The sequence below is a fragment of the Thalassophryne amazonica genome, chromosome 8, assembly GCF_902500255.1.
Source record: "Thalassophryne amazonica chromosome 8, fThaAma1.1, whole genome shotgun sequence".
Classification (NCBI taxonomy): Eukaryota; Metazoa; Chordata; class Actinopteri; order Batrachoidiformes; family Batrachoididae; genus Thalassophryne; species Thalassophryne amazonica.
The window spans coordinates 61,787,955-61,932,133 of record NC_047110.1 but is presented as its reverse complement, the minus strand read 5'-3'; the positions used below and the strand labels follow the sequence as shown (position 1 = coordinate 61,932,133).

Below are 144,179 nucleotides of genomic sequence, written 5' to 3'. Positions count from 1 at the left end.
GAGACCGCTTCAACAATGCTGCTGTCAATGCGACAGGGGCACCGGTGTGCAGTCGAATATGTAGTCGACTTCCGCATCGCGGCTGCGAGGTCCGGCTGGAATAACGTTGCGCTCCGCGCCGCCTTCATAAACGGACTGTCATCGGTCCTGAAGGAGCATCTGGTAGCTAAGGAGGAACCGCGGGATTTAGATGGGCTATCGATTGGAGGAACGCCGTCGGGAGCGAGGCGAAGGACGTGGCCGGATACGCGCCGTCCCTCTCCCTTCCGGTTTGAAAAGGGGGCCGCCCTCCCCACGCTCCACAGCCGCAGCGCTCCGTGGGGCAACAGCTCCCCCTGCTGACGTTGTTAGGGAAACGCACAGGGCCAAAATGAGGAGGCTGGTCCGCGGGGAGTGTTTTCTCTGCAGCTCAAAGGAGCACACACAGAAAAACTGCCCCAAACGGCCACAACAACAACCACCCTCAGAGACTGGGCTAAGGGGGGGTCAAAACATTCACGTGGGACACACACAGATTGCCACACAACTCCCAGTTACAATCCTGAGCGGGGATTTAAGCCTTCAAGCCCCAGCACTGGTGGACACGGGGTCAGAAGGGAATTTGCTAGACAGCAGATGGGCAAGGGAGGTAGGGCTCCCTCTGGTGGCGCTTCCTTTGCCATTGCAGGTGCGGGCACTAGATGGCACCCTCCTCCCTTTAATCACACACAAGACACAACCAGTAACTCTGGTGGTGTCTGGAAACCATCGGGAGGAGATTGAGTTTTTTGTAACTCCTTCTACCTCCCGCGTGATTTTGGGCTTCCCATGGATGTTGAAGCACAATCCCCGGATTGATTGGCCGTCTGGGGTGGTGGTTCAGTGGAGCGAAACCTGCCATCGGGTGTGTTTAGGATCCTCGGTTCCTCCCGGTTTACATGCTAAGGAGGAGGTCAAGTAGCTCCCAATCTGACAGCAGTGCCGGTTGAGTACCACGATCTTTCTGACGTCTTCAGCAAGGATCTGGCACTCACCCTTCCCCCGCACCATCCATACGATTGTGCCATTGATTTGGTTCCAGGTGCTGAGTTCCCGTCCAGCAGGCTGTACAACCTCTCACGACCTGAGCGCGAATCAATGGAGACCTACATCCGGGACTCATTAGCTGCCGGGCTGATCCGGAACTCCACCTCCCCGATGGGGGCAGGTTTCTTTTTTGTGGGCAAGAAAGAAAAAATGAGGTGGGCTTCATAGATAATTGGCAAAGCTTCTGGGGAAAACCTGGTCTTGTTAGGAGAGACGGCATCCATCCCACTTTGGATGGAGCAGCTCTCATTTCTAGAAATCTGGCCAATTCTCTTAAATCCTCCAAACCGGACTATCCAGGGTTGGGACCAGGAAGCAGAGTTGTAGTCTTACACACCTCTCTGCAGCTTCTCTCCCCCTGCCATCCCCTCATTACCCCATCCCCGTAGAGACGGTGTCTGCTCCCAGACCACCAATAACCAGCAAAAATCTATTTAAATTCAAAAAGAAAAAATAATATAGCACCTTCAACTGCACCACAGACTAAACAGTTAAATGTGGTCTATTAAACATTAGGTCTCTCTCTTCTAAGTCCCTGTTAGTAAATGATATAATAATTGATCAACATATTGATTTATTCTGCCTTACAGAAACCTGGTTACAGCAGGATGATATGTTAGTTTAAATGAGTCAACACCCCCGAGTCACATTAACTGTCAGAATGCTCGTAGCACGGGCCGAGGCGGAAGATTAGCAGCAATCTTCCATTCCAGCTTATTAATTAATCAAAAACCCAGACAGAGCTTTAATTCATTTGAAAGCTTGACTCTTAGTCTTGTCCATCCAAATTGGAAGTCCCAAAAACCAGTTTTATTGTTATTATCTATCGTCCACCTGGTCGTTACTGTGAGTTTCTCTGTGAATTTTCAGACCTTTTGTCTGACTTAGTGCTTAGCTCAGATAAGATAATTATAGTGGGCGATTTTAACATCCACACAGATGCTGAGAATGACAGCCTCACACTGCATTTAATCTATTATTAGACTCTATTGCTTTGCTCAAAATGTAAATGAGTCCACCCACCACTTTAATCATATCTTAGATCTTGTTCTGACTTATGGTATGGAAATAGAAGACTTAATAGTATTCCCTGAAAACTCCCTTCTGTCTGATCATTTCTTAATAACATTTACATTTACTCTGATGGACTACCCAGCAGTGGGGAATAGTTTCATTACACTAGAAGTCTTTCAGAAAGCGCTGTAACTAGGTTTAAGGATATGATTCCTTCTTTAGTTCTCTAATGCCATATACCAACACAGTGCAAAGTAGCTACCTAAACTCTGTAAGTGAGATAGAGTATCTCGTCAATAGTTTTACATCCTCATTGAAGACAACTTTGGATGCTGTAGCTCCTCTGAAAAAGAGAGCTTTAAATCAGAAGTGCCTGACTCCGTGGTATAACTCACAAACTCGTAGCTTAAAGCAGATAACCCGTAAGTTGGAGAGGAAATGGCGTCTCACTATTTAGAAGATCTTCACTTAGCCTGGAAAAAGAGTCTGTTGCTCTATAAAAAAAAGCCCTCCGTAAGCTAGGACATCTTTTCTACTCATCACTAATTGAAGAAAATAAGAACAACCCCAGGTTCTTTTCAGCACTGTAGCCAGGCTGACAAAGAGTCAGAGCTCTATTGAGCTGAGTATTCCATTAACTTTAACTAGTAATGACTTCATGCCTTTCTTTGCTAACAAAATTTTAACTATTAGAAAAAAATTACTCATAACCATCCCAAAGACGTATCCTTATGTTCGGCTGCTTTCAGTGATGCCGGTATTTGGTTAGACTCTTTCTCTCCGATTGTTCTGTCTGAGTTATTTTCATTAGTTACTTCATCCAAACCATCAACATGTGTATTAGACCCCATTCCTACCAGGCTGCTCAAGGAAGCCCTACCATTATTTAATGCTTCAATCTTAAATATGATCAATCTATCTTTGTTTAGTTGGCTATGTACCACAGGCTTTTAAGGTGGCAATAATTAAACCATTACTTAAAAAGCCATCACTTGACCCAGCTAGCCAGCTAGCCAGAGGACACACACCAATAGCTAACTGCAGGATTGTCTTACAGACATAAAGACATGGATGACCTCTAATTTCCTGCTTTTAAACTCAGATAAACTGAAGTTATTGTACTTGGCCCCACAAATCTTAGAAACATGGTGTCTAACCAGATCCTTACTCTGGATGGCATTACCCTGACCTCTGGTAATACTGTGAGAAATCTTGGTGTCATTTTTGATCAGGATATGTCATTCAAAGCGGCATATTAAACAAATATGTAGGACTGCTTTTTTGCATTTACGCAATATCTCTAAAATTAGAAAGGTCTTGTCTCAGAGTGATGCTGAAACACTAATTCATGCATTTATTTCCTCTAGGCTGGACTATTGTAATTCATTTTATCAGGTTGTCCTAAAAGTTCCCTAAAAAGCCTTCAGTTAATTCAAAATGCTGCAGCTAGAGTACTGACGGGGACTAGAAGGAGAGAGCATATCTCACCCATATTGGCCTCTCTTCATTGGCTTCCTGTTAATTCTAGAATAGAATTAAAATTCTTCTTCTACTTATAAGGTTTTGAATAATCAGGTCCCATCTTATCTTAGGGACCTCGTAGTACCATATCACCCCAATAGAGCGCTTCGCTGTCAGACTGCAGGCTTACTTGTAGTTCCTAGGGTTTTGTAAGAGTAGAATAGGAGGCAGAGCCTTCAGCTTTCAGGCTCCTCTCCTGTGGAACCAGCTCCCAATTCAGATCAGGGAGACAGACACCCTCTCTACTTTTAAGATTAGGCTTAAAACTTTCCTTTTTGCTAAAGCTTATAGTTAGGGCTGGATCAGGTGACCCTGAACCATCCCTTAGTTATGCTGCTATAGACGTAGACTGCTGGGGGGTTCCCATGATGCACTGTTTCTTTCTCTTTTTGCTCTGTATGCACCACTCTGCATTTAATCATTAGTGATCGATCTCTGCTCCCCTCCACAGCATGTCTTTTTCCTGGTTCTCTCCCTCAGCCCCAACCAGTCCCAGCAGAAGACTGCCCCTCCCTGAGCCTGGTTCTGCTGGAGGTTTCTTCCTGTTAAAAGGGAGTTTTTCCTTCCCACTGTAGCCAAGTGCTTGCTCACAGGGGGTCGTTTTGACCGTTGGGGTTTTACATAATTATTGTATGGCCTTGCCTTACAATATAAAGCGCCTTGGGGCAACTGTTTGTTGTGATTTGGTGCTATATAAAAAAAAAAGATTGATTGATTGATTGAAGAAAGATGGCGGACTCCATCCATGCATTGATTACAGGGGGCTGAATAAGATTACGGTTCGCAACCGATACCCGTTGCCATTGTTGGAGTCCGTGTTCACCCCCCTGCATGGAGCCAAAATCTTTACTAAGCTGGATCTTAGAAATGCGTATCACCTGGTTCGGATCCGGAAGGGAGACGAATGGAAGACGGCGTTTAACACCCCGTTAGGTCACTTTGAGTACCTGGTCATGCCGTTCGGCCTCACCAACGCCCCCGTGACGTTCCAAGCCTTGGTTAACGACGTCTTGCGGGACTTCCTGCACCGATTCGTCTTCGTATATCTGGACGATATTCTCATCTTTTCTCTGGATCCTGAGACCCATGTCCAGCATGTACGTCAGGTCCTGCAGCGGTTGTTAGAGAACCGACTGTTTGTGAAGGGCGAGAAGTGCGAGTTTCACTGCACGTCTTTGTCCTTCCTGGGGTTTATCATCTCCTCTAACTCCATCGCCCCTGATCCGGCCAAGGTTGCTGCGGTTTAGAGATTGGCCCCAACCAACAAGCCGTAGGAAGCTGCAACAGTTCCTCGGCTTCGCTAATTTCTATCGGAGGTTCATTAAGGGTTACAGTCAGGTAGTTAGTCCCCTGACAGCCCTGACCTCTCCAAAAGTCCCCTTCACCTGGTCGATTGGTGCGAAGCCGCGTTCAAGGAGTTGAAACGACGGTTCTCTACTGCGCCATTTTTGGTGCAGGCCCGACCCTAGCCGCCAGTTCGTGGTGAAGTGGACACCTCTGACTCAGGGATAGGAGCCGTGCTATCCCAGAGCGAAAGACTGATAAGGTTTCTTCACCCGTGTGTCCTACTTTTCACGCAGGTTGACCCGGCTGACGGAACATGACGTTGCAATCGAGAACTCCTTGCGTGAAAGAGGCTCTTGAGGAGTGGAGACACCTGTTGGAGGGAGCGTCTGTGCGGTTCACGGTTTTCACTGACCATCGGAACTGGAGTATATCAGGACCGCCAAGCGGCTGAACCCCAGGCAAGCCCGCTGGTCACTGTTCTTCGGAGCGTTTTGACTTCCGGATCACCTATCATCACCCCCGAGACCAAGCAAACCAGAGGTCGGATGCCTTGTCCCCGGGTACCACGAAGAGGAGGCCAAAACTGCACTGTCGGATCCATCCCCTGAGCCCATCCTGCCTGAGTCCACTATCGTGGCCACCCTCACCTGGGACGTGGAGAAGATCGTCCGGGAGGCCCTGGCACGGAGCCCAGACCCAGGAACAGTCCGAAGAACCGTTTGTACGTCCCACCAGAGGCCAGAGCTGCAGTCTTGGACTTCTGTCACGGTTCCAAGTTCTCCTGTCATCCAGGGGTGCGAAGGACCGTGGCAGTTGTCCGGCAGCGCTTCTGGTGGGCGTCTATGGAGGCCGACGTCCGGGAGTACATCCAGGCCTGCACCACCTGTGCCAGGGGCAAGGCAGACCATAAAAGGTCCCAAGGACTTCTCCAGCCGCTACCTGTGCCTCATCGCCCCTGGTCCCACATCGGCCTGGATTTCATCACGGGCCTCCCGCCGTCCCAGGGCAACACCACCATCTTCACGATAGTGGACCGATTCCCGGTGGCCCACTTCTGGCCCTCCCGAAGCTCCCAACAGCCCAGGAGACAGCAGACCTCCTGGTCCACCACGTCGTCCGTCTGCATGGGATACCCATCGACATCGTCTCTGATCGGGTCCCCAGTTCTCCTCACACGTCTGGAGGAGCTTCTGCTGGGAACTGGGGCCACTGTGAGCCTCGTCCGGGTATCACCCGCAGACCAATGGACAGGCAGAACGGGCCAATCAGGAATTGGAGCAAGCCCTGCGTTGTGTAACGTCTGCACACCCGACGGCCTGGAGTAAACATCTGGCCTGGATCGAGTATGCGCATAACAGCCAGGTGTCCTCTGCCACCGCCTCTCCCGTTTGAGGTGTGTTTGGGGTATCAGCCCCCATTGTTTCCCGTGTGGAGGGAGAGGTCGGTGTGCCCCGGTCCAGGCCCACCTGCGGAAGTGCCGTTGGGTGTGGCTCTCCGCCGTTCTACCTTGTGAAGGCCCGGATGAGGGCGAAGACCATGCGGACCGCCGGCGATCCCCGGCCCCTGCTTACCAGCCCGGGCAGGAGGTGTGGCTGTCCACGAAGGACATCCCCCTCCAAGTGGATTCCCCTAAGTTAAAGGACCGATACATTGAACCATTCAAGATCCTCAAAATCCTCAGTCCTGCCGCAGTGAAGCTCCAACTCCCGGCTTCACTGCGGATCCACCCAGTCTTTCATGTGTCCAGAATCAAGCCTCACCACACCTCACCCCTCTGTGCTCCTGGTCCGGCGCCGCCTCCTGCCCGGATCATTGACGGGGAGCGGCTTGGACAGTGCGCGGCTCCTGGACGTCCGTCGAATGGGCCGGGGTTCCAGTATTTGGTGGACTGGGAGGGTATGGACCCGAAGAACGCTCCTGGGTGAAGAGGAGCTTCATCCTGGATCCGGCCCTCCTGGCCGATTTCTACCGTCGACACCCCGATAAGCCTGGTCGGGCGCGCCAGGAGCGCCTGTTGAGGGGGGGGGGGGGTCCTGTTGTGTGGGCCGCCAGAAGAGGAGGTACTGCTGGCCCACCACCAGAGGGCGCCCTGCCTGAAGTGCGGCTTCAGGCACGAGAGGGCGCTGCCGCCACGGACACAGCCGGGAGTGACAGCTGTCACTCTTCTTCATCTCACTCCATAAAAACCCAGATGTCATCTCCACCTCATCGCCGAGATATCGTACTTCTTTGGAGGTAATAGTCTCAGCCTTAAAACTAACTGTGTCTTAGTCTGAACTCGTTTACAGCTGTTTTCCTGTGGAGTGCCTTATGGGAGATTGGCGTAATCAGCGACGGCTTCGTTTCACACCCCAGCCAGATAAGTGTTTGAGACAGGAGCTGCACGAGTGTGTGAGAGGTGGAGGTGGCATTCCCACCGTTGTTGTTACGGGGTGTACACACACCCACACTTGACTGTCTTTGTTCTTCGCCAGCAGTACCAGATCCGACAGTTGGGGACGGTGATCACCTGGGAATTCGGGACTTGGCGGCTCCAGTATTCACCAGGTTCGGTGGCGGCGGAAATCGTGTGGTTCCGGCTCTTCTCAGGACAGACGTCTTCTATCCTCGAGCCTGCCCACACGTCACCTTTGTGGATTGACTGTAATCATATTCTGAGATTGTCTGTGTATTCGTTGTGCACCTTCACAACATTAAATTGTTACTTTTGGGTCATCTATTGACCGTTCATTTGCGCCCCCTGTTGTGGGTCCGTGTCACTACACTTTCACAACAGACCTACTCATTCTGGACTGGCTTTAAACATGTGAAACCAGAATGTGTGGGCCACTAGATCAAGTCTGACATCTGGGATTTACAAATTCTACTTTTGTGAAATAGGTCCCCGCATGCTTGATTTGGTTTGGTTTTGTGCAGCCTTCCATTAGGGCCCCTTCACATAGTACGAATAAGTACAAATCAGGGCGAATCACAGCGGAACAGCTTGTATACGAGTGAAACATGAAACATTGAGCTGAAGGGCAGGCGTGAACGATGCCACTGTGACGGTGTCGTGCATGCGTGAACGCAGGGTGAAAAAAAATACATGCAAATAATATAATACAAATAATATAATATATAAGCTATACCTACTGAATTTTCTTGCCACCCACAGGTTCGAACCTGCAATTTCCAAAAGCTCTGATTGCCAGCCAAAACATTACCGTTGAGCTACCATCACTGCCCTATAAAAGGTGCATATAAATGCCTGAAATCAAGAAGGACATGGATATATTTAAAAAAAAATGCAACCACACACCATATAAACACCGCATTTTATTGAATCCCTCTTATCAAGCAGACAATACAAGTATGAACCGTCTGTTCCTCTGTAGATGACCCATGGTCACAGACGTATAGTCATGAAATGACATGAATGAGAAGCAGGGTGCTCTTATCATGTCCACCTGGTGCTGTGTCCAGCCGGCTCCAATCGCGTGTTCTGCTTGACGCGCGTGTCTTGTGGACGGCAAGCTGCAGGAGAGACACCGCATCATGTGGAACAGAGCTCACGTGGGTGATGTGACATTCAGATTGCCCCTGCGTGTTATGATCTGACGTCCGTTTCACCAGGGGTAGCCTGTCAATGTGCGCGCCGTCCGTGTGTCGCTGCAGCCCATTGCAATAGTGATATATGTTTTTATGTATGTCCAAGTGAGGACAGCGCAGACACACGCACGTCACAGTGGACAGTAATTAGTTCATATCCGTCCAAACACGGTACGTGTTCTCCAGCTGGGACGTCCAGAACCACAGATCTCTACTGCTGCTCCTGTCGGCGGCCACCCTCCTGTAAGCTCAACGCACACGCAACGGTCACTGTGTCTGTTTGCAAAGCCACACTCGTGGGGGCACTTAGACAGATTTCACATCCGGCTTGAAAGTGATTGTCTGCTGAATGTTTTCGTGCCAATGGCCACACATTTTCTAAGTGCCAAGCGAGTGTGTTAGATGTTCATGTGTGTCAGCCGACACCTGCCGCGAGAGGGTTCGATGGGCTCCCACAGTGTACACTCTGTCGTTCAGCCGCTGTGTGCACAAATAGTTGTAGCAACAGTGTATGATGTGTTGGAGGCAGCTATGATTTTACACATATTGCATAAGATTCCTGCTTCATGCGCACTTCATGCGCAATTTGACAACATTCCTACTATGTGTGAAGGGGGCCTTAGAGATGGTTCCAAAATCACAGCTGAATCCCATTAATCTGTGTGATTTGCCCCAATTAGGTTTGTACAGCTGAAACAGCGCTTAGGTGCCTGTTCACCAGAAAAGGTTCATTGACTTTGACTTTGTGAGGATACTGTGATCTTCACAGAATCAATGGACACTCTGACTGCAGCACTTGAGGGAGGAATCTGAGTGTCTGGTTTGTAACTGTCCTGACTCAAGATTAACATCCAGACTATTAATGACTTCCTGGATTCAGTCATCAGACATATCTGTATGCTGTGAAAGAACGAGTCAACATAAAGAGAGATTCACTTACTTTGGTGTTTGATGATGACACTACCTTTGCAGGAGGTCCAAGTATCGATGGTCCAGGCTTTTTCTGCCTTACTGTATGTTGGTAAACAGTGACTTACGACAATATTGGATGTCATGTGTCTTCGGAGGATCCTTGGATACCACTGAATGGCTTTGTGTAAATGAATGTTACCAAGGAGATTGAGACATACCACTTTGCATTGTGACAGAACATGGCCTACGACATTCTGGACATGTGGTGTACTTCTCTAAGCATGACCACAGCAATGAAATAGGCCAAGGGGATCTACGGACCACCTGCCTGTCACAGATAGATGGTTCCTTTCAGTAGGTGAAGATGGACCAAATGTTTTCCTGAGTATCCATTTGCTCGATGATTGAAACCTGAACAGCTGGGTGTTCCAATAACAATCACCCCAACACATATTACCCTGTTTGTATTCGGACAGACTACCATAGTATCTGCCCAAAGTCTGCCAAACTGATAGCATGGTACTTCGCAGTGCTGATGAATAATGGTCTAAATAAAATACTGATCTTCTCAAGGAAATAACTGGAATACTCTTGAATGACAAGTCAGCCAGCTGACCTCAACCCAATTAAATACGCTCTTCATTTACTGAAGACAAAGCTGAAGGCACAGAGACCCCAAATAAGGAGGCTACAGTGATGCTGTACAGTGATGCTGCTACAGTGAGGCTCCTGGTGATGTCTATGCCCATTCACTGCTAAAGAGTTTATCCAAGTGTAATTCAATGCAATTATGAGCAGGATTTCCATGTAATAACCCACAACGGGGCCAATTCTGTGAAAACTTTGCAATATCCTGAAAGTATTTAATTGTTACATTTATAAACAATGTAGATTACACATTGTAAGTTTTACCATTACATTGCTGTCAACAGTTAAATGAGGTCAAGAAAGGCTGTTTATATATAAAGCGGAAGAAAATGGATGGATATATATATTATATATATATATATATATATATATATATATATATATATATATATATATAAACAAGTATTCATGTTCATTGAAGTCAAGAAAGACTATTTTATGTTAATTGTTTTGTAAAACAAATATTTAAGTTCAACTTAAAATGTCAGGACATACATTGTTTAGTTTATGTTACTGTTAAAAATGTACTTCCAATAAAGTGAGTATTGGCAAAACGGGTTATCATTTCCATGTTGAGGTGGCGGGGGAAGGGGGGGGGGGGGTTGGTGTTGGCAGCCGCTTAAAGTAACTAATAAAGTAAATGGTAATCTAACTTAGTTACTTTTAAAATTGAGTATCCAGTAAGTAATGAAGTTACTTTTTCAAGGAGTAATCAGCAATCAGTAATTCAATTGCTTTTTCAAAGTAACAGTAGCATCACTGCCTGTAAGTTGATGCCTGTCAAAATCTATAAAATAACACTTTTTTGCAATCTTGCAGACTGGATGTGCATAAAATCTCCCCCAAAGTGCACAGAATAATAAAACCAGATCCAACTTTCTGAACACTGAGGGTTTTTTTTAAACATCTACATCATAACAGTAATCTCAAAGGTGAAGAGGAAGCTCCCCGTGGTTTAGGGTGGAGTCTGGGTGAGTAATGACGTCTGAGGGACGGATGTTTACTGCGCTGAAAATGGGCCAAGAAGAAGTGGAGGGTAAAATTGTGAAAACAGGTTGAGTCACTGTGCTTCCTAAAGATTATGATTGATGTGAACATGAAGTTATGTGTGTATGTTTACAGGCGTGGCCCGTCTGTACTCTGCTGTCAGTGCAAAATGGATTTTAGGGAAGTTGACCGGATGGAGGCGTGGCTGGCTGAAGGACTGCTTGCAGTTTCCAGCTGAGCTGCAGGCCTGTATGTGCACCACCCAGATGTCTGCTCAGAGACTGAAGCTGTTCCTGGAAACCCGTCCCCCAGGGATAAGAGTATTCCATGAATCTCCAGCTTCTTGCACTGAAGTAGCTACAGTAGCTGCTGGTGTGCACATCTCCACCGTGCAGTGAGAAGAGCCGACACCACAGGGCCCCCACACCTAGGCTGACAGGAAGCCAGCGCAACCTGCATTTCACAATAGAACAAACTGAACGAAACAGTGTCTTCTTCCTTCTCTCAGAGGAGTTACATAAAACCTTGTTTACTTCTAAAGTGTCTAAGTGGTCACAGGGGAAACCCGCAAAGTAATCTGTTTCTCAGGGAGCAGAAAAGGAGATGTTTTTTTTTTCTCTCTGGAGGAGGGGGCGTCACACGGAGCCTTGTGCTCAGCTGTGTGTCAACTTCCAGTATCAACCTGCTGTCCAACATCTAAACAAACAGATGTGGGGTTCACACCAAAAACCCCTATTTTCACTCTCATACTTCATGGGAAGGAGGTCATTTTATAAGTCTCTGGGAGGCCACGGCATACACCAGGTGCACGTGTTATTGCTAGTTTCCATCTGACACAGTTGTCGTTTAAACACCTAGTGCTCACGCTGTTGACTTGTAAATAGAAAATCTGCTTGTGTTGCTCTCACATGTACACCCATGGGTGCATTGGTCTTAAAATCAGTGCTGGTGTGTTACTGTGCTGAGGCAGCAGAATGTGACTGTGCTGCAGACCTTCAAAAAAACCTGCTCTAAAGTTGAGCGCAGTTTTTCTGATATTTGTACCACATAATATTCTGTATGACAGGCGGGGTCACGATGCACATGCACTCTTGAATACACAGGGATTTACGTAAATTTATTTAATTTATTTATATAGAGCCACCACAAAGTTGCCTCAAGGTGCTTACACAAAGTAAAGTCTGACCTTACCAAGAAACCTCAAGCAGACCAGACTCAAAGGGGTGACCCACTGCTTGGGCCATGCTACCAACACAAGTGACAATACGAATGCAGAAAATTTTGGAGTCCATGTTGGTGCACAGGACAGGAGGCCTGCAGAAGAAGACACCCACTCCCCATCTCTGGATGGAGCCGCACCTCAAACGAGAGAAAAACATAATCAGGGAGCAGAAAGACAACAAATACAGTATAATTTGTCAGCATTAAGCAAGCAAGAAAACCAGAAGAAATACTAAGGTGATCGCCGGCCATAGCCCTAAGCTTCACTAAAAGCCCCAGACTTTAGAGAAAGTTGAGGCTGCGACCCGCTCTGTTTACTAATAAAATGAATTTAAAAAGGGTAGAAAGCATAGTAACACACTATATCAGTATGCTAGCCATATGAAACGGAAAATAGTGTGTCTTAAGTCTGGACTTGAAATCTCTACAGAATCTGACTGTTTTATTGCTGCAGGGAGATCATTCCACAAAGCAGTGCAATGATAAGAGAAAGCTTTATGACCCACAGACTTTTTATTCACCCTATGGACACAAAAGTAGTCCTGCACCCTGAGAATGCAGAGCCCGGGCAGGTACGTAAGGTTTAATTAGGTCAGCTAGGTAGGGACGTGCCAGTCCATGAACAGTTTTATAGGCTAGTAGCATAACCTTAAAATCTGATCTCACAGGACAGGAAGCCAGTGAAGAGACACCAAAATTGCTGTAATGTGGTCAAACTTTCTACTTCCTGTAAAGTCTGGTAAGAATATGAGCGCAAAAGCTCATATTCTTCCCCTCCTCATCAATGAAAAAAAAAAAAAACTAAATCAAATCAAAAACATGCTGTTTAGGGTCCGCTCCTTTTTGTGCCTGTCTCTACATCTGGAGTTGGTCCCCGGGTGCCGGACTGTGGCTGCCCACTGCTCCTAGTGGGTTGGATTGTGTCTAACTGTAATTAGGATGAGTTAAATGCAGAGGACAAGTTTCGTTCTAATTATGTGCAATGACAATAAAGTTTCTAATCTATTCTGTTCTAACCGAACTGAAAACAAAAGAGTAAAACCTGTGTGCTGATAAGATTATGAAAGAAACTCTATATATTTGCTTTATGGTGTCATAGAGGAAAAACCTTTAGGCAGAATGACATCATAATGAAAAACTATATTCTGATTTGCAACATTAAGATCAAATATAGATCATCAATTTGAAAGCGCAGAATCAGAAGAAGGTGAGTGTCCAGGAATGAACTTAAATCTCAAATGGGACTGTGAAGCACTAGCACATATAGACTTGTATAGAAAAATGCAATTACACTAGCCCATGTTTGGACAGTTTACAGAAACACATTATCAATCTATTCTTATGTTTAAGCAGTAGTTCTCAAATTGTGCCGTGAACCCCTGTTGAGGACACAGAGCCTTTGCACAAACAAATTCTAATGAAGCTGACAAATACTGTCTTCAAAAGAAAGTGTCTTGTAGCATGACTCAAAAATCTAATACTACACAATACATGTAATAACCTCTCAAAAATGACACGGACTATGTTTGTTTTTCTGTGCCTGTCTGAATGCCTCTGTGGCTGTTATGCTGCATCTCAATAACCTTTTGTGATCTTCATTTCTGTGATAACCTATTTGCAGCGTGCACCTATAATTTAATATAGTATATAATAAAGCTCATATACGATACAGATGTTACTCAGAGATCCTAAGTTTCTATTTAATCCAGTTGAATATTTTTCCTAAAGATACCCAGATATTCAATAAAACTATTACAATCACAACAACTGCACCAGTAAAAGAAAGGCTGTTAATAGAAACTCTTAGCTTTTAAGCACTTAGTTTAAAATACAACATGACAGTGTTTGTTTTATTAACAGTGCTCATTCTTGTAACACAAAAAAATTGAGTACACCTTACGCCATCTGGAGGTATTTGCAGTATTCACTGGGACGGTCTGTGTTGTGGTTAGGAGTCAGATGGGACCGGACCATTACAGGCGATGGACCTCAAATGCTGGGAGCAAGGACAAGAATGGGTTGTGAACTAAAACAGATTTATTTACATAATGAATACCTGAGGAATTAAAGTGCTGAGCTGGAGATGGTGCCTGCAGAACCGAGACAGGGCCCGCTTCTAGTGGTGGAAATCCAAGAGCTGCAGTGCACACAGAGCCAGGCTTGGGAGTTAGAGAGTGAGATGGATTCCTGGATATTGGGACTGGAACTGGAGCCCGATGGAACGCACAGAGCCGAGGACAAGGAACATTCTAGGAGGACGAAGAGAACAAATGTGACTGAATGCACTCGTAACACTGGAGCCTTTAACGACAGAATGTTCACTGTGGCTTAATGTGGGACGTTCACAGTTCAGGAATTAAAGTTCAGTATTTGTTCACTGTTCAGGAATTGTTCACAGAGGTCAGAGGTCAGCAGCAGCGTGTCTTATGACGCAACTCAGTTAAGGCTGGACTTGGGTTTCAGAAACGACTTAGAAGTTCTTAGTAGTTCTGCATAACAGTTCATACAGTTTCTTGGTAACAGTTCTTGGTTATGCACAGTCACAAACAAGAGCAGGGTGAGAGGCAGCATCTCACAAATTCAGAGTCGGTAGGAACTTAGCTGAACGTAGCAGAGCAGCACGCTCTGAGGCTGAGTGCAGATGAGCTGCGGCACAGCAGTGAGTTCCAAAGTGACGTAGTGCTGGTAGTGGCGTGGAAGCCACGCAGGAAGCTGTCTAGAAAGACCAAAAGGTCAAAGAGCTCTATTATGGAAAATAGAGGAGCCAGGTTACCTTGAGATGAGCTGCGGGAAGCTCAGACATCCAACCACATGGAAGTGACAGCGCAGACAAGGTCATGGATCAAAGTTGTGGATCAATGTCCATGTCTATGTAGATTCTGGTAAAGATGAGCTCAAAGCTGGGGTTTAAGTAACCTGCTCCTGACCAGGAGCTCATGAGCGTCAGGTGCGAGGAGATGATGACTTGCAGGTGCTCCTCGGCTCTGCAGCACACCACCTAGAGGGAAAGCAGACAAACAACACACAAGAGGAGACAGAAGGGGAAGGGGAGAGAGGCAGACAAAGGGTGGCCACAACAGTCTGTATCTGAAGCACAAGTGCTGTCAGATTAGGCGTTTGACAAATTTCTGTCACGATTTTTCGCTGGACTGAGGAAAGCAGACAGCAGTCTGTACTTGAAGAAGTCCATACACGGCATCAGGTACGGACCACATCGTCAGGATTGTCACTGTTATATAAACAAATAATGAATGCTTTTTCATTCATGCAATGGAAAGACTATTCCATTTAGTGTTAAATTAATATAAACAGTGTTAAATGTAACACTCAAAGTGCTGATTAACAATGAAAAGAGGGGACATATAGACACTTCTAGTATTAATTCAACACTGATGATTTTGCTGTGTAGAATTACATCAAACTTGGTGTGAACACTCCTTGGGTGAGCATCTGCAGTGGTTAGTTTTGCAGAAGATCAGTTAAAGGTCAGAATGAAATATGTGAAAAATATTGTCTGAAAAACAGATTTTTCAGGATACCTCCCCAACCAGTAGGGCTGGAGAGATGATGTAAGTTTTGCATCAAACAGTAAATCGTTTAGAATCAAGTGGTATGAGTGATGTAATGATAACACCGCAAGGACATCATGACTTGTCAGAAAACACACATTTTCCAGGATATTTTCACATTCAGTAGCGCTCGAGAGCAGAGCCATCAATCAGCCACAGTGTCATTATGTGTTGTAAATGGCATCATGATTAAATCACTTACATGTCATCCAGAAACACATTTATTATGTGTGCACGATGTGCATTGCCCTGATTTTTTTTCTTTTTGAAAAACCTTAACAGAGAGCAGAGATGATGTGTGACTCCGCCCTGTCAATCTGGCTGCAGCTCATAGAAGTGTCAGTGTTTGAAGACGAGCAGGCTGATTGATGATTGACCTCAGAGCAGTGGAGAAATGCCCTGTAGCTCCATAAGTGGGTGTGCTGGTAAATATTTTGAATTTGAGTAACTGGATGACTGCTGTGGGGTTGTAGGGGGGCACAGATGCTGATCTTTCCTGCAATTCATATTTGACCTGTGCAGACTGACGTGTGATCTCCATGTGCACGTGCACATGCAACAGTCTGGTGCTTTCAACTGTCTGCCAACCAACCGTGTGCACGATATCATTGCCAGAAGAACGTGTTGATGTTCTCTCTGCAGTACTGAGGGACTGAATATACCTGAAGCAGTGATGTCTCAGGTGAAGGTCTGTTTCCAGGAAACACTGTTCAGAGTTGGATAAGTCACTGTGGATCATGAAGGGAAAAGCACCACAAAATGTAACAAATAACCATTTTTGGGTTTTGTTTGTTTGTTTGTTTGGTGTTTTTCAGCCGTAGTTCCACAGTTACTTTCTGCACATTTGACAGTTTGGAGTTTCCAAGTTCTCTTTTGACCACACAGCTTCATCTGGTTTAATTAGATTAGACAGTTATAAAGTGAGCATCATGCAGATATTTGTTTTCTGCATGCGCATTTGTTTGTGTAATAATCTCTAGCACTAACCTGACAGGGATCATCTTTGTTACATCTAGTTTAGGATCCAACTGTGCAGCTTCTGGTCATGACAGATGGCCGAGCGCCCCCTTGTGGCTGCAGCTAAACATCGAATGGAATAATCCCCAAAGGCCCCAGTGCTCAGAGCTTTATTTTATAAATAGTCAGTATAAGTTGAGATTCAGCTGAGCAGAAGATGAAGAGTTAAAAATATTGAATATCTGAATAGAATTTATTTTGTGTGTATGCATGTAGGTAGGCTACCTGGCAGTGCGCTCAGAGACCACATTCTTGCAATAATTCACTATAAAGCACATGCATGTTACTCACACTCACACAAGTGTACCCCCCCCCCTTTGATAACCTATTAACTGTTGTCTGGACAGTAAATGACTAAATATTGACAGATAAGGGTTGTTATAGTTCATGAAAACTAACAGCACATTTATAGGGGACTGAATAGAAAAATTATTTCAAGAAAACTAAACAAAAACATAATAAAAGAAAGAAAACTAATTCAAATGAAATGGAATTGTCCATTAAATCTGCATTGTTTTAACTTCAGCACTCATTTTGCTTTGCGGCTGATGTGTAACAACATTCGCCTTCTGTTTGACTTTTCAGAGACGCTGGTGTAGTAGTCCAAAAACGTTCCTCAAATTAATGAAAAAAAAACATATTGAGGTCATTCTTCATCCGGTCTGTTTCAGCATTTATAAATCAAGGCTTCTCTCAGTTTGAAATGATGTAAGATGTTTCTTCAGTCACTGTTAAATACAGAAAATTAATGTGGTCCTTCAAATGTTTCGGCTATTCTGGACGGTTTCAGCAACATCAGTGTTTATTAAATTTAAAGTCTGGCAATCTGCTATAGTCTCAATCTGCTATGCACGTTCTCTTTCTTTTATTACTGCTGCAATATTTCTTTCTTTTTTTTTGTAATTATAGCTTAATATAATTCTCCATTAATAGTGTTTGTTCTGTTGAAGTAAAGTTGGGGCACATTGCATTTCTTCTGTTATAGAACTGGGAAATCTAGGATTGACCCATGATGTCTTTTAAGACAGCCATAAATGCATGTTGATCGGTTAAACCTGGTTTATGTTGTGTGGGCCGCTGAAGAGGAGGTACTGCTGGCCCACCACCACCAGAGGGCACCTTGCCTGGAGTGCGGGCTCCAGGCACCAGAGGGCGCTGCCATCTCACAGGAGCAGCCGGGGTGACAGCTGTCACCTACGACAGCTGTTACCAATCTTCTGATCCGTATATCTGCAAGACGTCATCTCCACTTCTCTGCCGAGATATCGCTCTACCAAGGAGGTAACGTACTCAGCCAATTGTGTTATCGTCTTGACAATAATACTTTGTTGCTTGTGTGTAGGACAGCTGGAGACTGTATTGGACTTTTTTGGATAAGTACTCACATTCCTACACTACAGTATTTTTCTGACGAGAGGTGGAGGTGGTGTTTCCACCCTACGTGTTGCTGGGTGCAGACGCACCCACATCTGACTGTGTTCCTCGCCAGCAGTACCGGATCCGACAAGTGGAGGCAGTGGCCACCTGGGAGTTCGGGACTTGGCGGCTCCAGTATTCCCGGGGTTCGGTGGCGGAGGAAATCGGTGGTTCCGGTTCGACTTGGACAGACGTCTCCTATCTTCGAGCCTGCCCACACGACACCGTTGGAATTCGGCTTATTCTTTGACATTGTAATCGGTTGTGTTTGTTGTGCATGTTTCACAACAGTAAAGCATTGTTATTTGACTTCCTCCATTGTCCGTTCATTTGCGCCCCCTGTTGTGGGTCCGTGTTCCTACACTTTCCCAACAGTTTAAGATAGTCAGACCTTGTTGTGTGGGCCGCCAGAAGAGGAGGTACTGCTGGCCCACCACCAGAGGGCGCCCTGCCTGAAGTGCGGGCTTCAGGCACGAGAGGGCGCTGCCGCCACGGACACAGCCGGGAGTGACAGCTGTCACTCATTAATTCCTGACAGCTGTCACTCATTCTTCATCATCTCACTCCATAAAACCCAGATGTCATCTCCACCTCATCGCCGAGATATCGTACTTCTTTGGAGGTAATAGTCTCAGCCTTAAAACTAACTGTGTCTTAGTCTGAACTCGTTTTACAGCTGTTTTCCTGTGGAGTGCCTTATCTGGGAGATTGGCGTAATCAGCGACGGCTTCGCTTCACACCCCAGCCAGATAAGTGTTTGAGACAGGAGCTGCACGAGTGTGTGTGAGAGGTGGAGGTGGCATTCCCACCGTTGTTGTTACGGGGTGTACACACACCCACACTTGACTGTCTTTGTTCTTCGCCAGCAGTACCAGATCCGACAGTCGGGGGACGGTGATCACCTGGGAATTCGGGACTTGGCGGCTCCAGTATTCACCAGGTTCGGTGGCGGCGGAAATCGTGTGGTTCCGGCTCTTCTCAGGACAGACGTCTTCTATCCTCGAGCCTGCCCACACGTCACCTTTGTGGATTGACTGTAATCATATTCTGAGATTGTCTGTGTATTTGTTGTGCACCTTCACAACATTAAATTGTTACTTTTTGGCTCATCTATTGACCGTTCATTTGCGCCCCCTGTTGTGGGTCCGTGTCACTACACCTTCACAACAGGATATCTCGGCCAGCGTCATGGACTCCGAGTGGCGTCACCCGGCTGTTGAACGACCAATGGGAGAGCAGGGAGCGCAGGCGTCTGCAGAAGGCGTGATTGGTGAGCTGCAGCACATTCTCACCGCCTTTACAGCTCAGTTGGATCAAATGACCGAGCAAAATATCCTCCTGAACCGCAGGGTGGAGGCTCTCATCCGCCGCGCAGAGTTGGCAGCGAGCGCTCAGGGCGCTGCTGCAGCTCCTCCTCCTGCCGACCCTGTGCAGGATATGAACGTTCCAGTGGTGGTTTCAACAACCCCTCCCACCATCCCCTGAAGCATACATAAGCCCTCCTGGAGCCGTATGGAGGTTGTGTGGGAGACGTGCGCGGACTTTCTCATGCAGTGTTCGCTCGTCTTTGCACAACGTCCCGTCATGTACGCGTCAGATGCTAGTAAAATAGCTTATGTGATTACTCTGCTTCGGGGTAAGGCACGCGCCTGGGCTACAGCGCTCTGGGAACAGAACTCACGGTTGTTATCAGCATACACTGGGTTTGTGAGGGAGTTCAGAACAGTGTTTGATCACCCTAACAGAGGAGAGACCGCTTCAACAATGCTGCTGTCAATGCGACAGGGGCACCGGTGTGCAGTCGAATATGTAGTCGACTTCCGCATCGCGGCTGCGAGGTCCGGCTGGAATAACGTTGCGCTCCGCGCCGCCTTCATAAACGGACTGTCATCGGTCCTGAAGGAGCATCTGGTAGCTAAGGAGGAACCGCGGGATTTAGATGGGCTTATCGATTGGAGGAACGCCGTCGGGAGCGAGGCGAAGGACGTGGCCGGATACGCGCCGTCCCTCTCCCTTCCGGGTTTGAAAAGGGGCCGCCCTCCCCACGCTCCACAGCCGCAGCGCTCCGTGGGGCAACAGCTCCCCCTGCTGACGTTGTTAGGGAAACGCACAGGGCCAAAATGAGGAGGCTGGTCCGCGGGGAGTGTTTTCTCTGCAGCTCAAAGGAGCACACACAGAAAAACTGCCCCAAACGGCCACAACAACAACCACCCTCAGAGACTGGGCTAAGGGGGGGTCAAAACATTCACGTGGGACACACACAGATTGCCACACAACTCCCAGTTACAATCCTGAGCGGGGATTTAAGCCTTCAAGCCCCAGCACTGGTGGACACGGGGTCAGAAGGGAATTTGCTAGACAGCAGATGGGCAAGGGAGGTAGGGCTCCCTCTGGTGGCGCTTCCTTTTGCCATTGCAGGTGCGGGCACTAGATGGCACCCTCCTCCCTTTAATCACACACAAGACACAACCAGTAACTCTGGTGGTGTCTGGAAACCATCGGGAGGAGATTGAGTTTTTGTAACTCCTTCTACCTCCCGCGTGATTTTGGGCTTCCCATGGATGTTGAAGCACAATCCCCGGATTGATTGGCCGTCTGGGGTGGTGGTTCAGTGGAGCGAAACCTGCCATCGGGTGTGTTTAGGATCCTCGGTTCCTCCCGGTTTACATGCTAAGGAGGAGGTCAAAGTAGCTCCCAATCTGACAGCAGTGCCGGTTGAGTACCACGATCTTTCTGACGTCTTCAGCAAGGATCTGGCACTCACCCTTCCCCCGCACCATCCATACGATTGTGCCATTGATTTGGTTCCAGGTGCTGAGTTCCCGTCCAGCAGGCTGTACAACCTCTCACGACCTGAGCGCGAATCAATGGAGACCTACATCCGGGACTCATTAGCTGCCGGGCTGATCCGGAACTCCACCTCCCCGATGGGGGCAGGTTTCTTTTTTGTGGGCAAGAAAGAAAAAATGAGGTGGGCTTCATAGATAATTGGCAAAGCTTCTGGGGAAAACCTGGTCTTGTTAGGAGAGACGGCATCCATCCCACTTTGGATGGAGCAGCTCTCATTTCTAGAAATCTGGCCAATTCTCTTAAATCCTCCAAACCGTGACTATCCAGGGTTGGGACCAGGAAGCAGAGTTGTAGTCTTACACACCTCTCTGCAGCTTCTCTCCCCCTGCCATCCCCTCATTACCCATCCCCGTAGAGACGGTGTCTGCTCCCAGACCACCAATAACCAGCAAAAATCTATTTAAGCATAAAAATTCAAAAAGAAAAAATAATATAGCACCTTCAACTGCACCACAGACTAAAACAGTTAAATGTGGTCTATTAAACATTAGGTCTCTCTCTTCTAAGTCCCTGTTAGTAAATGATATAATAATTGATCAACATATTGATTTATTCTGCCTTACAGAAACCTGGTTACAGCAGGATGAATATGTTAGTTTAAATGAGTCAACACCCCCGAGTCACATTAACTGTCAGAATGCTCGTAGCACGGGCCGAGGCGGAAGATTAGCAGCAATCTTCCATTCCAGCTTATTAATTAATCAAAAACCCAGACAGAGCTTTAATTCATTTGAAAGCTTGACTCTTAGTCTTGTCCATCCAAATTGGAAGTCCCAAAAACCAGTTTTATTTGTTATTATCTATCGTCCACCTGGTCGTTACTGTGAGTTTCTCTGTGAATTTTCAGACCTTTTGTCTGACTTAGTGCTTAGCTCAGATAAGATAATTATAGTGGGCGATTTTAACATCCCACAGATGCTGAGAATGACAGCCTCAACACTGCATTTAATCTATTATTAGACTCTATTGGCTTGCTCAAAATGTAAATGAGTCCACCCACCACTTTAATCATATCTTAGATCTTGTTCTGACTTATGGTATGGAAATAGAAGACTTAATAGTATTCCCTGAAAACTCCCTTCTGTCTGATCATTTCTTAATAACATTTACATTTACTCTGATGGACTACCCAGCAGTGGGGAATAAGTTTCATTACACTAGAAGTCTTTCAGAAAGCGCTGTAACTAGGTTTAAGGATATGATTCCTTCTTTATGTTCTCTAATGCCATATACCAACACAGTGCAAAGTAGCTACCTAAACTCTGTAAGTGAGATAGAGTATCTCGTCAATAGTTTTACATCCTCATTGAAGACAACTTTGGATGCTGTAGCTCCTCTGAAAAAGAGAGCTTTAAATCAGAAGTGCCTGACTCCGTGGTATAACTCACAAACTCGTAGCTTAAAGCAGATAACCCGTAAGTTGGAGAGGAAATGGCGTCTCACTAATTAGAAGATCTTCACTTAGCCTGGAAAAAGAGTCTGTTGCTCTATAAAAAAAAGCCCTCCGTAAAGCTAGGACATCTTTCTACTCATCACTAATTGAAGAAAATAAGAACAACCCCAGGTTTCTTTTCAGCACTGTAGCCAGGCTGACAAAGAGTCAGAGCTCTATTGAGCTGAGTATTCCATTAACTTTAACTAGTAATGACTTCATGCCTTTCTTTGCTAACAAAATTTTAACTATTAGAAAAAAAATTACTCATAACCATCCCAAAGACGTATCCTTATCTTCGGCTGCTTTCAGTGATGCCGGTATTTGGTTAGACTCTTTCTCTCCGATTGTTCTGTCTGAGTTATTTTCATTAGTTACTTCATCCAAACCATCAACATGTTTATTAGACCCCATTCCTACCAGGCTGCTCAAGGAAGCCCTACCATTATTTAATGCTTCAATCTTAAATATGATCAATCTATCTTTGTTAGTTGGCTATGTACCACAGGCTTTTAAGGTGGCAATAATTAAACCATTACTTAAAAAGCCATCACTTGACCCAGCTAGCCAGCTAGCCAGAGGACACACACCAATTAGCTAAACTGCAGGATTGTCTTACAGACATAAAGACATGGATGACCTCTAATTTCCTGCTTTTAAACTCAGATAAAACTGAAGTTATTGTACTTGGCCCCACAAATCTTAGAAACATGGTGTCTAACCAGATCCTTACTCTGGATGGCATTACCCTGACCTCTGGTAATACTGTGAGAAATCTTGGTGTCATTTTTGATCAGGATATGTCATTCAAAGCGCATATTAAACAAATATGTAGGACTGCTTTTTTGCATTTACGCAATATCTCTAAAATTAGAAAGGTCTTGTCTCAGAGTGATGCTGAAACACTAATTCATGCATTTATTTCCTCTAGGCTGGACTATTGTAATTCATTATTATCAGGTTGTCCTAAAAGTTCCCTAAAAAGCCTTCAGTTAATTCAAAATGCTGCAGCTAGAGTACTGACGGGGACTAGAAGGAGAGAGCATATCTCACCCATATTGGCCTCTCTTCATTGGCTTCCTGTTAATTCTAGAATAGAATTTAAAATTCTTCTTCTTACTTATAAGGTTTTGAATAATCAGGTCCCATCTTATCTTAGGGACCTCGTAGTACCATATCACCCCAATAGAGCGCTTCGCTGTCAGACTGCAGGCTTACTTGTAGTTCCTAGGGTTTGTAAGAGTAGAATAGGAGGCAGAGCCTTCAGCTTTCAGGCTCCTCTCCTGTGGAACCAGCTCCCAATTCAGATCAGGGAGACAGACACCCTCTCTACTTTTAAGATTAGGCTTAAAACTTTCCTTTTTGCTAAAGCTTATAGTTAGGGCTGGATCAGGTGACCCTGAACCATCCCTTAGTTATGCTGCTATAGACGTAGACTGCTGGGGGGTTCCCATGATGCACTGTTTCTTTCTCTTTTTGCTCTGTATGCACCACTCTGCATTTAATCATTAGTGATCGATCTCTGCTCCCCTCCACAGCATGTCTTTTTCCTGGTTCTCTCCCTCAGCCCCAACCAGTCCCAGCAGAAGACTGCCCCTCCCTGAGCCTGGTTCTGCTGGAGGTTTTCTTCCTGTTAAAAGGGAGTTTTTCCTTCCCACTGTAGCCAAGTGCTTGCTCACAGGGGGTCGTTTTGACCGTTGGGGTTTTACATAATTATTGTATGGCCTTGCCTTACATATAAGCGCCTTGGGCAACTGTTTGTTGTGATTTGGTGCTATATAAAAAAAAAAGATTGATTGATTGATTGAAGAAAGATGGCGGACTCCATCCATGCATTGATTACAGGGGGCTGAATAAGATTACGGTTCGCAACCGATACCCGTTGCCATTGTTGGAGTCCGTGTTCACCCCCCTGCATGGAGCCAAAAATCTTTACTAAGCTGGATCTTAGAAATGCGTATCACCTGGTTCGGATCCGGAAGGGAGACGAATGGAAGACGGCGTTTAACACCCCGTTAGGTCACTTTGAGTACCTGGTCATGCCGTTCGGGCCTCACCAACGCCCCCGTGACGTTCCAAGCCTTGGTTACGACGTCTTGCGGGACTTCCTGCACCGATTCGTCTTCGTATATCTGGACGATATTCTCATCTTTTCTCTGGATCCTGAGACCCATTGTCCAGCATGTACGTCAGGTCCTGCAGCGGTTGTTAGAGAACCGACTGTTTGTGAAGGGCGAGAAGTGCGAGTTTCACTGCACGTCTTTGTCCTTCCTGGGGTTTATCATCTCCTCTAACTCCATCGCCCCTGATCCGGCCAAGGTTGCTGCGGTTTAGAGATTGGCCCCAACCAACAAGCCGTAGGAAGCTGCAACAGTTCCTCGGCTTCGCTAATTTCTATCGGAGGTTCATTAAGGGTTACAGTCAGGTAGTTAGTCCCCTGACAGCCCTGACCTCTCCAAAAGTCCCCTTCACCTGGTCGGATTGGTGCGAAGCCGCGTTCAAGGAGTTGAAACGACGGTTCTCTACTGCGCCAGTTTTGGTGCAGCCCGACCCTAGCCGCCAGTTCGTGGTTGAAGTGGACACCTCTGACTCAGGGATAGGAGCCGTGCTATCCCAGAGCGGAAAGACTGATAAGGTTCTTCACCCGTGTGCCTACTTTTCACGCAGGTTGACCCCGGCTGAACGGAACTATGACGTTGGCAATCGAGAACTCCTTGCGGTGAAAGAGGCTCTTGAGGAGTGGAGACACCTGTTGGAGGGAGCGTCTGTGCTGTTCACGGTTTTCACTGACCATCGGAACCTGGAGTATATCAGGACCGCCAAGCGGCTGAACCCCAGGCAAGCCCGCTGGTCACTGTTCTTCGGGCGTTTTGACTTCCGGATCACCTATCACCCCGAGACCAAGAACCAGAGGTCGGATGCCTTGTCCCGGGTACACGAAGAGGAGGCCAAAACTGCACTGTCGGATCCACCTGAGCCCATCCTGCCTGAGTCCACTATCGTGGCCACCCTCACCTGGGACGTGGAGAAGATCGTCCGGGAGGCCCTGGCACGGAGCCCAGACCCAGGAACAGGTCCGAAGAACCGTTTGTACGTCCCACCAGAGGCCAGAGCTGCAGTCTTGGACTTCTGTCACGGTTCCAAGTTCTCCTGTCATCCAGGGGTGCGAAGGACCGTGGCAGTTGTCCGGCAGCGCTTCTGGTGGGCGTCTATGGAGGCCGACGTCCGGGAGTACATCCAGGCCTGCACCACCTGTGCCAGGGGCAAGGCAGACCATAAAAGGTCCCAAGGACTTCTCCAGCCGCTACCTGTGCCTCATCGCCCCTGGTCCCACATCGGCCTGGATTTCATCACGGGCCTCCCGCCGTCCCAGGGCAACACCACCATCTTCACGATAGTGGACCGATTCTCCAAGGTGGCCCACTTCGTGGCCCTCCCGAAGCTCCCAACAGCCCAGGAGACAGCAGACCTCCTGGTCCACCACGTCGTCCGTCTGCATGGGATACCCATCGACATCGTCTCTGATCGTGGTCCCCAGTTCTCCTCACACGTCTGGAGGAGCTTCTGCTGGGAACTGGGGGCCACTGTGAGCCTATCGTCCGGGTATCACCCGCAGACCAATGGACAGGCAGAACGGGCCAATCAGGAATTGGAGCAAGCCCTGCGTTGTGTAACGTCTGCACACCCGACGGCCTGGAGTAAACATCTGGCCTGGATCGAGTATGCGCATAACAGCCAGGTGTCCTCTGCCACCGGCCTCTCCCCGTTTGAGGTGTGTTTGGGGTATCAGCCCCCATTGTTTCCCGTGGTGGAGGGAGAGGTCGGTGTGCCCTCGGTCCAGGCCCACCTGCGGAAGTGCCGTTGGGTGTGGCTCTCCGCCCGTTCTACCTTGTTGAAGGCCCGGATGAGGGCGAAGACCCATGCGGACCGCCGGCGATCCCCGGCCCCTGCTTACCAGCCCGGGCAGGAGGTGTGGCTGTCCACGAAGGACATCCCCCTCCAAGTGGATTCCCCTAAGTTAAAGGACCGATACATTGAACCATTCAAGATCCTCAAAATCCTCAGTCCTGCCGCAGTGAAGCTCCAACTCCCGGCTTCACTGCGGATCCACCCAGTCTTTCATGTGTCCAGAATCAAGCCTCACCACACCTCACCCCTCTGTGCTCCTGGTCCGGCGCCGCCTCCTGCCCGGATCATTGACGGGGAGCCGGCTTGGACAGTGCGCCGGCTCCTGGACGTCCGTCGAATGGGCCGGGGGTTCCAGTATTTGGTGGACTGGGAGGGGTATGGACCCGAAGAACGCTCCTGGGTGAAGAGGAGCTTCATCCTGGATCCGGCCCTCCTGGCCGATTTCTACCGTCGACACCCCGATAAGCCTGGTCGGGCGCCAGGAGGCGCCTGTTGAGGGGGGGGGGGGGGTCCTGTTGTGTGGGCCGCCAGAAGAGGAGGTACTGCTGGCCCACCACCAGAGGGCGCCCTGCCTGAAGTGCGGGCTTCAGGCACGAGAGGGCGCTGCCGCCACGGACACAGCCGGGAGTGACAGCTGTCACTCATTCTTCATCATCTCACTCCATAAAACCCAGATGTCATCTCCACCTCATCGCCGAGATATCGTACTTCTTTGGAGGTAATAGTCTCAGCCTTAAAACTAACTGTGTCTTAGTCTGAACTCGTTTTACAGCTGTTTTCCTGTGGAGTGCCTTATCTGGGAGATTGGCGTAATCAGCGACGGCTTCGTTTCACACCCCAGCCAGATAAGTGTTTGAGACAGGAGCTGCACGAGTGTGTGTGAGAGGTGGAGGTGGCATTCCCACCGTTGTTGTTACGGGGTGTACACACACCCACACTTGACTGTCTTTGTTCTTCGCCAGCAGTACCAGATCCGACAGTTGGGGACGGTGATCACCTGGGAATTCGGGACTTGGCGGCTCCAGTATTCACCAGGTTCGGTGGCGGCGGAAATCGTGTGGTTCCGGCTCTTCTCAGGACAGACGTCTTCTATCCTCGAGCCTGCCCACACGTCACCTTTGTGGATTGACTGTAATCATATTCTGAGATTGTCTGTGTATTCGTTGTGCACCTTCACAACATTAAATTGTTACTTTTTGGGTCATCTATTGACCGTTCATTTGCGCCCCCTGTTGTGGGTCCGTGTCACTACACTTTCACAACAGACCTACTCATTCTGGACTGGCTTTAAACATGTGAAACCAGAATGTGTGGGCCACACTAGATCAAGTCTGACATCTGGGATTTACAAATTCTACTTTTGTGAAATAGGTCCCCGCATGCTTGATTTGGTTTGGTTTTGTGCAGCCTTCCATTAGGGCCCCTTCACACATAGTACGAATAAGTACAAATCAGGGCGAATCACAGCGGAACAGCTTGTATACGAGTGAAACATGAAAACATTGAGCTGAAGGGCAGGCGTGAACGATGCCACTGTGACGGTGTCGTGCATGCGTGAACGCAGGGTGAAAAAAAAATACATGCAAATAATATAATACAAATAATATAATATATAAGCTATACCTACTGAATTTTCTTGCCACCCACAGGATTCGAACCTGCAATTTCCAAAAGCTCTGATTGCCAGCCAGAAACATTACCGTTGAGCTACCATCACTGCCCTATAAAAGGTGCATATAAATGCCTGAAATCAAGAAGGACATGGATATATTTAAAAAAAAAATGCAACCACACACCATATAAAAACACCGCATTTTATTGAATCCCTCTTATCAAGCAGACAATACAAGTATGAACCGTCTGTTCCTCTGTAGATGACCCATGGTCACAGACGTATAGTCATGAAATGACATGAATGAGAAGCAGGGTGCTCTTATCATGTCCACCTGGTGCTGTGTCCAGCCGGCTCCAATCGCGTGTTCTGCTTGACGCGCGTGTCTTGTGGACGGCAAGCTGCAGGAGAGACACCGCATCATGTGGAACAGAGCTCACGTGGGTGATGTGACATTCAGATTGCCCCCTGCGTGTTATGATCTGACGGTCCGTTTCACCAGGGGTAGCCTGTCAATGTGCGCGCCGTCCGTGTGCTCGCTGCAGCCCATTGCAATAGTGATATATGTTTTTATGTATGTCCAAGTGAGGACAGCAAGCAGACACACGCACGTCACAGTGGACAGTAATTAGTTCATATCCGTCCAAACACGGTACGTGTTCTCCAGCTGGGACGTCCAGAACCACAGATCTCTACTGCTGCTCCTGTCGGCGGCCACACCTCCTGTAAGCTCAACGCACACGCCAACGTGTCACTGTGTCTGTTTTGCAAAGCCACACTCGTGGGGGCACTTAGACAGATTTCACATCCGGCTTGAAAGTGATTGTCTGCTGAATGTTTTCGTGCCAATGGCCACACATTTTCTAAGTGCCAAGCGAGTGGTGTTAGATGTTCATGTGTGTCAGCCGACACCTGCCGCGAGAGGGTTCGATGGGCTCCCACAGTGTACACTCTGTCGTTCAGCCGCTGGTGTGCACAAATAGTTGTAGCAACAGGTGTATGATGTGTTGGAGGCAGCTATGATTTTACACATATTGCATAAGATTCCTGCTTCATGCGCACTTCATGCGCAATTTGACAACATTCCTACTATGTGTGAAGGGGGCCTTAGAGATGGTTCCAAAATCACAGCTGAATCCCATTAATCTGTGGTGATTTGCCCCAATTAGGTTTGTACAGCTGAAACAGCGGCTTAGGTGCCTTGTTCACCAAGAAAAGGTTCATTGACTTTGACTTTGTGAGGAATACTGTGATCTTCACAGAATCAATGGACACTCTGACTGCAGCACTTGAGGGAGGAATCTGAGTGTCTGGGTTTGTAACTGTCCTGACTCAAGATTAACATCCAGACTATTAATGACTTCCTGGATTCAGTCATCAGACATATCTGTATGCTGTGAAAGAACGAGTCAAACATAAAGAGAGATTCACTTACTTTGGTGTTTGATGATGACACTACCTTTGCAGGAGGTCCAAGTATCGATGGTCCAGGCTTTTTCTGCCTTACTGTATGTTGGTAAACAGTGACTTACGACAAATATTGGATGTCATGTGTCTTCGGAGGATCCTTGGATACCACTGGAATGGCTTTGTGTAAAATGAATGGTTACCAAGGGAGATTGAGACATACCACTTTGCATTGTGACAGAACATGGCCTACGACATTCTGGACATGTGGTGTACTTCTCTAAGCATGACCACAGCAAGTGAAATAGGCCAAGGGGATGTCTACGGACCACCTGCCTGTCACAGATAGATGGTTCCTTTCAGTAGGTGAAGATGGACCAAATGTTTTCCTGAGTATCCATTTGCTCGATGATTGAAACCTGAACACAGCTGGGTGTTCCAATAAGACAATCACCCCAAACACATATTACACCTGTTTGTATTCGGACAGACTACCATAGTATCTGCCCAAAGTCTGCCAAACTGATAGCATGGTACTTCGCAGTGCTGATGAATAATGGTCTAAATAAAATACTGATCTTCTCAAGGAAATAAACTGGAATACTCTTGAATGAACAAGTCAGCCAGCTGACCTCAACCCAATTAAATACGCTCTTCATTTACTGAAGACAAAGCTGAAGGCACAGAGACCCACAAATAAGGAGGCTACAGTGATGCTGTACAGTGATGCTGCTACAGTGAGGCTCCTGGTGATGTCTATGCCCATTCACTGCTAAAGAGTTTATCCAAGTGTAATTCAATGCAATTATGAGCAGGATTTCCATGTAATAAATATATGTAGCCCCAACTCAAAAAAAGCACATCCTTGCAAGATAATTTAATTTAGTTGGGACTACATATATTTATTAGATGGAAATCCAATCCATTATGGCAGGAATTGTTATGTGTCGGACGCAGCTCGGAGAACCGACCAGCGTTTGAAGGACCCAGTATGAAATAAGCAGAGCACGGTACAAAGGCTAACTGAATTTAATACATAACAGTGATAATACAAAAAGGTGCGGCCTGGCGTGGTGCGCTCCCAGCAGCGCTAACGGTCCGGAGCCAGAAGCTGTTTCGGACCCAAGGACCCCGCCGACACCCCCCAGGTGGCCGCAACAACCGAGTCTGTGAAAGAAGGAACCATTATGTGAGTCCACACTCTACACACAGAACACTTAAAGGTGTACAAACAGCAAACACTTCCTGGCTTGATTACTGATCAGCTTCCCAACCTGCAGGCATGGAACATCCAGTTCACAAAACTCCACCGCAGTGGAAGCTGATACATGACTAACAAACAGCTCAATACAATAAGGTGTGAGGGACACCACATTTACTGACTGTATAACTGTTAGTCACAAAATCTAACGTACCTCAGGAAGTGTGCTGACGAGCGTGAGACCTCACCCCCTCCTCTTTCACAGACTGTGCATCAAACCTGGACGTTTCTCAGCATCCGCTGCTGATGAGATGGCTCCCGAGACGACGATCTCACCCGTCTGGTCACAAGGTCGAGTCTCTGGCAAATACACACTGTGCACTCCAGTCTTAAATGCCAACATGCTCCAATCCATCCAGATGCACCTCAGCTGTGAGTCCTGACGAGTCGCAGGTGATCAGGGTGAGGTCCTGACAGCCTCAGCAACACAGCCACTCAGTCCCAAATGCACGCCACCTGGGAGGAAAACAAACAGACAAACAAACCGGCAGCCAGGCCCCCCCCAGCCATATAACAGGAATCCATGGATTATCCACCTGTTTTAATTATGGTAGGTTGTACAGTTACATATGACCTCTGAAAATGAAGGCACTCTGTGTAAAAATGAAAAAAATTTAAATGATTAAGGTAGTATTGATACAGTATTGATTTTAAGTGTATCACTGTCCAAATAAAATGATTATTATGCTTTGTTTTCTCTAGTTTGAACGTGGCCCATATAAGTTGGCTGTCGAACCAGGTGTAACCGTCTTGATAATACTCCCAGGTTTTTGTTGTTTTTTTGTTTGTTTGTTTTTTTGCCTTGATGAGCCTCTTGAGACTCTGAATGAAGGAAACAGTTTGGTTTTACAATCTGAAATTAAATTGTTTATTGCAGTGGAAGCTCTCTGAATGAGTCTTCATTAATTTGTCTGCCATCTGCGTGCATTGTGGGATTTCCCTCTGATGTTTTGCCAAGTGTGTGAGCTGAGTGGATGTTTCCTGTCCTTGCTGCTGCTTCTCCTGGACACAAATAATCTCTCACTGACACACGCAAAGCCCCCAACAGGCGATAAAGCTCATTTGTGTCTGCTTACGAGGAGAAATTACGCATTATCCATTCTGACAGGCACACACCACAACACATGGTTAGAACTGAAAAGAAAACATTCAGTCATTCTTCTGTCCTGAGATAATGACGCAAGAAATTCATGCAGCTTTCTTCATGGTCGTAAACGGGTAAAGTTACATCTTGATACTCAGTAGATTATAGTTGATTATTTCACACAGAGGGAAACTTTTTCATGTTTACAGTGTGTCTGCACTGAAAAAAAAGGAAGCACATCTTGAATAAGTACATCGGTTGGACATGATGAGAAAGTATTGAAATAACATAATTTCCTTATGTAGATACATAAGGAAATTGTTATTTCGACACATTCTCATCATGTGCAACCAATGTACTTATTTAAATAATGTAAATCCAACAAGCTTTTTTCAGTGCTGCAATTCACTTATGTATGAATTAATTTTTTTTTTTTTATTTTTTTTTTTTAGTTATTTCATTGTGACAAGTGGAAAAGGTCAATGTCAATGAGCAGATCTGATTTGATGCAGGTGTTAATTTGGGGGATGAAAATTTACAGGGTGATTCCATAATTTTTTCCCCAGAATTGAGTGAGTCCATATTTTTTTCCTCTGCTTGGTCTAAAAAAGTAACCGTTACTGACTGCCACAATCTTTTTTTCTTGATTTCTTATAGTGTTTCTTAAAGCCAGAAAGTTGCCATTTAAAATGACTTTAGTTTTGTGTCATGTCTGTGATCTGCTTTTTTTCTACAAAATTAAACAACTGAATGAACATCCTCTGAGGCCGGTGATTCCATAATTTTTGCCAGGGGTTGTATAATCATTCTCTGTAGTCTCCAGCAGAGGGAGCAGATGGATATCTAATGCCATGCAGTCAGGTCCATAGGTATTTGGACAGCAACACCATTTTTGTAATTTTGCCTCTGTATGCCACCACAATGGAGCTGAAATGAAACCAACAAGCTGTGCTTGAAGTGTAGACTTTCGCCTTTAACCAAACGGGTCTAACAAAAATATTGCATTTTGTAATTACAGCCATAGTTAAAAGCAATCCCTCCATTTTTCAAAGGCCATCGATCCATCCATTTTCTACACACACGTACTCCAGTGTAGGGTCACAGGGGGCTGGATCTCAGCAGTCACAGGGCATGAGGTGAGGTACCTGGACAGAATATCAGTCTGTTGCAGGACCTTCAAAGGCCATAAGTAATTGAATAAGTGAATGACAAGCAAGTTCAGGGCCAGGTGGAGCCTGATTCCTTGCTATGTGGCAGATTAAGAAGATAAAAGTTCTGGAGATGATTCCAAATGATGCCATTGCATTTATTGTTGTTCACTGAAACCCTTAATGCAACATCAAAAGAAGTGTGGAAGCAAGTGAAGGAGTCCACAATGAGGGTGAAAAAAAAACCTGTCAGACAGACAGCAGAAGCTTTAAGATGGGTCAAATTAAAAATTTGGTGAAATCCACTGGTAAGGGAACCAATAACCTGAAGGTGTAAAACACTGGTAACACTCAAGAACATCAAGTCCAGAAGTGACTTTGTGAGAAAACATCTGAAGAAGCTCTCCCAAGAAACTAAAATGAACTTTAACCAGAATGATGGGAAGAGAAAAATACAGAGAAGGAAAGAAACAGCTCATAGAGGAGTGTTATGGTACGTGCATGTATGGTTGCCATTGGCACTGGTTGACTGGAGTTTATTGATGACGCGACAGCTGATGGAAGGATCACAATGAATTCCTGAGTTTATGGTCTGCTAAGTCGTTATTGTGTGTGTTGGGTTGGGGGGCACAAAGGGTGACGTACAATACTCAAAAATAAATAAATAAATAAATTATATATATATATATATATATATATATATATATATATATATATATATATATATTTTTTTTTTTTTTTTTTTTTTTTTCTCTTTTTCTCTCAAAAATTCTTGAAAGGGTAGTTGTAAAACAGCTAACTGATCATCTGCAGAGGAATGGTCTATTTTAAGAGTTTCAGTGAGGTTTTAGAATTCATCATAGTACAGAAACAGCATTAGTGAAGGTTACAAATGATCTTCTTATGGCCTCGGACAGTGGACTCATCTCTGTGCTTGTTCTGTTAGACCTCAGTGCTGCTTTTGATACTGTTGACCATAAAATTTTATTACAGAGATTAGAGCATGCCATAGGTATTAAAGGCACTGCACTGCAGTGGTTTGAATCATATTTATCTAATAGATTACAATTTGTTCATGTAAATGGGGAATCTTCTTCACAGACTAAGGTTAATTATGGAGTTCCACAAGGTTCTGTGCTAGGACCAATTTTATTCACTTTATACATGCTTCCCTTAGGCAGTATTATTAGATGGCATTGCTTAAATTTTCATTGTTACGCAGATGATACCCAGCTTTATCTATCCATGAAGCCAGAGGACACACACCAATTAGCTAAACTGCAGGATTGTCTTACAGACATAAAGACATGGATGACCTCTAATTTCCTGCTTTTAAACTCAGATAAAACTGAAGTTATTGTACTTGGCCCCACAAATCTTAGATACATGGTGTCTAACCAGATCCTTACTCTGGGTGGCATTACCCTGACCTCTAGTAATACTGTGAGAAATCTTGGAGTCATTTTTGATCAGGATATGTCATTCAATGCGCATATTAAACAAATATGTAGGACTGCTTTTTTTGCATTTGCGCAATATCTCTAAAATTAGAAAGGTCTTGTCTCAGAGTGATGCTGAAAAACTAATTCATGCATTTATTTCCTCTAGGCTGGACTATTGTAATTCATTATTATCAGGTTGTCCTAAAAGTTCCCTGAAAAGCTTTCAGTTAATTCAAAATGCTGCAGCTAGAGTGCTAACAGGGACTAGAAGGAGAGAGCATATCTCACCCATATTGGCCTCTCTTCATTGGCTTCCTGTTAATTCTAGAATAGAATTTAAAATTCTTCTTCTTACTTATAAGATTTTGAATAATCAGGTCCCATCTTATCTTAGGGACCTCATAGTACCATATCACCCCAATAGAGCGCTTCGCTCTCAGACTGCAGGCTTACTTGTAGTTCCTAGGGTTTTTAAGAGTAGAATGGGAGGCAGAGCCTTCAGCTTTCAGGCTCCTCTCCTGTGGAACCAGCTCCCAATTCAGATCAGGGAGACAGACACCCTCTCTACTTTTAAGATTAGGCTTAAAACTTTCCTTTTTGCTAAAGCTTATAGTTAGGGCTGGATCAGGTGACCCTGAACCATCCCTTAGTTATGCTGCTATAGACTTAGACTGCTGGGGGGTTCCCATGATGCACTGAGTGTTTCTTTCTCTTTTTGCTCTGTATGCACCACTCTGCATTTAATCATTAGTGATTGATCTCTGCTCCCCTCCACAGCATGTCTTTTTCCTGGTTCTCTCCCTCAGCTCCAACCAGTCCCAGCAGAAGACTGCCCCCCCCCAAGCCTGGTTCTGCTGGAGGTTTCTTCCTGTTAAAAGGGAGTTTTTCCTTCCCACTGTCGCCAAGTGCTTGCTCACAGGGGGTCGTTTTGACCGTTGGGGTTTTTCCGTAATTATTGTATGGCCTTGCCTTACAATATAAGGCGCCTTGGGGCAACTGTTTGTTGTGATTTGGCACCATATAAATAAATTTGATTTGATTTGATTTGATATATATACTTTTTTTTAATTCAACACCTTTTTTCCCCATTTTTTCCATGTACTAAAGTAAAATAAGATTTCATTTCATCTGTGCATATAAAATGTTGATTTCTCTCAAATGTTGTTCACAAATGTGTTAAAATTTATGCTAGTGAGCATAAATTTTCCAAGTTAATCCATTCACCTGGTTGGTGTGTCAGATCAAGTTGGTGATTAAACAGTGTGATTATTGCACAGATGTGACTTGCACAGGTCACAATAAACAGCCACTCTGTCACACAACACAGTGCCACAGATATTACAGGTTTGGGGGGAGTTTCCAACTGATACGCTGACTGCAGGAATGTCCATTATAGCCGTTGCCCATGAACTAAATGTTCATTTCACGACCATAAACTGCCTCCAATGTCATTTCCAAGAATTTAGCAGTGCATTCACCAGATTCACAACAACAGGTCATGTGTAGCCAAACCAATCCGGGACAACCACATCTGGCTTTGTCACCTAGAAAGAAGAGCTGTGTTTCTTCCAAGATCAACTGCACATTTTAGAGTTTCATCTGTGCAATAATCATGCTATTTTTCAGCATCTTGATCTGCCACATTTTCCAGGTAGATGGATTGTCTTGGTAAAGGATTTACAGTGCATCCAGAAAATATTCACAGCCCTTCACATTTTCCACATTTTGTTATGTTAGAGCCTTATTCCAAAATGGATTAAATTAATTTTTTCCCCTAAAATTTCTACACACAATACCCCATAATAACAATGTGAAAATAGTTTTTGGAGATTTTTGCAAATTAATAAAAAAAAAAAAACTAAGACATCACATTTACATAACTATTCATAAAATATCCATGAAGCTCAAAATTGAGCTCAGGTGCATCCTGTTTCCACTGATCACCCCTGAGATGTTTCTACAGCTTAACTGGAGTCCACCTGGGGTAAATTCAGTTAATTGAACATGATCTGGAAAGACACACCTGTCTAGATATAAGGTCCCACAGTTTACAGTGCATGTCAGAGCACAAACCAAGCATATAGTCAAAGGAATTGTCTGTAGACCTCTGAGACAGGATTGTCTCAAAGCACAAATCTGGTACAGAAGGGTACAGAAACATTTCTGCTGCTTTGAAGGTCCCAATGAACACAGTGGTCTCCATCATCTGTAAAAGAAGTGGAAGAAGTTCAGACCCACCCGGACTCTTCTTAGAGCTGGCCGCCCATCTAAACTGACCATGTGGGAGAGAAGGGCCTTAGTCAGGGAGGTGACCAAGAACCCAATGGTCACTCTGTCGGAGCTCCAGAATTCCTCTGTTGAGAGATGAGAACCTTCCAGGAGGACAACCATCTCTGCAGCAATCCACCAATCAGGCCTGTATGGTATAGTGACCAGACAGAAGCCACCCCTTAGTAAAAGGCACATGGCACCCCACCTGGAGTTTGGCAAAAGGCACCCAAAGGAAACTCAGACCATGAGAAACAAAATTCTCTGGTCTGATGAGATGATTGAACTCTTTGGCGTGAATGCCAGGTGTCATGTTTGGAGGAAACCAGGCACCATCCCTACAGTGAAGCATTTTGGTGACAGCATCATGCTGTGTAGATGGTTTTCATGGCAGGAACTGGGAGACAAGTCAGGATTGAGGGAAAGATGAATGCAGAAATGTATAGAGACATCCTGGGTGAAAACCTGCTCCAGAGCACTCTTCCTCTCTTCTTCTCACCTCAGACTGGTGCAATGGTCCACCTTTCAGCAGGACAATGACCCTAAGCACACAGCCAAGATACCAAGGGAGCAGCTTCAGGAGAACTCTGTGAATGTCCTTGAGTAGCCGAGCCAGAACCCAGACCTGAATCCAATTTAACATCGCTGGAGAGATCTGAAAATGGCTGTGCACCGATGCTCCCCATCCACCCTGATGCAGCTTGAGGGGTGCTGCAAAGAGGAATGGGCAAAACTGCCCAAAGATAGGTGTACCAAGCTTGTGGCATCATATTCAAGAAGACTTGAGGCTGTAATTGCTGTAAAAGATGCATCAACAAAGTATTGAGCAAAGGGTGTGAATACATATGTAATTGTGATTTCTCCTTTTTTTATTATTATTTTTAAGAAATTTGCAAAAAAAAAAAAAGTTTTTTATGTTGTCATTATGGGGTGTTGTGAGTTGAATTTTGAGGGGAAAAATAAATTTACTCCATGTTGGAATAAGGCTGTAACAACAAAATGTGGAAAAAGTGAAGTGCTGTGAATACTTTCCAGATGCACTGTACAGATGCAGATTTGAACCAATTTATGGGGAGGATCAAGGGAACTAAATCTTTGGTGTGCACAGATGATTTTCACTTCAGCTCCTGAAAATTAGGAGCAAAAACCAAAGAGCTGCATTTATATTTTGCAAGAATTGGTGAAGCAACGTTCATTTTGGCAGTCTGACTGCATCATAAATAGACACTGCTGTCCTCTTAGACACACTGACACACTCATCTGATGGGACAACCTTCAGCTTTTAGCTGGCTAACTTTAGCCTCACATGGTCTGTTTAAGCCTTTCTGGGTTTGTGGCGTGTCAAAGTAGATTTACCTTCAATAACCATTTATTAAATCTCTCTCCATTAAACTCTGCCGGCTGCATTAAGCCTGATTATACCCAGCAGAGGAAAAAGGTCTATGTGTCAAGTGTGTCATTGAGTGATTTATGTCCCTGGCTGCAACTGCTGTCTTGTCATTTGGGGAGTTGAGCTGCAGATAGGAGACGGTGTTAAGTTTCTGAATGTGAATCCAGTCCAGAACCTGCTGTGATGAGCTCTGCAGTGGGTTTTCAGTGTTGATGATTTTCTTGAACTCTGACCTGTGGCTGTTATCCAAGGATCCATTTCTTCTAAATCAGTCCAATCTGCTTCTGTGAAGCATAATCTCAGTAGTCAACATGGACACCAGGGGCTCTGGTGGCACCTTTAAACGGTCCTCTCTTAAACGCACATCATCTGGCTCTCAGAAGGTAAGAGGTGCTCAGTCAACAGCTAACATCAAACAGATCTGCACTGGTTTCTGCTTTTCTTTTTATGTCCTCACCTTTGTTCTTGGATTGTTGTGGTTCCATTCATTAGAGTAATGTTTGATGGTGATCTGAAGACATGCATACAGTATAATTTGAAAATTTGCTCTCATTTTTCAGGTTTTTAAAGGAGAATTCTGAAATTTTTCAGCGTGGGCTCTATTGTTAGATATGTCTTGTGTGTGTCTGTCGGGGGGGGCACTTGAGACAGAAACTCAATTAATCGGTGCAGTACTGATTCAACATGCAAACATCCTCACAAACTGCCTGGTTATATAATGTCAATATATAATGAACAATCTAAAAACAGGCGGTGTCTTATAGAATGAACTCTTCATCAGCAGTGGACTTATAAAGCGTCAGTGAACAGCAGCTAAGGTTTGCAGATAACTGTATAATGAGCCAAACACTCACATGGTTACCTCCATAGTGATTTTCTCTGCTGCCAGACACTTCAAATGACATTTTCTCCTATTCAGTCTTAAAAGAAACGCTTTACTCGGAGTGAGTTTAAATTGCTCCATCCTATCAGGTAGCCCGTGGTGGTGTTTGTGTTCTGAAAAAGTATTGCACCTATTAATTTCATTTTTGTCCTGAATGAAAAGATGACCCCCCCCCCCCCAAAAAAATCTTAAAAATAGAGTTTTGGTTGAAAAATCCTGGAATTCTCCTTTAACTTCAGCTTCTCCATTCAGGAATAATGTGACAAATTTGACTTGTGCTGCACATCATACACATTCTCACTCCCAACTCATTGCATTTTGACCCTTGATCAGTACCTACCCCTTTGTTTGTGACGTGCAGGGTGACACGTTAATACACAGTAGCCTCATTTCTCTCGAGCATACAAATTTGTCTGCTTCGACACAGCAGGGAGCATTTCTCTTCATTTGGGTTACAGTTAAGGTCAGAGTAAGGGTTCGGGTTAGCACTTCCCTGGGCATCACTAAAAGATGCAAAGGGGGTACCCAACTCATCATATATGACTTTCGGTCCATGATGAGAGATTTGTGTCAAAATCTGTTATGTTGGGTGAATGTGTTGGCACGTCACATGGTCACTCTGGCCACTCTGGCCACCCTGCAAAGTGAAGTTTGAAGCTGTTTAATCCCACATAATGGCACGGCACAGACAGCACACAGCCATGACATTTCTTTATAAAATCTGCTGTCGTGTGAAAAACAGGCTTGAAAGCAAGGATGATACACTCTTTTTAAACCCTGTCCCAGAATAGGTACGGAAGTGGAAGCATTCTTCAAATTTCTAAGCTTTATTGCATTCCAAAAAATTAAACCCAAACCATTATCCTAATCTTAAACTTTATCCTCATCCTAACCCTAAACCATTTACGATAAAGTAATTTGTAAGGTTGCTGGATATCTCAAATATCAGGTTTAGAGCCTCATTCTGACACAGAAAGTGAACAGTGGTCTTCCTGAAATTGCTGACAGTTTCATGGATGAAAAAAAAAAATTCTATTTGGAATCAATGGAAGATTTGAGACTGGTTGTCATTTTCCCCTCATATTTTGGGTTTATTCCTTAATTTAGGTTAATCTATTAACAAACAGTTTTACTTTATGGGAATCGTAGTTTTGGAAATATTCTGTTTACTGGAACTGAGTGTTGTGTCAAATGTCATATGCAGACAAACTGCAATATCTCCAGTTATCAAGGTCAGAGAAATTGCAAAGCACAAAGTCCAAATTCATAATGAGCATAAAAAATCTATCATCAGATATATTTGTCATTTGCAGAGCAATAATCAACCATGTTGACAGTAAATTATATTGCATTCTTATGCATCACAACATGAACTGACCAAAAAGTGGTGTTGATGTTCAGCTTGCATTTGGAAGTGTTGTTGTTATCATTATTATTATTATTATTATTGTTGTTGTTGTTGTTGTTATATTTCAGCAGGTTTGAAGAACAATTTGTTTTTCAAGATCACTAAATGTTTAGATGTTTTGAAGATATACTTTTTATTGAAAATGTTAGGATTTTATTATATTTATACACAATATTTCTCTTTTTAAAGAATTCAGATCAGCAAATATTAATGGAACATCAGAAAGAAACCTGCAAATACACTGTAAACCCAAATGTTCAAATTAATTAAATACATCAAGTAGTGTAAACTCAAAGTCTTAAAAAAACATGTTGCACAAACTTGGAAGATATAGAGGACAGGGTGACATGGAAATAAATTTCACTCTGTGGTGACCCATAAACAGGTTGCCAAGAGTACACTCAGTGCCACCAGTATTTTGTGTTGTTGTTGTTGTTGTTTGTTTTGTTTTTTTTGTTGTTGTTTTTTTGTCAGATCGTACTGTGATATATGAGAATATGATTTTAAAAATATCACAAATGTGAACTCCAGTCAACACTGTAAAACAATGGTATTTTTTTTAGCAAAAATCATAAACACACAAATGAAAAAAAGGGAAAATGATTTCACCTCTTGCAGTGTTGAGTACCAGTGACTGTTATAATTGATTTCATTATTATTATTATTATTATTATTATTATTATTATTATTATTATTATTATTATTATTATTATTATTATCATCATCATCATATTTGGCTATTTTTAGAGCCACACTGTGGTTAAAGTCATGTTTGGTTTTACACATTTTGGGTTCTCTCAGAAGTTAGCAATAGACTCAAGTTCCATCTTTCTACAGGCAAAAGTAGTAAAATAAAGGAAGATCATCCTTGGGGCCGGATGGGGGGTGCATGTTTGTCAGAAGATTTAAAAATGTATGTTAATTTATAATGTGCTGTTTCAAAACCCATTGCAGTGTTGTTTAAAGAAGAAGAAGAGACACTAATCTAAAAATTTTAATTTGCTCAAGAGACCTGGGAAATGTGCTAATAACAACAACAACAACTTAATACTGCTCTTTCTCAGAACTCACCGTGCTTAACAGAAATAATGCTAATAATAAAAACCACAATGCAACAATGTATACATAAAATAATCACAATAATAGACTAAAAACAATTAACATTTAAACAATTAAGAAATCTGAACAGTACACTCTTACTGGTTGTAAACAGTAGAAAGTTTGTATGTTTTCAGTCTGGACTTGAAAATATTCACAGGACACCACTATCTAACATCAGCTGGTAGTCTATTCCACAAAAACTGGTGCACAATATGCAAACACTCTGGACACACAACAGAATGGCCTCCTGATATGGGAGGGTACCTGTGGTGGCACATATGGTGGCACCAGCTCAGACAGATAAGAGGGTCCACAACCATTCAGAATTCTAGAAGTTAACAACAGAGTCAGCATTCCAGCAGCCACCTTGTGGACCATCTGAAGACTTCTCACAAGTTTAAATATGAGGCTAGAAAACAGAGAACTGCAACCATGAGTCCTGGATGATTCAAAACCATGAATCAAAACCTCTGTATCAGTGTTGACAAAATCGGTGTAACATCTGCAATATTTCACAAATAAATACAGCAATCCTTGTTACCTCTTTGATATGTGCATCAAAGGAAAGACACTGTTCAGAGGTCACACAGAGCTTTTTAACAGTATCACTATGCTGAATCACACAGTCATCCAGAGATAAAGGGAAATCTTCATCATCTCAGTTTCTCAGAAATTGGTTGATTTCATTTGGAAAGACCTTGTAACAATCTGCTCTTCACTACATTATTTGTTATTTACAGTATTTATTAATCATAATTTCTACATCAGTTTTCCAAGAAAGAGATGATTAATGAGCCGTTACTTCAATAACATACTATATTTTAATTCCATTAAAAAAAATGGGTTCAGTTTTTGAATCTAGTAACAGACTGAGAGACCCAGAGAGGACCTGAGGCTAAGACACGATGTGCTTAGCAGAGGCAAAAAAATGAGGGTAAAAGTCATGCTTGTTGCCAGCTTTAACTCCACTCCTCCATCGTTCACTACAGAAAGCAGCTCTGTTTATTTTTTAGCAGAAACATGAGGTGTCTCATGACTCTGGTCCAATGTGATGAGATATTTGCAGAACGCTAACAGCTCACATCCTGCTCATCATTGTCAATTCAATACTTTATCATGTTATTCAACGAACAACTCAGTAAAATATTGTTGTCCATCTGTTGTACTGTTTTACTGACAAATGTAGTTTAACTGAGTAGGAAAGAAACAGATTGAAAAGGTGCATGAAGTGATGTCGTCAATGAGTTTCATACTGGAATCTGAAATCTAAATTTCAAAAATAAAAAGATTAAAAAAAAAAGTTGGCTTTAAAAATCAACTTTTTTTCCCCACAACTAAATAGGCCACATCATATGATTGCGCGATGAAAGCATCAGGCTGAGGTCAGGTGAGAGCTCGCCAGCTCAGGGATCAAGCCTGGAACTGGTCTGAGCAGGATGTACTTTAAGGCTGAGCAGCGTGCAGGTCTCTCTCTCTGAAAATCTTATAAAAGATCAATGAATATGTTTTTAAAATGTTGCAGAACTTTATGGTGTTGGACTTGTCTGACATAAGCAGTTATTTTGGAGCTTGATTCCAAATAGGATTACAGAAATTGGAAATATAGGAGCTAGGATTGTAACAAGCTCCACAATTCAGTGCATGTCAAGAGACATAATTATATTGCTGTTCCTGGTAATTATGTAGAAAGTCATCTGGTGAATGTTTGGACATTAAAGAAAGAAATAATTCTGAAGTATAAGTTGTAATCTTTGATGTTACCTGTTTCCTATTTGTATTGTTTATAAATCATTCATGATTCTTCTGCAGGTGGTCATTATTTCTTTTTTTTTTTTTCATTTTAAATGATTCAGTACAGACTTCACTATATGATTATCACAATTCACCATACATTGTTACACCCCTAATAGAAGCACTCAGCGGTGCACATCCCTCTTTAAAGCCAAACAATGAGGCAAGTAAAACTACAATAAATGTGGGTTTTGTTGTTTTTTTTCTTCATAGTTATACCAGTAAGAGACAATTTCAAACTGAAAACTAAATACATCAAATGTGATTAAGCACTTTGCTTATTTTTTCAAACCATTTCAAATTAATATAATTCTGATTACTCTGTACGTTTACTTTGCAGGTTTATGAATCAATAAACAAGAATTTTGTCACTTAAAAAAAAAGAACTGATCAACATGCAAAACAGTGGAATACTTAGAGAAGAAAATGGTGATCGAATGAAATGTTATTCAGGTGATTAGAATATGTGTAAATCAATTACAGAAGAAAATGATGTTATTTGCACACATTCTGATTTTCTTGTGTATTTTAGATGCATAACATTATGTTATTTGGACACATTCTGATAAGGCACAAGCAATGGGCATCTTTAAATCATGTTTCCTTTTATTCCAGTGCATATGGTTTATATTTAATGACATACAACCCCTGGCAAAAATTATGAAATCACCGGCCTCGGAGGATGTTCATTCAGTTGTTTAATTTTGTAGAAAAAAAGCAGATCACAGACATGACACAAAACTAAAGTCATTTCAAATGGCAACTTTCTGGCTTTAAGAAACACTATAAGAAATCAAGAAAAAAATATTATGGCAGTCAGTAACGGTTACTTTTTTAGACCAAGCAGAGGAAAAAAATATGGAATCACTCAATTCTGAGGAAAAAATTATGGAATCACCCTGTAAATTTTCATCCTCAAAACTAACACCTGCATCAAATCAGATCTGCTCGTTGACATTGACCCTATGCCATGACATTGACCCTACATGTCTTCTTGCAAGGAATGTTTTCGCAGTTTTTGCTCTATGGCAAGATGCCTTATCATCTTGAAAAATGATTTCATCATCCCCAAATATCCTTTCAATTGTCCAAAATATCAACGTAAACTTGTGCATTTATTGATGATGTAATGACAGCCATCTCCCCAGTGCCTTTACCTGACATGCAGCCCCATATCATCAATGACTGTGGAAATTTACATGTTCTCTTCAGGCAGTCATCTTTATAAATCTCATTGGAATGGCACCAAACAAAAGTTCCAGCATCATCACCTTGACTAATGCAGATTCGAGATTCATCACTGAATATGACTTTCATCCAGTCATCCACAGTCCACGATTGCTTTTCCTTAGCCCATTGTAACCTTGTTTTTTTCTGTTTAGGTGTTAATGATGGCTTTCGTTTAGCTTTTCTGTATGTAAATCCCATTTCCTTTAGGCGGTTTCTTACAGTTCGGTCACAGACGTTGACTCCAGTTTCCTCCCATTCGTTCCTCATTTGTTTTGTTGTGCATTTTTCGATTTTTGAGACATGTTGCTTTAAGTTTTCTGTCTTGACGCTTTGATGTCTTCCTTGGTCTACCAATATGTTTGCCTTTAACAACCTTCTCATGTTGTTTGTATTTGGTCCAGAGTTTAGACACAGCTGACTGTGAACAACCAACATCTTTTGCAGTATTGCATGATGATTTACTCTCTTTTAAGAGTTTGATAATCCTCTCCTTTGTTTCAATTGACATCTCTCGTGTTGGAGCCATGATTCATGTCAGTCCACTTGGTGCAACAGCTCTCCAAGGTGTGTTCACTCCTTTTTAGATGCAGACTAACGAGCAGATCTGATTTGATGCAGGTGTTAGTTTTGGGGATGAAAATTTACAGGGTGATTCCATAATTTTTTCCTCAGAATTGAGTGATTCCATATTTTTTTCCTCTGCTTGGTCTAAAAAAGTAACCATTACTGACTGCCACAATCTTTTTTTCTTGATTTCTTATAGTGTTTCTTAAAGCCAGAAAGTTGCCATTTGAAATGACTTTAGTTTTGTGTCATGTCTGTGATCTGCTTTTTTTCTACAAAATTAAACAACTGAATGAACATCCTCCGAGGCCGGTGATTCCATAATTTTTGCCAGGGGTTGTATATGTCCAAGACATATTCAGTGACTCAGAAATGTTCGTGTTTCCATCGACCCTGTCTAAAGAAAATTGGCTGTAAAAGTGATGATTCGTGTTTAAATAATCCTATGTAGTTTGTCCAAAGACTTATGGGCTCTGAAAATTGAAGCATTAGATATACAAATAGCTGTAATCCCTAAATGGTTCATGCAATATTTTTTGTTAAACCCCTGAATTAAATCTGTACGTCTACACTACAAGCAGATATTGTTTCATGTCAGCTCTATTATAATGGTGCACAAAGGCAAAATTGCAAAAACGATGTCACTGTCTAAACATTTATGGACCTGTCTAAGGCCAAGATCTGTGTGTCCGTCATATTATAGTTAGTCTCTCTGGTGAAAAATTCAAAAACCAAACAGATTGTCTTTTTTTTTTTTCAATTAACATAAAATTACCTAATGCTGTGTATGCAATAAGATTCTTCTCATCAAAATAGCAACTTTAAGTATGTTTTTAAGCATATTATAATCCTGTTGCTCACAGTGGAAGTACACACCTCATACCAAACTTGCTAGTATCACATTATGTGACACTGGTTAGCCTTGCGTTGTGATGCTAGTGAGTTCATGCTAATGTTAGCCCTTAAGGGTTGTAACAGATGATCAGGTGTCACAGACCGAACGGTCTCCCATAAAAATCATTCCCCTCTGCCTTCACTGTGCATGCCTCACTGGCTGCGGTTTACCAATTATCACCTCATTTCTACTTAAAACTGCACTCCAGTCATCATCTGTCTCAGTGACAGATATCTGAAGCTTTTGTACAACAATCATTTACACATATGTTCAGCATTATTTCATAATAAAAGATGGGGGACCAATCAGAACGCAGCAGCTACAAGACCTGCTAGCTAATGCATTCACTCTGCGTCAGTCATTTCAAAGCGTCACAGAGTATCGCCTCGTTTCTGCTTAAAACAGCCTTGTTTCTGCTTAAAACTGACTTTAGAATGATTTAAGAGGTTTTTCCTTGTCATCTGATGGTTAATAATCCCATTAATCCATTTGATCGCTTTGGGTGAAGAGACTATGTCTTAGACAAGCGGCTGAGCTCTGAAATTTGGCATGCGCAGTTGAGGCGGGGGGACCAATTTTTAGGGGTGGACCGTTTGGTCTGCTACACCAGTCGATAGCTGGTAAGCTTTCAATGTGTGTTTTTTCAGCTGCTTAGATATTTATGGAACTTCATTTTTCTAATCGTGTTTTTAGCTTCCTGGTTTGTAATGAAAATACATGTTGCAGACTGATTGTCATGGTAACATAAGAAAATATCTGACCGGTAATCGGCCAATCAGAGAACGTGTAGCGTCACAGCCACATTATATATCAGCCCAGTTTCACGTTTTTTTTTGGGGGGGTTTTTTTTGTGCTTCCGTAACCAAATGATTCAAATTTTAGTGACAAGGTTTTTCTTTTAACTCACCATTACGAACCCGACTCCTACCTCCAACCCTAACCATAACCACCCCGTCCCCCTGCTTCACTATTAATTTCGTGCAGCCATCACGAAATGTATTAGAATGAATTTGTGCTGCCGCGACGAAAATGAGATGCTTTTCTTCACAATATCAAGAACCAATAGATTAATGTATATATCGTGCTGCTGGATCACGACTTGCCATGAGACTGGGTTGTGTGTGTGTGTGTGTGTCTGTGTGTGTGTGTGTGTGTGTGTGTGTGTGTGTGTGGTGTGTGTGTGTGTGTGTGTGGTGTGTGTGTGTGTGTGTGTGTGTGTGTGTATGCATATTCCAGCTGCCATACATGTTGACCTTTAAACCTGAGCTTTTTGAACTATTCTGATTACGTGGGAAAAAAAAAAAAAAAAATTTCTTTTGGAGAAAGAAAAGCAGAGGCTATGTGACGCGTCTTATGACTCTCTTTAACCACTGGGGGGATAATCAGTGACATGCTGAACTCATGTGATGGCTAACTGGATTTTCAAACCCAGAAGGACAATGAGTGCATTTACGAAGAGAACTGACTAAAAAACACACGGGTGCTTCTTCCAGAAATATTTGTCCTCCAGAGAAAATATGGAAAAACAGATTCCAGTCCACATGGACTGGAGCATAAGTTTGGTTTCAGACAGGATCAAATCTGCACAGATTTCTTTGGCGTCACACTGCATCAAGCTCCAGCTAAGTTGCCATTCAGTAGCAAAGCCGAGCAATTAGTTGCTTTCATCGTCAACCCTGGTGACATTAGGTTCCACGTACTCGTAGAACCCCCAAATCCTTTCTGATCTGTCTCAGTGCTGGGGATAAGGCAAATAATGTTTTTTTTTATTTGAATTTTTTAATTACTTTCTTTTTAAAATCTTTATTTTTAACTGCAATGAACTCATTCAAATGTCGATATATAGGAATATAACCATAGTTTCTTTTGTTTTGTTTTTTTTTACTCATGACTGTTGAGGCTTTAAAGTCTGCACTGGAACAAATGTGGCGTGTTCTCATTGTGCACTAAGCTGTGTGTCAGCAGACACAGCCCATGTGATTCCAGTGCACAAAGGCAGAAATGTATGATGTGCACACGTGGACAAAAGCCAGCACTGTCCAAAGACTGCAACAACACCCATCAAGAAATGGGGAGGTTTCTTTATTTTATTTTTTTAAGGATCAAATACTTATTTGACTCACTGTACGCCAAGTAAATGAATGCAGATTTTGTCTTCATGCTAATGCTGTTTTTTGTATTTACGATTTTGTGCTTATGTTTGTTAAAATAAATGTCACATTTGAGTTTCACCATGAAGATTTGAAATTGGCTTAATTCATTCAACGTCAGATTTAGTGATCGACTAGTCCATGACTCATGGTACCCGACTTGTCGACGAATGATTTTCATTAGTCGTCCCAACTCTAGGATCTGGCTGTACCAACAGTAGAAACAACCCTGCAAATTGAAGAAAAATTATCCCCATCAGATTTCTGAAATGATTGTTTTGTCTTAACTTTGGTGTTAAGTTTTTCCCAACAAACACAATCATTTCCCTTCCGCATTACAACACCATCAGTCAAATGACATGTCAATCAATCAATCAATTTATTTATATAGCGCCAAATCACAACAAACAGTTGCCCCAAGGCGCTTTATATTGTAAGGCAAGGCCATACAATAATTATGTAAACCCCAACGGTCAAAACGACCCCCTGTGAGCAAGCACTTGGCTACAGTGGGAAGGAAAAACTCCCTTTTAACAGGAAGAAACCTCCAGCAGAACCAGGCTCAGGGAGGGGCAGTCTTCTGCTGGGACTGGTTGGGGCTGAGGGAGAGAACCAGGAAAAAGACATGCTGTGGAGGGGAGCAGAGATCGATCACTAATGATAAATGCAGAGTGGTGCTACAGAGCAAAAAGAGAAAGAAACAGTGCATCATGGGAACCCCCCAGCAGTCTACTGGGGGTTCCCATGGTTCACATGTGGCATATAATCGTTAGGTTAAGTTTATCTCTTCAGTGGATCAATGTTTCTTAACTGTAACTCAAACAAACAAGATCAGTTCAGTGGGGCCAAAGGATATTTTCATGAAAAATGTTCAGTTGGCAATCTGAAACTTGATGGCTGAGGACTCTTGGACCAAGATAAGCTCTCCAGTCTCAGGTCATTCTGCTTTTGGCAATTCCCACAGTAACATTTCAGTTTCTGACAGTGTTCCATTAGAGGGGATCGGCATCAATTTGACCAGCTAGCGCTTAGCTTAGTTTTCGTGTGTTATACATCATACAGACAAAGTGAGGAACCTTGGGGTAATACTTGATCGTACGTTGTCCTTTGACCTCCACATTAGCGACATTACGAGGACTGCTTTCTTCCATCTGTGAAATATATGGCTGATGCTGAGACTCTGATACATGCATTTATCTCTTCCAGACTGGATTATTGCAATGCTTTCTTTTCTGGTTTACTGCAGTCCAGGACTAGGGCTCTTCAACTGGTTCAAAATGCTGCAGCCAGACTTTTGACATGAAGCAGAAAGTTCAACCACATTACACCCATTTTGGCATCCCTTCATTGGCTTCCTGTCTCTTTGAAATCAGACTTTAAGGTGTTGCTACTAGCCAGTAAAATTGTTCATGGACTGGCACCTCCCTACCTGGCTGACCTGGTTGAGCCCTACCAGCTCGGGCCTTGCATTCGCAAGGTGCAGGACTGTTGTGTGTTCCAAGAGTGAACAAAAAGTCGGCGGGTCACAGAACCTTTTCTTATCGTGCCCCGGCTCTGTTGAACGATCTGCCCATACACATACAACACTTCTGTATAGTGCAGCAGATAAGTGAATATTTACTGAAGGATCCTTCAAATGGTGATGCAAGCACCAAATTTGGCACACATACTCCTTAGACATTACTCTTTTAAAAATGCCGGGTACCCACGTGAACTTTCAATAGGCGGCCAAGAAGGGGTCAATTGAAGTATTACACAGGGGTCAAAATTTTAAAATGCTCCAATCATATTGAAAGGTATTCCATATTATTTGTCTGATCATAAAGATTCCAAAAAGGTATAGTTTGGACTATCTGTGAATGAATGTTCCGGAGTTATCGGGTAAAAACAGCAAGAACAGTGACAAAGGTCAATTTCAATTTGTACAGGGGTCAAAAGTTAAAGTTGCTCCAATTTTGGTAAAAAGTGATGCAAATTATTAGTTGGATGAATACGATTTTAAAAAGGAATAGTTTGCATCATGTATCATGCTTAGTTATCATGTTACAGGGTAGCATATGTCACATGTCATAGAATCCAATGGATGCTGATATTGTTTAACCTTTACTTTGCAAACCAAGCATGCAACACAGTCAAAACTTATTCCATTTATTAATCCTATTAGCTCAACAGTAATTTGCACCACTTTTTACCAAAATTGGAGCAACTTTAACTTTTGACCCCTGTACAAACTGAAATTGACCTTTCTCAGTGTTCTTGCTGTTTTTACCCCGTAACTCCAGAACATTCATTCACAGATAGTCCAAACTATACCTTTTTGGAATCTTTATGATCAGACAAATAATATGGAACACCTTTCAATATGATTGGAGCATTTTTAAATTTTGACCCCTGTGTAATACCTCAATTGACCCCTTCTTGGCTGCCTATTGAAAGTTCACGTGGGTACCCGGCATTTTTAAAAGAGTAATGTCAAAGGAGTATGTGTGCCAAATTTGGTGCTTGCATCACCATTTGAAGCATTTTTTTCAGTTAACCGCTGCACTAGTAGAGATTTTTTAATCTAAATTGAAGACATCTTTTTTCCCTGTTTTATCGCTAGTATTTTATGTTATTGCGTGTCTTCTTTTATTCTTTTTACATATTTATGTTTTTATTCTTTTACTGTTTTTTTAATCTTTTAAAAAGTTAATTCATTTTGTTTTGGGCATGCCTCTACTGGTGGTTGGTTCTCACTGCGGTATTGTATCACTTCCTGTTCCGGAGCACAGCGGTGTTTTTCTGTATCTGTTAGCTGTTTAATCTGCGCAGTTAGATTGATCTAGTTAACTAGATAACGATTTGTTTCACAGTGTAATCTTCACGTGCCTTAACTAAAGCACTCCCTCTGCTGAATCACTTCTAAATTATTTACACATTATTCACTTTGTGTGTTTTTAGGAATCCCCTAGCTTAGCGCAGCTACTAGCTCTTAGCTGGTTTAGCATGGTGGCTTCTCCTGTCTCTCCCGCACTTTTCTGCTCTGGATGTGAAATGTTTAGTTATTACTCAGCCTCCTTTAGCAGTAATGGTACTTGTAATAAGTGTAGATTATTCATAGCTTTGGAGGCCAGGCTGGGCGAATTGGAGACTCGGAACCGCACCGTGGAAAATTCTACCTGGCTACAGCTAGCCAGGCCCCTGTAGTCGGTGCGGACCAAGGTAGCTTAGCCGCCGTTAGTTCCCTTCCAGCAGATCCCGAGCAGCCGGGAAAGCAGGCCGACTGGGTGACTGTGAGGAGGAAGCGTAGTCCTAAACAGAAGCCCCATGTACACCGCCAACCCGTTCACATTTCTAACCATTTTTCCTCACTCGGCGACACACCCACTGAGGATCAAACTCTGGTTATAGGCGACTCTGTTTTGAGAAATGTGAAGTTAGCGACACCAGCAACCATAGTCAATTGTCTTCCGGGGGCCAGAGCAGGCGACATTGAAGGAAATTTGAAACTGCTGGCTAAGGCTAAGCGTAAATTTAGAATTCATCATAGTACAGAAACAGCATTAGTGAAGGTTACAAATGATCTTCTTATGGCCTCAGACAGTGGACTCATCTCTGTGATTGTTCTGTTAGACCTCAGTGCTGCTTTTGATACTGTTGACCATAAAATTTTATTACAGAGATTAGAGCATGCCATAGGTATTAAAGGCACTGCGCTGCGGTGGTTTGAATCATATTTATCTAATAGATTACAATTTGTTCATGTAAATGGGGAGTCTTCTTCACAGACTAAGGTTAATTATGGAGTTCCACAAGTGTTCTGTGCAAGGACCAATTTTATTCACTTTATACATGTTTCCCTTAGGCAGTATTATTAGACGGCATTGCTTAAATTTTCATTGTTACGCAGATGATACCCAGCTTTATCTATCCATGAAGCCAGAGGACACACACCAATTAGCTAAACTGCAGGATTGTCTTACAGACATAAAGACATGGATGGCCCCACAAATCTTAGAAACATGGTGTCTAACCAGATCCTTACTCTGGATGGCATTACCCTGACCTCTAGTAATACTGTGAGAAATCTTGGAGTCATTTTTGATCAGGATATGTCATTCAGTGCGCATATTAAACAAATATGTAGGACTGCTTTTTTGCATTTGCGCAATATCTCTAAAATTAGAAAAGTCTTGTCTCAGAGTGATGCTGAAAAACTAATTCATGCATTTATTTCCTCTAGGCTGGACTATTGTAATTCATTATCAGGTTGTCCTAAAAGTTCCCTGAAAAGCCTTCAGTTAATTCAAAATGCTGCAGCTAGAGTACTAACAGGGACTAGAAGGAGAGAGCATATCTCACCCATATTGGCCTCTCTTCATTGGCTTCCTGTTAATTCTAGAATAGAATTTAAATTTCTTCTTCTTACTTATAAGGTTTTGAATAATCAGGTCCCTTCTTATCTTAGGGACCTCATAGTACCATATCACCCCAATAGAGCGCTTTGCTCTCAGACTGCAGGCTTACTTGTAGTTCCTAGGGTTTGTAAGAGTAGAATGGGAGGCACAGCCTTCAGCTTTCAGGCTCCTCTCCTGTGGAACAGCTCCCAATTCAGATCAGGGAGACAGACACCCTCTCTACTTTTAAGATTAGGCTTAAAACTTTCCTTTTTGCTAAGCTTATAGTTAGGGCTGGATCAGGTGACCCTGAACCATCCCTTAGTTATGCTGCTATAGACTTAGACTGCTGGGGGGTTCCCATGATGCACTGAGTGTTTCTTTCTCTTTTTGCTCTGTATGCACCACTCTGCATTTAATCATTAGTGATTGATCTCTGCTCCCCTCCACAGCATGTCTTTTTCCTGGTTCTCTCCCTCAGCCCCAACCAGTCCCAGCAGAAGACTGCCCCTCCCTGAGCCTGGTTCTGCTGGAGGTTTCTTCCTGTTAAAAAAGAGTTTTTCCTTCCCACTGTTGCCAAGTGCTTGCTCACAGGGGGTCGTTTTGACCTTTGGGGTTTTTCCGTAATTATTGTATGGCCTTGCCTTGTTGTGTGGGCCGCTGAAGAGGAGGTACTGCTGGCCCACCATCACCAGATGGCGCCCTGCTTGGAGTGCGGGCTTCAAGCACGAGAGGGCGCTGGAGCCACTGGGAGTGACAGCTGTCACTCTTCATCAGCACCAGCTGTCACTCAGCCAACTCATCACCATCTCCATAAAGGCCGGACTGCGACTCCACCTCCTCGCCGAGAAATCAACTACCAATCAGGTAATTTTCTCTGCTGACTCAAAAACATTGAGTAATAATCTGAACTTCTTTGCAGCCGTTTTCCTGTGGTGTGTCCTTATCTGTGGGATTGACAGTCACTATATTGTTGTTGTCTGTACGTTGTTGTGTGATTCACAACATTAAATTGTTACTTTTGGCTTATCCATTGTCCGTTCATTAACGCCCCCGTTGTGGGTCCGTGTCACGACACTTTCACAACAGGATTTCTCGGCCAGCGTCATGGATCCTGAGGGGCGTCAACCATCGCTTGAACAGCCAATGGAAGAGCGAGGTGCACAGGCGCCAGCAGGAGGCATGTTGGGTGAGCTGCAGCACATCTTAACTGCCTTTACCGCTCGGTTGGACTTAATTACCGAGCAGAGCAGTGTTCTCAATCGTAGGATGGAGGCTCTCACCGCCCAGGTGGAAGCGCGTGCTCAGGGCACTGCTGCAGCACCTCCTCCTGCTGACCATGTGCCAGAAACAGACATTCCGCTGGTCGTTCAACGAACCCCCCCACCTTTCCCTGAAGCATACATAAGCCCTCCGGAGCCGTACGGAGGCTGTGTGGAGACGTGCGCGGACTTCTTGATGCAGTGCTCACTCGTCTTTTCACAGCGTCCCGTCATGTACGCGTCAGACGCCAGCCGGGTGGCTTACGTTATAAATTTGCTTCGAGGAGAGGCACGCGCCTGGGCCACGGCGCTTTGGGAGCAGAATTCGCGGCTCCTAACGGTTTATACTGAGTTTGTGAGGGAGTTCCGACAGGTGTTCGACCACCCTCATAGAGGCGAGAAGTGTGCTGCTGTCGATACAGCAGGGGCGTCGGAGCGCAGCGGAGTATGCAGTCGACTTCCGCATCGCGGCAGCGTGAGCCGGGTGGAATGCTGTTGCGCTCTGCGCCGCCTTTGTAAACGGACTGTCTCTGGTCCTTAAGGAGCACCTGGTGGCGAAGGACGAGCCGCGGGATTTAGATGGGCTTATCGACCTGGATATACGGTTAGACAACCGATTAACGGAACACCGACGGGAGCGAGGCGAGGGGCGTGGTCAAGCACAAGCCGTCCCTCTTCCTCCCGGGTCCGAAAGGAAGCTGACTTCCCCACGCTCCACTGCCAGGGCTCTCCACGTGACAACAGCTCCCCCTGCTGACGTTGTTATGGAAACGAGCAGGGCCAAAAAACGATCAGACCAGAGACAAAGGAGGCTGATCCGTGGAGAGTGTTTTCTCTGTAGCTCTACCGAGCACACACAGAGAGAATGCCCCAAACGGTCAAAACAGCAGCACTCGTCCTTAGAGACTGGGCTAAGGGTGGGTCACAACACCCACGTGGGGAGACCCCGACGATCTGCACGTATCCCAGTCACGATCCTGAGTGGGGATCTAACCCTTCACGCCCCAGCACTGGTGGACACGGGGTCGGAGGGGAATCTGCTGGATAGCAGATGGGCAAGGGAGGTTGGGCTCCCTCTAGTGGCCTTACCGTCACCATTGTCAGTGCGGGCACTAGATGGCACCCTTCTTCCAATAATGACACACCAGACACAGCCAGTGACATTGGTGGTGTCTGGGAATCACAGGGAAGAGATTGTGTTTTATGTAACACCTTCTACCTCCCGAGTGATTTTGGGTTTTCCATGGGTGTTAAAACACAATCCCCGGATTGATTGGCCGTCTGGGGTTGTGGTACAGTGGAGCGAAACCTGCCACCGGGAGTGTTTAGGATCCTCGGTTCCACCCGGTGTGACAGCTAAGGAGGAGGTTTTAGTCCCCACCAATCTGGCGGCGGTGCCAGCTGAGTACCACGACCTTGCTGACATCTTCAGCAAGGATCTGGCACTCACACTGCCCCCGCACCGTCCGTATGATTGTGCCATTGATTTGATACCGGGCGCTGAGTACCCGTCCAGCAGGCTGTACAACCTCTCACGTCCGGAACGCGAATCAATGGAGACCTATGTCCGGGACTCGTTAGCTGCCGGGTTGATCCGGAACTCCACCTCCCCAATGGGTGCTGCTTTCTTTTTTGTGGGTAAGAAGGACGGCGGACTCCGTCCATGCATTGATTACAGAGGGCTGAACGAGATCACGGTTCGCAACTGATACCCGTTACCTCTGTTGGATTCAGTGTTCACGCCCCTGCATGGAGCCCAAATTTTCACGAAATTGGATCTTAGGAATGCTTATCACCTGGTTCGGATCCGGGAGGGAGACGAGTGGAAGACGGCATTTAACACCCCGTTAGGTCACTTTGAGTACCTGGTCATGCCGTTCGGCCTCACCAATGCGCCCGCGACGTTCCAAGCGTTGGTTAATGACGTCTTGCGGGACTTCCTGCATCGGTTTGTCTTCGTATATCTAGACGATATACTCATCTTTTCTCCGGATCCTGAGACCCATGTCAAGCATGTACCTCAGGACCTACAGCGGTTGTTGGAGAACCGGCTGTTTGTGAAGGGCGAGAAGTGTGAGTTCCAACGCACTTCTTTGTCTTTCCTGGGGTTCATAATCTCCTCCAACTCCGTCGCCCCTGATCCGGCCAAGGTTGCGGCGGTGAGAGATTGGCCCCAACCAACGAACCGTAGGAAACTACAACAGTTCCTCGGTTTTGCAAATTTCTACCGGAGGTTCATCAAGGGCTACAGTCAGGTAGTTAGCCCCCCTGACAGCCCTGACCTCCACAAAAGTCCCCTTCACCTGGTCGGATCGGTGCGAAGCCGCGTTTAGGGAGTTGAAACGCCGGTTCTCGACTGCACCGGTTCTGGTGCAGCCCGATCCCAAGTGCCAGTTTGTTGTTGAAGTGGATGCCTCTGACTCAGGGATAGGAGCCGTGCTGTCCCAGAGCGGGGAGTCCGACAAGGTTCTCCATTCATGTGCCTACTTTTCCCGTAGGTTGACCCCAGCTGAACGGAACTATGACGTCGGCAATCGGGAACTTCTTGCGGTGAAGGAAGCTCTTGAGGAGTGGAGACACCTGTTGGAGGGAGCATCGGTACCATTCACGGTTTTCACAGACCATCGGAACCTGGAGTACATCCGGACCGCGAAGCGTCTGAACCCCAGGCAAGCCCGCTGGTCGCTGTTCTTCGGGCGTTTTGACTTCCGGATCACCTACCGCCCCGGGACAAAGAACCAACGGTCTGACGCCCTGTCCCGGGTGCATGAAGAGGAGGTCAAGACCGAGCCGTCAGACCCCCCTGACACCATCATCCCCGAGTCCACTGTCGTGGCCACCCTTACCTGGGACGTGGAGAAGACCGTCCGGGAGGCCCTGACACGGAGCCCGGACCCGGGGACAGGTCTGAAGGACTAGCTGTACGTCCCACCAGAGGCCAGGGCTGCGGTCCTTGACTTCTGTCATGGTTCCAAGCTCTCCTGTCATCCAGGGGTGCGAAGGACCGTGGCAGTGGTCCGGCAGCGCTTCTGGTGGGCGTCTATGGAAGCCGACGTCCGGGAATATGTCCAGGCCTGCACCACCTGTGCCAGGGGCAAAGCCGACCACCACAAGGCCCAAGGCCTCCTCCAGCCTCTGCCCGTGCCTCGTCGCCCCTGGTCTCATATTGGCCTGGACTTGTCACGGGCCTCCCGCCGTCCCAGGGCAACACCACCATCTTAACGATAATGGACCGGTTCTCCAAGGCGGCCCACTTCGTGGCCCTCCCGAAGCTCCCGACAGCCCAGGAGACTGCAGACCTCCTGGTCCACCACGTCGTGCGTCTGCATGGGATTCCAGCAGACACTGTCTCAGATCGTGGTCCTCAGTTCTCCTCCCAGGTCTGGAGGTGTTTCTGCAGGGAACTGGGGGCCACCGTCAGTCTCTCGTCTGGGTACCACCCCCAGACGAACGGGCAGGCAGAGCGGACTAACCAGGAACTGGAGCAGGGCCTCCGCTGCGTGACCTCCGCGCACCCGGCGGCCTGGAGTGACCATCTGGCCTGGATCGAGTACGCTCATAACAGCCAAGTCTCGTCTGCCACCGGCCTCTCCCCGTTTGAAGTGTGTTTGGGGCACCAGCCCCCATTGTTCCCGCTAATGGAGGGAGAGGTCGGGGTGCCCTCGGTCCAGGCCCATCTGAGAAGGTGCCGTCGGGTGTGGCGTACCGCCCGCTCTGCCCTGCTCAAAGCCCGGACGAGGGCCAAGAACCATGCAGACCGCCGGCGTGCCCCGGCCCCTGCGTATCAGCCTGGGCAGGAGGTTTGGCTTTCTACAAAGGACATTCCCCTGCAAGTGGAATCCCAAAAGTTGAAGGACAAATACATTGGACCTTTCCCCATACTCAAGATCCTCAGTCCAGCCGCAGTGAAGCTGAAGCTGCCCGCTTCACTGCGGATCCACCCGGTTTTTCATGTATCACGCGTCAAACCACACCACGTTTCACCCCTCTGTACCCCCGGACCGGTGCCGCCTCCTGCCCGGATCATAGATGGAGAGCCTGCCTGGACCGTGCGCAGGCTCCTGGATGTCCGTCGAAAGGGCCGGGGGTTCCAGTATCTGGTGGACTGCGAGGGGTATGGACCCGAAGAACACTCCTGGATGAAGAGGAGCTTCATCCTGGACCCGGCCCTCCTGGCCGACTTCTACCGGCGGCACCCGGACAAGCCTGGTCGGGCGCCAGGAGGCGCCCATTGAGGGGGGGGTCCTGTTGTGTGGGCCGCTGAAGAGGAGGTACTGCTGGCCCACCATCACCAGATGGCGCCCTGCTTGGAGTGCGGGCTTCAAGCACGAGAGGGCGGTGGAGCCACTGGGAGTGACAGCTGTCACTCTTCATCAGCACCAGCTGTCACTCAGCCAACTCATCACCATCTCCATAAAGGCCGGACTGCGACTCCACCTCCTCGCCGAGAAATCAACTACCAATCAGGTAATTTTCTCTGCTGACTCAAAACATTGAGTAATAATCTGAACTTCTTTGCAGCCGTTTTCCTGTGGTGTGTCCTTATCTGTGGGATTGGCGTTTGGTGTGATCAGCGACGGCTTCGCTTCACACCCCAACCAGATAAGTGGTTAGACAGGAGCTGCACGAGTGTGTGATTGGAGGTGGAGGTGCTCCCTCCTTACTGATTACAGACTGTGGGATTACTGAGTGTGCGACCTCACACTCATCAGGACTGTCTCTGTTCTCTGCCAGCAGTACTGGGTCTGACTGCTGAAGACAGCGGCCACCTGGGGCGCAGGGCTTGGCGGCTCCGGTGTTCTTCAGCTCCGTTGGCGGTGGAAGCTGTGTGGATCTGGCTCTTCTCTCGCCAGGCGTCTTCTATCGTCGAGCCTGCCCACACGTCACCTGGTGTATGATTGACAGTCACTATATTGTTGTTGTCTGTACGTTGTTGTGTGATTCACAACATTAAATTGTTACTTTTGGCTTATCCATTGTCCGTTCATTAACGCCCCCTGTTGTGGGTCCGTGTCACGACACTTTCACAACATGCCTTGCAGTGTAGAGCGCCTTGGGGCGGCTGTTTGTTGTGATTTGGCGCTATATAAATAAAATTAATTTGATTTGATTTGATTTTTTTTAAGATGTGTTGTGTGAAGCGCCTTGAGGCGATCCATCATGAATTGGTGCTATATAAATTAATAAATTTGAATTTGAAATGTCAGAGGCTGCAGAATATTGTATCTTGCAAATTCAACACCAAAATTAATGAGATAGGACACAATGTCCAGGGAAGCAGAAACAGGTGGAAATTAAATTTTTGAGTGTGCCCTTTAGTTACTCAGCTTGATGGATTAGTATGAGTCTGGTCTTTATGTGGGTTTGACAGATTTGTTTGTTTTTTCTGCGTTATCCTAAATATATTTTCAAAAATGTACATACAATGGAAACAATGCATTATTTACAAACATTAGAGCTTTTGGACAAAGTGATCATACTCTTCGTAAATGTTTGATGTTGAATTGAATGTTGTGTATTGTTTCAAAACGTAATTCTTGTTAATTTGTTTGGTGTGACACAAGCTGATCCTGTGGTATTGAATTCTTCCAGGTTTTTTGGACGTGGTCAGAGGCAGTCCAAACAAGGCAGCTGCCTGCTGACTGGATTTAGGTTTTAATTGCTCTGGTTAATGAGTTTAAGTACATTCAAATAGCTGCGTCATAACGGCCAAACCCCTCTGGAAATGCTCTTTGTTTGGTTTGTCTATAATTAACACTTTCTTTTGTAGAAAAGCAAGAACAAACATGAATGGGGCAGTTTGACTTCTCTTTCTGACTCATCATCCATGAATGTTATTTGTCTTTTTTTTTCCACCATGAGTTAAACTAGGGTTCGGTCTGCTAACATCGACCATAAAAGGAAAAACTGATTCAAAAGTATGTAAAAGAATTTTTGGTTGGAAACACCAGCTAGGTTTGACCTTGTGACACTCAATGGGAGATGGTCAAGCTAGAAATGCAATAAATGAAGATTAAAGAGAGAACGTTTCTCTTCATAAATGTGATAAAACAGAGAAAGCAATTTTCTACTTTTTTAACAGCAGTTACATTCCAATACTCAAGATAGTGGCAAATCCACACAACCTCTCTCACCCACACACACACACACACATACACACACACACGACAGGCTTTGAAATTTTATATAGTTTGAAATGAGCTTAAGTGTCACTTTCTGAGATTTCCAAAGCCTTGGTTTGTTGGCCACCAAAACCACCACAGCTTGTAATGTTAATCTCAATGCAGTATTCCTTGATTTTTTTTTTTTATCTAGTTTTGAAGTTAATAATAATAATAATACATTTGATTTGTATAGCGCTTTTAACAATACTCAAAGACGCTTTACAGGTATAAAAGCAAAGCAAAACAAAGTTGCATTTTCTTTCAAAGCACAAACAAATCCACGTACAGTTGTATGTAAAACTTTGGGCACCCCTGATGATTTCCATGATTTTCCTTTATAAATCATTGGTTGTTTGGATCAGCAAATTCAGTTAAATATATCATATAGCAGACAAACACAGTGAAATTTGAGAAGTGAAATGAAGTTTATAGGATTTACAGAAAGTGTGCAATAATTCTTTAAACAAAATTAGGCAGGTGCATAAATTTGGGAACCCCAACAGAAAAAAATACATCAATATTTAGCAGAGCTTTCTTCTGCAGAAATAATAACCTCTAAACGCTTCCTATAGCTTCCAATGAGAGTCTGGATTCTGGTTGAAGGTATTTTGGACCATTCTTCTTTACAAAACATCTCAGGTTTGTTGGTTTCTGAGTATGGACAGCCCGCTTAAAAAATCACACCACAGATTTTCAATAATATCAGGTCTGGGGACTGAGATTGCCATTCCAGAACATTGCACTTCTTCCTCTGCATGAATGCCTTATTAGGTTTTGAGCAGTGTTTAGGGTCATTGTCTTGTTGAAAGATCCAGCCTCGGTGCAACTTCAGTTTTGTCACTGATTCATGAACATTGTTCTCAAGAATCTGCTGATATTGACTAGAATCCATGTGACCCTCAACTTTAACAAGATTCACAGTACCTGCACTGGCCACACAGCATGATGGAACCACCTCCAAATGTTACTGTAGCTAGCAAGCATTTTCTTGGAATGCTGTGTTCTTTTTCAGCCATGCATACCACCCCTTGTTATGTCCAAATAATTAAATTTTAGTTTCATCAGTCCATAGCACCTTATTCCAAAATGAAGCTGGCTTGTACAAATGTGCTTTAGCATACCTCCAGCAACTCTGTTTGTGGCGTGTACACAGAAAAGGCTTCCTCTGCATTACAACATCATACAGCATCTCTTTGTGCAAAGTGTGCTCTATAGTTGAACGATGTACAGAGACACTATCTGCAGGAACATCATGTTGTAGGTCTTTGAAGCAGGTCTGTGGGTTGACTATGACTGTTCTCTCCATCCTTCGCTTCAGCTTATCTGAGATTTTTCTTGGTCTGCCACTTCGGGCTTTAACTGCTACTGTGTCTGCGGTCTTCCATTTCCTCACTATGTTCCTTACAGTGGAAACTGACAGCTGAAATCCCTGAGATAGCTTTTTGTATCCTTCTCCTAAACCATGATGTTGAACAATCTTTATTTTCAGGTCATTTGAGAGTTGTTTAGAGGCTCCCATGTTGCCACTCATTAGAAGAGATGCAAAGAGGGGAAACATTTGCAAATGGCCACCTTAAATATCCTTTCTCATGATTTAATTCACCTGTGTAAGGAGGTCAAGGGTCAGTGAGCTTACCAAACCAATTTTCTGTTCCAATAACACTATGTAACAAATTTTTATTTTTGTTTTGTTCCTGGGTACACAGTGTGTTTTCCTAACCTGTTATGCCTTAAATAAATAGAAAATAGCTGTTATTCCACAGAAACTTTGCTTCTGTGATCAGGACAATGATATTTTGAAATTTGTCTGTTTTCAAGAATATTCTCGATTCGCCTTCACTACTACTGAGTAGTCTTCTAGAATATTCTTTAACTGCTAGAACTGTCCAGAATTTTCTAGACGTTTCCAGAATTATCTAGAAATTTCAAGAAACTTTTAGAACTTTCTAGAACATTAAAAAAATAAAATAAAATCAAAGTTTGTGCTGAATGTAGTCATTTTTCCATAGACTTTAGACATAAGCAGTTGAAATATAACACTTAGAAGCCAGGAACAAAAATTGTGTTACATAGTGTAATTAGTGCTAAAAGTATTCAATGTATGTATAAAATGACAAGCGTGCCCAAATTTATGCACCTGCCCAATTTTGTTTAAATAATTATTGCACACTTTCTGTAAATACTAGAAACTTCATTTCACTTCTCAAATGTCAGTGTGTTCGTCTGCTATATGATATATTTAACTGAAATTTCTGATCCAGACAACCAATGATTTTTAAAGGAAAATTGTCAAAATTATCAGGGGTTCCCAAACTTTTGCATACAACTGTATCATTAATTAAATGTAACCTCCCTCACACTTATCTTGAATTTATTGATTTTACTACACTAGAAAGTCCTGTGAAAAGCTGTTGTTTAAAACCACTTCAAAATTGACACTTGGCAAATATAAAAACATCAAGTCATATTAGATGAGAGTAGAGTAGATTAGATAAGGGAAACTTTATTAATCCCTTCAGGGAAATTGAGGTTCCAGCAGCATTGTATAGCAGCACACAGGGTAAGAAGCACACAGAGTAACAGAAGTAGAAGTAAAAATCAATCTGCAAAATGTAAATACAATATAAATACCAGAAATACTGCTTGCTACTGATTTACTGGCTACTACTGTTCCTCCCCTTCCCGTCCCCTGTCTTCCTGTTACTCCTCTATTAACATAGAACCTTGACTGGATGCAGTAAATTTAAAGAGCTATGTTAACATAATTTAACCTGTTCATTTTCCCCTCTTAAAAAAATAGTTTACAGTGATAGGTTTCCACGTGATTTTGTAGTGAAGTCAACAAATTCAGGACAAAAGTGTTGCTGAAGTTCTGAATGCAAACCAACGTGACCAACTTTTGAGTTGAGTTGATGGAAATTTGTTGAGTTTTGTTCCACAAAAGAAGGGTGAGTGAAAAGAGAGATTAACTGTAATTAGCATTGACTGGCCTTGCCCCCAACAGGACACCAGTCACAAGGCACCTTTCAAACAAATGCCTCCATTCAATTCTCTCAATTATGCAAATTAGTTTCAAATCAGAGTAATTGGGGATGGGGAGGGGGTGATTTTTCAAATGGAAAGTTGGGGAGCTTCTGGACCGGACTGCCGTGCTTTAGCTTCCCCGCTCTTCTCGGCCTTCTGAGATCTTCCATACTGTGAAGTGAAAACAAAGAAAAAGGGTCTCAACAAATTGGAGATTAGCAGGCGTTTATCCAAGCTGATTTATTGTGGCTTGTTCAAAAGAAGGATGAAAATACCCCGTGGGCATGGAGACGGGGTCATGGGACTCCCAAAAGGATTACCTTGAACTGGAGTCATGAGACTCAGGCGAACAAAGACCCTGCTCACATGCTCGTCATATTAACTCGCCCTCATAAAGTGAAGAAATTTCATGTCCTGTGAGATTCACTGAGACCTCCACTGAGAGCAGCAGGAGAACGCAGGCGTCCTCACGTACCTCTTTAACCTTCAGCAGCACCACAGGTAGGACAGTGGACCATGTGAATACCTTTGTATAGTTATAGACAAAATACTAATAAGTAATAACCTCGTACTTTACATTTGTAACAGCATTAAAGAACAAAATCTCCTGTCGAATTAGTTGACTAAAATCTTATGATAGTTGCGTAACTACAATTAGACTATAATTAAAACATTTCAGATAATTAAATATGGACAAAAACATTTTAGTCAAGAATATGATGAAAAGTAAACCAAATTATGCTGTCAAAATGTGTGATTAGATGAGAAAATCAGGCAAAAATCACAACATGAGCAGTTGTAAAAGAGCATGAATTGTTCTAAACTGAATTTGAATCGTTGAAAGAGAAGAAAAGCAACATATTCCATTAAAAGTCTAAATTAATGAAGAGTGATATCCCATTGATAACAAATTTATGTTGCTGCAATCCGCAAGTTTAACATTTTAAATACTTTTTTCACTACACTAAAAAAAGAAACAACTTAAAAAGTTGTTTCAATTGGTAACATCTACATGAATGAAGTTGTTTGAACTTAAGTTTACAAACTTAAGTTCAAACAACTTCATTCATGTAGATGTTACCAATTGAAACAATTCATTTAAGTTGGTTGAACTATTCTTTTTTTTTTCAGTGTACATTGCCTTCACTAATTTAGTAAAATATTCATAATCAGAATCAAATTTATTGCCAAGTAAGTTTGCACATACAAGGAATTTGATTTGGTGTTATTGGTGCGTAAACAATAAGAAAAGAAAAAGAAAAAACACTTCTGTAAGTAAAAGAGTCAAATAGGCAAAACTGTATTCACTGTTCAATAAATATAACGTATAGTGGAGTGGGATTGTGCAAAAATAGGTGACTGGAGTACAGCTGTACAGTACCTTTCAGTGCAGGGATGACCAATCTGTACTTTATGGTAGCAGGACACCATGGGGGGGTCTTATTTATGTCTATATTGTATAAACACAAAATAAATTGAGGTTGTGTGAAAACAGCCATGTAAAAAAGAATATTCTGCAAATGCATAAATGAAAAGATGATGTGTTGATAAATGCATAAACTTTTGCAACGTTTAAGGTTTAAATAGTGATAAATCAAAATGTATGGCAGATTGAGGTGTGGTCTAGGAGCCGCCCTGCAGCACCGGCCTGCATGGCTGCAGATAAAAAGAGAGAAAACAGTAACTTCTCTGTGTGCACGTGTGCGCCTTGATTACAAGACCTTATCCAAAATTATCTGCGAGCATTCAGTCATATTGGAAATAACTTCTGGATTAAATCTTGTGAGTTCATCTGCTGCTAGTAAAAATGTTAAAATTACTGAAGTGGTTTTTATTTATTTGTTGTTGTTTTTTTTTCACCACTCTGCATTTAATCATTAGTGATCGATCTCTGCTCCCCTCCACAGCATGTCTTTTTCCTGGTTCTCTCCCTCAGCCCCAACCAGTCCCAGCAGAAGACTGCCCCTCCCTGAGCCTGGTTCTGCTGGAGGTTTCTTCCTGTTAAAAGGGAGTTTTTCCTTCCCACTGTAGCCAAGTGCTTGCTCACAGGGGGTCGTTTTGACCGTTGGGGTTTTACATAATTATTGTATGGCCTTGCCTTACAATATAAAGCACCTTGGGGCAACTGTTTGTTGTGATTTGGCGCTATATAAAAAAATTGATTGATTGATTTTTTTTTTATTCCTGCTTCCTGATGTTTTCTTGAAAAGATCTGTCTGCTTCCAAGTCTTCACTTTTAATTGGGTTGCTGTCAATACCGGCCTTTTGAACTCTGGCTCGTTTTGCTCAGTGCTGGAAAAAGATCAGAGGACAGCGGAACAGGATTTGACACAGTTTGTGGGCAGACACTTTTCCATATGGGTTTTTAAAAATGTATTGATTTATTTATTGTTTTTTGTTTGTTTTTTAACTAGTTAAGTTTTCAACCTGAGAAGACAGAAAGGTGTTTAATATCAGAAAGGCTTAAACCAACATAATGTGTGCATTAATAATCTCAAAAATAATCCATTCTGCTGTTCCTCATTGTCATAATGCAACACAAAAGCGACTGCAGACAGTCATCTGGAGGATTTTGATGGGAGCAAACACAATGTGTCTTTAACAGTAATGCACGGCGTCTGAAGGCTCGTGTGTGTGTGTGTGTGTAAACTAAGTATTTCTCTTTATCAGGCACAGAAAGTGTGGATCGAGAAGACCTTTCTGAAAAGAGAATGTATCCACATATTTCCCACTAAGGACCCCACCAGGTAATTAAGAACTCTTTAATCAGATGCACATGCAGAAGATTTGCTTTTCAAGTGGCAGCAATCTGCACAATTTAACTACACTGTCGAGTCATAAATACATGAAATAGGACGTCTGTTTTCACTGTTTGATCAGGAAACTATGAGTTATATTCTCATTTAGATTAATTTAGAAGCTGAATGCTATTTGTGCGTGTGCGTGTGTGTGTGTGTGTGTGTGTGTGTGTGTGTGTGTGTGTGTGTGTGTGTGTGTGTGTGTGTGTGTGTGTGTGTGTGTGTGTGTGTGTGTGTGTGTGTGTAAATCAATATTTGACCTTTAAGTGAAATGTAACTCAAAGGTTAATTACATAAATTAAATGTTAGCATTGTTGCCTCACAGACAGAAGGTGTTGGGCTCACGTCCCACCTGGTCCTTTCTGTGTGGAGTTTGCATGTTCTCTCCGTGTTTGCGTGGATTCTCTCCACGTGCTCTGGTTTTCCCCAACTTCCAAAGCCTTACAGGTTAGGTGGATTGGAAACTTTAAATTGGATGTAGGTGTGACTGGGTTTGTCTGCCTACATGTGACCCTGCGATAGACTGGTGTCCTGTCCAGGTTGTAGGTCACCTCTTGCCGTGTGACTACTGGAATAGGCTCTAGAACCCCACCCTCTGCCTCCCATGACCCTAAGTTGGAGTAAATAGGTAAGGAACATAAATGAATGACTGAATGAACCTCCTGACAAGAGCATTACCTTGTACATACAAACTGGGTCAAAGAAATAAATTCAAATTTGAATTAATCAGCTTATTTACTAAATTGTGATCCCTCCAGGGCTTCAATATTTATACTACTGTATGAAAAAAATCATTTTTTTCATTATTATATTTTTTATGTATTAATTTTTATTTGTAGTGTATTGCTGGCTATGCTCACTATATCATTGGTTTTAAGAACAGGGTCAGAGCTGTCAAAAGGTGCTGAGTGAAGCTTTTCCCAGAAATGGCCACAAGGAAAAATATAACGCAACGCAAAACTGCCCTCGGCCGTATGAGCATAAAAATAGGAAACAGAATGTGACCTTTTGACCTCTTAAAATAGGTCAAGGTTAGCCATCTTTGAACTTGTCCAAGGTCTGTGTCCCAAGAATGTTCCCTGTGAATTTGAGGACCCTGGCAATAATAGGACAGACGGACGGAGAGATGGAGGGACAGACGGGGGGATGGACGCAAGACCTTCGCAATACCTGATGGCCATAATTTGGCCTCGGTAAAAATCAGACTCAGGACCAAAAAAATAAAAGCCTGTCTTAAAAGGGTCTTGTTATGCAAAACTGGTTTTAATCTATCTTTTACAGATAATTATGCTTAGGGATTCATGTTAAATGTTGTCAAAGTCCAAAAGTTCTACATGTGTGCATGTACAATTTATCCTACTATAACTAATCTTTAGGCCTTCAACCAAGGGCGTAGGTTTGGTCTCAGCTTTGGTAGGGACAATACCACACACACCCCCCGGCCCCCCTGCTCACCACCATCACCCCCTAACCCACTCATACCATTAGACGCACAAGTACAGCATAATACATAACATATGACGACATAATGCTGAATAATTTAACACTTTATTTACAATATTAAGTGTGTAGGCAAACAAACAAATAGCTTAAATAACAAAATTGCACCCAAAATCACGAATCTATTCTATAGGCCTACACCTGAGAGAACAAGACAACAACAAAAAATACTTGTGGAGCTAACAAAAAAAAAAGTTTTTGCAAACAAGATGTATAATCTATTCTCTTCATTAATAATGCAGTTGTAGGTATCTGGCAACCTAATTTGCCAAAAAAAAAAAAAAAAGGGATTTCCAATGATATGTGTATTACGGTAAACGTAAGCTTGTGATGTCATAACGCAGAGGAAAAACACGGAAGTTTCACACTAGTGCGCCGCTGATTCTCATTACCGTAAGTTCTCATGTAAGCCCTCACTCTGAAAAATTTCAACACTGACAGCAAGCCAAGAACCCGTGCTTTCCAACAGTATGCTATATGTTGCATATATTACGGTAAAGCGCGTTCGGTGACTTTTGAAACGAGGGAAAAGTATGAAAAAGAGCGCAAAAGTGACAGAAAAGTACAGAGACAGACAGCAAACATAAATGTAGTATTTTTTGAGGAAAAGGCAGGGTGTTAGTGTCATTTGTGAAGGTGTGTGTGCGTGTTTGTGTGGGTGTGCAGTTTATTTTAAGTGTGGCGCACAGCATTGTTCGCAACCCCTCCCCCCCGCCCTTCTTGTTTTTCTGCGCCGGAGCAGTGTTGCCAGATATGAAATATGAAACTATCGTACCAAAACCTCAAAATTATCGTATTTTGGGAGAAATTATCGTACACAAACAAAACGCATACAACGTAGCTATTTTAGCGGGGTTTTTTTTCATTTACAAAGAATTTTATGTCACATTTTTAAACAGTAATTATAGTAATGGGGAAACTATGGCACAAAAAGAACGCAAATGCACAAGCAAGACTGTGAAGTAACACAAACGTGTTAATTACCAGACTAGAAAGAGTCGAATTCAACCTTGAGGTCGCTGTCGTCATCCGATGCCACTTGTGCAGATTTTGTTGAACACAGAAAAAATGTTGACACCTCCATAAGGAACTTGAACTTTTTTTTATTTTTCTTGTATATCTCTTTGCTCTTGTATTTTGTTCGTTTGTTATTGCATTTGTTGAAATACAGTTTTGAAGAAAAAAAAAAAAAAGATGTTGTTGGTTGGGGAATCTTCCTGTCCTGCAGAGATTGGATGGGAACTCATTCAAATGACTGTCCCGGCAGCCCAAAGCCTGCAGCAGCCCTGTGTGTGGTGCGTCTTTGATGCCGCCTGAGTGCAACGCCTGCAAAATGATTCTTGGGTGTCAGAGAGAGATGCGTGTTTGGGCAACCAACAGAAATTATCGTACATATTTGGGTTTTTTCCCATTATTGATCGTACATCGTACAGAGGGCAAAACTATCGTACAAATACGATAATTATCGTACATCTGGCAACACTGCACCGGAGCCACCCATCCTCTGCGCTCCGGGACCTCCCACTTTACAAATGAAGCACTGCCTGCCACGAGATGCGCTTTGTTTACGTCCATGTGAGAAGAACGTGAGCCAATGAAATTGCAACATGGTAACCCTGTCATTCTGGCACATCGAAAACACAAAACGTGACGACTAAAATTATAGTATCGAGTTCGAAAAAAAATAGTGAATGATTTTGTTATATAAACAAAAATGCTAAATATTGGTAGGGACTATTTTGCCATCCCAAAATATTGGTTGTGACTTGTCCCTATGGTCCATATGCAAATCTACGCCCCTGCCTTCAACGGCTTGTTTCCATTTTTGTGACATATGTCACAGAAGTGTGCACCCGAACTCCTGCTTATTCTGTGAGACATGCCCACTGAGCAAGTCTGTTCTCTGTGCAAGAAAGAAATGAACTGTTCAGCTCTTACATCAATCCTGCTCCCCCTCCGTCCAGAGAGGAGGTGTGGCAAACAGCAGCTTCTTATTTTTTAAAGTAACAGACATACAAGTTATTTCTTAGAGAGATCTTTGAACACCCTAATAAAATATTTATAATAAAAGATTTTTAGGGTGCATTATCTCACTGTCATGTTTTTTCTAGTACAAATGTTAATATGCAAACTGATTTTAAAGTGAAACTTTATTCAACGTCTACTTATACAGTTGAATAAATGTTTTTCAAACGTCTATTCAATGTTAAAATCCTCCCTTTTGGAAGTCTTAATTAATGATGATAACATTTTTTGCTCAAACTACCATCACACAAATTACACTTTGAAACATTATTCTTGCTGTTGAGAGACAATTACAACACCATCAGATATAACATATATAATCATAATAGTTTACAAAAGGACCAACTAAATAAATAAATAAATAACCATACAGGATATAATACACTGCATCCAGAGAGTACTGACAGCGCTTCACTTTTTCCATATTTTGTTGTGTTACAGCCTTATTCCAAAATTGATAAAATTATTTTTTTCTGCAAAATTCTACACACAGTACCCCATAATGACAAAAGGTTTTTGAGATTTTTACAAATTAAATTTTCTTCAGCATGATTTGATCTATGGTCTAATCAGATGTGCCTGCGGTCAGCTGATATCACAGCATGTGGCCATTCCTCCTGATATGACCCACAATTCCACAGAGGACAACCAGCTGCTGCAGGTGGACACATCCAGGGATAAGTGGAGTGTCCTCAAAAACACAAAGACATCTCCAACCGACGCCTTTGGTATCATCGAGTTCCAGGGTGGTGGATTCATCAACAAGGCCATGGTGAGGATAGCCAAAAGTCATGCAAAGTAGAGAAAATGAAGACTATGCTATGCAAAGTCCACTCTACATATTCCAGCAGTGAGAGGGTGTGGCATCACCAATTGCTTCTTTCTTTCCAGTATATCCGCGTTTCCTATGACACCAAGCCTGAAAGCCTGTTGCATTTAATGGTGAAGGACTGGCAGTTAGAGCTGCCCACTTTGCTCATTTCTGTGCACGGAGGCCTCCAGAACTTTGACCTCCAGCCCAAACTCAAGCAAGTTTTTGGCAAAGGCCTAATCAAAGCTGCAGTCACCACAGGAGCTTGGATATTCACCGGAGGAGTCAACACCGGTAGGTTGCTGAGCATTCATGTGACAAAACACTTTAGGGTAATTCTCTTAATGTTCATTTAACAAATAATTTGTGACATTAGGAGATTACCTTGGTCCAGATTGAAATTACATCATACCTCATCTACAATTTCCTGGCTGAGATTTTCTCAAAACCATTATCACAGGTTTATTCACTTTAATTACAGCTTTGGTTGGAAAATTCTCCAGAAAAAGCGACCTGTGTGCAACCATGTACAACACGATGCAGCCCCATTAGGAATTTAAAAAAGTTATTATTCAAGTTATTCCTTTTATAACTAGGAGTGATACGTCATGTTGGCGACGCCCTAAAGGACCATTCCTCCAAGTCACGAGGGAAAGTGTGTGCAATCGGAATTGCGCCATGGGGCATCCTGGAAAACAAAGAGGACCTTATTGGGAAAGAAGTGAGTTTTTGTTGTTGTGCACAGGAAAAGAAGAAGAAGAAAAAAAACAATTTCATCATGATTTAAGTCTGTTGCTCCTTTTACATCCAGATAACCAGACCTTATCAAGCTATGGCTAACCCACTGAGCAAGCTGGCTGTTCTCAACAACAGCCACTCCCACTTCATCTTGACTGACAATGGCACATGCGGGAAGTATGGCTCCGAGGTCAAACTCCGCCGATTGTTGGAGAAACACATCTCTCTGCAGAAGATCAACACTCGTAAGTTTCATGGTTTACAGTGCACAAAGTGTGATTCCTCCTCTGCAGATTTTGGTTGGACTTGTGGACGGAGTGCATCTCTGTGACCTGTGGGCTTCCCTTTGTCATCCTATGCCTGGAGTTTGGATAAGGCAGGGACAGCAAAGGGATGCCCAGCTGTCACCACTCACTTCACCAGCTCCCTCTTGTGGTCAGTTACGTGCATGTTCTCAAGTGTCTGTTGTGCTAAGTGTGGAATGCTACAAGGTGATGGTCCAATAAGAGGTGGATGCTGTGTCTTTCAGGCTTGGGGCAGGGCGTCCCACTGGTGTGCCTGATAGTTGAGGGAGGTCCCAATGTCATCTCTATTGCACTGGAGAGTCTGAGAGATGAACCTCCAATCCCTGTGGTGGTGTGCGATGGCAGTGGCCGCGCGTCTGACATCATTTCCTTTGCACACAAGTTCTCAGAGGATGGAGGGTGAGATATAAAGGGCACATCTACCTTTTTATAGCAGAGGTGGGCATGAAGATCCAAGGTGGTGCAGGCTTTCCTTGCTACTGATCACCACAGCAGGTGATTTCACAGATGATCAAGGCTTGAAATTGAGGCGAGGTGTTTAAAAAAACATTTAGTAAAACCACTTGCTGTAAAAAACCACTTGCTGAGGTGAGGTGAGTTGCAGGAAAACCTGCACCGTCTTGGCACTTCATGGCACAGTATTGCTCATCCCTGTTTTACAGTTGCTGCATTTTCCAGACTATAAGTCACATTTTTTCTTTGTTTGTTATTGTTGTTTTTGTTTTGATTCATTTTGTTTACTAGTTTGGGAGGTCCTGCAACATATATTCTGAAGTGACTTAGGTATATATGAAAAATACTACATTGTCATCTATGGCCACAAGATGGAAATGTCTACATTTGACAAGCTTCTCCTGTGTACTGAATGAGGTACTGTGATTCATAATTCAGAGCAGAAAGTGGTGGTAATGCACCTTTAAGCTGCAAATGCTGTAAAACAAGAAGACAAAGAAGATCAATCAATCAATCAATCAATCAATTTTTTTATGTAGCGCCAAATCACAACAAACAGTTGCCCCAAGGCGCTTTATATATTGTAAGGCAAGGCCATACAATAATTATGTAAAACCCCAACGGTCAAAACGACCCCCTGTGAGCAAGCACTTGGCTACAGTGGGAAGGAAAAACTCCCTTTTAACAGGAAGAAACCTCCAGCAGAACCAGGCTCAGGGAGGGGCAGTCTTCTGCTGGGACTGGTTGGGGCTGAGGGAGAGAACCAGGAAAAAGACATGCTGTGGAGGGGAGCAGAGATCGATCACTAATGATTAAATGCAGAGTGGTGCATACAGAGCAAAAAGAGAAAGAAACAGTGCATCATGGGAACCCCCCCAGCAGTCTACGTCTATAGCAGCATAACTAAGGGATGGTTCAGGGTCACCTGATCCAGCCCTAACTATAAGCTTTAGCAAAAAGGAAAGTTTTAAGCCTAAGCTTAAAAGTAGAGAGGGTGTCTGTCTCCCTGATCTGAATTGGGAGCTGGTTCCACAGGAGAGGTGCCTGAAAGCTGAAGGCTCTGCCTCCCATTCTACTCTTACAAACCCTAGGAACTACAAGTAAGCCTGCAGTCTGAGAGCGAAGCGCTCTATTGGGGTGATATGGTACTACGAGGTCCCTAAGATAAGATGGGACCTGATTATTCAAAACCTTATAAGTAAGAAGAAGAATTTTAAATTCTATTCTAGAATTAACAGGAAGCCAATGAAGAGAGGCCAATATGGGTGAGATATGCTCTCTCCTTCTAGTCCCCGTCAGTACTCTAGCTGCAGCATTTTGAATTAACTGAAGGCTTTTTAGGGAACTTTTAGGACAACCTGATAATAATGAATTACAATAGTCCAGCCTAGAGGAAATAAATGCATGAATTAGTTTTTCAGCATCACTCTGAGACAAGACCTTTCTAATTTTAGAGATATTGCGTAAATGCAAAAAAGCAGTCCTACATATTTGTTTAATATGCGCTTTGAATGACATATCCTGATCAAAATGACTCCAAGATTTCTCACAGTATTACTAGAGGTCAGGGTAATGCCATCCAGAGTAAGGATCTGGTTAGACACCATGTTTCTAAGATTTGTGGGGCCAAGTACAATAACTTCAGTTTTATCTGAGTTTAAAAGCAGGAAATTAGAGGTCATCCATGTCTTTATGTCTGTAAGACAATCCTGCAGTTTAGCTAATTGGTGTGTGTCCTCTGGCTTCATGGATAGATAAAGCTGGGTATCATCTGCGTAACAATGAAAATTTAAGCAATACCGTCTAATAATACTGCCTAAGGGAAGCATGTATAAAGTGAATAAAATTGGTCCTAGCACAGAACCTTGTGGAACTCCATAATTAACTTTAGTCTGTGAAGAAGATTCCCCATTTACATGAACAAATTTTAATCTATTAGACAAATATGATTCAAACCACCGCAGCGCAGTGCCTTTAATACCTATGGCATGCTCTAATCTCTGTAATAAAATTTTATGGTCAACAGTATCAAAAGCAGCACTGAGGTCTAACAGAACAAGCACAGAGATGAGTCCACTGTCCGAGGCCATAAGAAGATCATTTGTAACCTTCACTAATGCTGTTTCTGTACTATGATGAATTCTAAAACCTGACTGAAACTCTTCAAATAGACCATTCCTCTGCAGATGATCAGTTAGCTGTTTTACAACTACCCTTTCAAGAATTTTTGAGAGAAAAGGAAGGTTGGAGATTGGCCTATAATTAGCTAAGATAGCTGGGTCAAGTGATGGCTTTTTAAGTAATGGTTTAATTACTGCCACCTTAAAAGCCTGTGGTACATAGCCAACTAACAAAGATAGATTGATCATATTTAAGATCGAAGCATTAAATAATGGTAGGGCTTCCTTGAGCAGCCTGGTAGGAATGGGGTCTGAATGAGATAGACATTCTCTGTCTGAGCCTGACAACCTGAATTGGGCCAGATACTGGTCTCCATCTTGGAGTGAGATTTCCCACTCCTAAACAACCAATAGGAGAGCAGCGCTCGCAAAACACCAAAGTGAGACTGACATCAGCATCTCCGCCACCATCCCTGTCACAGGCTAGGAGAGAAAGGCCAGTATCTGGCCCAATTCAGGGCCAGTTGTCGGGCTATCTCTGTCTTAGATAATGAGTAAATTTAAGAAGTCATGATCTCAAACTGAAAGACCATGCTCTGGAATAAAGAGAGGAAATATAAGTTCCGTACTTCTTGGCATTCCACTTGTTTGGTGTGTGTGTGAGATGACAAGAACAGCAACGGCACGCCCGCAAGCCCCATCTAAGGTACGCTCTTGTATTATAACAAAAATAATGCACTGAGTTTAACCAGTTAAATGGTGAATTACATTCCACATTTTCCTCACCTATGATCATTTGTTCAGGGGTGACAAGAAGCAGCTTGCTTGCATTTGCACCTTGTACAATAACATTAATTAGCTTGTTAACTTCTGATTATTAGTGTAGCTTTTGTGTATAAATAAATAATGTGCCAAGTTTTCAAATGTTTAATTACATTTCATGTTTACCTCACCTATGATCCTCTGTTCAGTAGTCCAAAGAAGCAGTTTACGCACATTTTTTGCCTCGTTCAACAACACTATTGAGCTTGTTAGCTTCTGATCACAAATGCTGTGTTTTGCCAGTTAAATTCATTGTTCTACTTGTTTGCTGAAACAGTACAGTATCAAAAATAAATGCAACTAATACACCATTGTGACTTATAGTCTGAAAAATACTGCATATTTTCTTCCCTAGTCCCAAAGTTCTGTATGCATGTAGAAACTCTCTTGCTGTAAGCCAAATTTTGTTTCAAAATGGATTATTTGACTCCTGTGTGCTCTGTGAGAACAAAAAGACATGCCCCCTGTGATCTGCTTTGTTGATTTTTATATATTTTCTGAAGAAAAGTGTAAAATACAAGTATAACACCAAGGTTTTGGAGGACTGTGAAACATAATTTGCAATTCAGCCATTAATCACATAGTAAGTCCCTTTGGCATCTCCCTTGTTCTCACTCAGGGTCACCACAGCAGATCAGAGGTGCATCTGCATTGTTGATTTGACACAAGTTTTACACCAGATGCACTTCCTGACACAACTCCAATGTTTTCTTCTTCTTCTTCTTCTTCAAAAAAAAGCACATTCTGACATTTTGCTATTCTGACATCTTCTAGTCTGGTCAATGACGACGTCAGAGACCAACTTCTGGTGACCATTCAGAAGACCTTCAATTATAGCAAAAGCCAGTCTCAGCAGATCCTGCTCATAATTATGGAATGCATGAAGAAAAGAGAACTGGTAAGTAGAAGAGTAAACTGAATAAAAATATCACAAACAATGACGGTAATAAAAAAGTGTTTCACCTCAATAAATAAACCCTGAGCTGTGTTGCATTTGTTCTCTGTTGTCATCCCTCCATTCTTCTCATCTGTGTGTTCCCATTAATGTATTGAATAAACATAATCCTCACAACCTGCTTGTCATTTCTCCTTGTGGTCATGTGTGTCACATCATATAATCCACAGCAGCATCATAACACTGCAGGTTAGACACCATCACAAATTATGATTATTTTTGCAATAAAAAAATTAAAAACTGAAGTTGGAAGCCAGACGGCAGAGTGCTTCCCAAAAGTGTTTGCAGGGGAGCTCGATACGTACATAGCAGCAACATTTTGTACATCTTCAGCGGATTCATTTCCTCCTAAGTGGTGTAATAAGTAGTTTGCAATGTAAAGCGCACATAATCTGCAGACGTCGTACATTTAAGTGGGGAATATTTCAGCACAAGCTACACCTGCTTAAGCAGAGGCTTCATTCATTCACAGCAGCAAGCAGATGGAGGAGAGGATCCATCTCACTAATCCCTCCATTCTCCAAGCTTTTTCAGCCCCTAGAGTGCTATCACTTCAGTGTATTAGAGCGCCTAATGCTGCGACACACTCACATAAGCAACTTAAACTGCCTTTTGAAAGGGCATGCAGCCATAAGAGGGTTTTTTTCTCACTGATAGCCAACCCAGACAACGTGACATAACTGCTTGTTTTCATGCCACTACAAAGCCACAGAACAGCAGTCTATGAATGCAAAGTGTCACGACTATTCTGCAGGTGAATCAGTGTCAGTCTGCAGTGCAACAAGTAATCCTTTCAACCTAAATGCATCCTATCTTACAAACGCCGCTTATGCACACAGCTGATGTAACAAGAAAGAACAACTGTTGATGACATTCTGTTATTACCGTTGCATAAAACTCACTATTTTGTCCTGACTGAATGAGCAGCCAGGGGTAGGCGGTAGAGGTGGGTGATACCGGGAATTTTGGTATTGAACTGATACCAAGTAAATACAGGCCCAGTATCGCCGATATCGATACCAATACCAATACTTTTTCATATTTAAGCTTCATAGATCCAAAGGATCCAAAAGACCTAGGATAGAATTTCGCCAAACATTGTACGCGACAACAAAATAATTTATTAACAGCAAAAGACCAGAGGGGGGAGGGTACGCTGCTCCGTGTTGTGTGACAAAGCCAGCGCTGCTCTTACAGACAGAGTAGACTTTGATGAATCTGCGTGCACAGCAGTCAGTGCGTGTGGAAAAGAAAAAAAGCTTGAGTATCGATCTTTTTACAAGAGGATTGTTCAATATCAATACCAGCGTTGGTATCGATATTATCGATATTAGGATCAATCCGCCCACCTCTAGTAGGCGGGTGGAAGAGTAGATCCGTAATCAAACACGAGCTGTGTCTCAATGCGGGGACTACGCTACACCCTTCGTAGGCGACATTCGTCCACCGCATATGTCATTAGCGACTTGACTACGGTGTCTTGTTTTCAAAGGCTCCTTGTAATGCAGCCAAAAAATGCTGCCTTTTTGCCCATGAAAACAAAGGACACAATTTTTTTGTTGTTGTTTTCTAAGACAAAATAGTTGATCAATTAAAACAAAACAAAAGGTCAGTTTGGGGCTACACAGTTGTACAGTTGTACAGTTATAAAAGAGTAATGTTATAAGTGAAGCATAAATAAGGGCTGAAAAAAAAACATTACTAAACTATGGGCTACGCTTGCCCAATATGCTAGCTTGTTACGTGCAGCTATCATGGTTGCTAGGCAACAGAGGGTAGGTATATATAGTCTGTGGGTAGCAGCAGCTAATGATGCAATAGCAAAAGGCTCCATGGGCTGGGATGTCTCTTTTCAAAATGGTTGGTTCGGCCTCCTTGGAGAGCCAGATCTTCCTAGAACACGTCCTTAGAAGGATGCAGCCCTAATGCTAATTCTGGCGATAGCAGTAAAAGACTCGCACAAAAGATCACTGCAAATCTTTTAATCACAAATGCCAGATCACTGACCAACAAAACAGATGTGCACGTAATTGCAGCTATGATTAGAATGTAAGTGTTCCTGTTATTCATTCATTCGATCATTCATTCAGTCACTGATATTTCTGTTTACTTGTAATATAATTCAGTGTTTCCAGAAACGTTTTATTGATTTTGTACCCGCAAAGCATGTAAAGTTGACCTGAAATACTCCCAGACCACACAAGCACCCATCACGATTTCCACTTCATGCACAACTCAGTGGAAATGGGATTTTTATATATATATATATATATATATATATATATACACACACACACACAACACACACACACACACACACACACACACACACACACACACACACACACCACACACACTCACTGGTCACTTTATTAGGTACACCTGTTCCACTGCTTAAAGCCATAGGACCTTTAAATTTCACAAAACTCAGAAAATTTAGTTTCTGCAGAAATCCAAGCATTATAATGTAAGTTTATTTTTGTAACATGTTGCAAAATTACAGCTCATTTTAATAAAGAGGACATATTTATCTGGGGGAAATTCCATAGTGAATATTGTCTTTTCCTTCATCGCCCTCATGCAGACTAACTACAGCAGAAAGCACATGTGCACATGCATGAAGTTTTGAGATTACCTGTGACCCATCATATGTTAACATCCATATTTCTTGAAATCACTTCCAAATAATGTTGGTCATATCATCAGGGGTTCAAATTCTAAATTGTTTCCAGACAGCATGAATGTTGACCATATTGGCAACATCATATTATGAATCCCTTATCTAAATGCTATGGAATAAAATTATAGTGGTGGTGAAAATTCTTTTCACAACTTAAATCTTAAAAAAAAAAAACCCCAGTGGCACTATACCTTTAATAAAGCAAATATCAGCCAATCACATGGCAGAAAGCCAATGCATTTATGTACATTGATAAAGGTTAAAAATATGTATGAAAAAACTATGCTGAAGTTCAAATTAAACATCAAAACAGGGAAGAAATGTGATCTTTGAAAGTGGCATGATTGGGCTTGTTTGAGGATTTCAAAAATTGCTGATCTGCTGGGATTTTCACACACAACCCATATCTAGGCTCCACAGAGAACCGACCAAACACAAAAAACATCTAGTGTGCTTCACTCTCTGGTTGAAAATGGATGGCCAGAATTGTTCAGGTACAAGGGCACCAGTATCTCAAATAACCACCCACCAAGCCATGGAGGACAGCATCTCTGGACACACAACTCATCGAAATCTTAAAGCAGATGAGCTACATCAGCAGAAAGCTACACCGGGTGCCACTGCTGTCAGCTGTTGACTGGTCTGATGAATCTTGATTTCTGCTGCAACATCCAGATGACTGGATGTGAAACAACATCAAGTCATGGATCCATTCTGCATGGCGTCAACACGTCAGGCTGGTGGTGACATAATGTTGTGGCAACTGTGCAACAGCATCATGTTAATATAGAACAAAATCTTCAAGGATGGTTTCCAGTAATGTGCTGAATCTGTGCCCCCCCATAAAAAATAAATAAAATATAAAATGAAAGCAGCAAGCCGGTACATGCAAGGTGTACCTAATGAAGTGGCCGTGGGGTGCATATGACTAATGAATGGACAAACCATATTTCAGTGAGTAGAGCAGATTGTCCACCAAAGAAGGGGATTGAATCCTGTTTCGTCCTTTCTCTATGTCTAAGTGTCTTTGAGCAAGATGCTGAACTCCAACTAGATCCATCTTGGGTATGATGCTCATTTTGATTGTGGATGTGCTGTGTGAATCCTGAGATTAAGAGGAAGAAAAACAAAACACTGAGCACTATAAAATATTATCTGAATATTGTGTCAAACCAGGACTGAGATATATTTATCCTATCATTATTTAAAATTCCATATGTCCACAATGGGCAGAGGTACATTTATCTCCTGAACAAGAGGTCCCCACTTCAAAGCTATTTGTGGTACATTCTCCATCTACAGCTGGAGTTACATCGCAATGGTCTCCCACCATAAACCTGAGTCAATCAATACGTGGGGTCCTCACCAGATCTGCTGATGTGGCTGACGTGTGTTATATGATATGATATATGATGTTTGTTATACGTTTAATTGTAAAAAATATGAAACTGTGTCTCTAAATTTGGGAAACACTGATCCTGTTCAAGCAACACATGCTTCAAATTTTCTGCTTGTTATTTTTTGTTTCTTTTTAACATGTAGATCACAGTTTTTCGAATGGGTTCTGAAGGACAACAAGACATTGAAATGGCCATTCTTACTGCCTTGTTAAAAGGTATTATCAGAGTGCATCAATTCAATACGTGCATAGACATGCTGACTTTAAAGGACATGTACAGAATTTATAACAACTCAGATTTTGGCTATTAGAGGTCACATGATGATGTATTTGTATTCATTTGTGCGCTTCTTTTAACAGTCTGTAATACACCAATCAACAGCTATGCAGAAAACAAAGTGGTCATTTTTCCGAGTGTTTCCGACACAGTTTACATCAGCCTGAGCAAACGTCCCAGTGCACACGCGTGCGCTGTGGAATGGAATGAAGACAAACTGGTGCTAATGTTAAGGACGGAGCCGCGGATTAACTGCAAAATTTAGATAAGCGCAATGTTGTGTCATGATGATTTTAAAGTGATTGTGATCATTTCTCTGCAGAGAAGATGTGCAGTGCGTGCACATCAATTAGTCATAAACACAGCATGTCTCCTCTTTGTACGGACCACTGAACTGGGTGACGCGAGTGACACTCCTGTACATCCGTGAGCTGGCAATTCCTGAAGCTGCTGAAAATAACGCGTTCCCAATTTTTCCCAAGCGTCCGCTTGCAGCTCTGCTGATCTGAATGAATGCTGAGCCATCGCTTTCATATGAATGGTCAGTAGTTTCATGATCTGATGTTGCAACATTCATTCTGCTATTGTGCCAATTCTGCATTTGCTCAGACTGATGTCATTCGCCAAAAAATGCAGAGTTAAACGTTTTCCAGAAATGTACATGCTGACTCACCAAGCGAGAGGTTTAATTGGTAAAGTACGTCAGGGACCACCGATCGTGACCACATGTGCATGGATAGTCTTACAATCATAGTCACATTGATGGTGTGTTGTTGAACAGCACATTAAATAACACGCGACATGTCCTTTAATAGAGCAGAGGTGAGAATGACCCTGTGCAGTGTCACCTAAAGGTCAATGTTCCAAAGTTGTCTCTTGATAATTGTCTTCTGTCTAAGTTGACAAGTAGAATGTCTCCTCTAATGAACAAACAAGGAATACTGAAGATGATATCTCCCAAAACACACACACACACACACACACACCATTATTTATATTAAAGATGATGTATCTTTAAAAAAAAACTCCCTCTCACTCCCTTTGGGGAGGGTGGTATGTGTGTTGCTCCAACTCGGGTCCTCTTCCAGAGTCCTGGGAGTTTGAGGGTTTGGCACAGTATCTTATCTTTTCCTCGGACTGCACTCTTCTGGTCAGAGACCTCTGATGTTGTACCTGGAATCTGTTGGAGATACTCTTACAGTTTGGGGGTTACAACTCCTAGTACTCCTGTTACCACTGGGACCACTTTGGACTTTACCTTCCACATCTGCTCTAGCTGCTCCTTCAGCCTTTGGTACTTCTCAATTTTCTCAAGCTCCTTCTTTCTAATGATGCTGTCAGCTGAGGTTGCCCCATCTATTACAACTGTGGTCTTCTTTCCCTTATCAACCACCACTATGTCTGATTGGTTCTCCAGCAGCTGCTTGTCTGTCTGGAATTTGAAGTCCCACATGACCTTCACCCTGGCGTTCTTAACCACCTTTGGTGGCATCTCCCAGGACTTTAGGACTTGTAATCCATATGCGGCACAGATGTTGCTGTACATGATTCTTGATACTCACTAATCCTTGCACTCCCTCCTTCCATTGTTCCTAGAGCCTCAGGGTGCTGGACTTTGGGTGGAAACCTTCATGCGTTGTGAGGAGTTTTCATATCTTGACATCCATGACATCTATGTCCTCCTGTGGCCAACGTATTATCCCAGGTGGGTATCTGATGACTGGTAAGACACATATATTGATGGCTCAGATCTTATTCCTACCATTGAGCTGGCTTCTCAGCACCTGTCTTACTTTCTGGAGGTATTTGGTTGTGTCTGACCTTCTTGCATCTTCATCATGGTTCCCATTGGCTTGTGGGATTTCCAGGCGCTTGTTGCTCTCCTGTGTGTATGCTATCCTGCCTAAGCATAACTATAACTTTCCCTTTGTTCGCCACCATTCGGCCACACTTACCCAGTCCGAATGACATCCTGACATCCTCACTGTAGATCTTGGTGAGATGGATCAGTGAGCCAATGTCTTGCTCACTTCTGTCAAACAGCTTGATGTCATTAATGTACAAGAAGTGGCTGACGGTTTCTCCACTCCTGAATCAATACCTGTTGCCACTCTTTGTGATGTGGTGGCTGAGGGGCTTGAGGCCTATGCAGAACAGCAGTGGGGACAGTGCATCATCTTTTTATATTCCACACTTGATGGTGACTTGTGTGATTGCCTTGGAGTTGGCCTCCAGTGACGTCTTCCACAGAGGTGGTACAATTTGGAGTAATTTGACATTTAGGTGATAATATACAGTGGCAATATCACCTCTTTCTGCATGGATGGGTTTTTGTTTCATGTCACATTAATGTCCTTCTCACAACCAACGTTTTTGTGTACTGTTCTACACAAAGTATGATGTTATTTGTTTTGCAACAGGTACTAATGCGTCAGCAGCAGATCAGCTCAGTTTGGCTCTGGCCTGGAATCGAGTAGACATCGCTCGAAACCACATCTTTGTTTATGGACACAACTTACCAGTGAGTGTTGCTAACATCCAAAATGTGGGAAAATAATCAGCAACTTACTGAAACAGTTTGAATTGCTCAAAGAACAAAACTGTAACACAAACGGATGTTAAATCATCAAGTTGTGTTTTGAAAATGCATGACCAAAGACTGAATATAATCATGTATTTGTGAATGATAAAAAAGACTGATATGCCGATGTTTAAGCATAAAAGCAACCATGGTGTTCTTCTGGTTTTATTCCTGTTCAGCCAGCTAATGCAATTGCCAACACAGCCTCCTCTGCACCTGCGGTGCCAGAAAAACCAAAAAGTCCCGTCAGCGCTCCTCGTAACAAAGCTCGAGCAAAGAAGGGAAAGGGGAAGGCAAAACCTGAGCCTCCAGAAGAAACAGATCCCAGGAAGTTGGAGTTAATTCAATGGGTAGGACAAGGGTTCTACACAAAACATTATTTCATTTAAGATGTTTGTACAGCACCAGATGACATGACCTCCTTGTAGGTGAACTCTCTGGAGCAGGCTATGATGGACGCTCTGGTGATGGACAGAGTGGACTTTGTCAAACTCCTCCTTGAGAATGGAGTCAATATTCACCACTTCCTCACCATTCCCAGGCTAGAGGAGTTATACAACACGGTGGGTAACAGAAAAAGAAAGTCTAAAAATGTCCACAAGCACAAAATGCAATAATTGCTATAGGTTGGTATGCACAGCTCAGCTAATCAGCTAACAGCAAATTAGCAGGGCTAAATTGTTAAATAGCAGAATAGCTTTAAGCTAACTTTGAAAACTCAAACATTTTTTGAATAACACTTAGAAGTCAAAAACATTTCTAAACCCTAAAATCAGAATCACAATCAAATTTATTGCCAAGTAAGTTCTCACATACAAAAAATTTGATCTGGTGTCATTGGTGCATAAACAATAATAAAAAAAGGAAAAAATACTTCTGTAAGAAGAGAAGGAGTCAAATAGACAAATAGGCAAAACTATGTTCACTGTCAAATAAATATAACATAGTGGAATGGGGCTGTGCAAAGGCATACAGATGTATAGTAACTTTCAGTGCATGGATGAGCAATCTGTACTTTATGGGAGTCGGGGGAGGCAGTGTAAATGGGGTTTCTGGCATTATTTATAAGTCTAGCTGCAGACAGAAAGAAGCTGCTTTTGTGTCTTGAGGTTTTGGTCCTGATGGACCACAACAGTCTACCAGAGGGGAGGGTGGCAAAAAGTTTGTGTCCTGGGTGAGAGGGATTGGCCACTATCTTCCTTGCTCGTCTCAGGGCCCCGGAGGGGTACAGGTCTTGTAGGGATGGCAGACTGCAGTTGATCACCTCCTCTGCTACGTGGATGATTCACTGCAGTCTGCACCTGTCCTTAGCAGTGGCAGCAGCGTACCAGACAGTGATGGAGGAGGAGATGATGGACTCAATTATGGCAGTGTAGAAGTTCACCATCATTATTTTTGGCAGATTGAACTTTCTCTGCTGCCACAGGAAGTACATCCTCTGTTGTGCTCTCTTGATGAGAGAGCTGAAATCATGCATGGATGTTCTGCTTAGAGTTTATTTGCTAATTTAGTAAATAAAATCAACACATCACATGAAGGCAAGAAGCAGCACCTCAAGATGGAGGATCAAGAGGTCAAGCCAGAGTAAAAGCATTCATTTAATACTTTCTGTACTGGGACCTAAACCTTGTTTATGATTTAACATATTAATCAAGAAACCAAGCCAAAGCTAAATTCATGTAATAAATTTAAGTTACCAATTAGTGGTCATCGTTAACTTCTGTTAAATATTTAGTGGTTATGTGGTTTTGTTTATCAAAGCCAGCTTTTAGGTTAACTGTGCCCACGTCTGGTATTATGTAATTTTCTCTTTTTTTATTGCAGAAACTTGGTCCTGCAAATACGCTGCATGCTGTGGTTAGGGACGTTAAAAAGGTAAACTATTCAAAGCCTGCGGCATGTCTAATATTTCATGCTATTTGGAACATGTCATATACGTATATGTTAATGTGATGATGTGCAGGGAAACCTTCCTCCAGATTATCAGATCACCTTGATTGACATTGGTCTGGTGCTGGAGTACCTCATGGGTGGAGCTTACAGGAGTAATTACACCAGGAAGGCTTTCCGCAACCTCTACAATAATTTGTACGGGCTAAAAAGGGTAAGCATGGGTGCAGGAAAATGAATAACATCCATAGGTTCATCACATTGAGAAATGCTTGGAATTAATTGTTTTTGCTCTCTTCCTGCAGCCAAAAGCACTGAAGCTTCTGGGAATGGAGGTGGGGTATCCTTTCTGACACAACAAGCTCAAGAAACATAGAATCATTATTTCAGTCAGGCCCACAAAGCAAAATAACTCTTTGGTCTTTATTTGTCAGGATGATGAACCACGCTCAAAAGGCAAGAAAAAGCCAAAAAAGAAAAAAGAGGAAGAGATTGAAATCGATGTGGATGACCCAGAGGTGTGTCGATTCAAGTATCCTTTCCATGAGCTGATGCTGTGGGCAGTGCTGATGAAACGCCAGAAGATGGCGCTCTTCCTGTGGCAGCGTGGAGAGGAAGCAATGGCGAAGGCCCTGGTTGCCTGTAAACTGTATAAGGGCATGGCCCACGAGTGCTCTGAGAGCGAACTGGTAGACGACATCTCTCAAGATCTGGAGAACAACTCCAAGTCAGTGCTGCTGTAGTGTTTTAAACAAAAAACACTCACGCAAGATTGGAAAGATTCAGCAACTTTAAAATGCGGCCTTCACTTTGAAGATTCCATGACAAAAATAACTGGTATTGTTTCTTTCCTTCACAGGGAATTTGGCCAGCTGGCCTACGAGCTTCTGGACCAGTCTTACAAACACGATGAGCAGGTGGCCATGAAGCTCTTAACGTATGAGCTGGTTAACTGGAGTAACTCCACCTGTCTGAAGCTGGCCGTTGCAGCTAAACAGCGTGATTTCATTGCTCACACCTGCAGCCAGATGTTGCTCACCGACATGTGGATGGGCTGCTTAAGGATTGGGAAGAGCCCCGGCCTCAAGGTTGACAAAATAGTTTAATTTAAAGGAAGCCATATTATACTGTGCAGCAACATAATATGAGATCACCAACAGTCTTAAAATTTGGTATTAAAGTTTGTAGCATAATTATGAACACCAATTTTCTGAACTGTTTGTGAGCTGCTGCTTTAAATGGAAAACGCCGCTGCTCACCACGCGCACTCTAACTTAAGAGAGAGGGCAGTGCTCTGATTCTCTCCCAACTGACTGTGTGGGCATGCCAGAAGGAGTCCACAGCTCTTATGTGGGCGTGTTAACAGAAAAAAACAAGAGTCTGAATATGGACATCGGTAGCATATGTCACATATCTATCTATAAAGCAAGAAGCATCTGCATGAGTGCGATTATGTGACTCACATATCTATTTGTCAGATCGACCTCAGTTTTCAGATACGGCTTGCGCATAGCACAATGATGTGCATCCTTTATTATGAAAATTTTGGGAATTAATTTTCAAAACCTTTATTTTGATTAACATTGTAACATTAGTACTTCCAAGATGGCGTGGCTCACTGATGTTACTAGTAGCAAAGTTAAACAACATTGGATAGTTCATGTTGCTCGCACCATTTCACAATAAAACATTTCATTCCAGCATTCTACCAAATACTTTTACTGTGAAACACATGCCGTCTGTGTTTCTTGTGACTGAGTTTAACTTAACCATACTGAGGAGATGTTAGCTAAAATCCATTTATTGCTAACACCAATAAATTTTCAACAATTTGTACAACGTTTCAGTCAGTACATAAGCTGAATAAAATCTTTTATTTGCTGTCAGTTCAGGTTTAAATAAACTGTGTTCAGGAGGTGGGATACTGAGGATTGTTGTGTTTCATTTTGTCTGAGTCTCTTCCAATAACCTGTTTAATAGGAATCCTTTTCATATAATTGATAATAAAACTGATACTATATTCAAATAATACGACCGAAGCAACACACAGCTGCGCGAAGCTCGCTCATGGTACAGGGAGTCCCAAACAGGAAGTGCCAAATTGCCAAAAAACACTTCCTGGATCGACACTTCCTGGATTGACAGACGAGATTTTGTGGAATCTCATGGGAACTCAATGGCAAGTTTAAACTGAAACAGGAAGTGCCAAATTTTGAGTCCACAGTGAAACAGGAAATGTCAAATGTTGAACACTTCCTGTCATGAGTGGAGCTAGAGCAGAGGCCAGGGTTGCATTGGACTCCCCTGAAATCTGATTGGACTCAGATGATTGACATGTCACGCCCACACGTCTAGTTGAAAATAGCTGCATTTTGAAATCGGTGGCATATATTGACTGCTAGGTCTCTCCTGCACAGTAGCTGGCAGTGTGTACCACCACAAGAAGTTCTAATCTACCTTAGTAGAAGAAGAAAAATGTTTGACTAAGATTTTAAAACTGAAAACATCGTCTGAATCACAGACTCCAAATGACACCAAAGTTATATTGGTGAGTAAACAAAAGTATTTTATGCCAGAAATAAGGTCGAGGTTGTTAAAAGTGGCATTTCCCTTTTAATTCAAGTTGCCTTATATGTACGTGTTTCCGTGATTTTAAGCGAACAGGCAGTTGTTGATTCATAAGTTGAAGAAACTCAGGCTGAAAGAAATACAGCTAATTTACTTTTATTAAAAGGGTTTTATTAAAAAGAAGACATGAAAGTTCAGTGACAATTTGTCAGAATGTACATCTGAGATGCAAGCCTAGATGTAATGTTTTGGTGAAAGAAAACCCTTCTCTGTACCACTTCATCATGAAGCTGTATAACTGGAGATACAAAATGCAAAACATGCACTGTGCACAATTTCTCCAGTCACAGCCACAGAAGTCTGTAATCTCTTCTGTTGTCTGGGTGTCTTGGTGGCTTTCCTCACTCTTCTCCTTCTTGCACAGTCACTCAGTTTTTCAGAACTGTCTACTCCACACAGATTTACCATAGAGTGCCATACTGTTTGCATTTCTTCTTAACTGATGTAAATAAAGTTCAAGTCATATTCAGTGACTTGGAAATGTTCATGTATCCATCCCCTGACTTGTGAGAAGAAAACTGGCAATTAAACTGATTATTTACAGGTATTATAACAAAGGAGCTGATTACTTATGCAACCCATCATCTTGGCTTTTATATTTTTAATTAATTGATATCAAGTTGTAGAGATTGATATCAAGTTGTAGAGATTTACTTTCAGTTTGAGTGTAAGCTTTATTTAGAAGCCTGAATGACTTTTTGTATTTGAAATGCCATAAACAAATTAAAATGCGTGAAATACCAAGGAGCTGAATACTTTTGCAAGTCACTGTAATTACTCTTTTGTTTAAATTTTTTTAATTTTCATTGTTACTGCACTTTGTGTGAAATCATAGTCATATTGTATATCATATTGATATGATAATATTGAGATATGATAATTTGGCCATGTTGTACAGCCCTACTGTCAACTAGCTGAAAACTTTGAATATTAATTTAGATATACATTTTTTTAAAATGCTTAAAGCAGCAGGGAGTTAAGAGAGCTGTAATTAGGGGGGATCTGGGGAGCAGAGTCCCCCCAGAAGCTGAAAGGTTTTAGTCATGCTCATGCTCCCAAGAACCATTTTACTGAAAAAAGTCTGAAGGACCTAAATGACATGGTGAGATGTTATGGAGCTTCCAGGCATGTGAGAGGCAAATAAAGAAAAATGCTTAAAAAGGCAGGGGTCTGGGGGACAGAGCCCCAGAAGCTGAAAGGATTTAGCCATGCTAAGGCTGCCCTGAAGCATTTACTCAAAAAGTCTGAGGACCTAAATGACATGGTGAGATGCTGAAGAGCTTTGCTCGTTCATGTCTGCAACATATACATATTAATGTAATATAAGTAACACCTCTTTGTACATCCCACCTTCAGACACAGCCTCATACGACCATCCATGAGAAATCTACTTAAGCTCCCAATTGTCTATAGGCCTACAACGTTCCTACGCAGTAAATCACCAGTGTTAAATTAACACTGACAGTGAACATATGGTCCCACTCTGACCAGATCTAACACTGTCAGTGGTTGTTTATTACTGGTGATTTTACTGTGTACGGACACTGCACTAGTATTTAAAATGAACTGTTTTCAGGCCTAAATTGTGGTTATAGCAGCAGTGTTCAAATACATTGTCAAGGAATTGTAGGACATTAAGTGTGTTTTACCTGATGCTCCAACCACATTGAAATATTAAAGGAGGATTAAAAATTATTTTGCTCAATATGACCCCTTCAAGCAGTTCCTGAAATTATGCCAGTTTTGTGAAACCATTTTACCAACTAATTTAGACTGATTGCAAATAAAACCTGATCATTGTGTCACTTAGGTTATACTTGGAATTATCTTTCCTCCTATGATTCTTCTCCTGGACTTTCGTCTCGGTGACGACGCCTCCTATCATGCAGCTGGAGGTAAACAAGAAGGGAAAAACAAGGATGATGACACAAAATCCAACAAGGTCCTTGTTCAGTTGTTGACTTTGCCAAATGGATTTCTTTTACACGTTGCTTTAATTGCCCAGAGTGAACAAATAAACCTTTATGTTGTAGGACCCCAATACAGATGCAGTGTCTCGGAAGGGAGACGAGGAGGAGGGTAGTAATAAAGTCCACAAAGTTCCCATTGCCAAAAGGTTCTTTGAGTTTTATGATGCACCTTTCACCAAATTCTGGTTTAACACTGTAAGTATCTTTTTTTTTTCTTAATAAAATGAATAATGCCACCACATAATCACTAATCACTTAATCTAGTCACATCAACCGGCCCTACAAAACACAATTATTTAAATAGGAAACATAAAATTAACTCAGTCAGAATTTGTTACAATTTGCTTTCCCATTTAAGCAACCAAGTTTTGAAGGTCCGATTGACTTAGTAACTAGATTCAGTAATCATTTGGAGTGATGTCGTGATTCTAGACCGTTAACTAAACCAATGTTTTCTTTCTTTGACAGATTTCCTATTTGGGCTATCTGATGCTATACAACTACATCATCCTGGTGAAAATGGAGCGATGGCCATCCATACAGGAGTGGACCGTCATCGCGTACATCCTCACACTCGGCACTGAAAAAGTCAGACAGGTAAAAGCCCGAAATGTTTCACAGGTCAACACGACACATTCAGGATTATCTAAGGAAGCAAAGTTTCTGCATGACCTTTCAACCCTGGTTTCTAGATTTTGATGTCAGAACCAGGGAAGCTGAAACAAAAGATAAGCGTGTGGCTACAGGAGTACTGGAACATCACCGATCTGGTGGCGATTTCCACCTTCCTTCTTGGGCTGATGCTGCGGCTGCAGCCTGAGCCTTACATGGGCTACGGCAGAGTTATCTACTGTATAGACATCATCTTCTGGTACATACGTGTACTGGACATCTTTGGAGTCAACAAATACCTGGGACCTTATGTCATGATGATAGGGAAGATGGTATGTTCATCTCAGATCAATGAATGAAAAATTTAAATTTAAAAATATATGTTCACAGTGAATTCAGTTTTCTGTTTGTGCCTTTCTTTCAGATGATTGACATGATGTACTTTGTCGTGATCATGCTGGTGGTACTGATGAGCTTTGGGGTGGCACGTCAAGCTATCCTTCATCCAGATGAGGAGCCAACCTGGCGTCTGGCCCGAAACATTTTCTACATGCCCTACTGGATGATCTATGGGGAGGTTTTTGCAGACTCGATAGACCGTAAGACTAGAATTCATAGTAAGATTCTGTTTCCTGATTCTGGGCAGATGATCAGTGCAATGTTAATTTGTGTGCATTGATTCATGGGAGTGTTACTAATACATCACCCATTACTTTGTCTCCATCTGGTGGCTGATTTGTGCTAGGCTCGTGCTTTTGTGTATTTGAAAAAGATCAGAATCTCATCTCCTTAATTATGATCATCTGCCTTCAAGATTTTTCTCTGTCAGTGTTTCTTCTGTCAGGGTGGCTTAATTAACATTTTAAAATTTAAGAACGAGTGGCTAAACAAATGAGCAGCTTCATGAACAAATCATGTTCCCCCCGGTACTAACCATTATTTCAACACAAAAACTAAGCAACAATAGGCCTGTGATATAAAGTATTGTAATTTATTTTCTTGCCGAATTAATGGCATGTTGAGATTTTCATGGGCAGCAGCTTGACCCTGACAGAAGTCTGATAAAACCTCATCTTCACTGACTGTAACACCTTCTTTATACTTTTGTGCAACAATGTTTTGGGGGGATTTCTCAAAGTCTATGCAATGGAAATTAATCGTGAGTAGTTCAACAATCCATCACTGCAATTCAAGTTGATTTTGCTAAAATGTCCCAGTAGAGGTTATACAGCTGCACACTCCTTTACCTGCAGCTCCTTGTGGTGAGCATTTGTACGATGAGGATGGAAAGAGACTTCCTCCGTGTATCCCCGGTGCTTGGCTCACACCTGCCATTATGGCCTGTTACCTCCTCGTGGCAAACATCCTCCTGGTCAACTTGCTCATTGCAGTTTTCAAGTACATACAAATACCTGACTACTGTGTCACGTTCTCGCTTTAAGTTTTCCTGCTTCATACTTACTGGTCTTTGTTTTCTCCCACAGCAACACCTTCTTTGAGGTTAAGTCCATTTCCAATCAGGTGTGGAAGTTCCAGAGATATCAGCTGATCATGACCTTCCATGACCGTCCCATCTTGCCTCCACCTCTCATCATCTTCAGTCACCTCTACATCCTCTTCAGCAGGCTGTTCCGCCGGTGTGCCAAGAAGCAAGAGGGCGATTCAGATGAGAAGGACCGAGGCCTCAGTTAGTCTCCTTCCAAATATAGATTTGAAGACGCAACACTTACAATCCAGCCACAGTTTATCTTGGCCTATATAAAAATGTATGGTGCATCTGGAAAGTACTCACAGTGCTTCACTTTTTACCCATTTTATGTTACAGCCGTATTGTAACATGGAGTAAATTAATTTTTTGATCAAAATTCTACTCACAACACCCCAAAATGACAACATGAAAAAGTTGTTTTTTGTTGTTGTTTTTTTTTTGCAAATTTATTAAAAAAACAAAAACAACTAAGAAATCACATGTACATACAGTAAGTATGCACAATACTATGTTGATGCACCTTTGGCAGCAATTACAACCTCATGTCTTTTTGAATATGATGCTTTAAGCTTCTTTTTCTTGGGCAGTTTTGCCATCAAGTTGGATGGGGAGCAGCGGTGCACAGCCATTTTCAGATGTTCAATCAGATTCAGGTCTGGGCTGCAGCTGGGCCACTCAAGGACATTCACAGAGTTGATATCATGGCTATGTGCTTTGGATCATTGTCCTGCTGAAAGATGAACCTTCACAAAATTACAGACATTTTTATTTATGACCCCTCTACAAACTGAAACAGACCTTTGTCACCATTTTTGCTATTTTTACTCTATAACCCAGTAAACGTTCTGTCAGAGAAAGATCACACTGTACCTTTTTAGAAGCTTTATGGCCAGATACATAATATGGTATTCTTGTTGTGAAAAGTGTAGGAACACAGACCCACAAAAGGGGGCGCAAATGAACGGACAATGGAATAAGCCAAATATAACAATTTAATGTTGTGAATGTGCACAACAGAGCAACAGACAACACAATTGAGATCAACAGTCAAATTAAGTTACGGTGATGTGTGAGCAGGCTCGAGGATAGAAGACGCCCGTCCAGAAAAGAGCCGGATCCCAAACGCCTTCCACTCCACCGGATCTGAAGCAATCCTGGAGCCACCAAGCGCTGGGTCCCCAGGTGGCCACTGCCTCTGGCTGTTAGATCGGGTATTGCTGGCAGGAAGAACAGACAGGTGATGGTGGGTGCGTGAACACCCAGCAAACAGTTCAACATAAAGGTGGAAAGCACCTCCACCTCTCAATCACAATGCACACGGAGTTCGTACAGATCCTGAAGTCACACTAAACAGAGTCTGCAAACTCAGAATTATGTCAGTCAGCACAGAAGTAAAGACATTACCACTGTATGACACCAAAAAGGCTGAGACGTTTACTTGTCGGTAGACGATTTCTCGGCAGTGAGGTGAAGATGCTGCCCGGCTCTTATGGAGGTGTGGATGATGGTGATGAGTGACAGCTGGCGTTGTTGATGAGTCACAGCTGCCACTCCCGGTTGCTCCGGCGCCCTCACGTGCCTGAAGCCCGCACTTCAGGCAGGACGCCCTCTGGTGGTGGGCCAGCAGTACCTCCTCTTTAGCGGCCCACACAACAGGACCCCCCCCTCAACGGGCGCCTCCTGGCGCCCGACCAGGCTTGTCCGGGTGACGGGTGTAGAAGTCGGCCAGGAGGGCCGGGTCCAGGATGAAGCTCCTCTTCACCCAGGAGCGCTCTTTGGGTCCATAACCCTCCCAGTCCACTAGATACTGGAACCCCCAGCCCTTACGACGGACGTCCAGGAGCCGGCGAACTGTCCACGCGGGCTCCCCGTCGATGATCCGGGCAGGAGGCGGCGCCGGTCCGGGGGCACAGAGGGATGAGGAGTGGTGAGGCTTGATCTGGGAGACATGAAAGACTGGATGTATCTGCAGTGAAGCTGGCAGCCTCAGCTTCACCGCGGTAGGACTGAGGACCTTAATGATGGGGAAGGGGCCGATGTACCGATCCTTCAGTTTTTGTGAGTCCACCTGTAACGGAATGTCTTTAGTTGGCCCTCGTCCGGGCTTTGAGCAGGGCAGAGCGGGCAGAGCGCCACACCCGACGGCACCGCCTCAGATGGGCCTGGACCAAGGTCACCCTGACCTCTCCCTCCACAAGTGGAAACAATGGGGGCTGGTACCCCAAACACACCTCAAACGGGGAGAGACCCGTGGCAGACGAGACTTGACTGTTGTGTGCGTACTTGATCCAGGCCAGATGGTTGCTCCAGGCCGTCAGGTGCGCCAAGGTCACACAGCGAAGGGCCTGTTCCAATTCTTGGTTGGCCCGCTCTACCTGTCCGTTGGTCTGGGGATGGTACCCGGACGAGAGGCTCACGGTGGCCCCCAGTTCCCTACAGAAACTCCTCCAGACTTGCGAGGAGAACTGGGGACCACGGTCAGAGACGACATCGGCTGGAATCCCATGCAGACGTACGACGTGGTGGACCAGGACGTCTGCAGTCTCCTGGGCCGTCGGGAGCTTCGGAAGGGCCACGAAGTGGGCCGCCTTGGAGAACCGGTCCACTATCGTGAGGATGGTGGTCATGCCCTGGGACGGCGGGAGGTCCGTGACAAAGTCCAGACTGATGTGGGACCAGGGGCGGTGGGGCACAGGTAACGGCTGGAGGAGATCCTGTGCCCGTTGATGGTCTGCCTTTTCCCTGGCGCAGGTGGTGCAGGCCTGGACATACTTCTGGACGTCGGCTTCCATAGACGCCCACCAGAAGCGCTGCCTGACCACTGCCACGGTTCTTCGCACCCCTGGGTGACAGGAGAGCTTGGACCCGTGACAGAAGTCCAGGACAGCAGCTCTGGCTTCCGGTGGGACGTAGAGTCTGTTCCTTGGGCCGGTCCCCGGGTCCGGGTTCCGTGCCAGGGCCTCCCGGACGTTCTTCTCCACATCCCAGGTGAGGGCTGCCACGATAGTGGACTCGGGGATGATAGGTTCCGGTGGATCTGACAGCTCGACCTTGACCTCCTCTTCATGGACCCGGGACAGGGCGTCAGATCGCTGGTTCTTAGTCCCGGGGCGGTAGGTAATCCGGAAGTCAAATCGCCGAAGAACAGTGACCAGCGGGCTTGCCTGGGGTTCAGACGCTTGGCGGTCCGAATGTACTCCACGTTCTGATGGTCCGTGAAAACCGTAAATGGTACCGCAGCTCCCTCCAACAGGTGTCTCCACTCCTCAAGAGCCTGTTTCACCACAAGAAGTTCCCGATTGCCGACGTCATAGTTCCGCTCCGCCGGGGTCAACCTGCGGGAAAAATAGGCACATGGATGGAGTACCTTGTCGTGACCTCTCCGCTCTGGGACAGCACGGCTCTATCCCTGAGTCAAGGGCATCACTCAACAACAAACTGGCGATTGGGATCAAGCTGCACCAGAACCGGGTGTGCAGACGAGACCGACGTTTCAACTCCCTAAACGCGGCTTTTGCACCGATCCGGACTCAGGTGAATGGGACTTTAGTGGAGGTCAGGGCCGTCAGGGGGCTAACTACCTGGCTATAACCCTTAATAAACCTCCGGTAGAAATTCGCGAAGCCGAGGAACTGTTGCAGCTTCCTACGGCTTGTCGGCTGGGGCCAATCCCTCACCGCCGCAACCTTGGCCGGATCAGGTGTGATGGAGTTGGAGGAGATGATGAACCCCAGGAAGGACAAAGAAGTGTGGTGGAACTCGCACTTCTCACCCTTCACAAACAGCCGGTTCTCCAATAACCACTGCAGGGCCTGACGTACATGCTGGACATGGGTCTCAGGATCCAGGGAGAAGATGAGGATGTTGTCCAGGTATACGAAGACGAACCGGTGCAGGAAATCCCGCAAGATGTCATTAACCAATGCCTGGAACATCGCGGGCGCATTGGTGAGGCCGAACTGCATGACCAGGTACTCAAAGTGACCTAATGGGGTGTTAAATGCCGTCTTCCATTCGTCTCCCTTCCGGATCCAAACCCGGTGGTACGCATTTCTAAGATCCAATTTGGTGAAAATTTGGGCTCCATGCAGGGGCGTGAACACAGAATCTAACAGAGGCAGCGGGTATCGATTACGAACCGTGACTTCGTTCAGCCCTCTGTAGTCTATGCATGGACGGAGTCCTCCATCTTTCTTGCCCACAAAAAACAAACCTGCACCCATCAGGGAGGTGGAGTTCTGGATCAACCCGGCAGCTAAGGAGTCCCGGATGTAGGTCTCCATTGATTCGCGCTCAGGACAAGAGAGGTTGGACAGCCTGCTAGACGGGTACTCAGCGCCTGGGATCAAATCAATGGCACAATCGTACGGATGGTGTGGGGGAAGAGCAAGTGCCAGATCTTTGCTGAAGATGTCAGCAAGATCATGGTACTCCTCAGGCACCGCTGACAGATTCGGGGGACTTTAACCTCCTCATTAGCTGTCACACCGGGTGGAACCGAGGATCCTAAACATTCCCGGTGGCAGGTGTCGCTCCACTGCGTCACTACCCCAGACGGCCAATCAATCCGGGGATTGTGCTTTAATATCCATGGAAACCCCAAAATCACTCTGGAGGTAGAAGGTGTTATATAAAACAATCTCCTCCCTGTGATTTCCAGACACCACCAATGTCACTGGTTGTGTCTGGTGAGTGATTAATGGGAGAAGGGTGCCATCTAGTACCCGTACCTTCAATGGGGAAGGTAGTGCGACTAGAGGGAGCCCTACCTCCCTGGCCCATCTGCTGTCCAGCAGATTCCCTTCAGACCCCGTGTCCACCAGTGCTGGGGCGTGAAGGGTAAGATCCCCACAAAGGATCGTCACTGGGATGAGTGCTAATCTACGGGCTTTTCCCGCGTGGATGTTATGGCCCACCCTTAACCCAGTCTTTAAGGGCGGGCGTTGTAGTTAACCTTTGGGCAGTTTCTTTGTATGTGCTCGTCAGAGCCACAGAAAAAACACTCCCTGCGAGCCAGGCTCCGTTGTCTGTCATGTGATTTTACTTTGGGCCCTGCTCGTGTCCATAGCTTCGTCAGCAGGGGGAGCTGTGGCTCCACGGAGCTCTCTGACTGTGGAGTGTGGAGACGGCGGCACCCTTTCAGACCCGGAAGGAAGAGGGACGGCTCGTGCCCGGCCATGCCCTTCACCCTGCTCCCGACGGTGTTCTTCTAACCGGTTGTCCAACCGTATAACCAGGTTGATAAGCCCGTCAAAATCCCGCGGCTCATCCTTAGCCAGCAGGTGCTCCTTCAGGACCGGAGACAGTCCATTTACGAAGGCGGCGCGGAGTGCAACATTATTCCAGCCGGACCTCACAGCCGCGATGCGGAAGTCGACTGCGTACTCGGCTGCACTCCGACGTCCCTGTCTCATAGACAGCAGCACAGTCGAAGCGGTCTCGCCTCTATTGGGATGATCAAACACTTGTTTAAACTCCCTCACAAACCCAGTATATGTCGTTAGGAGCCGTGAGTTTTGCTCCCAGAGTGCCGTAGCCCAGGCGCGTGCCTCTCCTCGAAGCAAATTGATGACATAAGCCACCTGGCTAGCATCTGACGCGTACATGACGTTTCATTGAATCACCACTGGAATGTCTGTATTTTGTGCTCGGTCGGCTGGAGGAGGTGCTGCAGCAGCGCCTGGAGTGTACGCTTCCACCTGGGCGGTGAGAGCCTCCATCCTCCGATTGAGTATGACGTTCTGCTTGGTTACTAAATCCAACCGAGCAGTGAAGGCAGTTAAGATTTTCTGCAGCTCTCCTAACACGCCTCCTGCCGACGCCTGTGCACCCTGTGTTTCCATTGGTGGTTCAAGCGATGGTTGACGCCCCTCGGGATCCATGACGCTGGCCGAGAAATCCTGTTGTGAAAAGTGTAGGAACACGGACCCACAACAGGGGGCGCAAATGAACGGACAATGGAATAAGCCAAATATAACAATTTAATGTTGTGAATGTGCGCAACAGACAACACAATTGAGATCAACAGTCAAATACGTTACGGTGATGTGTGAGCAGGCTCGAGGATAGAAGACGCCCGTCCAGAAAAGAGCCAGATCCCACACACCTTCCACTCCACCGGACCTGAAGCAATCCTGGAGCCACCAAGCGCTGGGTCCCCAGGTGGCCACTGCCTCCGGCTGTCAGATCGGGTACTGCTGGCAGGAAGAACAGACAGGTGATGGTGGGTGCGTGAACACCCAGCAAACAATTCAACATAAAGGTGGAAAGCACCTCCACCTCTCAATCACAATGCTCGTACAGATCCTGAAGTCACACTAAACAGAGTCTGCAAACTCAGAATTATGTCAGTCAGCACAGAAGTAAAGATGTTACCACTCTATGACACCAAAAAGGCTGAGACGTTTACTTGTCGGTAGACCGATTTCTCGCAGTGAGGTGAAGATGCTGCCCAGCTCTTATGGAGGTGTGGATGATGGTGATGAGTGACAGATGGCGTTGTTGATGATTGACAGCTGCTACTCCCGGTTGCTCCGGCGCCCTCACATGCCTGAAGCCTGCACTTCAGGCAGGACGCCCTCTGGTGGTGGGCCAGCAGTACCTCCTCTTCAGCAGCCCACACAACAATTCTTTTCAATATGATTGGAGCATTTTTATATTTTGACCTCTGACTAACCCTTCATTGTCGCCATTCTGACTATAGCTGACACTCTGGTAAGGCTATCATGCATTTTTGTGTAGGCCATGGAATACTGAGGTTGGATTGTAAATGTTTAGTAATCTTAGGTAGTACCGATCAGATCAAAATTAGCTTTGGGCTCGTTAGCTAAACCATACGGTAGTTCAGTCAAGAAGAAGATAAGGACATTTCTTATTGTTGTACATACATTTAATGAAATTTGGCATTTACTCACTCATCACTCATTCAATTTCAACCGCTTACTCCAATTAAGGGTCACAGAGGGCTGGAGCCTATCCCAGCAGTCATAGGGCATGAAGCGGGGTACACCCTGGACAGGATGCCAGTCTGTTGCAGGGCCACATATAGACAAACAAACACATACACACCTGCAAGCACTCCTACGGAAAATTTAAAGTTTCCAATCCACCTAACCTCCTCTGCATTTAACCCATCCTAATTATAGTTGGACACAATCGGAGCAGTGGACAGTCACAGTCCATCACTGCCTACTCACCTACTGGCACAGCTAGTAGTAGAAACAGCAAATCCCACCTGGAGCCACAGAGATTTGTTGGTGTAATAGCTGACCACACTGTCCAGGAGTAGGCAATAGTGTGCCATGAAGGGCCAAAATGTTTCAGATTTTCATGGCTACTGATCACCTCAGCAGGTGATTTCACAGAAGCTCAGGGGCATCATGTACAAAGACTTGCATGGATTTCCTACTGAAACATAGTGTACATATGCTAAAACCCAGAAACTGTCATACACATAAAAATATCCAGATTGATCAAAATGTTCATGTACGCATGGATTGAAGCAAATTCCATTTGTACATCCCATTCAACGTGGAACTGAGCACACATGCAGACGTACCAAACTCCTCCCTTTCCACGTCCCTATTTAAATATGCAAATTAATGTAAATAGGCCCTGGGAGCTGGGATTCCCCACTCTGTCAGATCAGTCAACATGAACACAGAAAAGAAATTATACCGAGTGTGAACTACAGATGACTGGAAATGAGGTGGAGACATGCAGGGATAGTTTTAGTTTATTTGGTACCCCGTCAAATCGAATAGGCGTGAAATGGAATGAAGTTAGTCAGAGCGTGTGTGAGTCCTCAGAGCAGCGTGCACACACACTGAAGTTAAAAGAAATGAGGTGCACCGCGGCTGATACTGTGTGACATTCACAACTTTACACACACATTTATTGACAAATACTGAACACAGGGAGACAATTGGGGGCCTGTTAAGAAGCTCTGCAATGTTAATTTCACCATCAAGAAAAACGCATTAATAATGATTAAAAAAAACATTTGAATGTGCACATGCCCAAATGCACCCACGCTGGTTTTCATTTGGAACAATTACACAAATAAACTATTTACTCACCAAGTAGCCACCCACTGCGCATCATGCCAACCTCTAGCCTGTTCCCAACCAAACCCAATGCATTTTCACATCACATATGAGTTGAACATTGATGGAATGAAAATGTTTCCTATTAACAAAAACAAATTAATCATGTGATGCCGCCTTTATAGCAATATGTGTGCAGTCAATAGCTCAGATTACATTAGGGAAACTGGCTCTTTCTGCAAATTGCTCTTTAATATTGGAATGTGATGTTCCTGGATGAAATTCGAATGTTTGCATTCCACACAGCTGGCATGGCTCGGCGCAAGTTTGACTGGCACACTCCTGACCGATCGGCCAGCTCCCGCTGGATTGCCTCTGTTACCAGGATGTCCAGCGTGGTCAGCATGTGTGTGGGCACAGACAACCCCTGGCTCCTCACCGTGTTGCGCTCTGGACTGGCCACAGTTCTGCACACAACTCCAGTAACACTGACCTTGGTAATCGAAATCGGCTTATGAGCCAATTATTGTTATTTGGAAGTAAATCTTTGCATGAATACATGCTTGCGTCAGATTGCACCATTTGCTAGGTCCTCTAAAAAATGCTAACACAGCCATTGTTCATGCCATTTTCCACATCACTTTGTGCATGCTTTTACATCCACCCATATAATTGTAAACACGTGGGTGTGTTAATTGTTCATAAGTGTGTCTTTGTTGTGCACTTCACTCTGATGACTTCTTGTTTTCACACTATTAACAGTTTCCCAGCATCACCTCTACACGTCAGCAGTGGACTAATAGCTGTAGAAACGTGCGGACGCCAGCCATGAACTTGGCTTGGTGCACCGCACATTTCCACAGTCATTTCACTTTTAATATGGGACGGGCGTATGCCACGTTTTTGTGCGTATGCATGCTTTGTACATGAGTCCCCAGCTCCCTCACATAAGTTGTGAGGGAGCTCTCATCAGTAAAACTTGCTGAGGCTATCGGTTGCAAGAAAAGCCTGCACCACCTTGGCTCTTGTTGCCTACCCCTGACATAGTCCCAGTTACAGGAAAAGGTTCTGCATGTGTTAGACACCTCTATCACTAGACATTGTAATCTTAACCTGATCCACCTCACTGATGTGAATTTATGTCATAATTTGCTACCGCCAGAGCTGAAACTGAATCCAGAGGAGCTAAAAAATTTGTATGAGTTTGAAGAACAATGTGTGGAGGAATATTTTCGGGAGAAGGACGATGAGCAGCAGTCCTCAAGTGATGAACGTATCAAGGTTACTTCAGAAAGGTAAAAAACAAAAACAAAAAGTGAACACCCATTTTGGAACAAATCAAAACACATTTGCCGTACTTTACATTTTCAACTGTTTTCTGTGTCTCTTCTTGGCAGAGTTGAGAATATGTCCATGCGACTGGAGGAGGTCAACGAGAGGGAGAATACTATGAAGGCTTCCTTACAGACGGTGGATCTGCGTCTGGCGCAACTGGAAGAAATCCATGGACGCATGGCAGTCGCCCTGGAAAAACTTGCAGGGGTGGACAAGCAAGAGCTGACCAGAACTTACTCGAGAAATTCTTCTGTGTACGACCCCTCCACCCTCCACCGCCAGGGCAGCATTAATAGCACTGATGGCTACAGCCTGTACCGCTTCCATATGGACATGGAAGAGTTTGCAACAAAGCAGAGGGACACCGATGAACTTGGAAAGTGTAGCCTGGAAAGACAGAAGAGCTTGCGGCAAGCCTCCAGCATTTGTGCACTCAACACCAAAGAGAGCGGTCACATGCTTGATGTCGGTGGCCTGGAGAGAACGCGACCTGGTTCCTGTGTGGATATTTTAATATCACCGTGTGAGCAAAGACCTATTTCTGCAGCATCAAGCCAAGACACCATGTCCTACAATGTGTCAGACAAGCAGTTAGACAGACTAAAGCCTTTCTCCCCTCCAAAAAGAACTAAGTCACTGAGACACTATCCAGCTGAAGACCAAACAACATCTCCTTTGACAAAGAGGAGGACAATGAGCACCATTATTATCAACCCTCCAGATGAACCTGACCAAGCAAACAAATGCACAACACAACTGCAGCTCGAATCCTCCTCTTCTCCAAATCGGACTAAATCTTTGAGGCATTTACCTTCTGAAACACAAAGCACTTTGCCAACCATGAAGAGAGCAATGAGCACCATCATCTACAAACAAACTGAGGGAGGCAATGATGTTCTGCCAGCTGCAAACTACAGTTCACTGGCCGAACATGTAACAACAACAGTAAATCAGTGGCCAACAAATGTGGAACATCAGGTGTACCCTGCAGTTTTTGGGCAAATGCCCAAAGTATCAGTGGTCAGAACTCTTTCTGAACAGTATCAGAGTCCTACTGCCCAAGCAGACCCTAAAATATGTGGTGTTTTAGAAAGTAACAAAACATTTCCAATAAAAGGACAACTGGAAGACAACACAAAGATGAGAGCACAGAGGAGCCCGTCAGATAACACAGAGTATCTGACTGTCACTGATAAATGGTATTTGCCATCGCAGAGGTCCCTGAGCTGGAATGCCAGTGAGAGGAAAGCGAAGACTTCGATAAGTAGCAAGGAGCCGACAGCCTCTAGCAGTGAGAGAAACCTGCTCGAAGCCTGCGGCATGTCAACTGCCAAACCGAAAGATGAGGGAAAGACAACTGGGAAGGAAAATAATGCTGCACCAAATAGAGTCCTGAGGAGACACAGAAGAAAATTAAATGAGAATTTAATGCTACAACATGCAGAACTATGACTTATAGTAATACCCACCAATGTAAAACTTGAGAAGTTTCTTCTACTCAAGTATTTTGAGAAAATTTCAACAAAGTAGTTCTGTGACAACTGTAGCCCTGAGTTTGATTCCAGGTGTGCACTTCAGGCTACCACTCTGTCCTTGACTGTAGCATTAACCCGTGATAGACTGACATCCCAACAAGGTAAATGGTCAATTTGCCTTGGGAGACTCTTGCACGCTCCACGCAACAGTATTCACACATAAGCACCGGCCTGATGGGATTCATAACCTATATAGGGCTTATTTGCCAAATGTCTTTAGAAAGACTGACTTATTTTGGGAGGTTGTTCAGTGTTAGTTACTTCCACTTTTGGGCTACTAGACTCAGATGGTTTCCTGAAATGAAATAACAAAAAGAAAACAGCATGGATTCAACACATTTGTGGAAAGAAAGTGTATTGTTTTGATGACGATGGCACAGGTTGTTCTTTGAACAGAAAGCTGGACAATCAATCAATCCCCAAATACTTCTGCACACTTTTAAGAAAAACAAAATGCTATATATACTTAATCTCATTCTGTCACCTGGTCCCACCCAGTTAGGTTGTTTAAATAGGAAAAAAAGAAACTATACAATTACTTATAACAATTTGACCACAAGAATTGTAACATTTTGCTACAATTAACTATATATTCTTTACCATTTAAACAACAAATATGTGTGGGACCGGTTGACATAAGTATAAGTAAAGGTGAAAGTATCCGTCAGAAAGACACTAAAACCCAAACTGATCCAAGTCCCAACAATGTTAAAAGCTGGGAGCAAGGTCAGTGTGACAAACGGCATCGAGCTGAATCTGATCACATTTAACATTTGTTGTGAACTGTTGTAAACCTGTGCAATCTATTTGAAAATATTAAGTTTCACACAGTAAATAGATTTATTGCTCTTCACTTTATACATTTAGGTTTATTCAACATCAGTCAAGTTCATATTCATAAAACATTTTGATGTTTTAATAATTTGTTATTGGTTTGAGGTTATCACTTTCCACAAACTGTTTGACTAACTTATCCACTTTCATGGTGTGACATGTGAGATTACTAACAGATTATTTTTCAATCAGAATATAAATGTTACCAAACTGTTTTCAAGGCTGCATTTCATGTTGCTACACGAGTGCACCCACATATTTTCTTTTAAAGATCTATATGACCTTTACTCTCTTTAATACATATAATTTGTTTAGTGCAACATTCAGTAGTTCACGAGACAATTACTTCAAGCTAACAATGCCCCCCCATCCCAACAACCATATAAAGGGAGCTGGATTATCTACAGTTGTGCTGACATACATATTTACGCAACATGAAAACAAGAATTGGCAGATAATACTTTCGATTAATTCACAAAACATTTGTTCTTGTTTTTTATAAATGTGCTAAAAATGAATCCTTCATACATCTTCAATGCAAACAGTGATAATTACACATTATGTATTAATTAACAGTTCCTGGCAGCTTTAAAAAAAAAAAAAAAATCACAGCTGTTGCTTTCCTCACACGGCACACATGAACCAATGAACATGCTGTCAGTGCAAATGCAGAGTACGAAAATACATGAAATTACAAAGACAACTACGAGTACACTCAGTGGTTTCATTATCTGAACATGTCCAGAGTACTCCAATAGCCAATATGTCACAAGGTATGTATGATATAATACTGCAATATGTGAAACATTCTTTATTTTCATTCTTTTTCATATCCATTCACATCTATAAATGCCAAAAGAGTCTGCTGACGGTTCTGCACACGTCAGTTCACTGAGCCCATTCAGTTTCCTTCCTCTTTCATTCTTTTCTGTTCAGCCACTTGTGAATGTTTGAGCGTCAGCTCACAGTAGGACCTCTTGAATGCGACCACTGTTGTTGCTGCTGCTGTTGCCGCTGTGGCAACCAGGAACCCTTCAAAAACTGTGCAAGTCACATCTGAGCTGTGATTCTTGGAAACGAGCGGGCTAGAGGAGAGAACACTTGAATAATTTAATTTGCTTCGACTTCTTCTCTGTGATCTTGATGGGTCTTCCTGATCCTCCTGAAGTGTTCTCAGTCTTAAAGGAAATTCAGAAAATTTAAACACGTGGGGGTTCACAGGAAATGTAGCATTTATTGAAAGAAACGTGTGATCAAGTATTTGCTCACCGTCTTTGTACACAGGTTGTGTAATATGTCTCTGCCCATAGTATAAAAAGCCTAGAACAAGAGAAAATCATTTATGAATATTTATTATTTATGTTACATTGCACTTACAAGGTGATAAAGACTTACCTCTTCAACATTTAAACTAGACTTTGCACTGGTCTCCAAGAACTTCACACCATAATCAATAGCCAGCTGACAAACACACACACAAAAAAAATGCAATATTAGAGCATCGCTGGAACATGCACAACAGTCGAGTTGATTTAAAGCAGTTGTTAGATAATATCTGTGCTAAGTCCTTATTTTATGTTAGTTATCAAGTATTTGCTTTTGCTATTTGATTGGAAGTCTCTGGGATCTGGTTTAATGTTTAAACGTAAGAGTTAAGTTTTACTTCTATCATTTATGTCTGTTTTAGATACAGGTACAGGGAGCCCCCCCCCCCCCCAATCTCCCCCCCAATCTGTGAAAGCCAGTAACATTAGAAATGTGAAACTAAACTACACCCATTGTAAACACCCACATTGTATAAAAAGTGCTGTATGACCCATTTTCTGGGCCTTTCACAAGATGGACACTGTTTGTGAGGGTCCTGGTCCAGTTTTCATTGTGACCTTTAATAAATCTGAAATGAGGAATACAATGGTTTTCTTCTTGGTAAGGGGCAATAAATTACATAAAGAGCCAGAAGCAATTACATGGTCACACTGTTATAGCTGTTATAGTTTAACATGGTTGGAATTTCTTTAAAGCTATTCAAAATCCTACAATTTTGCAGTCTGTGTATGTAGAAACGAATTGGCTACAAGCAAAACTAGGCCTGAAACAACTCATTTTAGACTTCTGTGGCATGTTACAACCCTAACCCAAACCAAAGGAGTTACAAGCTTCTGTGGGTGTGACTGGAGATACTGACCATGTGCTACATTTGTCTGTTGTGCCAGCAGTTACAGCTTCAATGTGGAGTGTCAGAAATGCATTTTTTCAGCTACAGGTTGCTAAAAATCATAAGAGAGACTCAACCGACAAATTCATCTGTTTTTGTTTTTTGTACTAGTCGATCATGAAGCTGGAACTGGTGACGCAATGGACAAAACCTGCCCAATGACCAGCTTCTCAGAGACATTTGCAATGCTTTCAGAGATGTGATCTGTGGTTTGGAAGCTTCCCTCACTATTTATTTATTAAATCCGCCAAGAATGGAATAAAATCATCGGTGTTTATTTATTTATTTGTCTGTCTGTCTGTTAGCAGGATTAAATCAAAACTACTGCACCTATTTTGATTAAATTTTCAACACAGATATTAGGGCATGGAAGAATCCATTAAATTTTGGAGGTGATCTGGATCCGAATTCTGGATCAAAATTTCACTTTATAGGCTTTGAAGGATTACGTTAAAAAACTACTTCACAGATTCTCATCAAATTTGCACCACAGATAGATATATGCTGATTAGACACCATGATTAGTGCACAGGTGTGCCTTAGACTGTCCACAATAAAAGGCCACTCTGAAAGGTGCAGTTTTGTTTTATTGGGGGGGGATACCAGTCAGTATCTGGTGTCACCACCATTTGCCTCATGCAGTGCAACACATCTCCTTCGCATCATCCGTGAAGAGAACACCTCTCCAACGTGCCAAACGCCAGCGAATGTGAGCATTTGCCCACTCAAGTCGGTTACGACGACGAACTGGAGTCAGGTCGAGACGCCGATGAGGACGACGAGCATGCAGATGAGCTTCCCTGAGACGGTTTCTGACAGTTTGTGCAGAAATTCTTTGGTTATGCAAACCGATTGTTTCAGCAGCTGTCCGAGTGGCTGGTCTCAGACGATCTTGGAGGTGAACATGCTGGATGTGGAGGTCCTGGGCTGGTGTGGTTACACGTGGTCTGCGGTTGTGAGGTTGGTTGGATGTACTGCCAAATTCTCTGAAACGCCTTTGGAGACGGCTTATGGTAGAGACATGAACATTCAATACATGAGCAACAGCTCTGGTTGACATTCCTGCTGTCAGCATGCCAATTGCACGCTCCCTCAAATCTTGCAACATCTGTGGCATTGTGCTGTGTGATAAAACTGCACCTTTCAGAGTGGCCTTTTATTGTGGGCAGTCTAAGGCACACATGTGCACTAATCATGGTGTCTAATCAGCATCTTGGTATGGCACACCTGTGAGGTGGGATGAATTATCTCAGCAAAGGAGAAGTGCTCACTATCACAGATTTAGACTGGTTTGTGAACAATATTTGAGGGAAATGGTGATATTGTGTATGTGGAAAAAGTTTTAGATCTTTGAGTTCATCTCATACAAAATGGGAGCAAAACCAAAAGTGTTGCGTTTATATTTTTGTTGAGTGTATTAGGGCATGGAAGACTCCACTGAAGTTTGGATGTTTTGGTTTTCTTCTTTAAATGTGAGTACGCCCTGGTGAACATCACTTCAATGTCAACTTATTCAAAACTGTATGTTTTAACTAACATAATTTAATTACTGATACGTAAATTGTTCCACACTGTACATTAGTTTGCCGAAAAGACAAAATGACCCTGCATTTTAAAAATGGCACAAAATACTCACTTTTTCGCCTCTGTCTTTGGATACCTGTCTCCTGTCTGTCATGTCACATTTATTACCCAAGATCATCTTCTCAACATCAGATGAGGCGTGCTGGGCAAAGTTAAAAGAGCATCATGCAAAGTAATGACAGTGAGATGTGCACAGGACACATTCTATATATATAAATGCAGCATAAAATAGCAATTTCCAACATTTACTTTCAAATTCTGCCCAGCTCTTTGACTTTACATATATTCACTTTCCATTTCATGCTCACCTCTTCAATATTTCTAATCCAGTTTTTGATGTTTTCAAAGGATTTCTCATTGCAGATGTCATAGACCAACATTATGCCCTGTGAAGGAAAACATCATCCTTACTAAAAATTTCTTCTCCTGAGTGACAATACGGTGAGTTTAAGATAAACTGAGAACTGACCATTGCTCCTCTGTAATATGCCGTGGTGATGGTGCGGAACCTCTCCTGTCCGGCTGTATCCCTGAAGAGGACACAATATGGAGACATGGTTCAAATATACGAGGTCTATTAGAAAAGAAACCGACCTTTTTATTTTTTTTTAAAAACTATATGGATTTGAATCACGTGCGATTATGTCAGACAAGCTTGAACCCTCGTGCGCATGCGTGAGTTTTTTCACGCCTGTCGGTTGCGTCATTCGCCTGTGGGCAGGCTTTGAGTGAGCACTGGTCCACCCCCCTCGTCGGAATTCCTTTGTCTGACTTCTTCCTGAGAGACTGGTGCTTTGCTTGATCAAAATTTTTTCTGAAACTGTAAGGCACATCCAACTGGACACCATTCGAGAAATTCAGATGGTTTTCGGTGAAAATTTTAACAGCTGATGAGAGATTATGGAGTGTTACTGTCGCTTTAAGGACTGCCCATGGAGCCAAACGGCGCGCCGCGCCCCGAGCCGCCGTCGTCAGCCTGTTTAAAGCTGAAAACTTCCAAATTTAAGCCTCTGTTGACCCAGGACATCGTGAGAGAACAGAGAAGTTTCACAAGAGGTCGGGATCAGCAGTTTATCCGGACATTCCACTGTTAAAGGAGATTTTGTAATGAAAAACGTGCAGACGGATTTGCACGTCGACACCCAGCCGCTCATGGCGCGGCACCACAGAAAAACACCTCCGTGTTGATAACCATTCGTAAGATTCAGGCGGTTTTCAATGGCTTTCAGTCGAGTGAGTATCCGAGAAATTGTTTAACAGCTGGGCATGTTCAAACTTGTCCTGTAATGCCTCCAACGGAGGCGTTTTGCTGTGGCGCCGCACGATAAGCGGCTGGGTGGCGACGTGCGAATCCATCCGCACATCTTTCATTACAAAATCTCCTTTAACAGTGGAATGTCCGGATAAACTGCTGATCCCGACCTCTTCTGAAACTTCTCTGTTCTCTCACAACATCCTGGGTCAACAGAGGCTTAAATTTGGAAGTTTTCAGCTTGAAACAGGCTGACGACGGCGGCTCGGGGCGCGGCGCGCCGTCCGGCTCCATGGACAGTCCTTAAAGCGACAGTAACACTCCATAATCTCTCATCAGCCGTTAAAATTTTCACCGAAACCGTCTGAATTCCTCGAATGGTGTCCACTTGGATGTGCCTTACAGTTTCAGAAAAAATTTTGATCAAGCAAAGTGCCAGTCTCTCAGGAAGAAGTCAGACAGGAATTCCGACGAGGGGGGTGGACCAGTGCTCACTCAAAGCCTGCCCACAGGCGAATGACGCAACCGACAGGCGTAAAAAAAACTCATGCATGCGCACGAGGGTTCAAGCTTGTCTGTCGCAATCACGTGATTCAAATCCATATAGTTTTTGAAAAAAAAAAAAGGTTGGTTTCTTTTCTAATAGACCTCGTATAGTTTGCTTGTAGGAAGGGCACGTCTAACAAATACATAACACTCACCATATTTGAAGTTTGACTCGCTTTCCTTCCAGTTCTATTGTTCTGATTTTGAAGTCTATACCTATATTTTTAATTAAAACAGAGAGAAGCAGGTTAATGCTTTACACATTTTGCATATTGATTTATCACCCTCCAGGTCATGCTGGGACTTTTCTTAAGGATTTTACTGATTTTTTAACATCTATAATTTGTCTGGAAAAGGTTTTGATTATTGGTGATTTTAATTTACACATTGATGATGACACTTCCAGCCCAGCTAGGGAACTTATATCTATGGTTGAGGCTTTTAATTTTAAGCAGTACGTGTCAGGCCCCACCCACACTAAAGGTCACACCTTGGATTTAGTTTTTGCATTGGGCTTGCATATTGCCAATGTGTGTGTGGAGGATGTTTTTCTGAGTGACCATTGCTGTGTTTTCTTTGATCTGATGGCCCCACCTGAGCCTAGATCAGTACTTACTAGGGTGGAGAGGAGGATTATCACAGACGCAGTCGCTATGCAGTTCTGTGATAAATTTGACCCTTTACTTTTTAGTGAATTTACTGAAATTGATGGCTTTATGCACTGTTTTAACAGCCACTGTGCTATTATTTTGGATCAGATAGCACCACTTAAAGCTAATAAAGTTTCCCATGGCCGATTCTGTCCTTGGATCAATGATGGAGATTATGTCGCCAGATTGAACGTTTATGGAAATCAACAAAATTGGAGGTCCACAGGCTACATTTAAGAGATCTAATATCCTCCTTAAATAAGATGTTAGAGGAGGCCAGGGAAAGCTATTTTTATCAGCTGATTGCCTCAAATAAGAGAAATCCCAAAGTGCTCTTTGACACAATCAGCTCTATTGTGTCACCTGCTGCTGCTGTAACTCCTGTTCTTCCTAAAACAAGTAGTGATGAGTTCCTTAATCTCTTCATTGACAAAGTCAGAGTCATAAAAGATAGTTTGCCGCTCTCATTGCCCTCTTGTTGTGATTCCCGGTATTTGGGACCTCCCACTCAATGCTGGACCTCTTTTAAGCTTGTTACAATTAAGGACATTCTATCTGTCATCAACATAATGAAACCTCTGGTATTTTGGATGTAGTTCCTTTTAGATTGTTTATGAATGTTTTTGACTCTATTGGGCCTTGTATTGTTAAAATTTTCAATATGTCTTTGTCGACTGGTGTGTTTCCTTGTTCTTTTAAACATGCTGTTGTGGAACCACGGCTAAAGAAAGCAGGATTTGACTCTATGGAACTGAAGAACTTTAGGCCAATATCAAAGACCCCCTTTTTGGCTAAAGTCTTGGAAAAGGTGGTCTGTGCCCAACTTAAATCATTTTTGCAGACTAACAACATCTATGACACATTTCAGTCCGGGTACCGTGAGTTTCATTCCACTGAAACTGCCCTGTTGAAGGTGGCTAGTGACATTATGATGGCCGCTGATAGTGGTAAATGTTCTGTGCTGGTTTTATTGGATCTGTCATCTGCATTCGATACCGTTGACCATGGCATTTTGATTAATAGATTGCGGGATACGGTTGGCATGTCAGGTCCTGTATTAGAGTGGTTTAGCTCTTACTTGGTTGGTAGAACTTTTAGTGTTTCTGTGAACAATGTGATGTCTGAATCTGCTGATCTTTTGTGGGGTGTCCCGCAGGGCTCAGTCCTGGGTCCGATTTTGTTCCTGCTGTATATCCTTCCTCTTGGTAAGCTGATCCAGCAGCTCTACGATGTGTCCTACCATTTGTATGCCGATGACTTGCAGCTGTACTGTTCTTTTAAGACAACTGAAGCACAGAAAATTTGTTCTCTCATTAGTTGTCTCACTAAAATTACAGAATGGCTAACTGAAAACAGCCTGCAGTTGAATTCTAATAAGACTGAGACATTGATTGTAGCTCCAGATAGTGCTATGTCTGTCATTAAGAATCACCTTGGTAATCTGAGCAGCTCTGTTAAAGGCAGCCTGCGTAACCTGGGTGTCATTTTGGATGGAGGGATGTCTTTGGAACATCACACCAGGCAGCTCGTTTTTTCCAAATTCGAAACATTTCCAAATTACGCAAAATGGTGGCTTTTAATGAGCTAGAGATGATTGTGCATGCATTTGTTTCTTCACAACTTGATTATTGTAACAGTCTCTTTACATGCCTCAATAAGAAAGAGCTGGCCTGCCTGCAGGTAGTGCAAAATTCTGCTGCACGACTTCTTACCCGCGCCCACAGGAGAATGCATATTACTCCTGTCCTCAAGTCTTTACATTGGCTCCCTGTTTTTTACAGGATAAATTACAAAGTCCTCGTGCTGACCATTAGAGCCCTACATGGGCAGGCACCGGAATACATTAAGGACCTGATCCAGCCTTATGTTTCCAGCAGGAGTTTGAGGTCTTCCAATCAGAACCTGCTGATGGTTCCCCGAACTTGTTTTAAAACTCGAGGGGACAGATCTTTTAAAGCTGTGGCACCTCGCCTCTGGAATGAGCTTCCCTGTTCTCTTCGCTCACTGGATTCTGTGGATGTTTTTAGACAGGAACTAAAGACACATTTTTTTAAACTGGCATTTTAGTGTCAATTTATTTTATTGTTCTATATTTGTATGTGTTGTTTTTATTGTCTATTTATATCGTGTGAAGCACTTTGTGACCTTGGTCTGTGAAAAGTGCTATATAAATAAAGCTTACTTACTTACTTACTTACTTACATTTTATGAAAAACATTTTACAGTCTGATTGAACAATGAACACACAAAACCAGTTACTTCCGTATCCAACTCTGAAAGGGCATTACAGTGCTCTGCACACATTGTCCCCAACTTCCTGACTTCCTCCGTTTTTTTCCACACTGGTCACACTTATTAGTCTTACATGTTCATAGCTTTATATATGACAAAGGAAACCTCACAAAATCACACTCCCCCCACTCCGCTGTACTAGTTGCTTGCATGTACTTTAGGTGTGTGTGTGTGGGGGGGGGGGGGGGCTTAGATGCATCATGATGCAGATTATGAATAAATTCACAAATGTCAATAATCGATTGCATAACTTTTCACGTTCCTTATGCAAACCTGTTTCAACTTTTACTCAAGTCATTTTTTGAAATCTAAATGTACTTTTTATTGAAGTACATGCCATATGGCTTTGTTACAGCTTCTCTCTGTAAAAACAGGAGGCTCTGACTCACACAACAGCAGCAGCTTCTGTGCTGTGTACAAGATGAAAGGAAAACCACCTGCTTTTGGACTACATGCAACAGACCGCAGGAAAAGAAGCATCTAGCAACAACTTCTGGCTCCATCTGAACACAGTTTTTAACTTCAAAATCTAAAATACAAACTAATCGGTTATGTGACAACACGTTTGTTCACACCACTAAAGAAAATCTGTGCTTTTATTCTCACCCTCTGTGAACACATTAAAGGCTCAGATGAAAAGCAGACTCATTCTGTTGTTTCACCAAAACCAAGCGCACTAACCACTTGGTCACCACCCCTAAGTGTATCATGGATGATCACCTAAAATCATCTCCACCACTATTTTCATTTTAATGTGTGCTGGGCAGCACATTGCAGTGGAGCACACATTGTGCAAACTTGCAGTTCAATCCACTGAAACTGTATATGTGTATTTGCACATGCACAAGATGGGAACAGATGTCATGTGCCATGATTTTTGCAGTTTAGCGTGTCAGCAAATCAGCAGTGTCACAAAGTTTCATCGGTATCACAATGCGTGTTCCTGTTTTAATTGTTCTGACACAAGTAAAACGTGCATTAGTGCAGTACAGCCAATGTGCACATACATCACGATGAGGCCATACAGGTGCAAATATGACTGAGCTGTTAAAGAATGTATTGGAAATAAATTTCTTATGGATCATGATTTGAACTGAAAAGTACCAAACTTTCACACAGTGAGGAAAAAAGAAGTAGTAAAGTAAGTCCCTTCAGCTGCTCCCTTGTTTGTACTCAAGGTCGCCACAGCAAATCCGAGGCAGCTCTGCATGTTGAATTGGTACAAGTTTTTACACCAGATGTCCTTCCTGATGCAACTCAACATTGCATAGAGAAATGTGGCAGGGGTGGGGTTTGAGCTGGGAACCTTATGCGCTGAAACCAAGAGCACTAACCACTTTGCCATCATCACCCCAGCTAGTGAGAAAAAAGAAATCTGTGTAAAAAACAAACAAAAAAAGCTCAATAAGCATTTCAAAATCGAATCATACCCCTCTGATTCATAATCTAATCTAATCACGAGGTGCTGAAAGATTCCCATTCCTAATGCATTGCATATCGGTGGGCATAAATCATTTGTAATGAAACATTAAAATGAACAAACTGGTCAGCGTAAATGTAATTTTTAAATCTAATTTACAAATATGCTGTATTATTATATGGCTGTGACGCTCTGATTGGCTGATTACCAGTCGGCTATTTTCCCAATATCGGACTGGTTACCATGACAATCGGTCCACAACATGTATTTTCGTTACAAACCAGGAAGCTAAAAACAAGATTAGAAAACCCAAGTCGGACATGAACGTACTCCATAAATATCTAAACAGCATTGGAAAAAACACACAGGTTGAAAGCTTACCAGATGACAACCGGACCATCTGTTAACCATATAATATAATAGCCATATAATAAACAAATTATTAACCTCACTTGCTAGGTCTGTATGGGGATATCAGACTTCTGTGTTTTTCGCACGGACCTCGCTGCACTCGGTCTGTACTGTCAAACCTCGGTCTGATATTTCCCCGTACAGACCTCTCGCTCGGTTAATAATCCTTTATCCAAAAATATCTGTTTATCTCCACTTGAAGACACTAGACATTGAAATCCATAGTCCAAATGTGGAGGAGGAAGTACTAAATACCATATGACATAAATTAAACAAAAAATTTGAATTACCTCTCATTGATGCTTCATATGGTGTGCTACAACATTCTAAAAACGAGTTGGTTAAAACAACGAATCTCAGTGTTGATATGTGTCCAATTAAGTGATCTTTTTCAAAACAACCAATCCAGATAGTTAACACTGAACTCCAACAACGGGCAGGTTTGGTTGTTTTAACAGATACATTGTTCAGCTTGTGGCATCAATGTGCGTATAGACTGGGGGGTTCCCATGGTTTGATTGAATTTGTGCACTTATCATGAATAATTTAAATAACTGTGGCAGTACATATGGTCAAGTCATTCATTCCTACATCCACAGGCATATTATCTCTCTGAGCAAACAAAATCTATACTCAATAAATGTATTTCTGCGTTTGCTATTATCCATATAAAATCAAAACAGCAACACCTGGCACTCCGAATTTAGAATACTCCATGCACTCAACTTGGCAAAGGGCATAATATAATCAAATGACTAAACCAATTAATTAAATCATGAACAAATTGTATATTGTCTGCAAACAGTCAGGTTTTGAACTCCTGCTCACAGCGACATCATCTGTTCATATAGATTCTCCCTGTATCTCATGGACAATATGATTTAGCACAACCCCACTGACACCCAGTACTTGTATCTGCATTGCTACATCCTTAGTGTCAAATATTTGCACATTTTACAGACACCGACGGTATGTAAAATATTTCATTTTAATTTGTCTTTCAGCCTAATAACAGTCATAGCATGGCATTGTTATTTTTCAAACATCACGAAAACTGCTGTCAAGTCGAGAACAGGAAGTACTGTGAGAGTGAAACCCAAATGCTGTGAGTAATGAAAAAAAAAAAAACAGACATTAAAACCTTTCCAGTTGATCACAATTATATTAAGTACCTTAGTATTCTGAGTCTTCACACAATTGTTTTTTTATTATTATTATTATTATTATTTTCCAAATCCAGTTTTAACCATAGACTTCACTGTATATACATTTTAACTAGTACTTCCAAAAAAATTGCCACTTATTGCACATCATGGTCAGCTGTACATTTCCATTGTGTCTTCCTTTTGTAGTTACTGCAAAATGCATGTTCCTGTAGTCGCAAAAATTATCATATCATTGCCATAACGACCTCGGGGGTAATACTCGGGTAATGTGGAGTAAAAACGGGGTGTTTTTAGGGGCGGCTCACCTATTGTAGATATGAAGGTGGTGTTGAAGGAGTCCTCGCTGAATCTGAACAGCAGACATGTTTTACCCACTCCGCTGTCTCCGATCAGCAGCAGTTTGAAAAGATAATCGTATGTTTTAGCCATTTAAACACGACGTTTCTACAATCAGACCGTAGTAAAGCGGAATCCCCCGTCCGGAAACCCTCAGCTGTCTGTAGCAGACTGGCAGCAGACCGGTGCCGACCCGCTGATCTGAAGGTGACGTCACGTCCACTTTGCATTGTGGTCTATGTAGTTCATAGTGGATAGAAAGCTCTTCAACCTGAGCCAACTGAGAGCCAACAAGAAAATCACCACCACTGTGCCCGCGGACTTCCAGTATGCTGAAGACTAGAGGTGGGCGATACTGGGAATTTTGGTATTGATCCGATATAAAGTAACTACAGGCCCAGTATCGCCAATATTGATACCAATACTTTTTCATATTTAAGCTTCATAGCATCCAAAGGATCCAAAAGACCTAGGATAGAATTTCACCAAACATTGTACATGACAACAAAATACTTTATTATCACAATCAATATTTTTGTTTAAAAAATATCACTCAACACAATTTAAAACAAACTCTCCTGAGGTAGAGGGCTGACAAACCACAATACAAGGGTGCGCTGCTCTGTGTTGTGTGACACAGCACAGCGCTGCTCTTACAGACAGTCAGTGCGTGCAGGAGAGAAAAAAGCTTGAGTATCGATCTTTTTACACGAGGATGGTTCAATATCAATATCAGCGTTGGTATCGATATTAGGATCGATCCGCCCACCTCTACCGAAGACAGCAGCGTGTCATCATTTACGGAGGAAGGACTTGAAAAAGATTCCTTGAAACCTTCAATGACGCCTACACCAAGTCTGGTCTTTACATTAACCTGAAGAAGACACAGATCTTGTATCAGCCTCCACCCAACATGGTCAATCTAAAGTTTCCTGTGAAACCATCATGGACAGGTCCTGGAGAACATGAACTACTTTTCATATCCGGGCAGCCATGTCCCATCAAACACCAACATCGATGATGAGATGTAATACTAACTCAAGTGTCCAAGAACTGCCTTCCGCCAGCTACGCACTATTTTCAACAACACAAACCTTTAATACAAGACAAAAATACACATGTACTGTACAAAGCTTTTGTCATGCCAACCCTGCTGTATGGATCTGTGACCTGGACCACCTTGACCTCGAGCAAATTGTTGTGTGTGGAGTATCATCTGCATCAGATGGGAAGACTACCATACCAGCATCAGTGTGCTGCAATGATGCTCGATTTCACAAGCAGATCTTCTACTCCCAGCTGAGTGAAGGAAAACGGACCAGAGTGGGGCAGAAAAAACGTGAAAAAATGCAAAACATACACTTTGCACAATTTCTCTAACCACAGCTACAGAAGCCTATAACTTCTTCTGGGCTGTCTGGGTGTCTTTCCTCACTGGTCTCCTTCTTGCACAGTCACTAGGTTTTTGAGAACTGCATCCTCCAGATAGAGTTACCATACAGTACTATACAGCAGGTATTTCTTAAAGACTGATGCAAATTAAGTCCAAGACATATTCAGTGACTTGGAAATGTTCATGTATCTATCCAGATTTGTCTGAAGAAAACTGGCAATAAAACTGATTATTTGCATGTGTTATACTAAAGGGGACCACTACTTATGCAGCCTATCATCTTGGTTTTGATAATTAATTTATATCAAGTTGTAGAGATTTGATTTGAGTTTCAGTTTAATGAGGACATTTTTTTAGAAATCTAAAAAAAGAGAAGGCTGAATAACTTTTTTGTATTTGAAATGGCATAAACAAATTAAAATGTGTCAAATCCCAAGGTGCTAAATGCTTTTTCAAGGCATTGTACAAACAAAGTTCCCTCCATTTTTAATTGAAATTTTAAATTCCAACACAATAATACCCAGAGTAGGACTGCAATACTTTGCACCTTCTGCTGTGCTAAATGAAAATCATACTACAATTCCACCATAACTGATTTTAAATTATATTGATTCTGGACATCAAAAATCAATTCTTATATCACAAAAAGAAATATTGCCAAACCGTACATATTGTTTTTTTTTCCAACCCTTACTTTTTAATGTCTTCTTATCATGAAAACTACAAGGCATTTTTGCATTGGTCTTCCACAGTTCCAAACATCATCTATTCTAACTTGTTGCTTCTTATGACACTGAAATGGATTTTTATGTAATTTTATAGAAAAAGTAGAAATGCTTCAGAAGCTATGCAAAAACTAATGTTTTACCCAGTGTAAAACTATGATTCTTATGGCTGAACAATTTTCAAAAGTGGAAGATTAAATTTAAACTAAAGACGTGAACTCTGACAGTAAAAAACCTCAACCGTGTAATGGCCTGTCATGAACTTGGACCCAAAAAGGCTGGACACAAATGCAGGACTCACAGAGGCATGGAATGAGTAAAAGATTTTACTTGGTAAACTGACAGAGGTCGGTATACAAAACGGAAAGCAGCGTTATCCAAATAACGAGACAAACTCGAGCTCAAAAAACAGGCAAAACGTTCAAGGCAATGACTATAGACAAGTTCTGTGAGAAGAGTGGGAGTGACAACACAAGGTAATACAAACTGGTAAAGACAGGATAGAAAACAAAGGGCTTAAATAACACAGGTGATGAGGAAGAAATTAGGAACAGGTGTAATGGAACAATCAGGAAAGAGGCATGGCAAACAAAAGGAAAACAGACCTCAGACACAAAACAAGAGCGTGCAGTAACATGAATACAAACCAAAACAAAACCTAAACACAAAGCAATAAAAACCCAAACAAGAACATAAAGCAATACAAATACCAAATATGTATGCAGTATCACATGACATGGCCAACTATTCTGCAACTGAAAACCTGGACCTAAAGTTTATCAGCATGCATGCATAAATCTTTGCAATGTCATAAAAATAATTTCACACAGAGGTTTAATCAAATCTTTCAAATGACGCCAACCAGAGACAGATATTACAGTCAAAATGGTAACAAGTGATCCTCCAGAAAAGAATGTAAGACCACAACCTAGCATTAACAATAATTATTAAAAAAACAAGCAATTTATTTTATGTTTTACAATATGTTGTACATTGTAAAGAAGCTAAAATCCCACTAATTACAATCTAGCATTCTTTTTGACTGACATGCTCTGCACGCATTATATATATATATATATATATATATATATATATATATATATATATATATATATATATATATATATATATATGTGTGTGTGTGTGTGTGTGTGTGTGTGTGTGTGTCAGTGCATCCTGAAAGTTCACAGCGCTTCACTTTTTACCACATTTTGTTATGTTACAGCCTTATACCAAGATGGATGAATTTTTTTTTCCTCTCAAGATTCTACACACAATACCCCATAATGACATTGTGAATTTTTTTTTTTCCCCTGTCTGCATATATAGTAATGGTAAATGCCACACTGGCAGAACCATTTATGAACATTAATACACATATATGCAATTTATTCTTGCAGGACAGAAGGTATGTAGTGCGTGAGTGAATGTGGTGTGCGTGTGTGACCCCCATCCGCCCTTCCCGATCACCCTACAAGATCCTACTCAAAGCCGACTGACAACTTCTATCAGGAGGGACTGACAACCAAAACAACACGAAGACAGACAAAAACGAGAGACAAGTGGTGAAAGCAATAACTGCGAAGTGAGACACCAAGGAGACGGGGCCCCAACAAAAAACATGCCAGAACAAACCACCACACATGAACAAGCGGTGACAGCGACAGTCTGTTGTCTAGTTAGTGAGCATTCATTCCCTAATCTAGGACACCAGAGTCTTGATCCCCTTGACAGCACCCAAAACCGAATTGTGGTGTCGGCCATGAACACATAACCAGCCACACACAGAGACCCAGATCACAGCTATATATCCAGTCACTACTGTGGCTGGTGTGTTGGGCCAAGATAAAAGTACAGAACCCTACCATAAGACATGGACCACTCCGGCGCGTCGGACGCCATGCGGCCAACCGCAAGCAACAACGGAAAAGGGCCCAGGATGCAGGGCCCCAGGAGGAACCAGGCGAAAAAGGGAAGCGGAAGGGCACAGGGGCCAGGAAGGGCAGCCACCAAAGTCACCGGAGCAGGTGTGCACAAGGGAGCGGCCCGACGGTGCCAGAACGCACCCCCAACACTGCCCCCCCCCAACGGAGGCACAGGAAGTAACCCCACACCCGAGGGAAGCACCCAAGGCGCCGCCAGGGCCCACCAAGACGGGGGAGCCCAGAACCGCACCACCCGGAGGGAGGTGCGAGCGACGGTGGGGACGGGGGGCAAAGGAGCCACCGCAACTGAACCCAGAGTGCAGGCAGGGACCACCGGCACATGAGGGCGGAGACCCACCCCCCGGCCACGAAGCACACAAGGTACCCCCGAAACCTGAGACCCCCCCAAGCAGCCCGCAGGACCCCCCAGATACCCCCAGCCCCCAAACCACCCCCACCCCAGATCCCACTCCAGAACCAAGCCCAAGGTTGTGAACCGCCTAAGTGAGAACGTGGCAACACCCCACCCCATGGAAACCGCTGCCCCCAAACTCACAGCAACCGGCCGCCCCCCATGCAAGACTCCCGCGCCCCACCACCACCACCCACCCCCCCAACAAACCGCAGGACCCCGGGCCCCACGAGTCCCAGAGCAGGCCCCCAAGACCACGGCAGAGCTGGCAAGGCAGACTCCCCCACACCAGGCCCCAGACCCCCACAGCCATCCAGGGCCAACCCCACATGCCACACTCACCCTACCTATCAACCCCATCATAATTTTTATGGTTAACTTCCTTGTTGTGTGCGACCCCCTAAGTGAGCAAAGATAGTGTTGCATTAAAAGCAGGGCAGGAGATGGCAGGTGGCAGACTGCCGTGGGAGGCTGCGGTACACTGCTGCACCACAGCCTGCCCTGCAAACCCATCACCGCCTGTGACCCCGGCTCTGAAAAGTGAGTGTGTTTAATAATTGTGTTGAAATATAGTGTGTGCATTAAAATGGGAGGGCAGGAGTGGCGGATGAAGATCAATCCATACCCAACTATATGATCCCAATAATGTGCTACTTAAACCCCAGTATGATGTGCGTGTGTGTACTGTGCTGGTGAAGTGCATTAAAAGGGTGTGACATATGAGGCTCAACCCCAAGTGGCCGGGGGAAGGAGAGGCACGGTGCAGGGAGCGGGCCACATACACCGGCCCCACCGGGCACTGTGGCCCAACTCCAGACCCGCGGAGACACCAGGGAGACCACGAGACGGAGGGGAGGCGGGCATGTGAAAAAGTTTTGGGTTGATTGTTGCTAATTTATTTAAGAAAAACAACAGCAACAAAAAACTAAGAAATCACATGTACATAAGTATACACAGCCTTTGCCATGAAGCTCAAAATTAAGCTCAGGTGCATCCTGTTTCCACTGATCCTCCTTGAGATGTTTCTACAGCTTAAATAGAGTCCACCCGGGGTAAACTCAGTTGATTGGACATGATGTGGAAAGGCACACACCTATCTACATATAAGGTCTCACAGTTAACAGGCATGTCAGAGCACAAACCAAGCATGAAGTCAAAGGAATTGTCTGCAGACATCCGAGACAGGATTGTCTTGAGGCAAAAATCTGGGGAAGCATACTGAAACATTACTGCTGCTTTGAAGGTTCCAGTGAGCACAGTGGCCTCCATCATCTGTAAATGGTTCAGATCCACCAGGGCACTTCCTAGAGCTAGCTGCCTTTCTAAACTGAGCGATGGGGGGAGAAGGGCCTTAGTCAGGGAGGTGGCCAAGAACCTGATGGTCATTCTTTACTGCTCCAGCATTCCTCTGTGAAGAGAGGAGAACCTTCCAGAAGGACAGCCATCTCTGCAGCAATCCACCAATCAGGCTTGTATGGGACAGTGGCCATATGGAAGCTACTCCTTAGTAAAAGACACATGGCAGCCCACCTGGAGTTTGTCAAAAGGCACCTGTAGAGAGAAACAAAATTCTCTGGTCTGATGACGCAAAGATTTAACTCTTTGGTGTGAAGGCCAGGCATCATGTTTGGAGGAAACCAGGCACCATCCCTACAGTGAAGCATGGTGGTGGCAGCATCGATGCTGTGGGGATGTTTTTCAGCTGCAGGAACTGGGAGACTAGTCAGGATTGAAGGGTAAAGATGAATGCAGCAACGTACAGAGAGATCCTGGATAAAAACCTGCTCCAGAGCGCTCTTGACCTCAGACTGGGTCGGCGGTTCATCTTTCAGCAGGATAATGACCTAAGCACACAGCGACGATATCAAAGAAGTGACTTCAGGAAAACTCTGTGAATGTCCTTGAGTGACCCAACAAGAGCCCATAGACCTGAATCTGATTGAACATCTCTGGAGAGATCTGAAAATGTCTGTGCCCTGACGCTCCCCATCCAACCTGATGGATCTTGACAGGTGCTGCAAAGTGGAATGGGTAAAACTGCCAAAGATAGGTGCGCTAAGCTTGTGGCATCATATTCAAGAAAACTTGAGGCTGTAATTGCTGCTAAAGGTGCATCAACAAATATTGAGCAAAGGATGTGAATACATGTGATTTCTTAGTTTTTTATTTTTAATAAATTTGCATACATTTAAAAAAGGTTTCTTCATGTTGTCAATATGTGGTGTTGCGAGTAGAATTTTGAGAAAAAATTACTTTACTCCATTTTGAAATAAGGCTGTACAAAATGTGGAAAAAGTGAAGCGCTGTGAATACTTTCCAGATGCGCCGTATCCATGTCGCTGTGCATATGTGTGTAAAATGCCGCGAATGATTTAAAAAGCCCTGGGTATGCATAGTTTACAAATAAATGTGAAAAAGTAAAAACAATTTTTTTCCATATCCACTAGCAGCCCCCACTGGTCACTGTGGTAACACGGCTCCTGTAACTACACGGTTTCTGTTCAATCATTACACGTATTCACGGGGAAACCCAGCGCGGCCAGAATGCCTGTAAGTGACAAAGTTTAACATAGTTGTTTGTGTTATTTGAGATGATCTATTGTATTGTCCCGTGTCGTTACTGTGCAGCTCGGTATATAAAGCAGCCGCAGTCTCGCTCTCCGCTTGTGTTTTTGATACGTAGCACATGCAGGCACATGGTGCTTTAGCTAACGTAGCTGTGCCACAGCGGTGCCGACTACTTCCTGAAAACCAACAATGGCTGTCTCAGTATAATTTCTGAACTAAATACACTCTGTACGTGTGTTTGTCACGACGCGCGTTTTATGGTATTGTGTTAACAAACAAGAATTTTACAGCAGTTTGACTAATTTAAAGAACAGTTTACGTATTCCATATGGATTTTTTTTTTGTCTTGCAGTTGTTGCTCAGTAATCAGAAACATATGACTGCTATATTTTCAAAATTGACATTAATAAAACGCCTGCTGATCAACTGTAAAGATTTGTGTAGTTTTTAATGTCAGTTTTCATCTGTGTTTGAGGTCATGGTGATGGGAGTGTTGATGTCACAATTCTGTCTGATGCTCAAACTCCTTCAAGTTCTTGTGATGATGAGGTTCTGTTGAACTCCAACCTTAAGAACAAAACTTTAATTCCCCGGGCGGTTATTTGGGCTCCCTCGATGTAAATGTTCAGTGGTAGAGGACGATATTAGTAGAGCGCTGAGTCCCTGTACCCCAATGGTATTGTAAATGTGCCGCCAACATCAGCCAACGCAAACTAGTCAGCCGTACATAAATGTATCCTATTAGCAAAATCATGAAAATAAATTAATAGTACTTACTACAAATGCATTTGAAAAAAGTATATTTTCTTACCTTGAATTGACAATTTAGGTAGGGAGGGGTGTTATTTAAAAAAAATTGGAAATCTATAAATGTTTGCATGGAATATGAAAATATACAAGGAATAAACCATAGCAGGATACATTTTGGGTCATTTGGTTCCAAAAACCCATATGGACGGAGCCAGTGAAGATATCGGTTTCAAAAATCACCAAAAATATCGACGAAAATGTCATATCTTGAGAACCGCTGCACCTAGAGACTTGAAATTTGGCTCCAAATGTTGCTTGACCCCAACTTTATATTCAACTTCTATAGTAACAATAAGCCTATCTGGTGTTTTTTAAGAGCAGTTGACAAAAAAACCTAATTTCAGTACATATATTACGATCAATTGTAACAAACAAAATCTATGTAGTTTTTATTTCAGGAACATCAGTTGAGTATAATCATCACATAAAGAATGACATGGCCACAATGAACTAATTATAAGCAACAGAATGGTTTTCTACGTCAACTGCGTACGTATAAGACACGCGTTACTTGAAATTTTCAAACGCTCCATCCATATATGTTTTTGGAACCCAAAAATTATACTGTTATGGTTTATTCCATGTATATTTCCATATTCCATGCAAAAATGTATAGATTTCAAAAAAAATTTGAAATAACACCCCTCCCTAATTTAGGGGCAGAATGCCTATGGACAACTCTGAGCTGAAGTCACAAACCATTACGCAGTATAAACTTCATAGCATTCATTGAGTTACAACCATGCAGTGCTTAAAAGTCCATCTGTACATGCAAAATTTTGTAAATCCATGCATCAGTCTGGTATATTTGGAGCAAGAACTATTCAAAAATCAGTTAATTTATATCTGATTGTATTGCAAAACTTTGCAAGTAAAGAGGAGAAAAATAAATATTTATATACATTTCTTACATTAATATTTCAACCTATCACTAGTGTTTACCAGTATTAACAGTGTCTTTAGAAAAAGAAACAAAAAATACAATCTACGTATAAACTACTAATGCAAAGATGCCTTTTAACACGCACACCTATAAAGCAAGTCCACGGCAGCACAGAGGCTCACATACAACCCCAATTCCAATGAATTTGGGACGTTGTGTAAAATGTAAATAAAAACAGAATACAATGATTTGCAAATGCTCTTCAACCTATAATGAATTGAATACACCACAAATATAAGATATTTAATGTTCACATTGATAAACCTTATTGTTTAGATATACTTTATTGATCTCACAGTGGAGAAATTACGTTTACACTCCAGTTATCTCAGACAGCAATTAGTCCACAATTATTGTTTACCATAATAATGGCACACATCAGAATTAAAGGCAACACATACACATTTGACATTGTTTATTTGCACTAAGTTTGAAGAAGTCCGTTATCCGAATTGAGGCAAGTTGGTGAAGGCCACGGAGCAACCCTGAGATGCGCCGTTGCCGTTTTTGTGCAAATATTTGCTCATTTTGAAATGGATGCCTGCAACACGTTTGTTACATCACCTTTCCTTCTAACAACACTCAGTAAGCATTTGGGAACTGTGGACACTAATTGTGAGTGTCAAAGGAGCATCCCCAAAAGTCTCAGCCATTCACAAGCAAAGATGGGGGGAATAATCCAACAGTTTAAGAATAGTGGGGAGATGACATGTTCTGTTTTTTCATGTGCTGTTTTAAAATTTTATTTTAAATGTGTTTTAGTTTTGTGAATTTGTATTTTTAATGTTAAGCACTTTGGACACCAGATGGTGCTGTAAAGCGCTTTATAAATAAATGTTGATTGATTGATTGAATAATGTTTCTCAACATTCAATTGCAAGGAATTTAGGGATTCCATCATCTACAGTCCATAACATAATCGCAAGAATCAGAGAATCTGGAGAACTTTCTACATGTAAGCGGCAAGACCGAAAATCAACCTTGAATGCCCATGACCTTTGATCCCTCAGGCGGCACTGCATTAAAAACCGACATCATTGTGTAAAGGATCTTACCACGTGGGCTCAGGAACACTTCAGAAAACCATTGTCAGTTAACATAGTTCATCACTACATCTACAAGTGCAAGTTAAAACTCTACCATGCAAAGCAAAAGCCAGACATGAACAACATCCAGAAACACCGCCGCCTTCTCTGGGCCTGAGCTCATTTGAAATGGACAGATGCAAAGTGGAAAAGTGTGGTGTGGTCTGATGAGTCCACATTTCAAATTGTTTTTGGAAATCATGGACATCATGTCCTCCGGACAAAAGAGGAAAAAGACCATCCAGATTGTTACCAGTGCAAAGTTCAAAAGCCAGCATCTGTGATGGTATGGGGGTGTGTTAGTGCCCATGGCATGGGCAACTTACACATCTGTAATGGTACATCAATGCTGAAAGGTACATCCATGTTTTGGAGCAACACATGCTGCCATCCAAGCAACGTCTTTTTCAGGGACGTCCCTGCTTATTTCAGCAAGACAATGCCAAGCCACATTCTGCACGTGTCACAACAGCGTGGCTTCGTAGCAAAAGCGTGTGGGTACTAGACTGGCCTGCCTGCAGTCCAGACCTATCATCCATTGAAAATGTGTGTCGCCTTATGAAGCGCAAAATACGACAACGGAGACCCCGGACTGTTGAACAACTGAAGTTGTACATCAAGCAAGAATGGGAAAGAATTCCACCTACAAAGCTTCAACAATTAGTGTCCTCAGTTCCCAAACGCTTATTGAGTGTTGTTAGAAGGTGATGTAACACAGTGGTGAACATACCACTGTCCCAGCTTTTTTGAAACATTTGCAGGCTTCCATTTCAAAATAAGCAAATATTTGCACAAAAACAATAATCAATTTGAATATTAAATATCTTGTCTTTGTGGTGTAGTCAGTTGAATATAGGTCAAAGAGGATTTGCAAATCATTGTATTATGTTTTTATTTACATTTTACACAATGTCCCAACTTCATTGGAATTGGGGTTGTACACCATAGAACCAGATAAACAAGGTAGAACAAGGAAAGCTGCAGAAATGTTACATTTGTTGTTTTGTCTCTATGGTAGACTCGCTGCAGGTTGACCAGTTGGGTGATGGTGGCGATGTCACGGAAGCGCAGAGTCAAGGGATGATTCAGTGCTTTGTTGTTTCTTTATGGTATGGTCCCATGCATCTAGTTGTGTGGCTATACAGTTGGTCTCGGTATATTGACTCTTAAGAGGCTCCTCAGGAAGAACCAGAATTGTGGAGAGCCAGTATTTTGCTCCAGATGCCTTGACTTTCTTTCCTGCTCTTAATCACAAGAAGGCAGTTGGGCCCTCAAAGTGCAGCCAGAGGATGCCATTAAGTCCTAATTATGTCTGTCATTCAAAAGTGTTTAAATGCAGTTCCATTCATTTCTTGGAATCTTCTGGATGTTGTTTCAAGAGGCTTTTATCTTGGTGTATGCAAACTGCTGACCCACTGAAAACTTGACAGTGAAGAAAAATGTGAATAAACTAGTTTTTAAATGAACTATATGGAAATAAACATTGATGTAATGTACATATTGGTTTATGAAATGTGCGCAGTAGAATTCAGTTTAAAGTTTATAACTGAGGTGTATGTAAACATATGTCCACAACTGTAAGTAGATGTGTTTGTATACTGCAAAAAAAAAAAAAAAATGTTAGGCAACAGGCATGAATAAAACTTTTTTCATAAAATAGACACAGCTGAAATAAACTTTTTAGTGTCAAATATTTTACAAGTGGCACAACATTAAAATAAATATCTCAACCAACTACCCTTTACCTTTAAAAACTCATTTTTTGCGTTAACTATCCTACAGTTTTACAAAAAAATTTTTGATTTTTTTATATGGTTGATTGGGCTATAATGTTATGAAGTAGTCAGATTTTTTTTTAGTTGAAAACATGTTAAGAAAATATTTTCTTTAACAAACTACCGAGCGTTCTGCAGTATCTTCACTCCGATTTTGAACGTAAAGGTATGAATATATGAAATTACTGCTCAGTTCTGACAGCTAAGTCAGAAATGATTTGCTACACTCATACGCATTTTGTACGTACTATATTACTATTTTATCTTTTTATCAGTGAGGAAAAAAAAAAGTCACGCTGTGACTTTAACCTGATTGTTTCTCCTTCCTTCTAGTTGGCCAAAGATCTTCTCCACCCGTCAGTTGACCATGAGAGAAGAAAACATAAAAAGAAACGACTTGTTCAGAGTCCAAACTCGTACTTCATGGATGTGAAATGCCCAGGTTTGTTGAAAAAGCTGATTTAATTCCTCTTGGGCAGCATGAACAAGACTAACATGACCTAATTCAGTCATGCTTTCTTGGAAGTATTTACAGGCACATTGATTCAGAGCATTGTGTATCAGTAGTATTTACAGTGATTCTCTTTCCAGGCTGCTATAAGATCACCACTGTGTTCAGCCATGCGCAGACAGTGGTACTGTGCGTGGGATGTTCCACTGTGTTATGTCAGCCGAAAGGAGGGAAGGCCAGATTGACAGAAGGTAGGACATCTACTGCAGAATAAGAACAGTGTCAAACTTTACCTGTAAATATTTACCCTAATTTATAAGTGGAAATCTAATCCAGTTTCACTTTTTATTCACAGGTTGCTCCTTCAGGAGGAAGCAACATTGAAGGGATTTCCAACAATGCCTCCAATGAAATCATTAATACACCATTTTTCATTGATTATGATTAAATAATGGCAAGTTATAAAATATCTTAAGATACATAAAGTACATGATACCAACTATAAAAGATGTCTTACTTTCTAGTGAAAATTTTGTAATGTAAAATATACTTAATAAAGAAAATCGTCACAAATCAAGTTTTATTTGGAACAGAAACTGTTTATCATTCATTTAAACCAGGTTGAAAAAATGAACACAGGAGTAACTGTGGAGAAACACTGAAGTTGACGGATTGATGGGGGGAAAAAGAAAAAAAAAAAACCCATCCCAAGTGTACAACGTCTATCAGATTGCATTCATTGTGTCTGACACTGAACCCCCGTCCTGGGTCCCTCGTTGTCTTCCTCATATGCTTCACGGCTGTAACGTGTCTGTTGTGACTGCTCCTCCACTTCACAGAGATCCACCTCCTCCATGTCGTCTGTAATCATCACATCCTGCCTGGGAGGAAGAAGTCTTTCTAGTTGGTACATCAGGTGCTCTGGAAGCCAGTGCTTTTCTGGAAATTCAACCTACGGGATACACTGCACTTAAATATATGTCCTATAGGACATTAGAGACACTGACGTGAAGTTGAATGAAATTACCTGGAACTGAACAAGAAGTTGCCCTTTTTCAAATGGGTTCCTGTAAAGTGGCATTCCTTCATTTTGAACACATTTCCAGTCGTTGTGCTTGATAACCTCACCTGTTGACAAGGACAAATCATTAAAGATGTCTAAATTCAAACCGTATATTCCACTACTGCGCCCCTGCAGAACACACCTGGCTGTGAGCTGATGATGAGCATTCTGTTGTCCAGTGTGCAGATGGTCTTCTTAAAACCACACAAGGCCTCAGCGAGGTTAATGTTCATCTTGATTATCAAATTCTCATCTTTTCTCATGAAAACGTCATGCTCCTTCTGATCCAGCACAATAATTACATCACCTGGCTCCAGGCCCGGTTCCTGGTCACCTTCTCCATGGAATGTAATATTCTGACCATCTTTCATACCTGAATGAAATATATATTTTTTGATGAGTACTTTATTTCCCTCTGCAAAACTGTTTCTAATGATTACACTTAATAATGTGACTCAGCAGATTCACCTTTGTCAATGTTAACTTCAAGAATTTTCTTCTTGCGTTCCACTTTGTGCCCATTGCAGTTCTTACAGCGGTCTTTTGAGTTGAATTTCTCACCCTGTCCCTGACATTCTGGACAAATACTTTGGATCTGCTGGATCATGCCTGGTCCAATCTGTTGCACCTTGATCTGGACTCCTCTTCCTTTACAGCCAGAGCACTTCTCCAGGGTACCTTTCTTACCACCATATCCTGTAACCAAGGGGAAAAGAAAAAGGAATCTTAATTCTCTCAAACACTACTATGACTAGACTTTTTATTTCAAGAAAAACTTCCTACCATTGCATTTTTCACAAATAACATTCTTCTGGAGAGCAAGCTTTCTAGTAGCACCATTGTACAGTTCTTCCAGGGCAACACTGAGCTGATGGACAAGATTCTTCCCTACAAAATCAATAGTATAATCAACAATATAATCAAGGTATTCAAATGTGTATACACTTCAGAAATTTGTCATATATTCTCCACCTCTCCTCTCTCTCTGCATCCTTCCTGCGCCTCCAAAGAACATGTTGAAAATGTCCATTGGGGAAGATCCTCCACCCATTCCGCCCTCTTTAATCGCTTGTTCCCCTCCTTCGTCATACAGGTCTCTCTTCTTTGGATCTGACAGCACGTCATATGCTTGAGAAATAAGCTTGAACTGTTAAATAATAAAACAAGTGTAAATTGAAATCACATTTCTTTAAGTCTTGATCAAAAGTTCCTTCAGCTTTTTTTTTTTTTTTCTTTTTGCTGTGGGTTACCACATGACATTCAATGTGGATCTGCCTGTTGATTTGGCCAGATGTCCTTTGGTGACCCCCAAAACTGAAATCTGCAAATCATGAATCATCCGCAAAACTCGCTTAAACCATCATGGTATAAACTGGATATGCACACTCACTGGACAAAAGCAAAAAGTCCCAATGCTTTTGAATGGTTTTCTATATAACAAACACCGTATGTATCAAATTTTGTATAAGAGATTTTCACTAACATTGGACAAAAATGTCCTGACCACAATGCATTTCCATTAAAAACCCGTCACACATACCGGACAGAGCAGTCTGGATGTGCACAGTAACAGAGGTACAAAATGAAGTCCAGCACTGACAGTCGCCGATTTGAAGAAAGTGGGTACTGTATTTCCTTGATTAAAAGAGTGCCCCCTTTTTTTTTTCTCTCTCTCTCTCAAACCGTGCTCAGATCCGGCACCTAAACGAGGCAGACCGTAATGTATGGCTGGTGATTATTAACAAAATGCTGCTTGTTGCCTGTACTGTAATATGGTGTTAAGTTTCACACACAGCCCTAGGTGTGACAAACCAAAAAGGACCACTTTAGATCAGTTTGTGGCTGCGAACCCTCACCTCCCTGCAGCCTGACGTGCACCTGCTAAATTGGAGACAGCAAAAGGCTGTGATTTGTCACTTCTTACGGTTTCACTCCTTTTCCCATCATATTTGAATATTTTTTGCAGTGCACATGACAATTACATTTCGACCATGGATCAAATACATCTGGCAGAAAGGTCCACAAATATGACCAATTCACAACATGGACTGGGAAAGATGCTCAAATGACCTGCAATTCATGGAGAGCAACTGAACGTATTGTGTCAGTTTGGATGTTGATGAAAGAAGTGGCGCTTGTTGAGGAATAAGTTGACCCAGAAAGACACTGTTACTGCGGAAAATTGCATGAAGATACAACAGAGAACTTTAAAGGGTCACGCGCACGTCAATGTAATTGCATGGCCACAGAGTTGCAGAAACAGACGTCAGGCTGTAGGATTTTAAGGTACCACTCTGCAGTGGACTTAGAAAAAAAAGATTTTGTCTGTTTTATACATATAATGGATTTTGATTATCACAGACAAAATTCGCTGGTCCACCTGAATCCATTATATTCAAGTTTTACTGTACTGAAAAAAATCTCACGAATTGTGAATGCACACCTTGCAAAACATGAATTTTTTTGCATGATTTGTCTTACTATTTGCACATATTTACGATTTGTGGACTTACATTTCGCATTCCTCCAGGAACACCTTAGGGGAAAATCCACACTTTGTGTACGATCAAAGTGTGCTATCATCAGCTAACTATCCCGCTTCTCGCCCCCGATGTTACAACACATATTGTCGTAGGGCATACTGTCACTACGACGATATATGCCAATGTTCATGGACACATTGTGGCACATATTGTCACCAGCATTATTTATTTATTGGGGGGAATACAGATAAATGCCAATGATTTTATGTCCTTGGCAGACGTAATGAGAGCGAGTGTGCGTGCGAGACAGAAAAAAAAAAAAATAGTTAAACATCACATTTTACTTCTTGCTCTGAAGACTGGCTACGATATGTGCCTTGATTGTCGGTATATATTGTTGCTTGGGACAATATGTGCCGGCGACCTTATGTGCTGGTGCCATTGAACATTGGCGTATGTATCATTGTGGCGACAATATATGATCAAGATTTCCTGAAGTAATTGACCCATAAACTACTTAAACCAAAAGAAAATATATATCATGAATTATATTTATGTTTTGTGAGACCTGCAATCACGTTTTGTGGGATATTCACGGTTTACGAAACGTGAACCCAATTCACGTTTCGGAGGTATTTTTTCAGTATTCACATTTTGCAATTCATGGTTTGCGGATAATTCATGATTTACAGCTGATTCACGTTTTGGGGGTTAACATGGTTTTGCTCTAGGAACCTTATGTTTTGGAAAAATGTCTGCTGACCACCATGCCCAAACTCTCCTTCAAATTATTTTCTATTTTTGGATAATAATGTTGAAACTAACAAGGGACAAAAATGCAAGTCAAATTTTTAACTTTTATATATATATAATTCTGGGGTCATCAGAGGATCAGAACTCTGCACTCTTGATGGTGAAATTTCATTATCTGACATTTTAGTTCTTAAATTTGCCAAAGGGATGGCAGATTCTTTGTCAATGCTCACTTTCCAACAATTAAAACAAGTGGTTGAGATCAATCCTGTATAGGCCCTGATGTTGGGGCCAATGCTTATCCATAGTGTCAAGCAGATGAATGTCTGGAACTCCCCTTGAACAGGATGGCAGTCCATTGCAGTTTACTATACCAGCCTTGGCCAGTACCCTTTTACAGCTGGGAGGACTAGGGTCAATAACAAAAAAACATTAATTGCATGACTGTCTACCGTCACGGGGCATCCGGAAAGTATTCACAGCGCTTCACCATTTCCACATTTTGTTATGTTACAGCCTTATTCCAAAATGGAGTAAATTCATATTTTCCCCTCAAATTTCTGCTCACAGCACCCTATAATGACAACATGGACAAAGTTTTTTTTTTTGTTTGCAAATTTATTTAAAAAACAAAAAACTAAGGAATCACATGTATATAAGTAATCGCTCTCTTTGCTCAATATTTTATTGATGCACCTTTGGCAGCAATTACAGCCTCAGGTATTCTTGAATATGATGCCACAGCTTGGCAGACCTATCTTTGGGCAGTTTTGCCCATTCAAGCTCCATCAGGTTGGATGGGGAGCATCGGTGCACAGTCATTTTCAGATCTCTCCAGAGATATTCGATCGGATTCAGATCTGGGCTTTGGCTGGGCCACTCAAGGACATTCACAGAGTTGTCCTTTGATATTGTCGCTGTGTGCTTAAGGTCATTGTTCTGCTGAAAGATGAACCGTCGCCCCAGTCTGAAGTCAAAAGCACTCTGGAGCAGGTTTTCCTCCAGGATGTCTCTGTACATTGCTGCATTCATCTTTCCCTCAATCCTGACTATTCTCCTGTTCCCTCCCCTGAAAAACATCCCCACCGCATGATGCTGCCACCACCATGCTTCATTGTAGGAATAGTGCCTGGCTTTTTATCCAAACATGACGCCTGGCATTCACGCCAATGAGTTCAAACTTTGTCTCATTAGACAAGAGAATATTGTTTCTCATGGTATGAGAGTCCTTCAGCTGCCTTTTGGCAAACTCCAGGTGGGCTGCCTTTTATTAAGGAGTGGCTTCCGTATGGCCACTCTACCATCCAGGCCTAACTGGTAGATTGCTGCAAAGAATGGTTGTCCTTCTGGAAGATTCTCCTCTCTCCACAGAGGAATGCTGGAGCTCTGACAGACTGACCATCAGTTTTTGGTCACCTCCCTGACTAAGGCCCTTCTCCCCCATCGCTCAGTTTAGACAGGCAGCCAGCTCTAGGCAGAGTCCTGATGGATCTGAACTTCCATTTACAGAAATGTACATTTACTGTGCTCATTGGGACCTTCCAAGCAGCTGAAATGTTTCTGTTCCCTTCCCCAGATTTGTGCCTCCACACAAACCTGTCTCAGAGGTCTATAGACAATTCCTTTAACTTCATGCTTGGTTTGTGCTCTGACATGCATTGCCAAAAAGAGATTTGATGTCCACCAATCCGGATCACCTCCAAAATTCAGTGGAGTCTTCCATGCCCTAATATCTATTGGTGGTGCAAATTTGATAAGAATCCATCAAGTAGTTACAAAGTGAAATCTTGATTCAGAATCTGGATCGCCTCCAAAATTTCATGGATTCTTCCATGGCCTAATATGTATCTGTGTTGAAAATTTTGTCAGAATCAGTGCAGTAGGTTTGACATAATCCTGCTAACAGATAGACAAACAAAAGCCGATGAATTTATTACGTCATTGCTGGATGTAACGATGAGACCTTGTGTGTAGACAGGTATGTGCTTTTCCAAATAATGCCTAATAAAGTGAATTTACCCCAGATGGATTCCAATTAAGCTGTAGAAACAGCTCAGTGATCAGTGGAAACAGGATGCACCTAAATACTGATGTACATGTGATTTCTTAGTTGTTTTTTTTTGTTTGTTTTTTTTTTTATAAATTTGAAGAAAAAAAAATCATGTTGTCATTATGGGTGCTGGGAATAGAATTTTGAGGGGTTTTTTTTTTTTTTTTTTCTCTTAATTTAACCAATTCTGGAATAAGGCTGTAACAAAAAATTTGGAAAGAATGAAGTGCTGTGAATACTTTCTGGATGCATTATAACTTGGGATTAATCACCAACTAATTACATAGCTTTTAACGTCAAGTTGCTTCTTAATGTTTGTGATTATACGTAGTGCCCTCTAAAAGTTTAGGGCCCCTTGGTATATCACACATTTTAATTTGTTTATGCCACTTCAAATATAAAAAGTAAATCAGGCTTCTCAATATAATTTTTTTTAATTATCTTCCTTAAACTCAAAGCAAATCTCTACAGCTTCATATAAATTAATTTTTAAAATATAAAAGCCAAGATTGCTTTGCATAAGCAATGGGTCCCTTTGGTATAATACCTGTAAATAATGAGTTTTATTGCCAGTTTTCTTCAGACAAGTCAGGGGATGGATACATGAACATTTCCAAGTCACTGAATATCTCTTAGACTTTATTTACATCAGTGACAAAAGAATACAAACAGTATGGCAATCTGTGGTAAATCTGTATTTAGTAGACAATTCTAAAAAACTGAGTGACTGTGCAAGAAGGAGAAGAGTGAGGAAAGCCATCAAGACACCCAGACAACTCAGAGGATGTTATACGCTTCTGTGGCTGCGACTGGAGAAACTGTGCACAGCCCATGTTTTGCATTTTGTATCACCAGTTATACAGCTTCATGATGAAGTGGTACAGAGGAGTGTTTTCTTCAAAGAAAGACCTGAAAGCTCAGCTAAAATTTGCCAGAAGGTACATCTGAGATGCAAGCCTAGATTTGACATTTTGGTGAAAGAAAATCCTTCTCTGCTCCACTTCATCTCAGGTCTCAGAGGTCTACAGACAATTCCTTTGGCTTCATGCTTGGTTTGTGCTCTGACATGCACTGTCAACTGTGAGACTTTATACAGTTGAACCACGTTAACTCGTGCAAGCAGAAGTCCACAAAATTGGACCACGAGTTATCTTAAACTGTGAGTTAATGAGGTTGAACGCTCAAACTTAAAATCAATTATACAGTAGTCTAAATTTTTGGGGTCCACAAATGGACCGCGATTTAAGTTGAAGCGCAAGTTACACATACTCGAGGTAACAGGGTTTACCTGTATGTAGACAGGTGTGTGCCTTTCCAAATCATGTCCAATCAACTGACTTTACCCCAGGTGGACTCCAATTATGGTGTATAAACATCTCAAGGATGATCAGTGGAAACAGGATGCACCTGAGCTCAATTTTTAGCTTCACGGCAAAGAATGTGAATATATGTACGTGTGATCTCAGTTTTTTTATTTTTAATAAGTATGCAAAAATTTCAAAAACCTTTTCACATTGTCAATATGAAGCATTGTGTGGAGAATTTTGGGGTGGGGGGGGTAATTTAATCAATTTTGGAATAAGGCTATAACATAACAAAATGTAGAAAAAGTGAAGCACTATGAATAGTTTCTGGTTGCACTGCATCAACTAACCAGAATAGTGACAGTTATTTTGCATTTTCAACATTATTTTCATAACTTCTTGACAGAATATCCTGAGCACATTCAACATGAGGTCAGGACTATTTTCACAACTGTGGCTATTTCAAAAAGCCTGTGGCTATTTCAAAAAGCACTTGGTGTTACGTTACAGTTGAAGCTTACAAGGCACAGTGTTTAAAATTAGTTTCAACGGCCTATGAAGTGTTCCAGGTTCACCTAATCTTTTCTGCATGTACCTTCTCTCCTTCGCTGGGATTCTTGTCAGGATGATATTTCAGTGCAAGTTTTCTGTAGGCCTTTTTAATTTGATCCAGTGAGGCTTTAGGGCTGACACCCAAGAGGTCATAGTAACCAGTTTCACGAACCATGGTGGCACCTTAAAACCTAAAACAATAAACAGAACACTGCGTCTTAATGAAGTAATTTAAGGACAATGGGAGCCAACATGACAAATCTGAAATTGATGTTGACCAACAACACTGAGAAAGAAGATTAGAGGCACGTGAAAAACCATGAAGGCATTCAGAGAGCACAGCCCTTAACCCACAACATGATGACACCTGGTGACAGAGGACAGCGGTCAGAACCCTGCCCTTTTATGGATTTACAGCATATGGTATACCCCACTCTGGACTGTCATTCCTGGATCTATGTAAACACCAAGGAAGCAGTGAGTGTTATTATACATTCTACTCCATTATTTTCCAATCCAAATCTCTGTGCTAAATTTGCTATCGTCTACACTTCTACAGGGATACAGTTGCTAGTTATTTTAATTTATTGAGATCTTATTGTTCTCTGATCAATTTGTACTTATTTTACTGGTATCCCAGTGTAAACGAGATCGAGTGTCAACTGTAAGCCTCACAAGAACTGCAACAGAAATACGTGTTTATGCTTTGTTGTATATCATTGATATATTCACCTTTCTGTGTTTTTATTGATTTTACAAAATAAACTGAATCAATCGACCAGAGGATGATTATGTCTCCTCACAAAATGTAATTGCAATCCACCCCATAATTTTGCAGAAATCATGTAAACAAACAGATTAATTTACACTTTGTCAGGTGGGCTAATGAAAAAAGACGAGATAGATATTGGAATTCTGAGAAAATTTCCTTTAGTTCCTTTCTCATCTGTAAACTTTCAAAGAATTCTGACATCTGTAGAGTTTGCAGCTTCAGTTCCACTGCCTTAAGGGGTGAATCCACCTACAACAACAGGCTATGTAACACACCCCGACAGCTTTGATCTGTAGACAAGTATCATAATTGTATAGAAGTGAAAAAGAAATCAAGAATAGGACACAAGTTCATGACAGAGGGCACTGCAATGCCCAAAACAGTGGGTCATATAAAAGCAGTATAATTGGCAGCAATGACATTGTTTGTTTTCGGTGAACTCACACTATGGAGTCTGGATCACGCCCCAGGGCATTACACCTGCAAAGTCTGGTTTGTTTGAATAGGGTGGGACAGGTTTGACCCAACTTGCAGAGATATTCTGCTTCATGGTCCATCTGGGACCAAGTGAGGAAAAGACAAAATGTTGATGAGTCCAGTTTTCTGTGGAGTAAGTGCTCACTTGATCCTAATTAAAAAGGTTGTTTTGTATTTTGCTTTTAAATGTGCATTTCAGCACACCATAGTCCATCAATATTGAATGCGTGAATGTAAAAATCAATTCAGTAGTTCAATCCAACGCATTTGTAAACAGTATTGTGGAATTCTCCCCATTGCAAAGAGGCAAAAGTTGACCCAAAATGCATCGCCAACATCTGGCAGACAGCCAAACGGTGAATATTTTGGCTTTGCTGCACCCAGCCACTATGTATTATTTTTACATTTATCGATGACAAACTGTGCAAGTTTATCCCATTTGGAAAAGTGTGACCATGGAGGCTTGGAGCAGAAGTGGTAGTTGGTTTACAATTTCAACAGGATCGAATCCATAAGCATAAGTGTCAGAAATCTCTGTGCTTACCAGCTTATTGCATAGTGGAACAAATGAAAGAATCAAGAAACACAAATATGATGATGGCTATCGGATGTATAATGACAGTGATGTTGAACTTGTGGAATTCAGGAGCATTGAAGCACACAAAGCTGTGGAAGCCCAAAGCCCCTTAAGGACAGCATGATGATATTCTAAGACTGTTTGTCACTTCAGGAGAGGTTAAATCTGTGGGTTACTTATTTTGTAAGGGCATTTATTCTTTATAACTTAGTCTGTACAGTTTGCTTTACACTAATTTATTTTTAATGCTGGCTTTCTGAACACTGTGCAGGTTACAACACAACCACCCAAATGTTTATGGCCAACTGGAAATCTCAGCAAAATAAGGCAATAACAATAATAGTGCGCTCTCTACGTTGGTTCATAGGTAAGTATACACTCACCGGCTACTTAGGTACAGCTGTTTAAATGCTTGTCAACACAAATAGCTAATCAGCCAATCACATGGCAGCAACTCAATGCATTTAGGCATCTAGATGTGGTGAAGATGACTTGCTGAAGTTCAAGCCAATCGAATTATGACTAAACAGCTTGAATTAGTGAACCACAAAACCATTGTGCTGATGGGCAGACATGTACGATCCTGCTGTGAAGGTGTCGTGCACGCTCATGCACGAATAGTGCGAGCAACTGGAGCATGTGTAACCCCACCGCGCTGCTGCTGTGGAATAAATAAAAAATAAAAACCAGCTGTTACCTGTGGAACCACATTGCACCACTGCTGTGGTAAACAAGAACAAAAATACATGCCACCCATGGGATTCGTACCTGCACTTCACTGATTACCAGCCCGAAACTTTACCACTGAGCTACCGTCGCTGGCCTGTAAACAGTGTGAGAAAATGAGAAAAAAAAGAGATGGATGTATTTAAAAAAAATAAAACTACACACCATTAAAAAAAAAAATACCCCTTATCAAGTATGATCTGTCTGTTCCACTGTAGATGACCCATGGTCACAGATGTATAGTCATGAAATGACATAAATGAAGCATTACGCCGTTATCATGTCCACATCTACTGGTCCGGTGTGTCCAGCCAGCCCCGCGGGTGTGTCCATGTGGAACAGAGCTCACATGGGTGACGTGACAGTCAGATAGCCCACTGCGTGTTATGATAGCTGACAACAATGACTGTGATCTGACAGTGCCATCAGATCACAGTCATTGTTGTCACCTGGGGCAGCCTGTCAATATACAGCCATATGTCAGCAGCTCATGTAAGCCCCCCCCCCCCCCCCCGCCACCACATATTTACAGATGGGGGAGCGCAACGCACACCACGTGTGTGCGGGGGGAGCTGACATTCTGACACCCCACATGTGTGTTGCTGTTTTGAAAAGCCACACTTGTGGGGGCACTTAGACAAATTTCACATCCAGCTCGACAATGATTGTCTGCTGACTATTGTTGTGATGACAGTACGAATAGCCACACATTTTCTAAGTGCCACACGAGCGGTATTAGATGTTCGTGTGTGTCAGCTGAAATTTAGCCAACACCTGACGCGAGAGGGTTCCATGGGCTTGCACAGCATATACTCTGTCTTTCAGCCGCTGGTGTGCACAAATAGTTGTAGCAGCAGGTGTACGAGGTGTTCGGGGCAGCTACGAATTTACGTTTTGCATATGATTCCTGCTTCATGAAAATTCAGTAAGGTATATCTTATATATTATATTGCAATTCTAAGGTGGAACTATGCTAGTATATAAAGGTATATCTAAAAAGGAAGAGTAAAATAGGAGAGTAGAAAAGAGTAGAGTAGAGCCACTTGGGTGCCTGGTCTTGAGAACCAGGGATGGTAGGTTAAAAAGCTTTTTTATAACATGGGAACTACCTACCCACCCAAGCGGCTCAAGAAAAAAGGTATATATATAATAAATAATAAGACATAAGAAGGATAAGACATCACACGAGAAGATTGTAGTATAGATAATTTAGTATGTAGACTAGTAGTAAAATTAAATATCGTTAGTAGACTAAGCTATAAATCTGGTATTTTATTATAAAAGCAGAAGCTATGAGTGTACTGGTATCTATCTATAGTAACTCTGCTAGCATACTATAGGAAAATAAAAAGTATAATCATTATGCTATCAAATGGAAACCTAAGAACTTAGGTACTATATGTTGATATCTTTAAAGAAACACAAACTGATTAATTATTAAAAATCTATACCATGTAAAATAAAATTGTAAATAGCGAAAATAAGCTCGTTGTAGTAGAAGAGCTAAATTAGCCATTAATAAGCCAACCGTACCCAGCAAGCTAATACAATAAACAAAAACAGTAATTAGTGTATAAAGTATAATAGCGTAGTTAAGCCCACAGTAACAGTATTAACAAATACATATAAAATAAATGTGGGCAAAAGTATGAATTAATGTGGGTTATCAAACACAAAAGAACCAACTATTTTGTAAGCTACGATGAACGTTGCTACAGCCAGCTAGATAAACTAACAGCTGTTAGTGCACACTTTGACCAAATTCGCACTATGTGTGAAGGGGCCCTGAGGAATGTTTCTAGCATCTTGTTGAGTCTACGTCATGAAGAATTAAGGCAGTTCCAATTATGAAGGCAAAAGGGGGGTCCACCAGTATGAACAAGGTGCACCTAATAATGTGGCCTCTGAGTGTATACGGCCAGGAGATTTGTGAAAAATCCCTAAAGACTACAGACTGAAGAGACTTGTTACAGGAAGAAGAAAAAACGGGATTTCCACACAGGTATGTAATTCCCAATTTGCCTTTAAGAAATACACTAAAGGAAAATAAATACTTTTTTTTTTAACTCCTTGTCTGTTTACCTACTAAACGTAAACACACACACACACACACACCTCCATATATATATATATATATATATATATATACACACACACACACACACACACACACATTTCAAAGGCGTCCAATTTATACTATAAAAAAACTTCACCATGTTAAAAAAATATATGAATTCACACTATTTCATAGATAAAACTTCTAGATATGTTCTTATGTTTTACAACGTTCATGGGTATAAATGTACCAGCAAACGAAATACATCGTAACATCCGACTTATCACAAGACAAACCAATGGCTCTTCTTCCATAAGTAGATGATGATGATGATGATGATGATGATAATAATAATAACATAGCAGCCATAATGTACTTACCAGTGCAACAGCACTCACCTGGTGAGTGGAAGAAGACAGACGCTACTTGTAGCACTCGAAGTTTCGTCTCCGCTCTTATGGAGGAACGCTCGGACAGACGGGGGGGCGAGTCGAGTCTCGAACTTTCTAGAATTCTTCGGAAGCGGATGTTTGTTTCATCGTTCGGCAAAGTCCGGAAAACCGAACAGAAGTGGGCGGGGTCAAGACGAAAGCGGCCGTATGTTGTTGTCATATAGGTTAGAGCGGCAGATACAACCCCTGGCAAAAATTATGGAATCACCGGCCTCGGAGGATGTTCATTCAGTTGTTTAATTTTGTAGAAAAAAAGCAGATCACAGACATGACACAAAACTAAAGACATTTCAAATGGCAACTTTCTGGCTTTAAGAAACACCATAAGAAATCAGGAAAAAAAATTGTGGCAGTCAGTAACGGTTACTTTTTAGACCAAGCAGAGGGAAAAAAATATGGAATCACTCAATTCTGAGGAAAAAATTATGGAATCATGAAAAATAAAAGAACGCTCCAACACATCACTAGTATTTTGATGCACCACCTCTGGCTTTTATAACAGCTTGCAGTCTCTGAGGCATGGACTTAATGAGTGACAAACAGTACTTTTCATCAATCTGGCTCCAACTTTCTCTGATTGCTGTTGCCAGATCAGCTTTGCAGGTTGGAGCCTTGTCATGGACCATTTTCTTCAACTTCCACCAAAGATTTTCAATTGGATTAAGATCCGGACTATTTGCAGGCCATGACATTGACCCTATGTGTCTTTTTGCAAGGAATGTTTTCACAGTTTTTGCTCTATGGCAAGATGTATTATCATCTTGAAAAATGATTTCATCATCCCCAAACATCCTTCCAATTGATGGGATAAGAAAAGTGTCCAAAATATCAACGTAAACTTGTGCATTTATTGATCATGTAATGACAGCCATCTCCCCAGTGCCTTTACCTGACATGCAGCCCCATATCATCAATGACTGTGGAAATTTACATGATCTCTTCAGGCAGTCATCTTTATAAATCTCATTGGAACGGCACCAAACAAAAGTTCCAGCATCATCACCTTGCCCAGTGCAGATTCGAGATTCATCACTGAATATGACTTTCATCCAGTAATCCACAGTCCATGATTGCTTTTCCTTAGCCCATTGTAACCTTGGTTTATTTTTCTGTTTAGGTGTTGATGGCTTTCGTTTAGCTTTTCTGTATGTAAATCCCATTTCCTTTAGGCGGTTTCTTACAGTTCGGTCACAGACGTTGACTCCACTTTCCTCCCATTCGTTCCTCATTTGTTTTGTTGTGCATTTTCAATTTTTGAGACATATTGCTTTAAGTTTTCTGGCTTGACTCTTTGATGTCTTCCTTGGTCTACCAGTATGTTTGCCTTTAACAACCTTCCCATGTTGTTTGTATTTGGTCCAGAGTTTAGACACAGCTGACTGTGAACAACCAAGATCTTTTGCAACATTGCATGATGATTTACCCTCTTTTAAGAGTTTGATAATCCTCTCCTTTGTTTCAATTGACATTTCTCGTGTTGGAGCCATGATTCATGTCAGTCCACTTGGTGCAACAGCTCTCCAAGGTGTGATCACTCCTTTTTAGATGCAGACTAACGAGCAGATCTGATTTGATGCAGGTGTTAGTTTTGGGGATGAAAATTTACAGGGTGATTCCATAATTTATTCCTCAGAATTGAGTGAGTCCATATTTTTTTCCCTCTGCTTGGTCTAGAAAAGTAACCATTACTGACTGCCACAATTTTTTTTCCTGATTTCTTGTAGTGTTTCTTAAAGCCAGATAATTGCCATTTGAAATGACTTTAGTTTTGTATCATGTCTGTGATCTGCTTTTTTTCTACAAAATTAAACAACTGAATGAACATCCTCCGAGGCCGGTGATTCCATAATTATTGCCAGGGGTTGTAACAGAAACAACCCTCCAAATGGTGATAAATGCACCAACAAGTACGCCGTAGACATGACTCTTTAAATAAAAAAAAAAAAACGACTGGCCAGTTGAATTTTCAATTGGCAGCCCGCTAAGGGTCAAATGAACAATTACACAGGGGTCAAAATTGATGTTCTAATCATATTCTATAATCACTATAGCACATTATTCGTCTGATCACAAAGATTCCAAAAAGGTATAGTTTGGACTACCCGTGACTGAATATTATGGAATTATGGGGTAAAAACAGTGGTATTATTAAGTCAAATAATTTGCATCACATTTGACCAAAATTAGAGTAACTAACTCTTGACCCCTGCACAAAGTGAAATTTACCTTTGTCAAAATTCTTGCTGTTTTTTTTTTTTTTAAGAAAGATGTCAAAAATTATGTTTTTTTTGGGGGGGGGGGGGGAGCTAAATTAGCAAAAAAAAAAAAAATCTATTCATGTTGTCTTTATAGGATATTGTGTATAGAATTTTTAAGGAAAAAATTAATTTATTTTGGAGGTTGTAACATAACAAATTGTGGAAAAATTGAAGCACTGTAAATGCAGAGGACAAATTCTGTTGTATATATATGATAATATATATGTTGTACATATTTGATAATAAAGGCCCTTCTTTTTAATTCCAGGTACTGTAAATGAATACTTACTTGAACCTCTGACGTCAGAGGCAACACAGCACCCTCATGTGGTCAAACGTGGGGATACTGGTATTGACGCCTCATCACGATTATTTCACCTGGAAAGTTAATCTGAGTTTTACCAGGTCAATGCAGACGTGGCACAGCTGGAGAAACGTGTAATTCCCTGATGAAGGCTGTTTAACTGAAAGCTTGGTTGAAAGAAATTAAAAAGCATTGCATTGATCCAAGTGTGCCAAAAATTATAAATTTATTGCGTTTATTTAGGTCAGTGTCTGGGAGCATGTGCCAGTGCAGTCTGTTGCTGCATCCAGCTCAACATGAACTGCCCTGGGTCTTAAGCAGACAACAGTTACAAGAACAACCTACTTTTCAAAAGTAAATTATCACTTATCTGCTGTACCGAGGTGAAAGGTGTACATACCACTGGCCTTTTCTGATCTCCAAGATCCTCAGCACTGAGGCACTCCTGTGCTGGATCATGCCCACAGAAACTGCCACAGGGCCAAAATGACATAGCTGACATTCCCTCACTATGCAACTGGTACTTCTCATGTGAGACCGAGTAAAAAAGACATCCTGTTGTGTTGTAACTATCGGCCACAGGTGAGGAGCCAAGTCTAAAATAAGTAAGACAGGGAGAACTACGACCCTTCACTCTCCTGCAAAGGTATCAACATCACCAAGTACCTTTGTCCACGGACCTCATGACCCCCATAAGCTCTTCTCAGACATCTTTCAACCTCAAACACTGAGGACTCAGAGACACAAATGTCACCGTCTCTCACACACAATCTCTCTGCAAGTTTGACACTTTCACCACACGCACTACTCAAAAATAGGCATGAAATTATTTCCTCTTTTACTTGCAAATCTGAAGTTGCATTAAGAAGGGCACCCGGTATACAACTTGTGTCAAATCAATATGTGGATCCATACTGAATTTGCTGTTAAAAATCTCAATGAATTGGAGTAGCCAAAAGAAAAATGTACAACACAAAATATTTGCTGTGAAAATCTTGTTTTAAGTATTACATGGCTGTCATTATGAATTGGGTACCAAATACTGAGTGGGCATGTAAAATTTACTGATGGGGATGTAACATTTCATTGGGTCAACTCATTACAAAGAAAATCTTTGTCTGAATATAGAAGACGGTATTCTGGGAACTTGGAGAAAACTACTGAGCATTGCTTCTTTTGCAGGGAGAATAAAAGGTCAAAGAATTTGAGGAAGTATGGATATTTTAAGAATATTTATTTCCATAGTCCATGTTGTTCTGGGCATCCTTAATCCTTGTTATGGGTCACATTCATCTCAAATGTCACAGCGACCCCCCCCCCCCCAAACATGTATTTAGTCATCACAGCTGTTTGTCCTGTTCTAGATCATTCTGTCATCAGCGATGCCACAATCCCCTTCGACGCTTTTGACTCCAAAGGCAATCTGACATCATTATTTCCACATTAAGATCCAAAGCAGCAGTGTCAAAATCATGACAGAGCAATCTACGTTTTACCTCAAACAAGGAACAGAAGAGCAGAATCAATCAGGTGGAAGTAAGAATTCACAGAACACCATTTCTCAGCAGCAAGATAACAGCTAATGTGATCGCTGTCAGCTAGCCCTTTGCTTCACTAACAATCTCAGAATTTAGATATGACAAGACTGAGTTCTGCTCCACTGTTAGTCACAAAATTAAGATTGATAGGGAAAAT

At 42.7% G+C, this 144,179-nt stretch overlaps 6 protein-coding genes across 9 annotated transcripts; 4 read left to right on the top strand and 2 right to left on the bottom strand.

Annotated features, from left to right (window-relative positions):
* Positions 1-37,946: 37,946 nt before the first annotated feature.
* trpm1b (transient receptor potential cation channel, subfamily M, member 1b) lies at positions 37,947-75,958 on the top strand. Its single transcript, XM_034176463.1, has 8 exons — positions 37,947-38,431; positions 65,567-65,643; positions 69,793-69,991; positions 70,111-70,324; positions 70,627-70,751; positions 70,842-71,013; positions 71,298-71,472; positions 75,243-75,958. Exons 1-8 carry the CDS (start codon positions 38,360-38,362, stop codon positions 75,385-75,387), a joined length of 1,179 nt encoding a protein of 392 aa, XP_034032354.1. The 5' UTR covers positions 37,947-38,359; the 3' UTR covers positions 75,388-75,958.
* Positions 75,959-81,925: 5,967 nt separating this feature from the next.
* LOC117514916 (transient receptor potential cation channel subfamily M member 1-like) lies at positions 81,926-90,159 on the top strand. Its single transcript, XM_034175487.1, has 14 exons — positions 81,926-82,034; positions 82,200-82,300; positions 82,540-82,710; positions 82,789-82,923; positions 84,185-84,235; positions 84,324-84,464; positions 84,556-84,585; positions 84,685-84,977; positions 85,110-85,338; positions 88,689-88,820; positions 88,912-89,043; positions 89,317-89,445; positions 89,541-89,792; positions 89,885-90,159. The coding sequence occupies exons 1-14, from the start codon at positions 81,926-81,928 to the stop codon at positions 90,137-90,139; spliced, it is 2,160 nt and encodes a 719-aa protein (XP_034031378.1). The 3' UTR covers positions 90,140-90,159.
* Positions 90,160-90,529: 370 nt separating this feature from the next.
* On the top strand, positions 90,530-101,781 carry LOC117514915 (transient receptor potential cation channel subfamily M member 1). The gene is made up of 5 exons (XM_034175486.1): positions 90,530-90,619; positions 90,714-90,858; positions 90,945-91,147; positions 100,157-100,289; positions 100,392-101,781. Exons 1-5 carry the CDS (start codon positions 90,607-90,609, stop codon positions 101,779-101,781), a joined length of 1,884 nt encoding a protein of 627 aa, XP_034031377.1. The 5' UTR covers positions 90,530-90,606.
* A 1,102-nt stretch (positions 101,782-102,883) lies between these two features.
* On the bottom strand, positions 102,884-114,757 carry LOC117515757 (ras-related protein Rab-8B-like). The gene is made up of 8 exons (XM_034176464.1): positions 114,540-114,757; positions 108,451-108,511; positions 106,967-107,027; positions 106,806-106,883; positions 106,550-106,639; positions 104,094-104,159; positions 103,968-104,018; positions 102,884-103,876 (listed from the first exon to the last, which is right to left on the bottom strand). Exons 1-8 carry the CDS (start codon positions 114,661-114,663, stop codon positions 103,784-103,786), a joined length of 624 nt encoding a protein of 207 aa, XP_034032355.1. The 5' UTR covers positions 114,664-114,757; the 3' UTR covers positions 102,884-103,783.
* A 6,699-nt stretch (positions 114,758-121,456) lies between these two features.
* On the top strand, positions 121,457-127,226 carry rps27l (ribosomal protein S27 like). 2 transcript variants are annotated; one of them, XM_034176461.1, is made up of 4 exons: positions 121,457-121,575; positions 126,540-126,648; positions 126,798-126,908; positions 127,013-127,226. In XM_034176461.1, exons 1-4 carry the CDS (start codon positions 121,570-121,572, stop codon positions 127,039-127,041), a joined length of 255 nt encoding a protein of 84 aa, XP_034032352.1. In that variant the 5' UTR covers positions 121,457-121,569; the 3' UTR covers positions 127,042-127,226. The 2 variants fall into 2 exon arrangements, with proteins under 2 accessions (XP_034032352.1, XP_034032353.1); XM_034176462.1 differs by lacking the exon at positions 121,457-121,575 and adding an exon at positions 125,522-125,540.
* On the bottom strand, positions 127,083-140,001 carry dnaja (DnaJ heat shock protein family (Hsp40) member A). 3 transcript variants are annotated; one of them, XM_034176457.1, is made up of 8 exons: positions 139,851-140,001; positions 134,906-135,053; positions 128,693-128,867; positions 128,504-128,608; positions 128,189-128,416; positions 127,863-128,093; positions 127,685-127,785; positions 127,083-127,609 (listed from the first exon to the last, which is right to left on the bottom strand). In XM_034176457.1, the coding sequence occupies exons 2-8, from the start codon at positions 135,035-135,037 to the stop codon at positions 127,394-127,396; spliced, it is 1,188 nt and encodes a 395-aa protein (XP_034032348.1). In that variant the 5' UTR covers positions 135,038-135,053; positions 139,851-140,001; the 3' UTR covers positions 127,083-127,393. The 3 variants fall into 3 exon arrangements, with proteins under 3 accessions (XP_034032348.1, XP_034032350.1, XP_034032349.1); XM_034176459.1 differs by having other exon boundaries at positions 139,869-139,975; XM_034176458.1 differs by lacking the exon at positions 139,851-140,001 and adding an exon at positions 137,457-137,511.
* Between the last annotated feature and the right edge of the window lie 4,178 nt (positions 140,002-144,179).

What these genes read in the sequence shown, in the direction of transcription:
- dnaja (XM_034176457.1), bottom strand. Translation starts at nt 135,037, where the DNA reads ATGGTTCGTGAAACTGGTTACTATGACCTCTTGGGTGTCAGCCCTAAA. An exon ending in GATGCAGAGAGAGAGGAGAG is followed by an intron (nt 128,609 to 128,692) that starts GTGGAGAATATA and finishes TTGATTTTGTAG; the next exon opens with GGAAGAATCTTGTCCATCAG. An exon ending in TATTTGTGAAAAATGCAATG is followed by an intron (nt 128,417 to 128,503) that starts GTAGGAAGTTTT and finishes CCTTGGTTACAG; the next exon opens with GATATGGTGGTAAGAAAGGT.
- rps27l (XM_034176461.1), top strand. An exon ending in CATGGATGTGAAATGCCCAG is followed by an intron (nt 126,649 to 126,797) that starts GTTTGTTGAAAA and finishes TTCTCTTTCCAG; the next exon opens with GCTGCTATAAGATCACCACT. An exon ending in GAAGGCCAGATTGACAGAAG is followed by an intron (nt 126,909 to 127,012) that starts GTAGGACATCTA and finishes TTTTATTCACAG; the next exon opens with GTTGCTCCTTCAGGAGGAAG.
- trpm1b (XM_034176463.1), top strand. Translation starts at nt 38,360, where the DNA reads ATGGACACCAGGGGCTCTGGTGGCACCTTTAAACGGTCCTCTCTTAAA. An exon ending in CATCATCTGGCTCTCAGAAG is followed by an intron (nt 38,432 to 65,566) that starts GTAAGAGGTGCT and finishes TCTCTTTATCAG; the next exon opens with GCACAGAAAGTGTGGATCGA. An exon ending in AGGACCTTATTGGGAAAGAA is followed by an intron (nt 70,752 to 70,841) that starts GTGAGTTTTTGT and finishes TTTTACATCCAG; the next exon opens with ATAACCAGACCTTATCAAGC.
- LOC117514915 (XM_034175486.1), top strand. An exon ending in TTGCTCATTGCAGTTTTCAA is followed by an intron (nt 90,859 to 90,944) that starts GTACATACAAAT and finishes TTTCTCCCACAG; the next exon opens with CAACACCTTCTTTGAGGTTA. An exon ending in TGAGAAGGACCGAGGCCTCA is followed by an intron (nt 91,148 to 100,156) that starts GTTAGTCTCCTT and finishes TGCTACCGCCAG; the next exon opens with AGCTGAAACTGAATCCAGAG.
- LOC117514916 (XM_034175487.1), top strand. Translation starts at nt 81,926, where the DNA reads ATGCAGAACAGCAGTGGGGACAGTGCATCATCTTTTTATATTCCACAC. An exon ending in TGAAGCTTCTGGGAATGGAG is followed by an intron (nt 84,586 to 84,684) that starts GTGGGGTATCCT and finishes TTTATTTGTCAG; the next exon opens with GATGATGAACCACGCTCAAA. An exon ending in CCAAATTCTGGTTTAACACT is followed by an intron (nt 89,044 to 89,316) that starts GTAAGTATCTTT and finishes TTTCTTTGACAG; the next exon opens with ATTTCCTATTTGGGCTATCT.
- LOC117515757 (XM_034176464.1), bottom strand. Translation starts at nt 114,663, where the DNA reads ATGGCTAAAACATACGATTATCTTTTCAAACTGCTGCTGATCGGAGAC. An exon ending in CGAGTCAAACTTCAAATATG is followed by an intron (nt 107,028 to 108,450) that starts GTGAGTGTTATG and finishes TGTCCTCTTCAG; the next exon opens with GGATACAGCCGGACAGGAGA. An exon ending in GGATTAGAAATATTGAAGAG is followed by an intron (nt 106,640 to 106,805) that starts GTGAGCATGAAA and finishes AACTTTGCCCAG; the next exon opens with CACGCCTCATCTGATGTTGA.